We start from the raw sequence: 117,540 nt of genomic DNA, 5'->3' as shown, positions 1-117,540 counted from the left end.
ACAGAAGGACTCTTTCTTTCGTGCTGTGAAGAGGAGATCATATGATTCAGGACTTTCTTTTCACAGGACGCGATTGCTGCCGATGCTGGGCTGTTGTCTGGTTCGTTTACCCTCTAGCCGTATATTATATCGGGTTTTGTGGAAATCGATAAGGTGATCTACTTTTCTGCTCTGTTTCTGGATGTTCTGTTTTTTATGCTGCTGTTGCACCGCACTGGATGTTGGGTTCCTGGAATTGGTAAAAAAGCAGCACCAAGAAGGAACGCAAAGAGGCATGAAATGAGTTCTGAAAGAAAGCGGAATTTTGTGGAACGACGCAGATTTTTTTTCAAGGAATCGAATACCTTGCGGAGGTGGAACGGATGATGGGTGGGAATGTGTTGGAATCGTGGACTAGGAATAAGGTTTCGTTTAAATTTTGAAATTCAAAATATAGTTTATCCATTTCCGAGCTAAATTAGAATAAACACAGTTACCAAATTAGGAGGATTACAAAAATTGTTTTGCCTTTTGCCTGATTGCTAAATTTAAAATAAATTCAACATTATATTATTCGTTGAAAAATATGTTTTCACATCTTAGACAGTATTATTTTAAATTTTCATAAATTTATTTACAAGTTTTTCAGGTATATTTTGATTAAACACATATTTTTCAAGTAGAGGAAATATACCCATATTAATCACACTAAGCCGTTCGACCAACTCTCATCACTTTTGCCATTTTCCGCTTTTAAATCAACATTTCAGATGTATCAACAATGAAGAGTTGCTTGCTCACTTTAATTTGAGCTATTTATTACTTTGGAACAGTCAAAAACACTTTATTTAAGCTGTAATTCATGATCAAAGTGCTGATAGGCCGATAATAGAAATAGGCTGAGAAAGGGTAAACGTATGTAAAAATGCTATTTTTAAACCAATGATATATTTTTGCATCGTTCTCCAGCAAAGTTAAAGTTAGGGGATTATTTGCACTACAAGCTCAGTGGTCTAGATCACAAAATTAAGTGCAAACAGGATTTTCCGAAATGTTGTATTGTACATTAGATGAAAATTAGAAAATAATTTTGGATCAAACTTTTTATATTTTTGGAAATTTTGTTTTCTTCTAGAAAGTTTATGGACATGTCAATACAAGCAACTTTGTTGATGACGCCAAAATTCTATCTCGCAATCAACTTCATCAACGACTAATTTATCAAAACCATGTTGAAAATATTGTTAAATAGGATTTTATTTTCATATTCTCTAAGTGTCATGATTGTTCTCGATGAAAATAAGGTCCAAACGGAAAACGGGATAAATTTTGAAATTCATTTGACAATTTTCTTTTGAACAGTGTTGCGATTTTGAGCGCTCGTCCGCTCATGAGCGAGCACTTTTCGCTCATTCGTGAGGAGGAGCGCGACGCGAGCTAGCTCACGTTTGCTCGTGCTCGTGTTTGCTCATTTATTTTATGAGCGAAAATGCTCATTGAGCAAAATGAGCGGTATTTTTTACCTGTAACGGGTAAACGATAATAACTTTTTTTCAGCAGAGCTTCGAGGTTGTTTTTTTTTTAATGGAGGCTTGAATAGGCTAATCTTAATAATATTGGATGAAGTTATTTGTCATATTTTTTGTTTCGAAACTTGCTTTAGAGTCAGAGTTAAGTTGTTACATTAAGATCTGTACACAGTAAAAAACCATAGAAATATTACATCTGGGAAGGGGTACGCCTTTTATGTTAGAAAAATGCGTAATTTTACTTCTGAAAATGTGTAATTTTACCACTTTTCTGGTGTAATGCAACTTTTACAGTCTAAATCGAGGTAAAATCATAACATTGAAGAGGTAATTTTCAACCTTACAAAATTACACACCTTTCAAATGTACACTTTTTTTACTGTGTAGAAATAATTCGATAAATAAAAAAAAAGTTGATAATAGAGTGACACGTGAAAGTGAACTATTTTATAAAGCTGAAAAGTATCTTTTAAGGAACACAAATATTTTTTCTTGGTAAAACGTTTAGTCATGTTTCAATTCCTGGGCACCTCATCTTGTTTAGTCAATTATTTGTAAATAATTTTGCATAATGAATGTCAAATCTGTGTTTTAGATAATTTTCACATCAATTATCTTAATCATATGCTGGAGTCGATCCAAAAAATAAATGAGAAATGAGCGTGCTCACAAGTGAAAACATGTTTTAATGTAAGAAAAATCGATTACCATCCTATTTACAGCTTATTTAAGACCTAACAATTCCATTCCGTGACAGTTTACTCTAAATTTGAAAGTGAAATAAGCTAAAAAGAGTGTCTGGGATTCTTAGCAAATTAATACACCTTAATTGCGAGTCAGCCATTTTTCATTTATCGGGAATTTGATCAAAACTAGTTTTCTAAATTACCAAACTCTGAAAAAAATAGGCTGACAACATTAAAGTTTCATTGTTAATTTGATTTTAGTTAACCGCGGTAAATTTTCTTGAAATATTTCGAATTAACTAAAATCCACCAAAGCATTTACCATTACCACCACTAGCGTGCCCAGCTCTTTGAGGAAGGTGGGGCAATAATATGGACATTTTGAAAAATACGCGATCAATGTTTGACAGTTCGACGCCAACGAATGATTTCAAGAAAATTTACTGCGGTTAACCAAAATTAAATTACCAATGCAACTTTTATGAGTTCATGTCCCTTTTTCGCGATGAAATTATCTTCAAAAGTGGCAATCCAATTGGCCTGTGCCAGATTCATCAACAATACTAAAAAATCTACCTGATTTGCTGATGAGCGCTCATTGAGCGCGAGCGCATGCGATGAGCATGAGCGAGCACGAGCTACCTGTTAAGTCCTCATGCTCATAAATGAGCGAGCACGGCTTCTAGCTCGCTCGCTCATTTGCAACCCTGCTTTTGAAGAAGTTAAACAATAGTGGTTTCCAAAAAAAGTGTTTTGGAACATAAATTGAACAATTCTTCAAATATATAACCAGTAGAACAACATTGAATTAACATGTGATTAGTTTTGGTAAGTGCCTCGAATTCAGTTTAAAATGCAAAATAAATCGATATTTTGAATTAAAAAAAACAAGTTTCAAAGAATTTTAGACAACATTTTGACAGTTTATCAATGTACCTATAATTTATTTATATATTTTGTTTAAATACTTGGTTTATTATATAATAACATAGATTTTTCTCTTAAAATTTATAGCATCATCCTTAGTCTTTGTACATTTTCACATTTTTGATGCGATTTAAACAATAAAAACTATGTCAGAATCTCCCTGAAATGCAAGATAAGAATTTTACTTTGAATTGTAGGTTTGAAAAACTATCAACGTAAAAATCCCGAGATTTTTTCCAAAACTTAACGATTATTTATACAGTATGTTTTATATAAAACATGAAATTCTTTGATTATCTAAAACTTTTCATTGACTTGCATCATTTTATTTGTTTTCGTTGTTTTCAGACAGTTTCAAAGAAATTTGTTAAGCTTTTCTAATCAAGTTATATTTATTATAAATGTTTTTATTTATTTAGACTCATAATTAGGTCATTATTGTTGAATTAGAATCACATTGTGGTTCATTTTAAATCCAAAGCATAACAAAGAACCAAAACACATTTCTTTATTTTTTTAAAGCCATCTTAAAACTGTTGTCCATGTCTAGATTGAAGTATAGATTATCACCAATCAATAGTATTGAGCTTATTCTATGATTTTAAGCTTGAAAAACATAACAAATGTAAAGAAAACATAAATTTAATGACTGTTTCAAATATTTCCCGGGATCACGGGAATTCCCGGGAGTCAAAAAATATTTTTCTCGTTTCCCGGAAAATTCAAAACCCGGGAAAATTGGACGCCCTAATTAGAAGTTCAAAATAATCAGAATTTCCCCATCCTTCCCAAGTTTTCTAAATCATTCATTTCGTAAAAAAACAGACCCACTCGTGATAGCAACCGAGTTCACCCAAGAAAAAAAAAGCAAAATCAAATGAATGACGCATTATGGGTCGCTTTTCCTGCCCCCGAAAATTGCGCGTATGTGTGTGGCTTAGGGTGACAATAAAAAGAATCGACCTCAGGGGTACTCCCTAAGGAATCGTCCTTAGACGACAATAAGTAACTGTGAAAATTGTGAGCGTAATCGGTTAAGGTTTAAGGGTCGCTATTGATTGTTGGAACTAATAACGCCAATAACAAGTCAGGGTTAACTCGGATCGTTTTGTGGTCTTCCACAAAGTTCTTTGGCAATTTTTTTTTATTTTTTTTTGTCACCCTAGTGTGGCTTTAATTTTTCCCTGGAAGAGGCCGATGTTGGCCACGGGAGGGCATTGACAGCAATCCTGTGAGGACGAAGAGAAAGAGGACGGGAGTATAGCGAAAAAGAAATCCTGTGATTTTGTGAATAAGATTTCTCCGCTTCTTTCCCGCTCTCCACCCGGGAGGAACCTCCGGAGAGTGCAATTATTTGAAACCTAATATTTCTTGGAATAGGTTTCCCATTGTGCAAGATTTTTTTTCGGGAGGCGGCACGACGACTAGTCCTAGCGGATATTTTGTTCTTAGGACTTGATTTTTTTTTCTTTTGAAACCGGAACGGTAATCGCTGTAACCTCCGAAGTGCTTCAAATCAATATGATTTGCAATTGATTGAGGTCAATTGCGTACTTCAATGATTTGTCGAGAAATAAAAATAAACAATTGCTTGCCTCTATCATTAATTTGAAAAAAAAATCTTTTTCTACAAGATTCGCTCTAAATCCTTTTGAGATATGGAATAAAGTAAAAACACTGAGTCATACCAAAAAGTACAAAAAATAGCATTAAAAACTTCGTAGGATTTCTATTGGAATTTCTATATATATGTATAAAAAATTTCGACGGTTTTGTTCGAACGTAAATCAGTTCAATACGGAGCGTCGGAAAGAGGTGATCTTTGTTGCGTTGGGTTCGTATAAGCCCAAGGAAGGTTTATATCTAGCTAAACATTGTAATAGGGCCGAAGCCGAAGTGTAAACAAAGAGTCTATCCTGCTCGTTCCAAATGTAAACATCAACTGACGTGAGCAGGATAGACTCTTTGTTTACACTTCGGCTTCGGTCCTTTTACATTGTTTTGCTTGATATGCTAAAAAAATCCCACTTTGACCACTCTGGGACCGATTCCGGAGCATCTGCAGATTCTATGGGAAAATTTACGTAAATCAAATTTTGATCGCAGGAGGCTGAATAAGCTAACAAACTGAAAACGTCAAGAAACAAAAAAGTCAAGACGAAGTTTGTCGGGTAAGGCTTGTTATGTGTGTGTGTGTGCAACCATCCAAACGGGACCACGTGGCCACTTCTTACAAATTGAGTTGTTTCCATGTATTTTTGGATCTACATTCTATACATGCAAATAACTCGCATAGGCATTTGGAAGGTGTTAGCTCTGCCGAGCTTCGGTGACCCATTTCTACGCTGGCTAGCCGAGCGCGAGGTACTTCAGCTTTATCGACAAGCCCCGCCCTGAAGAACGTTTGTATCAATCGGATTCAAACGTTATTTAGAACTTCCGAACCCTTGTCAAATAGACAAGGACCCAGCGCGTATATAGTTGATAGTAACAGTATTCCTAATTCCAGTCATAGCTCACCAAGTGGTTAGCATTTTTGCTTACCAATTCAAAGGACGGGGGATCGAACCCCGACTCAAGCGACTTTGATTTTTCGTTCTAATTCAGTATTTCAAGTATTTCTAAGTCTTAAACTTTCTCGTTGGGAGCAGATGGGCATCAAACCCAGGACCATTCGCTTACAAAGCGAATATCGTAACCAGTCGGCCACGGCCGCTCCTTCCCAACACGCCAGTGGACTATAATTAAAAAATCTCTTTTTGCAATTCCGCTGTGAAACTCAAGTTTGTCGGGTAAGGCTTGTTATGAATAAATATTACGAAAATATATAGGAAAATTAAGAATGTACGGAAACTTTACAGCAATATTTTATTTAAAATAAAATAATACCCAAATCATGCTTCTACTGTTAATGTATGCTTCCAAAGCCTCTCTAAAAAAATCTCGCCTATCGTTCCCCACCATCATATATTTCCCTCCAAGTAAAAACAAAAGCCTAAAACTTTCGGGTGCAAAAACTTGAAATTGACAGCCGCACCAAAGTTTAAGCTGCCTCCTTCACATTTTTTTTAAAAGGGGGGAAAACTACACCTTTTACCCTGGCTCCTCACACGTTCCGACAAAAAGTCGAAAACTTTAAGACGTTATAAATTTCCGTCACAATGTGCCATTGCCGTGTGGGAGTCCCTCGGTTGCCATTCTCAACTTTAGGGTAAGGTGTCCTTTTATGAAACTAGTTCAATGTTGAAAACAATCGTCTAATCTCCTTTTTGAGATATTATTATTTTTCGAAAAAAAAAACGTTTTTTTGTTAGTAATTATCGTTAAGTCAAGCAAATTCCGTGCCCCTTTTTCCCCAGCCCAAATCAGAAAACTTGGTCTTGTGGTACTTTTCCATTTTTAGAGCAGATTTCAAACCGGAGGACCTCGATTGAGGTGGGGAAGAAAAAAACTTCCATTCTGATCCTCATCACCCCTCAAACACCCGGTCCCCACAAATTTCTAGAAACCCGCAGCATCACAACGCACACACACGTCCTCCCACACGTGTGTTTGTGTGGTTCGTCGGCATGCATGGGTCCGTCCGGTCCTTTACAACCGATATCTAACCGGAAGTCCTGCCATGCACAACCTCACACATCCGCCTCCACGCGACCCAAAGGGAGGGACGTGGTGAAGTTTAAAAAAGACGAAAACGAGAACACGAAGAAGCAAAACGAAGGTGCTAAAGAAGCGGGCAGATCCATAAATTTCTAACCGCACTCCCGAGATTTTCTCCTCCAACCTTTGCCGATCCGTTGGTCCAGCCAAGATATTTCCCGCCAAGGATGCCGGCGAGCAATCTGGACGAAAGTTTTATGGAGGCGCACTGCCGTTGGGTTGAGAGATTTTAGAATGTGGTTTGGTGTTAATTTTAATGGTATTTTTGTGATTGGAGTCTGTTTGTTGACAATTTTAAATCGGGTTAAATTAATCATTTTAATTATAAAAAAGTCAAAAATTAATAATGGAAGAATTTTGTATTATGTCGAAATATCTTGCCTAATGACCTGATGGGCTAATATGAGCCAACACCTGATTTTCAAAAATTCTATTACTTAAAAACGGTCTCTAGAATCGTTTTCCAAATCGCTTATCTCAATTTTAGCTGAAAAACGCGGATTGTGATTGCGCACAAAAGAACAATTCTCTGAGATTTCGGTCATTCGATTTTTTTTTGTATTTTTCAATCCGGCCGAAACTTTTTTGGTGCCTTCGGTATGACCAAAGATGCCATTTTGCATCATTAATTTGTCCATATTAAAAATTATTAATAATTAAAAAATCTGTATCTTTTGAAGAAATGTTTTGATCGACAAAGTTGTAGGTAAGGATAAGGACTACACTGGAAAAAAAATACACGGTAAAAAATAATTGTTTGGTTTTAAACTGCACTTATTGTCACTGAAACTTTAATTGTAAAAAGTTTTTAGTTTTGAATATGTTTTAGGGATGCCATTTTTTCAGAAATATCCAGAATGTGCAAACAAATCTTTGACCGAGTTATGAATTTTTGGATCACTACTGATTTTTTCAAAAAATCGAAATATTGCTCACACAAATTTTTCATCTTAATTTTTCGATATAAAATCGAATTTGCAATAAAAAAGTATTATAGTGAATTTTTGATGAAGTGCACCGTTTTCAAGTTAAAGCCATTTTCAGGTAACTTTTTTGAAAAAAAGTCGCAGTTATTCATTTTTTTCAAATAAGTGCATATGTTTCCCACTTAAAAAAAAATTAAAATGCTGAGAAAATTCTCTATATTTTGCTTTTTTGAACTTTGTTGATACGAATCTTAGTTGCTGAGATATTGCCATGCAAAGATTTACTCAAACCCAAAAGACCCAAACAACCCACCATTTTCGAATGTCGATATCTCAGCAACTAATGGTCCGATTTCCAATGTTTAAATATGAATCATTCGATCTTTTCGAAAACAATGTTTATTTATTTTTTGAATCAAGACTTACATTTGAAAAGGTCCAAACATTCAATATTACGTCCTTTTGAAATTTTAGTCTTGACTAAAAAAAGCTAAAATATTGTTTTTGAAAAAATCGGAAAATTTTACCGTGTATTATTTTTTTCAGTGTATGCAAAACGGCTTCTTCGGGCATGTCGAATGCACCAAAAAAGTTACAGGCGGATTAAAAAATATTTATTTTTTATTTTTGTATTTTAATCCGTTTGAAATTTAGATTGTTTTCGTAGAATTGCTCAAAAATTTGAAGGAAAGTTGAAAAAAAACATTCTTACAGTTTTGGCCTGAAACCAAAAGTGAAATTCATTTGATTGGTTGATTTACAGATGCACAAATAAGACGAAAATTAAAATGTTTTTAAATCAATAAATAAAATAAAAATTTAAGCGATGTTTTTTATGTCTACAATTTATTTGTTTGCTCTCGGACTTTTATTAAATATCACAAGTAACGCAAACACTTTAAATCAAAATTTGTAATGACCTCGATAGTAGATAGATAGTGCATATAGTTTTAACACAGACTGTGGTTTCAATAACAAGATTGAGCTTGAGAGATTGTTATCCATGGGTAATAAATTGCTCAATAAAATGCATGATTTTATTCAGCTTTGGAAGGTTGACAATTTGGTTAATTGAATATCATCTCTTTTTTGAGTAATTTTACCTAAAATAATGTGTAAAAATGTTAAATTCTACAGAAACTTATGAAAATTTATACTTAAAAATCTGTCACCATGTTATAATTACTTTTTTTGTATTTTTCTCTTCAGCTGGCTGTTTAAGATTAAACCATGTCATTTAAAATTTAACAACCGATAAACGGGAAATGTCTCATCCGCAGCATCCGATTGCTTGCCTAGAGAATTATATATGGGTCATTCCATCTGAAGCGGAACAGCATTTGAAAATTACCCTCTCCGATCCTGCTCAAATTTGGCTGAGCTGTTGATACTATCAAAACATGCAAGAATCCCGAATTTCATCCAAATCGGACCACCCCCTCTATTTTTGTACCTCCCCAAAAAATCGACTTTTTGGCGATTTTTGGCCAAACCTCCTAGTTTCAAACGGCGATAGCTCAGGAACCACAAATCTCAGAAGGTCGGTCTTAGACTCAATTTTGAAGGAAATTGGACGTAGAATCCATTTCCGTGATCAAAATGCATTGCGCAATTGAAAACTTTAAACGGCCGTATCTCAAAACACCCCAACTTATTTTTTTATTTGACCTCACCATCGCCACTATGGTACATTGGGTGGCCAAGTTTCAAAAAAGTGACCTTCTCCAAATATTTTTTTATATTTTTTTGTCGAAAGTAAACATTCTAGTCAAAAAATGGAGTAAAAAACTAGCGTTTTTCGTAAAAAGGGCTGATTGTTTAATTTTAACATAGCTCAGCCATTTTTAATATTTTATTAGGACAATTATACATCGTTGGAAAGGTAATGAGATAAGCTTTGAAACTATTAGTAGATAAAATATTGTTTCCAAACCAAAAACTGAAGTTTTCATCGAATAACTGGAGCATTTTTTTGACAAAACTTATTTTTTTGTGTTTGTTAATCGAGTACTTTTTTTGCTAACCGATGCTAAACATGAAACTAAGATCACTTGAAAGATTGGATCATAATCTAACATTGCTGAAATTTCCAGCCTGCGATTTTTTGCGTTTTCGGAGATATGCCATTTTGAACATTTACGTTTTATCAAAATTTGCTGCAATCTACATATGCACCCGTTTATTTCACTTGCTTTACTACCTACTTCGTGGGCATCGTCGCTTCAAAAATCAATACCTGGTTTCAAGAAGTTCGAAATGACTTTATTGGAATTTTCTGTTGCCTACATTTAAAATTGAGTACCTTAGTCAAAATAAGGTATTCGTATAATATTGACTTAGCATGATGAATTTCTGCGATCAATCCATGAAACTGATCCACATTTAAGTTCTATGTTGGTTAGTACAAAACATCATAAAAGTACCTATAACATATCCTGAAGCCGTCAGAAACTCTATAATCAAATGAATTTTCATGAACAAGAACATTAGGATTAGTAAGAATATGTTTTGTATTTTATCGTTTTAATTCATAATTAATATTTCGAATGAAATTAATTTTTCTGTTATTTGATTTAACGATTAAAATTTTCGCAATTTATGCCCGTAAGGGTGGGGGCAATGGGTCTCAAGTTATATGGCATGGACTCACAAAAAGAAACACACAGCAGTAAATAATAAATATTTGACAAAACAACTAGCTGAACTTGCCTCGGCAAGCACGGCGCGTTGGCGAAGTGGTGTACGCGCTCGCACGGTATGCGAAAGAGCGGGGTTCGATTCCCCGGCGCGCCAGATGTGCGGTAGCTTTTTCCTCGCACTGTTAATTTCTGTACTCATTCGGCTTGAAGAATTAGCATGATAAATTAAGAAATCGCGTTGCCCTTTGCTTAGGGTAAAACAAAAAATCTTAACCTTAGGTAAATATTTGACTTAAAATGGATTTATTACGCTTAAGAAAATTTTGTTTGAGGTGAGGAGGGGAGGGGGGGGGGTGTGAAAGAAAGTGGAGGGAGGGGTTGTGCCCTTAAAGTGGGGATGTATTAGCTTATCCATAATTTAATAATATAAACTTGCAATAAAATATATACGCAATTCTTTTGCACTTGCAAATGTTTGAAAAGACTATTTATTATAAACAATCCACTATTGAAAAACATGAAAAGTCATAAAAATCGACGTATATCATTTCAATACCATACAATTACTCAAATTTGTATGAAAAAACATTTAAAAAGCAAAAAAAATAATTTGGCCGCCTGTTTGTATGGAGATGGCCCATAGTGCATCGTGTTCCCCGGCCAATTTTACATAAGAATCACCTATCGACAGAAATGAATATGTTTCGTTCCAGAGATATCGAATTTTAAAGTTTTGTGTTTTCGAGATTACCTGCATCAGCTTCATTCGCCGCATCTGCTAGAAGCACACAGGCGGGCTGATCAATAACTGCTACCTGGCCATTTATTGAAATAATATTTCATCATAAATAATCTTCATCAAATTGAGCAAAAAATAACTGTATAATACTGTAGGAAACTGAAGTTTAATCGCAAATGTTTATCTGCTTAAAAAATTAATTAAGTGAATTTCTGTGTTAACCCACTGGACAGAGCAATGACGACACACAGTAAAGGGCAGAATTGGATTCCGACGGAGCGAGAGGAAAATGCAATTCTCGGATTAGTTTTCAAAAAGCCGTAAGAGCCATTGTTAAACAAAGTCCTTTTTGCATCGGTATTCGACCTACTTACGAAAAACCAATATCAAAATGCTCGAGATTGTTCATCTACACGTCCTTCGAGTGCCCCAAACTTAAAATAAATGAAATTTTGTTTCATTTTCTAGAAAAACGAAAATTAGTGTCAGAGGTCACAATGGCTCTTACGGCTTTTTAAAAACTCACCCGAGAATTAATCTTGTTAGTAACACTGAAAAATAAGTGCACGATACATTATTGAGTAAAAATATGAATTAAAATGAATAAAATTTGTTGATACGTTGTACTCTAGTGAAGGACGATCACAAAGAGTAGGAAAAGGATTTCTGGAATGTATAAAACTGAAAAATGTAAGAAAATCACAAAGTTTGATCTGCTGCAAAGCGGCTAATTCTCCAAATTTAGTTGCGATGATTTCGACACCGTCCGAACAACAGTATTTTTTTTCATCTATCATTCTTGGATTCTTGGAACACAATACGGCTGCTGTCCTCACGTATAAGGATTTTTTTTAATTAAATGTACCTTGACCAAAATCATATTTTAATGAAATGGAGCTGGCTCACTATATAAAAATTGATTTAATATGATCAATCTAAACCATAAATCAGAATTATGGTAAAGTGTCAATAATAAACTTTAATAATAATAATAATAAAGCAGGTTTTGGGGTTTTTGCTGAATGGCACTATTTTGCTCCACTTCATTAATTTTTTAAGCAGATAAACATTTGCGATTAAACTTCAGTTTCCTACAGTATTATACAGTTAATTTTTGCTCAATTTGATGAAGATTATTTATGATGAAATATTATTTCAATAAATGGCCAGGTAGCAGTTATTGATCAGCCCGCCTGTGTGCTTCTAGCAGATGCGGCGAATGAAGCTGATGCAGGTAATCTCGAAAACACAAAACTTTAAAATTCGATATTTCTGGAACGAAACATATTCATTTCTGTCGATAGGTGATTCTTATGTAAAATTGGCCGGAGAACACGATGGTGAGGTCAAATAAAAAAAATAAGTTGGGGTGTTTTGAGATACGGCCGTTTAATGTTTTCAATTGCGCAATACAGGTAGAAAACATATTTTAATCTAAATTTTGATCACAGAAATGGATTCTACTTCCGATTTCCTTCAAAATTGAGTCCAAGAACGACCTTCTGAGATTTGTGGTTCCTGAGCTATCGCCGTTTGAAACTAGGAGGTTTGGCCAAAAATCGCCAAAAAGTCAATTTTTTGGGGAGGTACAAAAATGGAGGGGGTGGTCCGATTTGGATGAAATTCGGGATTCTTGCATGTTTTGATAGTATCAACAGCTCAGCCAAATTTGAGCAGGATCGGAGAGGGTAATTTTCAAATTTGCACTTTTTCGTGCACAGTTGAGATGGAATGACCCATATAATACCTTTCAACAAACACTGTGACTTTGGGTCGCATTATCATCTTCTATGATGAATCCTAACCAAACACCCTATCCTACTAACAAATTTTCAGGTTCCTGGTTCCATGTGTAATTCCGGGACCGTGGTGTAGGGGTAAGCGTGGTTGCCTCTCACCCAATCGGCTTGGGTTCGATCCCACACGGTTTCGGTGGCATTTTTCGAGACGAGATTTGTCTGACCACGCCTTCCGTCGGACGGGGAAGTAAATGTTGGCCCCGGTCTAACCTGAAGGGTTAGGTCGATAGCTCAGTCCAGGTGTAGGAGTCGTCTCTCTGGGTCCTGCCTCGGGTGGAAGCTTAGGTGTAAAAAGAGGTTTGCAATTACCTCAACAATCAAGCCTTCGGACACTTAGTTTCGAGTAGGAATCTCGCAATCGAGAACGCCAATACAATGCTGTAGAGCGAACAATTTGATTTGATTTGATTTTTGGTTCCTTGTGGGGTGTAACACAGGGTAAACCAGCTGCCTTAGTAGCAACCTGCGCCAATAAAATCGAGATCTACAAACTGCCATGGCGGGCGCCGTTGGTGGCCAACACCTGTTACCGATTCACAACTTATCTAGTTTCTAGGAACACCACTAGATCACTGAAGCCTATGATTGGTCGTGCTCTATATCCTTTATATTACGGTTCTGTTCAGCAACGAATCCTTTTTTGCAAATTGAGAAATTTTTATGCACGGAGAAAAAAGAGTTCCTAAAATCAAGTGTTCATGAAAATGAGATCCACGAACAAAGTGTTCAAATTTCATGGTACGTTTGTCAAAATCGTAAGCTTATATACGCTTGTTCACGATTTTAGGAACTCTTTTTTCTCCGTGTGCTGCAGTTTTTTAAGCATATCTTTTGATGTGCTTTACCAAATCTTACTTATGGGACCCCAAGACGAATCGAATGAGGCCATTACAGTCAAAATCGGTTCAGCCAGTGACGAAATATTCCAGTGACATTGATTTGGTACACATGTCTACATACAGCCAAATACACAGACATTTGCTCTGCTGGAGATTTTGAGTCGATATGTACAAATGAAGGTAGGTCTAGGAGGCTCATTTTTTGAGTAATTTTATAGCCTTTCCTCAGTAAGGTGACAAAGGCAAAAATGAATCCTAACATCCAATTTCAACTATAGAGTTATCTACGTGCGCATGTATTACGTGTACGTACACGAAAAAGATTGAGTTTAAATTTTGTCCGGTCAGCAAAATCAAATGGTGCGCTAGTGTGTGTACGCGAAACGTCATAACGCTCTATTCCAAACTATTCTAAAAAGTCTAATGAAACTTATTGTTGTTTTTTCAAGAGAAGAAGAAATTAAAAGAATCGTGATGTTTTCAAAAAGAATTCAATCAAATCTAAATATAATGTAACAAGAATATAAATCATAAAATAACCCAAAGTTACCCCTCTCGATCCGTTTCCAGAAGTCAAGTTTGATGGTCTTCTTCCAGTCAGTTCAGCAAGCCGTTTACGTGTGCTCGTAGTCAGCGCAGAAGCTACAGCCAAGTTTAAAGAGCACACCTGGGTTGACAAAATATCGCCATCATGCTTCTAAGCTTCAGCCCCCAACTCCAACCCAACCCCCTAAAACTCGAGGTGGACGGAAGGTAAAAAGCTAAAACTTTTCCTGTGCCAAAGATAAGAAAATGGGCGTCTTTGTCGGGGCATTTTTCTTCGGCAAATCTTTTTGGCCGGGCAAAAGTGCTTCGATTTTTTACTCTCCTCCCCCTTGCCCCGGTGCGGTCCTCCGCTTTGCGGACATTAGCAGACCTTTAAGGATCACCATCCTTTTCCACATTTTCCTGGAAGCTTTTCTCGGGGAATTTTCCTCCTCTCTTTTTCATGATTTTCTTCCAAAAGAAAGAGTATCGCATCAGCATGCTGCCGCTGCAGGACCTGCGCGTTCTTGGCGAAAATTTTCTCCTCGTAACCTTTCGTCGAGAAAGGGTTGAGAAACCGTGACCGAGACAGGAAAATACAATCATTTATCCTGATGATTAATAGTTTAATTAGAATAATTTACACTTCTTTCTTGTGCCATTTGTTTTTCCAGGGGGGTTGCCCGGAAGAGGGCTCTGGGAATAATTGCCAAAGAACGTGGGCTTGGTCTTTTCTTGGAAATTTTCCTGCGGTTAAGGTGTAGGAAGTGCAAAGTTTTCGTCGTGTCCGGGTAAAGGGTACGCTTAAAAGTGTAAGTGTTCTATGGCGACGTACGAGGAACAATTAAAAGCCAAAAGTTTGCTGAAATTGAGTGATGGATTGCGGCCGGTAACTTTACACTTTCGACGTTGAGTTATGGAACGAATTTTGAAACTAAATTTCTTTTAGTAACTAAAAGGCTATATTAACAAAAAAAATATCAATCGTTACAATTGATTTTTCGAACACTTATTTCTGGCCAAATTAATTTTGAATTTTAGCATATTTCAATGTTAAAAAAAACATGATTAATGATTAAAAAAGGTTTGTGTGTAACAAGATGTCTTAAATCTCGCTGCCTAATTCCAGACCGCCATCATTCGCCAAGACTCCTCCTTCTGAAACACTCGTGGACCGGTTGCTGATGCAGTAAATTCCTCAATGAGCTCAAGTAATTCCATCCTGTGTGTAGTCTCCCGTGTCTCGAGCATGTCAACCAGCAGCAGCAGTGTCTCACACCAATCTGCCGGGGTCCAATCCGAGACGTCGTCGTCGTCCGGAGAAATAAAGAGCGTCAATATCAATTTAGTGGTCCACGCTACTGGTTCTGGCCAACCAATCAGAGGGAAAGCTAATTTGGCCAGTTCTCAATTAGAGCCAAGCCAAGATTTATGGGCGCAATTCTGAGTCGTGTCTTGCCGTCAGCACATCTGGGATAGGTTTTTTTATGTGTGCTCCTGTTGCAAAACCGTTGGCTTCCTTGGGCCAGTGACTTTGCCATCGGAGACATGTCGGGAAATAAAACTTAGTCAGCTCTAATTTAATCAGCGCGTCGCCATCGTCGTCGATGAGACAATTTAGTCTTTTATTCGGTACCCGGGTAAACGAAGCCAATTTACCAATTATTTGCAATACCCGGGTTGAATCAGAAATGCTTCTGTTGGCGAAAATGAAGAAAATTCAATTGGCTGCAACGACATTTGCTCAATTCTTGGGCAGATTTAGTTTTAGTAGCTTGAAAATCATCCTGGAATAAATAAAGCAAGATTATTAACAATAACCCAGTGAAAATTCTATAAATAACGAAAAACACGAAAGAATCTTTTAAATTGAATGACTCGCGATAATGCTTACGCACTTAACCATCTTACACGTAAAAAATGCAAGCCAGTTTCTTGAGCGAATTTTGATTTATTACCATCTACGAAGGATAAAATATGGCACACACAAAAAAAAGTTCAGAGGCGACAAAAACTTTTAACACTTTTGGTGCCAACTTTGGGAACAAAATAAACTTATTTAAAAAAAAAACCCCCGAAGGACTGTTCGGAAAACCACACATGAATCGCGCTGTAATTTATGGCAGCTTTTTTTGGCACTGCATTTTTCCGGTTTTGGCATCAATTTTATGACGGGTTGCGTTTATATTTTATTGCTTTTTTGACTTACTGCGTGCAGACCTAGTTTCCTTGAGGTTGAGTGTGATGAAGATCCTTGAAGTAAATGGCAGGGCAGCAAACAGGATGGTTTTTAAGGATGGTCGTAAAATCATAAACAAACAAACTTCTCACTGAGCGGCCGTTGGGTTTTGTTATGCAGTGGTATTTGAATGTTATTGGGAATAAATTTAAGATATTGTTACTTAAAAAATACAATTTTAAATTATAGAGTTTTTTTAAAGGCCCAATAAACCGAATTTTCAGTTTTCCTTTTTGGGTTTTTTTTAATATTCCTGATTCAAGGCGGTATCAAAACACCCAAAAAACAAAAACTGGAAATTTGGTTTATTGGAACTTTTCAACAAAAACTCCGGAATTATAAAATTCTACGATAAATAGTTGCAGATTTAAAAATAAATACACAACCACGACCTAAAAGTTGCTAAGCGATTTTGTAATTTAATTATTTTATTAGTAGTTATGAAGTGTTTTATTTATTTTCAAATATCCCCATCTGTTAGGTCCAAAATCAGGGAAACTACCTTATTCCAAAATTTCGAAGCATTCTGAGCAGGTAATATCAGGCAAACATGATTGAAAACACAGCAGAGCAGTTGTCTCAGATTTCGGTCAATCGATTTTTTTGCCTTCCTCACCTCACTGAGGCAAGGCTATAACATCACTCGAAAAATGAACTTCTTAAATACGACTCCTAGATATACCTTCACGTTGCCACATCGCTTAAGTAGTGTCTGCGTCTCTTCTGGAAAAAAATCTGTATTAATTATGTTGCTGCATCATTTTGTCTCGACAACGATTTACACGAACTTTTTACTGAAATATATAACTCATGATACTTTTCACTTTTATTTTGAAGAGTTGGTAAAAAAAAAGAATTGAAAATTGCTGTTCAAGTAAAATAAATAATAAAACAAAACAAATAAAAAAAATTAATTTTTTTTTTAAAAATATTAAAAAATAAAAAAAAAACTCCACCTAAAATACAACATGAATGCAAGGAAGGCACCAACCACCTTAAGGTGGATTAAGTAACGTTTTTTTTTAATCCGACTGAAACTTTTTTGGTGCCTTCAGTATGCCCAAACAAGCAATTTTGCATCATTAGTTTGTCCATATAATATTCCATACAAATTTGGCAGCTGCCCATACAAAAATGATGTATGAAAATTAAAAAATCTGTATCTTTTGAAGGATTTTTTGATCGATTTGGTGTTTTCGACAAAGTTGTAGGTATGGATAAGGACTACACTGTAAAAAATGATACACGGTAAAATTGGTGATTTTTTATTAAACTTTTTGTCACTAAAACTTGTTTCGCAAAAAAACACTATTTTTATTTTTTGATATATTTTAAGGGACAACAAAAGAAATTTGCAGGTTGTGCAAAAAATTGTTGACCAAGTTATGATTTTTTTTTAATCGATACTGATTTTTTTTTAAATCGAAATATCGGCCGCAAAAATTGTTCAACTCCATTTTCCGATGTAAAATCAAATATGCAATTCAAAAGTACTTTAGTGAAATTTTGATAAAGTGCACCGTTTTCAAGTTAAAGCCATTTATATGTAACTTTTTTGAAAACAGTCAAAGTTGCTGAGATATTATCATGCAAGTGATTAAAAACAGGAAAATTTATGTTTTCTAAGTCTCATCTAAAGGGATCGTTCTTTTATTACATAACGCAAAAAATCGGATTTGTTTTGACAAAAAGTTAAATAAAACATCACCATTTTTTTACCGCGTATCATTTTTTTCAGTGTAGTCCTTATCCATTCCATCAGCTTTGCTGAAGACACCAAATCGATCAAAAAATTCCTTCTAAAGATACAGATTTTTGAATTTTTATACATCATTTTTGTATGGACAGCTGCCAAATTTGTATGGAATATTATATGGACAAACTAATGATGCAAAATGGCTACTTTGGGTATACCGAAGGTACCAAAAAAGTTTCAGTCGGATTAAAAAATACAAAAATTAAAATTCTTGAAAAAGACCGATTTCGTAGAGTTGCTCAGCAGAGCAATTTTTAGCTCAAATCAGGATTTTTTTTGGTACGTTTGTACCCGACCCTCTCCGATTTCAATGAAACTTTTTAGACATGTTATCCTAGCCCTATATAAGCCATTTTGTGTATATGGAGCCAGTTGCACTCGATAATGACATTTGAGAAGGGCGTAAGCGTTTTCAATATTTTTTGTGTGACTCACCACACATAACCTTAAGACGCCTAGAAATGAGCAAAAACTTGCAACAGAGACCACAAAAGACCCTGGGATCGTTAAGGTGGATTGCTTTGCTTTTTTTGTGATTCCCTATGCTTCCCTATGTTTATAACAAACTGAATGGTTCAGTTATGAACCAAAGAACATGTTTATGCCAACGGGAAGGAGAGGGGGACCAACCTGTGCCCTAGGTCAAGGTCATCTAATATGTAATACTTTCCGTTTCAAAGCAGTCAGCTGATATCTTTTGTCCAAACAAAACTTCCATTCAATTTCATGTAAACATTGCACCATAGAAAAACAAACCGCACATCCAAGCACCAGCCTGACTGTCTGCTGGTCTGCTCTTCCCTCCATTCAGCCAACAACGGTCCTTTACAAATTTCCAACCTTTTCAAAACAGTTCAAAAACCTATTCAAACCACACACACCGCGTGTCCGATCCCAACGACGTCACGGCGCAACGGTTCTTTTGTAGTCTGCCTACCCTATTACTTTCAAAAAAAGCACGCGCCGGTCGCGCAAATCATCGCCTCCGAAAACATCGCACACACTGTTTGACAGCTGATGCGATGCGAAGAGGTCAACGAATCGGCCGGAAATTCTACAACAAAACCAACACAGACAAATCGTTATGCACTCACAGACACACAATAGAATCAGCTGTGTTGGGGCGCCAACCTAACGGGACTCGTCCCACTCGTGCCATCTCTTTCGTTCTCTCGCGCATAAGCATGCTCTCTCACTCTCCCCTGTTTGTGATCGTCCTTGTATTGGTTCGATCGCGTCAAATCGGTCAAATCCTGCCCAAACAACGGCAGATTCCTTTCTTCTGTCAGAAAGGAACAAAGCCACGTTGTTTCAAAAGGCTTTCTTCTGTTCGATCGGCGGTAAACAATCGCGGCGGGTGCGAAAACAATCGGTATTGTTTTAATTTCGATACAAAGTGATTGTTTGTGTGATTAAGTGCGAAACAATGAGCTCGGCCGAAGACGAGTCGAGTCGGGATGGTCTCCAGCAGCAGATCGTCGTGGAAGAGATCGATCAGACGGAAGAGTTGCTGCTGGTCGCCGCCGGGGACAACACCAGCGGACTCGGTCATGATAGCACGGGTTGTTCTGGGGAAGATGGGGTTGTGATTGAGGCTGTGGAAGGGGAGGGCGAGCAGCAGCAGCAGGAGGAGGAAGTGACCTCTGTGATTATCGATGACCACTGGCCTAGCGGACAGATTCTGGTCGAGGGCGTCGATGAGTATGGGTAAGGATTGAAAAGGGGAAGCCATTTTGAGGTGATGCTACCGGTGTGTTGGTATTGCGAGTTTGGGTCATGTGGGGAGAATGGGGTCAGTTGAATTACGGGTTAGGGTTGAGATATTCTGGATTTAAAATTCAGTCGTAATTGACTATCGGAAGTCATTGATTCAATCAATTTTCTTTAGAAAATTGTATTCTTTCTTAGTGGACCTACCTCAGCAATTCTCTACGAAATCGATACTTTTTTTTAATTTTATTTTTGTATTTTTTAATCCGGCTGAAACTTTTTCGGTGCCTTCGGTATGTCCAAAGAAGTCATTTTGGATCATTAGTTTTAGTTTAGTAGAATTTTTCATAGAAATTTGGCAACTGTCCATACAAAAATGATTTATAAAATTTCAAAAATCTGTATCTTTTAAATAAATTTTTTGATCGATTTCGCGTCATCGGCAAAGTTGTTAGTATGGATAGTACTTGATTTGCAAAAAAAAAAACACTATTTTTATTTTTTTATTTTTTGATGTGTTTTAGGGGACATCAAATGCCAACTTTTCTGAAATTTGCAGAATGTGCAAAAAAAATCAAAAAATCGAAATATTGATCGCAAAAAAATTGCAACTTCATTTTTCAATGTAAAATCAAATTTGCAATCAAAAAGTACTTGAGTGAAATTTTGGTAAAGTGCACCGTTTTCTAGTTATAGTCATTTTTAGGTAACTTTTTTTTTTGAAAAATAGTCCCAGTCATTATTTTTTTCAAAATTAGTGCCGATGTTTGCCCACCCTGGAAAAAAATATTTTTGAAAAGCTGAGAAAATTCTCTATATTTTGCTTTTTTGAACTTTGTTGATACGACCCTTACATATTGGCCATGCAAAGATTTATAAAAGGGACCATCCACAAACCACGTGGACATTTTTTTGGAAATCTCAGCTGTAGAAGTCGTCTCCCTGGGTCTTGCCTCGGTGGAGTCGCTGGTAGACAGTTAGACTAATAATCCAAAGGTCGTTAGTTCGAATCCTGGGGTGGATGGAAGCTTAGGTATAACAAGAGGTTTGCAAAAATCAAGCCTTCGGACACCTAGTGTCGAGTAGGAATCTCGCAATCGAGAACGCCAAGGCAATGCTGTAGAGCGAATAATTAGATTTTTTTTACAGCACGACTTATTTAGCTATTCTCAATGCATAAACCATTGAAATTGAGTTCGCTCTTGCCTAACGACATCTTATTCTCTAACTTAATGGAATTCTTTTGTAAATGCAATCATAAAATTGTAAATTTCTATCACTATCACTCATATCTCGTTAGAATTACCATTCGCTAGCTCACCTTTCGAACCAAACCCCGTTCCCTCTTTCCTCTCGCAGGGGCACGATCCACTTCTTCGCCGACACGCTGAGCGTCGCCAGCAACAGCGGCGGTTCCCAGTCTCCACCACCGTCGGGATCGGCGGCGACCAACACGACGACCACGACGACGACGGTAACCGTGATGGGTCTGCCCGACGGCGAGGAATCCGACGAGGAGGTCAAAAAGGCCGTCGATCAGTACTACAACCAGCTCGAACTGCCGGCCAACTCTTCCGGCGAGGACGAAGATCCGGCCGCCGATCCGGACAATGCCTTCCTCAACAGCTACATGATCCAGTACAAGATGGAATCGATGCGGTGAGTTATTGTTTGTTTGTTTTGCTTTTTTGTTGTGTTTGCATGCTAACAACGGCTTTTTTAAAAGGCATTGCGATCCGTGTGAAAAGGTTGTAACAGTAGCGATTGAACAGCCCCACGACCTACCTCACTGCACTGTTGTTGTTGTCTCGAAGTTCAAACGCCGTATTGTTCGTGTCATTTCACACTGTTTAGCAGGTTACAATGATGAAAAGAGTATAATATAAACTAAGTTTAGCCTGTTTTGCTCGCTCGCTCTCGGTTCAGTTCAGCCCTGCTATTGTTGTTCGGTGTCCGATCGTTTCACGTTGACCTGTGCTGCAACCGTTTGTTCTGGGCAAATTGAGTGATCTCTGCAAGTGGATCAACTCAAGTGTAATTACTTTCTTGTAAGGCACTCCACTTGGCGACTTTTTTACTACTTGAATACTTTTGCACAAAATCAAGCCAATTCTACGATTTCAGCTTCATCAGCTGAAATTAGCAAATCAATTACGACGGATCACGTGTTTTGGTTGGTGGCACGCAGTCTAACCTAGCATCCGCGGAGTCTAATGTAAGCTTTCTAACTGGCCATACTTGGGCTTTAATTGACTCTCTACTGCTGCCTATAGTTGGATTATTATTGTACAGGGAGGTAACTCTGACAAGGTTTTATGGGATGGGAACAACACATACGTCTGGCAGCTGAGCTGTTCATTACTAAGTTTCATTTGAAAACAATTTGAAAACGCTTATTTTTGTTGTAGAGTGTTGATAAGCCAACATTACATGGCAGTTGGAACTACTAGATTTTCTTTTTTTTTTGTACTGAATTTAGTTTTTTTTTTGCACTAAGGCCATTTAAGTTCCGTTATCATTCTAGTTCAACGATTCATCTCTGCTGTTAACTTTACATAGTAGGTCTGGCTGTTTTGACGATTGGTTATAAAAGACAAGAAGAATGCAAGGCGTGATCTAACCTAAGACATCTTTCAGGATTCCTTCTGAAAAAGGAGAATGCGCTATGGTTAGACTATGTTAGATTAGATTAGAAAATGATGCAGAAAAGAACTATGTTGGAAATAATAAAAGGTGCAGGTGGTTATGTTCTACATGACCAATATGACAAAAAACTTTGTACAAAACTCCTGAAAAAATATTCTTGTCTTATTTATTTTTTAAATTATTGCCTATTTATTTGATCCTTAGAGCAATTCCAGCTCAAATCAGGAATTTTTCTGATAATTTGTACCCGACCCTCTCCGACTTCAATGAAACTTTGTAGACATGTTATCCTACGCTTAGGAAAGCCATTTTTGTGAATATGGAGCCAGTTTCGATAATGACATTTGTGAAGGGCGCAAGTGTTTTGAATATTTTTGTGTTTCGTAATTTAAATATTGCTGTATCTCGAAGCCGTTGCATCGTACCAAAAAGTGGTCAAAGACAAACTTGTAGGAAATTTGACGGGTTTTCCGAAAAAAATACACTGAAAGAAAAAAACACGCTACTTTTATGAGTTTTATGGATTTTTAAGTTTAAAAGTGTAATTTGAAGGTGAGCCCAAAATTTTTTTCGTTCAGATTTTTTTTTCTTGAAAATAGCCTAAGATGTTACAAAAAAGATTCACGAAAAATGCAGCATGGAGCAACTCTTCCAAAAAAATAAAAAATCATTTACTGAAAATTTGTTTTTTTTTTCAAAAGCAGTCTAAACGTCAAAATTTTTAAAACCCGAATACGGGAATCGATTCTACAGAAAATTTTACATAAAAGTCTCCATGTTGACCACTGTCCTAAGTCCAATCCTTGTGATGTTACAGCGGCTTTAAAAATAAATATGTTGGAAAAAATGGTTTTTGACAATTTCTATATGACAGACTTGGTTTTTCAGTCTGGTAAATATTTTTTCCGGAAAGCTTGTCCAATTTGCCATAAGATTGTCTTTGATCACATGTCAATTGGGAATATGGGCTTACAGATATATTGTCGCTCTGGCACTAAACCGAATCGAGCGATTTTCACTCTCGCCGCACTGTTTCTCTCCGCCTTTTTCTGTCAAGCTTAATTTGGTATTACTTGATCAGTTTGTAAGCCAACTTTGTTGTGATTCCTCCATATTGTTTTGATTGACGAAAATTTTTTTTTATTTTTATATGTCGGTGGATGAATCAACTTTTTTTTGTTTATTTAATAAAAAACAAAATAAAATATACACTATTTTTACCTGCAGAAATGATCAACATCATCATCCAAAACCTCCAACGGCATCACGCAAGCGCTGATGCTATCAAGCTTGACAGAAAAAGGCGGAGAGAAAAAGTGCGGCGAGAGGGGAAATCGCTCGTTTCGATTTGGTGCCAGAACAACAAAATAATTTTTCAGTGACGTTTATCCTCGCGTTCAACACAACTTGTTACACTCAGAATTAGAGTTGATAAGTTTGTGAAGCGTAGTGTCAGATAAGTCGCCGCGAAAATTCGATTTATTTCCGAAACCACAATAAGCCGTACACATTTTTCATAACTGAAAACAGAATATTTTTTTCAGTGTAGTTCACTGGATGATAGTAACCTGGATAGTAAATTAGCTTAAATCATCAAAAAAGCAAGTTATTTTGAAAAGTGGTCAGAGACAATCTTATGGGAAATTGGACGAGCTTTTCGTTAAAAATATTTACGGGACTGAATAATCATGTCTGGCATATAGAAAACTTCAAAAACCATCAAAAAACCTATTTTTTCAACAGTTTTGCCTTCCTCACCTTACTGAGGAAAGGCTATAAAATCACTCGAAAAACGAAATTCGTGATTTTACATCCCAGACCCACCTTCATGAATACATATCGACTCAGAATCAAATTCTGAGCAAATGTCTGTGTGTGTGGTGGGATGTTGATCAAAAAAATCTACACAGGATTTTGGCCGTTTTGGTCTCATTCGATCCGTCTTGGAGGCCCATAAGTCGCTATTGAAAATTATAAAGTTTAGTTAAGTACTTCAAAAGTTATGGTAGAAAAACAATTTTAACAAAAGTCCGGAAGATTGTAAAAAGGGTGGTTTTTGTAAGAATCTCCGTCAAAAAACCTTTTCAACGAGTCCAAAAGATTGAAGATCTGACAACCCTATCAAATGTTATAAGCACTTAAGTGTTATTTGAGAACTTTTTAGAGGCCGGATCTCATATATTTCGATGAAAACGTTGTCCGGATCCATCTAGGTAATCATAGGTAATCAAAAGACCTTTCCAACGAGTTCAATAGATTGCAGGTCTGACAACCCTATCAAAAGTTATACGCACTTAAGTGACATTAATGCACGTTTTAGAGGCCGGATCTCAGATATTTTGATGAAAACTTTGTCCGGACATATCATGCGACCTGTCGTTGGACAAGTAATCAAAAGACCTTTGCAACGAGTTCAAAAGATTGAAGATCTGACAACCTTATCAAAAGTTATAAGCACATAAGTGCCCTGATATAATGCAGATCTGGGTAGTCAGATGATAAGAATAATGAATCAAGTTGATGGAACACTGAAAGGTCCGCCCTTTTGCATCAATTTTGGATAGCATTCCTCTCCTAATGTGAGGAAGGCACCAAACACCTAAGGGTGGATAAAGTAACGTTTTATTTTTAAAGCTGCTGTATCTTCACAAAGATTGGACATAGGACAATGGTCAATATGGAGACTTTTATGTAAAATTGTCAGCTTTAGTGAATAATATTTGTATTTTTTATGAGAGACATACCATCCGGCACTCTTCGTGAGTCTTTCTGTAACATATTAGGCTATTTCCTAAAAAATGAAATTTATCTTTTAAAAGGGTGCATAGAAACGAAGGAAGTTGTCGTCTTCTTATTCGAACATTGTCTAATTTACGGACCCAATCCTGCAATAACGGGATTGCAAAATTAGTTAAACTTTGTTGTAAATTACTTTGTGGACAGTACTTTAGGGGATGAATAAAAAAATATTTCGATAGTACCCGAAGATACTAAAATGTCTGTAGCAAAAATCTGGGTGCCAAAGTTCAGGTTGATGTGCACCGTGAGCAACTCTCTACGAAATCGACCGATTTCGACCATTTTTTGTATTTTTTTATTTGACTTAAACTTTGTGGGGGCCTTCCCTATGACCAAATAAGCTATCTTGCGTCATTGGTTCACCCATACAAGTCTCCATACAATTTTGGCTGCTGTCCATACAAAAATGGTATGTAAATATTCAAACAGCTGTAAATTTTGAGAGATTTTTCTGATCAATTTGGTGTCTTCGGCAAAGTTGTAGGTATTGTTGAGGACTTTTGAGAAAAAAAAATAGGTACACGTATTTTTTTTGCAGATTTTTAAATCAACTTTTTTTCACTGAAACTCAATTTCCCAAAATACATATTTTTTATTTATCGAGATTTTTTGATATGTTTTAGGGTACAAAAATCCGCAACTTTTGAGCCATAGAGAAATATGGTTAAAAAATCTGCCGCCGAGTTATAATTTTTTGAAAATAACAGTGATTTTTGGAAAAAATCGAAGTTTCATTTAAAAACAAGTTTGACAATATTTTTAATGCAAAATTGAATTTGCAATCGAAAAGTACTTTACAGATTGTTTGATAAAGGGCTCCGTTTTCATGATATAGCCACCGAAAGTTTGATTTTAGCGAAATATTTGCAGTTTTTCAATTTTTAAAAATAGTGACCATGAGTGACCGCTTCTAAAAATATTTTTTTAAAAGTTCAGAAAATTTGCTATAAAATTGTCTAAGAGACATTGAAGATTGGACCTCGGGTTGCTGAGATAGAGCCGCTTTAAGAAAAAGAAACACGAAAATAGAAGTTTTCTTAATCTCACCAAAACAACCCAAAATTTTCTAAAATCAAACTTTCAGTGGCTATATCTTGAAAACGGAGCCCTTTATCAAAAAATCTGTAAAATACTTTTCGATTGCAAATTCAATTTTGCATAAAAAAATAATGTCAAACTTGTTTTTACATGAAACTTCGATTTTTTCCAAAAATCACTGTTATTTTCAAAAAATTATAACCCGGCGGCAGATCTTTTGACCATGTTTCTCTATGGCTCAAAAGTTGCGGATTTTTGTCCCCTAAAACATATCAAAAAATCTCGAAAAATAAAAAATATATATTTTGGGAAATTGAGTTTCAGTGAAAAAAAAAGTTGATTAAAAGATCTGCACATTTTTTTCCGTGTACCTATTTTTTTCTCAAAAGTCCTCAACAATACCTACAACTTTGCCGAAGACACCAAATTGATCAGAAAATTCACTCAAAAGTTACAGCTGTTTGAATATTTACATACCATTTTTGTATGGATAGTAGTCAAAATTGTATGGAGACTTGTATGGATGAACCAATCACACAAAATAGCATATTTGGTCATAGGGAAGGCCCCCACAAAGTTTGAGCCAAATCAAAAAATACAAATAAAATCCATTTCCGGTTTTGGTAGAGAATTGCTCACCGTTAAGCTTAAAAATTGAATAAACTCATAGAAGTGGCGTGTATTTTTATTTCAGTGTATTTTTTTTCAGAAAGCCCGTCCAATTTCTTACAAGTTTGTCTTTCACGCCTTCGAGTTACATCAATATTTAAATTACAAAATACAAAAAACATTTAACATATTTACGCCCTTCTCTAGTTTTATCGCAAAAACTTAACTCGTAGCCATATGTGTGGGACAAACTTTAATTGCGTTTTTCTCAGTTTGCTGTTTTTGCAATGGGAAATTTATGCGATCAGGGGCAGTGTAGCTCACTCAATTCATGAAAGATCTTGATGAAACTAGGCTCATTATTTAGGTGTTTTTTTTTCAAAGTGAGCTGAAGATTGCTCCTGTTTTTCGTAATAGGAAGAACAAAAAATTCATATCCTAAAATGTCAAAATCGTTACCAGTTATGAACACGATGTAGTTTTTTATAATTTCATTTCAAACTCACTCTACCCAACAATTGTGATGAGTTGTTTCTTTTGCTCACGCACTTCTGCATCTTTTGCCATCGACGTGTGTACTTGTGGCCGCTATCATTATGATTGCTTCTAATTGCAGCAGCCCTGGCCTGCACAAATGTGGCGTGGTAAATGGTAAAAATGGTGAATAATAGCCCAGCCAGCAGTCGGCCCGACACTGACCACTGTGATTTCATTTGCTCGCTATGTTTCGGTTTGAGGAATCGGCCACGATCTGTCCGAGTGATCGAATCCGGGGATCAGACCCAGAGAGGGCTGGTGGTGATGGTGGCTGCGTGTGAATTTGCTCTTTTTTTGTGAGTGTGTGGAAGCTGCTTGATCGATGGGCTTCCAAAATTGTTACGGTTGTAATTGAACACTCTCACTGTGAGAGATGATTCTTTTTTTTTATCTCATTATAACAAATTATCTGATCTATCACCTATCGCGCAAAAGTTGGTGGCCCCACGCTGGGCCAAGTGGGGTAAATTACTCTCTTGCCCGCTGTACTTGACTTGGCTGCGCTCGGTTGGAGCATTTTGTTTTTGCTCAGCTTCACCATTACACAGACATCTATTGCGTCAATGGGTGCCCGGTTGGGGGGTCCAAACGTGAATTGTGAAAGATGTGTTTTTTGTTGTTGGTTGGGTGGCTTGCTGTGAATTAGTGTGCTATGCTATTTCTCGTAATTTGATAATGCGATTGTGATCGAACTGGAACGCTAAGTTGAGAGTTCACGGTAAGACCGATAAAAAAAAGTTGGGTGACACTTAATTGCACGCTGTTTAGATTAATGTCTGGAACAAGATTAAAATAATTCAAATATTGGTTCTCATCCAAGAACTCGAGAAATTCGAAAAAGGTCCTTTACCTTTCAAAATTTTTCGACGTTGGCTTATTAGTCCTGCCATACCACAAACCGTTATAAATCTAACCTGAAAGTGCTCCGATCAGCAACTTCTGCTGCCACTACGGTCCATCAAGCTGTCGTCTCCGATCGCGCAAACTGGACTTTCTCACAAATTCACCACGAAATTGCATGTTAGATAATACCTCCCCGAAAATCGATTTATCAGTGAGCTCGCTGAATGGGCCCCACGTCATTTTAAAAAGGCAATCTTCACGCGTCTAATCATAAATAATTGAACTTGTTTATTCCTGCTCATTGGACCCACCGATCGGTGGCTAGGTTCGGGGAGGATTTGTTTATGCAAAAGTAAACAACAAAAAATCATCACCACCCCGCAAAGTCGCGCCAATAACTGTTTAAACAGTGGCGGCGGCGGCGGTGGTGGTGGACCGTTAAATTCCAATCTGGACGTGGACGGTAAACGACTTTTTTTTCGCTGGGCACCTTAAGATTTTTTTTGAAGGCGTCGTTGAACTGGGATCGTGGCAGTCGAGTTTATTTTGAGGCTCTTGGAGTACAAGGATGGAAAATCGGGTCTTCTTCGGGTGAGGCAGAAAGAAATTAAGCAATCAGTAGAAAGCTTAGGATCTGTGAAAATCACACCGCGTAGCTTCCCAGGTAGACCGTTGCTGCGTTGGATCATTTGTTTTTTGATTAATGAACGCGCAAATGAGTTTATTTCGGAACGCTTCTTCACCGAGGTTGCGCCGGTGAAAACAACATAATTTTGGGTCGAATATCGTAACACGCTTTACTGGGTTCTAAAAAAACGGATGTGAGGTGGGCTGTAACCAGAAATATAATTTTGAGACGAGATTTGTCTGATCAAGCTTTCCGTCGGACAAGGAAGTAAATGTTGGCCCCGGACTAACCTAAATAGGTTAGGTCGTTAGCTCAGTCCAGGTGTAGGAGTCGTCTCCCTGGGTCCTGCCTCGGTGGAGTCGCTGGTAGGCAGTTGGACTAACAATCCAAAGGTCGTCAGTTCGAATCCTGGGGTGGATGGAAGCTAAGGTGTAAAAAGAGGTTTGCAATAGGGGGATGGCGTCGCTATTTTTAGACCACGTTTTCCACTTTTTCTCATCGAAACCGACTACTTTATCGACTTAATTTTGCTGGGCGAGATAGGACGACGTCTATTTTTAGACGATGACTCAGCACTTTTCCACTCTTGCACCTCAAAAAACCAGGTGGCAGCACGATGTAACGCCACGTCCCTATTGCCTCAACAATCAAGCCTTCGAACACCTACTTTCGAGTAGGAATCTCGTAAGCGAGAACGCCAAGGCAATGCTGTAGAGCGAATAATTTGAATTGATTTTAAACTTCAACGATAAAAAGAGACCCATAAACCTTAACCGATTTGGCTCAAAATTGGCACAGGTACTATTTTTTGTCTAAGAAATCGAATCAGAGGGTATCCCTGATGGCAATTTTTATATTGTCACAATACTGCGCAGTTATTTTTGTCATTTTTCGTCGGTCAGTTTTTTTTTTGCTACGCAACCTTCCGGCAACCAAGTTCAATCAAATGTTAGGATAATGTTCAGACCGATCAGGTTGATAAAATTATTGTTATTGTTCACATTTATTCGAGGTCAAACAACATTTTTGCCTTGGCCGCCATCTTGAATGTCTTGAGTCTCTTTGAAAATACCGTTTTGGGTTCATTCCCATAAGGCTCTATTCAAAATTAGCAAGTTTAGTTGAGTACTTCAAGAGTTACTCTTGATTACAATCTGGAAGATTGTAAAAAGGGAGGTTTTTGATTTTGTTTTTCATTTTAGAAAGATATTGAAAACACATTTCCAAAGAGGCCAAAACATTGAAGATCTGAGAAATGTTTCAAAAATTATAAGTACTTAAGTGTTATTTATCCGCTTTCTCGAGGTTGGATCTCAGATATTTTGATGAAAATAATGTCCGGGTCCATCGTGCGACAGTTCGATTGTTGAAAGACCTTCCAAATGAACCTAAAACTTTGAAGATCTGACTTTGAACTTTGAAGATCTGAAAGCTATGAGCACGTATGTGTTGCTTATACATTTTTACGGGCTTGTGTCAAGACAAATATACATTTGATTTGATTTGTCAGCTTTTGAATTCTGTTTGATAATATTTAGAGTTTTTATGATTAGGTCCTATAAACTCTAGATACCGTAATCTGGGGTGAATCGGGACTACAGTCTGAATAGGGACAGCAGTTTTTAGAGCACTTAAAGCTTTTAAATTTGGAAATGGATGTACACATTTTGTTGGCCTGAGTCTGCTCTAACCGAAACTAATAAAAAAATCAAAATATTGTGCTACAACATGGTTAAAACTGCTGTCCCAATTCGCCCCATGTGTCCCGATTGACCCCAGTTTACGGTATATTCAAAATTTGCAGGATTAAGTATCGTTTTTTTATATATGGCTCATTCCAGGTCAACTTAGTACACTTTTTTTACACAAACTTGGAGGGAACGTTCATCTATTGATAGTTAACAGAAATCCCAAGTTTGGTGCTGATTGGACCATCCTTCTTTTTTGACGATTTTCTAAAAAACCTTTTTTTTTCTTTTAATCATAACTTTGCAACTATTTGAGCAAAAGACTTTCTACAGGTTGCATTTTATAGAAAATTATCAAAGGAATTCGATAAAAAAGAATTTTAACCCTTAAATGCCCACTTATATTAAATTTAAACGTTTTAAGTATTAAAATTCAGTTTTCACCAATTCCTTTTATTTTTATTTGTTTTATTTTATCACCATCGTGTTCCCGGACAATTTTACATAATAATCAATGTAGACCTCAAACTAAAATGAACTATTGGCGAGATACAGCGATTTTACTGAAAAAAGTTTGATTTTGCGCTGCACTCTGTCCTATGAATTCACATCCGAAATAAGTTTCTCACATATAAAAACCGAACTATGCGGGATTCATCCCTTTTTGTTGAAATGTACACCTTCTACTTCTGAGTGTTGCTTAAAATCAAACTTTTTTCAGTAAAATCGCTGTATCTTGCCAATAGTTCATTTTAGTTTGAGGTCTACATTGATTATTATGTAAAATTGACCGGGGAACACGATGATGATACAATAAAACAAATAAAAATATAAGGAATTGGTCAAAACTGAATGTTAATACTTAAAACGTTAAAATATAATATTAGTGGGCATTTAAGGGTTGAAATTTTATTTTTATCGAATTCCTTGGATAATTTTCTATAAAATGCAACCTGTAGAAAGTATTTTGCTCAAATAGTTGCAAAGTTATGATTAGAAGAAAAAAAAAGTTTTTTAGAAAATCGTCAAAAAAGAGGGCGGTGCCAAAAATAGAGGGATGGTCCAATCAGCACAAAACTTGGGATTTCTTTTAACTATCAATAGATGAACGTTCCCTCCAAGTTTGGTCCAAATCGGTGAAAGTCGAGTGTACTCAGTTGACCTGGAATGACCCATATGTGAGATCCGGTTTCGAAAAAGTACCTAAATATCACTTAAGGGGTCATAACTTTTGACCGTGTTGCCAGTTCCTTAAACATTTGGATTTGTTAGGAAGGTCTTTCGGTTACCTAACCATCGATATATAAAATTATGGCATTTGAAATGATTTGTATCACTTATATAACATCCAGATATATGCAAAAACACATTTTTATACATAACTTTTGAACGACTAATCGAAACTTGATAAATATCAATAGGTATGTATGTATCAATAATATGAAATTTTAACTAAAATCGGTTCAACCAGTGCTGAGAAATCTGAGTGACATTTCGAGCCAAACATTTCATTAGGGCACAAAACCAAAAAGTAAACATTCGGGATTATTCCACTATTCCACTCCATAGTACACTCCCTACATGCCCTCCAAGAATCAGATTGATAGCAAACAATTTCCTATTGAAAAAATCAAAAAAACAAAAGGGCACATAACAATGTTCACTCCAAACCAGAAAAAAAGTTCAATTGTGCCCTTTTCTTTTTCGTTAGTTTTTCGTGGTTAAGGAACTTTCTATGTTATAAAGTGAACTTTTCATACATTCTTAACACTAATTCACTTCAAAACAAAGTTTGGTTAACGTTTCACCAAGGGTTTCTGCAGAAAAAAAACTTCGTCGAAATCGAGGTCGAAATACAATATTGAATACGGCCCGCGGCTGCTGTTCAGTACACTTTTGAAGAATTTTAATGTTTCACATACCTTATCTGCTCCATTCGATCATAAAACTTCACCAATTATCAAAATTTCCACTGAATTCCTCATTATTTCTAACTAAACAAAAGGGCCCATAAACATCATTCAAAACAACAATCCGGTGACAGCGCTTTAGTGCCCTTTTAGTTCTCTTCGAAATTGCATTTAGAAAGGGCCCATTATGAACAGCAGTTGGAAAGCTAAAAGGGCCTAATAACGAGATTTTTTAAAATTATGAGTTTTATTGCGAAAATCAACATAAATTAAGAAGCAGTAAAGCAGAGTTGAGGATAATGGTGTGTTTTATCGAATCATCAGTAAAAATACCATCAGTCATGCTTATTTTTTAAATAGGAATTGAAACAAGTTGTCCATTTTTTGCAAGCGATTTTCTCGAATCGCGGTTTTTGCTTTTGTGCCCTAATGAAATGTTTGGCTCGATTTTTGGTCAGCTCAGATCCTGAAAGAACACGGAGGTGGATCTTCGAGCTTTCTGTAAAATGTTTATTTTAAGATCAGGACGTTAGCCTTTCCTCAGGTATGAAGACAAAATGGTAACCATGTAAAGTAATACTAGATTATTTATGTTTTTTACAATTTTAATTAGCTTGATTCACGTTTTCTTCGCATTTCGGGTGTTTTCGAATATGTATTGTATATGTATTAATATGCACAAGAAAAGGGCTTGGGCCGCAATCTAACCCTAAGACTTTCTAGTATGCTTTCATCAGAATTTCCCCCTCGAGAGAAATGTGACAATTTTTGGGGGTAAGGGAAAGCAAAATAAATCCAACGTCTTCAAAAATGTATACAAATTTCCAGTTTATTTAATGTATGTAATTATGTAATTGAGCAACTCTCTACGAAATCGGCCGATTTCGACCATTTTTATTTTTTGTATTTTTTTATTTGACTCAAACTTTGTGGGGGCCTTCCCTATGACCAAATAAGCTATTTTGTGTCATTGGTTCACTCATACAAGTCTCCATACAATTTTGGCAGCTGTCCATACAAAAATGGTATGTAAATATTCAAACAGCTGTAACTTTTGAGTGAATTTTCTGATCAATTTGGTGTCTTCGGCAAAGTTGTAGGTAATGTTGAGGACTTTTGAGAAAAAAAATAGGTACACGGATAAAAAAATTTGCAGATTTTTTTATCAACTTTTTTTCACTAATACTCAATTTCCCAAAATATGTATTTTTTGATTTTCGAGATTTTTTGATAAAAACAAAAATCCGCAAAAAAAATGGGTGTAATTTTCAATATTTGGCCCTTTTAAAATGTTAGTCTTGATTTAAAAAATTTCAAAATATTTTATTCGAAAAGAACGGAAAATTTCACGAATGTTTCATGTATTAACATTGAAAATCGGACCATTAATTGCTGAGATATCGTCATAAGAAAATGGTGGGCTGTTTGGGTGAGACTTAGAAAACTTCAATTTTCGTGTTTCTTTTTCTTTAAGCCGCTGCATCTCAGCAACCAGAGGTCCAATTTTCAATGTCTCTTAGACAATTTTATAGCAAATTTTCTGAACTTTTAAAAAAAAAATATTTTTAGAAATGGTCACTCATGGTCACTATTTTTAAAAATTGAAAAACTGCAAATATTTCGCTAAAATCAAACTTCTGGTGGCTATATCTTGAAAACGGAGCCCTTTATCAAAAAATCTGTAAAGTACTTTTCGATTGCAAATTCACTTTTGCATTAAAAAATAATGTCAAATTTGTTTTTGCATGAAACTTAGATTTTTTCCAAAAATCACTATTTTTTCAAAAATTCATAACTCGGCGGCAGATTTTTTGACCATGTTTCTCTATGGCCCAAAAGTTGCGGATTTTGGTCCCCTAAAACATATCAAAAAATCTCGAAAATCAAAAAATACGTATTTTGGGAAAATGAGTTTTAGTAAAAAAAAAGTTGATAAAAAAATCTGCAAATTTTTTTTCCGTGTACCTATTTTTTTCTCAAAAGTCCTCAACAATACCTACAACTTTGCCGAAGACACCAAATTGATCAGAAAAATCACTCAAAAGTTACAGCTGTTTGAATATTTACATACCATTTTTGTATGGACAGCTGCCAAAATTGTATGGAGACTTGTATGAGTGAACCAATGACACAAAATAGCATATTTGGTCATAGGGAAGGCCCCCACAAAGTTTGAGCCAAATCAAAAAATACAAATAAAATCCATTTCAAGTTTTGGTAGAGAATTGCTCAATTGGGTTTTCAGAAATTATTTTTATTTGATTTGATAGTTCGTACCTTTTTTCAAAATTGATCAGTTATAGGTTTAGTTTATTATTTAATGTTGGGAATAACTTATAAGTCAAAAATTGTTAAAGTTGTGTTTTTTATTCACACGATTTTTCTTCAAACTTCTGTAGCATTCCTCCCAGCACTCTCACACTTCTTGAAGTTATATTTCTCAAGAACCTCACCGGTGTTCTGACACCCCATCACGGAAACCCGACTCAACGTTCATTCCGTCCCGTCAACGCGGCGATGAAAAATTACCGCGTTGTGTTAATTACGCTGATTGATTAATTAGTATTTTAAATTACTTCGACATTATTATTTCGTCTCTCACACTCACTCGCCTCAATCCCAGGTGAATAAAATTAAACGTGTTAAAGTAGTTGCCGAGAGAGAGAGAGAGACAGCGAGTTAGGAGAAGCATAATTTATCATGTGTAATTTTCTTTCGTCAATTTCACGCCGCCGACCGACGACGGTGGTTGTGCCCTCGGTAGGAATCTCCGGCAATCTTTTTGGTGCCGTGGTGCCTCGGCCAATCCGCTTGGCATAGAGCCCAAGAAATTAAAGGTAAAAAACTACTTTGAGCCACGCCATTGAGGAGTCTGTATGAGGGAGGCGGAAGCTTACTTTGAGATTCCAATCCGAGAACTGTTATAAAATACTGTTTCTATCACCTTCTTGAAAATAATTTTTAAGTTATTTAAAAATCACAAGGTTTGATTTGGTATAAAATTCCACTTCCTTGCTTCCAGCTCCCCACTGGGCACGTATGGCTTGCTGTGGCGTTGCTCAGAGTGGTCCCCACACCGGGTGCGGTGGAATGGGTCTTGGGAAACGGTTCCACACGGGGGCTTCGCCGAGGCACTCCAATCAAGTGTAGGTTGGCGGGAGTGTGTGTGCGCGCGCGCGTATACACCGTTTGTTTTCTCAATTATTTACATGTCCAACGGAGTGACCGAAATTAATGATTATGACGTTTTTATTTCATTTCTACGTGCTTTTTTTTTGCGCACGACTTTTTTTTGTCCTGCCGTATGGGACTAGTGAATATTTTCCTCTGGCGCGGACGGGGACTCTGGTTGAACAAATATTGTTCCGGCAGGACTGTCCCTGAAAGCGAACTTTCGCTTAGCGCAGAGCTTATTTCGCCGGGTTCAACCCACATGTGCCACTGCGATGGGGAATCGCTTGAAGGGATATTTCATGAGTTATGAACTGGGTGGTGTGGGGTTTAGTATTAATTTGTTCGAAGTACAAAGTTTCCAAAACCCTTTTTTTATTAAATTGAGATTATTATTATTTAATTTTTTTTTTCAAATTAGGCCGTTGCAATTTTTTTTAAAGTTTATGTCCCTCGGCTCCGACCAAAGTCGAGGGGGGGGGTGCAAAAAAAAATAAAATTGAAATTACAAGCCTAGGTTTCAACATTTGGATGAAAAAATTGTTCTAAAATGCATTTTACACGTGCCCAGTTGCTTTCCAATCATTAGTTTTCAAAATATCGAGGATTTTGTTTCGCGAAAAAAAACTTTTGACTGACTGTACTTTGGTATTTCATGAAAATTAAAAAAAAATATTTTTTTTTTTTTGCAAAATGAAAAGTTAAGAAAGATATGCATTTTTAATTGAAAAAAGTTATTAATATTTTCCGTTCTTCAGCCTTACGTTGTTATTGTTGTTTATGAGAAGTTCTTTACATTTTCGTTGTTTTTTCGTGATTTTTAGATTATAATTTTTTTTATTTGATGAAACTTTGTCCATTCCCTTTATCAAAAGAAGCAATTTTGAATCATTCGTTTTTCCATACAAGTCTCCGTACAATGTTGAGGGTTGGTCATACAGGGGTGACATAGGGTCAGGGGGGGTGAGATTGTGTCATTCAAATTTCAGCATTTTTGTGTGACCTAATCACCCTTGATGACGGTATAAATGTACGAAATTTTGTATCTTGAGAAGGGATTTGCTTATCGATTTGGTGTCTTTGGCAAAGTTGTATGTACACGGTTTCTTCATATAATTTTTTATTACTAAGAGTTTTATTCCAAAAAAAAATCAATTTTGAACTTTTTTTATGTGTTTTAAGGGACTAAAAAATACAACTTCTGAGCAATAGTGCGTGATGCTGCAAAGTTTGGATTATGGTGTTATTACTAAATCAAATTTTGAATCGAAAACAGCTTTACCATTTTTTGATAAATTGTACCGTTTTCAGGTTATAGCCACTTTTAGGTATAAATGTTTGCTTTTTTTTGTTTTTTTTTTTGCATTTATTGAAAGAAAATCGACCCAGAAAAAATATTTTGCTAAAGCTGTGAAATTTTACTAAATTTTCTCTCTGAGACTTTGAAAGGAAAGTTAAATTCCCAATATATATATTTTAAATCTATGATTTTGCCTTCCTCACGTTACTGAGGAAAGGCTATAAAATCACTCGAAAAATGAACTTCTCAATTTGACCTCCTAGACCCACCTTCATGTATACCTATCGACTCAGAATAAAATTCTGAGCAAATGTCTGTGTGTGTGGTGGGATGTTGATCAAAAAATTGTCACTCGATTATCTCGACATTGGCTGAACCGATTTTGTCCGTTTTGGCGTCATTAGATCCGTCTGGGGGTCCCATAAGTCGTTATTAAAAATTATGCAGTTTAGTTTAGTACTTCAAAAGTTATGCTAAAAAAACGATTTTAACAAAAGTCCGGAAGATTGTAAAAAGGGTGGTTTTTGTAAGAAAACCCGTCATGCTATACATTTTCAGAAAGGTATTTAAAAGACCTTTCTAACGCGTCTAAGACATTGAAGATCAAACAATTCTATCAAAAGTTATAAGCACTTAAGTGTTATTTATACGCTTTTTGGAGGCCGGATCTCAGATATTTTGATGAAAACGTTGTCCGGATCTCTCATGCGACCTATTGTTGGATAGGTAATCAAAAGAGCTTTCCAACGCGTCCAAAACATTGAAGATCCGACAACCCTATTAAAAGTTATAAGCACTTAAGTGTTGTTTACGCACTTTTTCGAGGCCGGATCTCAGATATTTTGATGAAAATGCTGTCCGGATCTCTCATGCGACCTATCGTTGGATAGGTATTCAAAAACATTATGATCTGACAACCCTATCAAAAGTTATAAGCACTAAAGTGTTATTTACGCACTTTTTGCATTTTGGATAGCACCCTTAAATGTGAGGAAGGCGCCAACCACCTAAGGGTGGATTAAGTAACGTTTTTTTATTTGTTTTAGGGAACTGAAAGACATATTGTACAAAATCTGGTTTGGATATGATTTTTTGAAAAAAAAAATCAATCGAATAAGTTGTTGGAAAATATTAAAAATATGAACAAAAAAATAAATATTAAAAGCAAACTTGGATTTGCAATCGGCTTTACTTGAAAATGTTTTTTTGATAAAATATATCGTTTTCAAGTTATATCTACTTTTAAGTATTAATTGTTGATTTTTTTAGCTTTTTTGAGTTTAAAAAAACTTGAAAAAAACACATCTTTACAAAATATTTTTGAAATACTGAGAAAATTTCTTAGAATTCAACTGTTTTTTAATTTGGTCTAAGGAAACTTATATATTTCAAGACCTTTTCAAAAGTTATGCTTGATTTAGTTTTATTTTCACTGAGCAATTGGGTGATTTGCAAATTATGAAAATTTGGGCATTGTCGAAAACTTCAGTAGTTTGCAGTTTTTTACTATGCACATTAATTTGAGTGCTGGATAAAAATATAGTATTATGTCAAAGAATATATTTTAATATATGGATTTCAAAGAGACCAAATAAAATTCTTAGAGAATTTTGTTTGGGGGCCGTCCATAAACCACGTGGACACTTTTTTTGAAATCCAAACATTCCCCCCTTCCTTCGTGGACAGTTGTCCATACAATAAAAAAAATCTTGTTTGTAGGTAGTACCCCCTTAAGTGTCCACGTGGTTAATGGATGACAGGACAGGAAATGTTCATCGCTGTTATCTTAAAATTATTAATTATCATGTTCTCATTCGTTTATACCTTTCATAAAATGATTGTTTTGTTACATAGTTCATTATCTCGGGGTAATTTTTTTACTGATAAGGCCGTTGCAAATATTTTTTGAAGTTTACGAGTCAGTTGAATAGACTTCTATTTCCATTGAAATTTTGATATTTTTTTGAAAAAATATTTTTTTGCTCCCTGATTATTCGGACCAATTTTGAAGGGTGGGGCGACATAAACTTTATTTATTTCCAACGGCCTAATAAATAAACATAAAAACAAATGAAATAAAAACTAATCGTTCACTATTTGACCCCTTGGTTTTCTCACCCCACGTGCACCACATCACGTTTGACGCTGGACGAAAATTGACATTCTCGTTAATACGCCAAAGGTTATTAGCAGCAAGCACTGCATGCTAACTTTAACCGGCTCCAACTAATAAGCAAATGTCGCTTCCCATATATGAAGCTTTTTTGCACCACGACCTGGTCGAAGTAACTCGAGTGATAAATTACGCTCACTTCTTGCCAACGGGGGGAAAACTTCAAAGCTGCTGCTGACCAACTTCGCTGACTGGCGGTTGAGGTTGTCAATCTCGGCGCAGATGAAACTTGGCGTGGAGTACCTCTGGTGGGTTGGGGGGTCAGCGGAAATATGTTTATTAGGTTGTTTTTGTTTGTCCAGTGGCCGTGTTGGCTAGGTTGGTTAAGAGAGGAAGTCAGCACTGCCAGTTGGGTGGGAGGCGGTCTGATGGGTTTCTAGGCTATTGTCGGTGTTATTAATTTCAAAAGTCACTGCTAATTAGCTACTCCGCGAGTGACGAGCAGATATCGTGTGAAACAATGTGCTACATGTGTTCGCATGGGAACGAGTGGAATGTTTGAGTTTTTTTTGTGTGATGCTTTTCAGTTTGATGAGTCTAGTAGAACTTCAATTTATGAATTTAATCCAAACTTTCAAAGTATTTTGCCATGGTATTTCCAGAACAACGAAGTTATACATCACTTCAACTCAAACCAATTTAAAGTCCAGTGTGATTGCTCTTTAAACCATATAATGCCGCCATACTTTGCATTCTAGCCAAAGCCCATAAATCGTAGTCGCGCAATATGCGATCCACCCTTCATATTTCTCCACGTGAAAGCATAAATTACGCATAATCACAGCTCTCATCTCTAATGAGCATCAACCGGCCATCCCCCGACCGTGGTCCACCACTACCACCAGCCGAATCGTTGTCAGCTATGAGGCACTATAAATTTGGTTAAATTATTATGCAATTAACAGTTCGTTCTCTCTGTCTCTCCGTCTCTGGTGCATAGTTGATGGTCGACCGCATGCAAACAAATTCATAACTCATGCGAGAGGAGGGATCGTTGCGCGATGAGATCTGCATCTATAGCTACAATTTTGGAACGAATCCTTGCTTCCTAAGGGAGAAAGCTGAATTTGTTCTAAAGTTTTAATAATTTGTTAAATCAAAATTAATTCTCTTGGTTCGAATTAAAACCAAAAACTAATTGAATGTTTTTTTTATTTGCATGATTTTTTTGATATTTGTTCAATTTAAGATTGAGTTTTTCTTTTTGTTTTCAACCCATTTTTTACGCTTCGTTCTTTTTTTAATCGAAGATTTTTTTTTGAAATTTCGACCATTTACGGTCTAGGAAAGATTTTTCAAAGATGTTGTCCCTCCCCTTTATCATCAGCCATTCATTTTTTTTTCAAAAAACTTCATTATTTTACTGGAAACATAAGCCCAATCAACTGAAAACAATTTATAATGCGGTGATAACCATGTCAAACATGTTTAAAAATCTTCTTAAAATTACGACGCACAGCAGCCGCAAAAAAACATTTTTGCGGATTTTTTTACGTCAGTGCTGGTTTGAAAATATCACAACATTACAAACATTACATTTTATTTCAAGTTCCCCCCCCCCCCTCCCCACCTCTTTTTAAAATTCCCTAAAAAAATCAGAGTGCAACACATTAATTATTGATAGGGTGGCCACTCAAGTCGGGAAATTGGGAAAGTCAGGAATTCGTCAAAATTCACGTAAAATCGGGAAAAAGTCGGCAAGTCCCAATTTCCTAACTTTTGAATTATTTAGGCCATTGCAAATATTTTTTGATGTTTATGTCCCTCGACCCTGACCGAAGGGGGGACATAAACATTGAAAATATTTGCAACAGCCTTAGTAATATTTTGTACAATTTTCAAAATCATTTCACTTCATAAGTCTTTTGCAACTTTTTGTTATTTAATGTTAATTTCGCTATTTTAATCTATTTGATTATTTTGATTCGGAATCAAAATTCATGAGTCATTTGAAATATTTAACTTTTTTTTTTATTTCTTTAAACTTTTTTGTTTGTATGGGTAAATTAATATAGATTAGTTGTCAGAAAACTAAATATTGAATAAAATCCAGAAGTTTTTTGTTGAATAAAACAATGGAAAAACATTCTTGAGCAATTCCTCCTTAAATCGGGAATTTTTCTGGTACTTTTGTACCCGACCCCCTCCGATTTCAATGAAACTTTGTAGACATGTTATCCTAGGTCTATATGTGTGTATATGGAGCCAATTGTACTCAAAAATGTCATTTGAGAAGGTACGCCCTTATTTAAATATTTTTGTATTTTGTAATTTAAATTTTTTTGTATCTCGAAGCCGTTGCATCGTAACAAAAAGTGGTCAAAGACAAACTTGTAGGAAATTGGACGGGCTTTCTGGAAAAAATACACTGAAAGAAAAATACACGCCACTTTTATGAGATTTTTCAATTTTTAGGTTTAAAAGTTAAATTTGAAGGTGATGTCACGATTTTTTTTTCGTTCAAAATTTTTGTGTAAATAGCCTAAAATGTGACAAAAAGACTCACGAAAAATGCAGGATGGTATATCTCTCCTAAAAAAGTACAAAAATCATTTACTAAAACTGTTTTTTTGAAAAGTGGTCTAAACGTCAAAATTTTCAAAACCCGACAGTGAGAATCGATTTTCCAGACAATTTTACATAAAACTCTCCATATTGACCATTGTCCTATGTCCAATCCTTGTAAAGATACAGCGGTTTTAAAAATAAAAATGTTGAAAAAATAGGTTTTTTGTGGTTTTTGGCAATTTCTGTATGACAGACTTGATTTTTTAGTGTCGTAAATATTCTTACCGGAAAGCTCGTCCAGTTTCCCATAAGTTTGTCTTTGACAGCATTTCAATTGGATTTATGGACCTAAAGATATAAGCTTAATTACATTACTCATAACTGAAAATAGTATATTTTTTTCAGTGTGGTAGAAACCTGGATAGTAAATAAGATTCCGTAAATATTAAAACGAGTCAAATTAAAAAGCTATGGAGACTTTTATGTAAAATTGTCTGGAAAATCGATTCTCACTATCGGTTTTTGAAAATTTTGACGTTTAGACCACTTTTCAAAAAAACAGTTTTAGTAAATGATTTGTGTATTTTTTAGGAGAGATATACCATCCTGCATTTTTCGTGAGTCTTTTTGTCTCAATTTAGGCTATTTACAAATTTTTGAACGAAAAAAAAATCGTGACATCACCTTCAAATTTAACTTTTAAACTTAAAATCTGAAAAATCTCTTAAAAGTGGCGTGTATTTTTCTTTCAGTGTTTTTTTTTTCAAAAAGCCCGTCCAATTTCCTACAAGTTTGTCTTGGACCACTTTTTGATACGATGCAACGGCTTCGAGATACAGAAATTTTTAAATTACAAAATACAAAAATATTCAAATAAGGGCGTACCTTCTCAAATTTCATTTTTGAGTACAAATGGCTTATATAGGCCTAGGATAACATGTCTACAAAGTTTCATTGAAATCGGAGGGGGTCGGGTACAAAAGTACCAGAAAAATTCTCGATTTGAGGTGGAATTGTTCTCTTACGTTTTAAAATTATGAAAAAAAAACATTGAAACTGTTAACTATGTTTAGAAAAAATGTCTCTTCAAAAATTTTGCTTAAAATTAGTGGTAGAAAAAGAAGTGTGTGTGTGTGTGTGTGTGTGTGTGTGTGCAACCAACCAAACGGGACCACGCGGCCGCTTCTTAAAAATTGAGTTGTTTCCATGTATTTTCAGATCTACACTCTATACATGCAAATAACTCGCATAGGCATTTGGAAGGTGTTAGCTCTGCCGAGCTTCGGTGACCCATTTCTACGCTGGCTAGCCGAGCGCGAGGTACTTCAGCTTAATCGACAAGCCCCGCCCTGAAGAACGTTTGCACCAATCGGATTCAAACGTTATTTAGAACTTCCGAACCCTTGTCAAATGGACAAGGACCCAGCACGTATATAGTTGATAGTAACAGTATTCCTAATTCCAGTCATTGCTCACCAAGTCGCAATGGCCTAGTGGTTAGCATTTTTGCTTACCAATCCAAAGGACGAGGGATCGAACCCCGACTCAAGCGACTTTGATTTTTCGTTCATGTTCAGAGTTTTCAAGATTTATATTTCCTATGCTTTCTCGGTGGGAGCAGATGGGAATCGAACCCAGGACCATTCGCTTACAAAGCGAACACCGTAACCAGTCAGCCACGGCCGCTCCCTATTAGTGGTAGAAAAAGAAGTCTTATCAAACTGATTTTTTTTTTTCATAAATTGATTTAGAAAAAAAAAAAACAAAATATACAAAATTGAAAAGGGAACTTAGTAGAACATTTGTTCAAACCAATTCCAAGATATTTTGAATTATAAAATAAAAAAAAATATTTTAAGTTCATATATTTTTAACGTTTTCGAGGGTAAATTAAGTATCAAAAACTCTACACCCAAAACTGGGCAGCGCTAATCTGAGAAAATAATGGCCTTGAGACGAGAGAATTTTGGTACCATTTACAGACACAGAGAACACAGCTCGAGATGGGTGAAAGAATTATTCTCTCGAGGTTCATTTGCAAAAAAAGTTCATCCATCAAAACAAAAAATCAAAAGTGCTGTCTACGGGAATCGAACCATAGACATTTGACATTCTAACCCAATGACTTAACTGTCTCGGCCACCACAGTTTGGTGACCAAGGAGTGGTCAGTTGCCGATGTATGACACTTGTTGGAGATTTATTGTCTCAATTAACGAATGAACTCATTTTTATGGTGGTGTGAGTTGGTAGAATTATTCTCTCGATTTTGGCGCTAAGCCCTCAATAAATTTTGAGGGAACGATTCTCTTGACTCGGATTTTTGGGTGTATGTTTGGCAATTTTAAAATTAATCGCTGAGTAAAATATGATTATTTAGTTTTGAATTCCAGCTTTTGATTATTTCTTAAAGATGTTTTGTTTTCTCTCTGAATCAAAACAATGAATCCATTTTGAAGAATTTTTTTTAAATTAATTCTCAAGTTGATTATTTTTTACTAAAATTGTCAATTGCTTTTATTTTTTATTTACTGCAGAATTTTGTTCAATGATTTTACTGACCTTTTTTTATAAATAATGTTCAGTTTGAAACATTCTTCTGATAAGCTATGGCGTTTATTTATGGTTTTAAAAAAGTCGTGTTGGAATATGGGTTTTGAGTAGTCACCCTAAATAGTATTGTTATAAATTAAAACATTTATTTAAAAAAGTTCACAATTCATTATTAACAATTTGAAACACATTGTTAACTTTTTTATGCATTTTTAATCAAACAGGGCTTTTTAAAAAAAATAATTTTTAAAAAATATATCATAAATTCATTGATTTTTTTTCCAAATTTTCGATGGTAGTATAACTGTAACAATGTATAAAGCATTTTATGACACTAGGGTAAATAAACCTATCCTTGTCAATTACTTATCTTCTTTCTTCTATGGAGAATTTGTTGCTCGATTAAAGCTCCAAGATAACTGTTTAGGCCATAAACTTACCAGCAACAGCTCCACGTCGAGTAAGCACAAAAATGCATGCTATTTAGTGGTCAATAAGATCAAATTTAATGTTTGTGGCACTATTTATATTTTGTGGCGCTATTTTCATCGCTTTGATTACACACGATAATATAAATTGCGTAAGTCAGACCATAATAGACTTGGGAAATATTTTTGTAAAATGCTTGTAAATGGAATAGAAATAGTGTTTGGTTAAAGTGAAATTAAATAGAAATGTTCACTAAAAGTTGCTCTACTGGTTGGTGCACTTGGTTTTAGTAAATTTCAAGGAACACTCCAGATTATCCATGCATCATTCAGACACGACCGTTAAGTAGGATGGGAATGGGTATAATTCCTCTATTCATATTTTTCCGTGCGAAATATTTTTATACTGTCTTCACTCGATTATCTGGAGTTCCCACAATTTGAAGTTCGATTCTTTTAATATCGAAGGTCTTCTAATTAATTTCGGAAAAAAATCATTAAACAAAGTATTTTAGTAATTTTATCTGCTTGTTTAGCAAAAACAGATCAAGTTCAGTGACCCCAAATAAGTCAAATAAGAGTTGTTGATTTCCGGTTACATTACCATATGAATATTCTCATATCGAGATATATTTCTTCTCAGCCATATTGATCGACATCTTGGATTACATATTCCTAGATCACATGGGAGCATGCTCGATGTTCGAAAGTGAATTTCTGGCGAAGACTTTGTAAATCGAGTCTAAAGCGTACTTTCATGAAAATTGTCGAAGCACTTTCAAAACTTAGAATTTCGTCACACTAACATCCCGCTCAACTGCGCATTTCGAACCAGAAAGGGTTATCTCGATAAGCCATCCAGCTAGCTATTTCTGGCATACGACGACGGTTTAGCCGTTGTTTGCGCCGTTGACCGTGGCTTCAGCCAATGAATATGCGGCTTCCTCGTTCGTCTGCCCAAAATAACCCCCAAAACGGTGTGTGTTTACTTCAACAGCTCTCGAAATTGTTGTTGTTCATACCTACATCCAAAGCGATGGTGGTGGTGTTCCGCCCACGAACCGCCTCTCAGCACCTCGCCCCAGGCCTCAGCTCGACCTGTGTCCTAAGCAAATCCGTAGTTCCGCCTAGACAGACCCATCAGATCAGAAGAGCACAGTGGAGAGGGTGTTTGCATTTTGGGGTTGCAATTTTTGACTTTAATAATTCAACAGACTGCGACCACGATGCTATCTCGTCACCACCGGACGACTGGCCTGGCCCGGTTGATGATGACAACGCAGTCCTTCCAACTGGTTCGGGCTGGCTCTGTGCGGGTTCGATTCTCATTTGTCGGTGGTTTAATTGGTGTGGAATTATTTATGGGGTGTTTGCCTTGGCCCGGGGGAGGTCAAACCTTTAAAGGTTAACTTGGGTGCCCACCGTCGCCATCGCAGGAAAGTAGCTTGTTTTAAGCGATTGTGTTGGTTAAAATAAATTACATTTTTAGAGCAAATTTTGATAAATTTTCACATCTTAACGAGTGAGAATTAGTTCCTTATGTATTCTTCGTAAAAGTAAATTCCGAATCTTTAGCTCACTTACTTTTTTTTTAAAAGAAAATGTTATAGAAACAAAAAATCGAAAAGATACTTTCGAAGCAAAAATATTTCTTTTAAACAAAAATTAAAATATAAAATGAATTGATTTCAAGATGTTTACATATTTTTCCCTTTGACAATTTGTTAGCCTTTATAAATTTATTTAGAAGTCCAAATTGCCGAGGGTAACAAAATCTGGATTTTTCAACCAAAATCCAGGAAAATATCAATTATATTTTTTTCTGATTTAATAAGTCTGGAACTAAATCAAATCATTTCAAAAGTAAACTTGAAAAGCCTCTAAATTAAATCAAACTTTATTTTTAATAGCTTTCATTGGCTTGGCAAATTTGTAGGTTAAGATTAGGAATTTTCTGAAAAAATAAGTCCAACATTTTAAAAATAAAAATAAATTCCAAAAATCTTTCTCAGATGTAAGAATCAAATTTGTAATAAAATAATACTTAACACATTTTTTTGATAAAAAGCACGGTTTTTAAGTTACAATTCAAACTCGTTTATCCGAAGTTCTATTATTCGAAGGTTTGTATGGGACTTCGATGCGGATAATCGAATCAATTTTTTCTTATTTTTCTATTTTCTTACTTTTAATATCAATTTTTAGTTCTGCGACAACATTTAGTCAAACTTGAATGGTTGGTTGTCTATTAAATTACCAAATGAATTTTCTCAATATTTCATCAGTTTAAAAATTTCTAATCACATCAAAGTAGTTTCAGGGGTCATACTTATGCTAGATAATAAACATTAATACAACGATTTTTTTCTGATTAAATCATCCGAAGCGAAATGCTTCCAAGGCCTTCGGATAATCAAGTCTGAACTGGATTGACATTTTCAGTTAAATTTTTTTTCTCGAAAAATGATCATTTTTTCATTTCAAAATAAACCTTATTGAGGGAGAGGCACATTTTTTTCGAAATGATGAGAAAATTTCCTGCAATTTTCTCTTTTGATATTATTGATCAAACTGCTGGCTGTCGAGAAATAGCCTTTAAAATTTTAGATTTAGTATAAAATGAGTTTTTCTCAGTGTCACCTAATTAGCTTTAATTTTCAACTCGAGATATCTTGATATCGTCGCTTGTGTGCTATCTTGTGACACGTCCTATCTTTTTAACAACAGACGTGTCACAAGATACGAGCGATATTTCAATGGTCATTAATGAAACTTTTGAGAAATTTTCTGCTCTTTTCTATAATATCGAATTATCATGGAAACTGTGCACTCTATAAAAAAAAAATTTTATTGCAAATTTAACATTGCATCTAAATTTCCTTTGACACTATTACCAATTTTACAAAAAAAAAATTACTCTTGAACCAGATTTTGCACCATCCTAAACTCTGGCGTTAAAGATGTTTTTTAGTCTTTTAAAACATACCAAAAAATCGTAATAATTAAAAACGTATTTCGGGGATTCAACTTTTAGAGATAAAACGTCAATAAAAATCGGGAACTTTGGTTTTGTTTGTTTTGTGCCCTCGAAATTGTATGGAAACTTTTATGGAATAGCTAATGATGCTATTTTAGTTTCTTTTGACATAAGTAATGCAAGGACAAATTTTCATTCATTTTAAAAAGTACAATATCTCGAAAAAAGTTGTGTATTTTTAGAGAATTTCTCTCAGAGCAGTTCTCTACGAAATCGGTCTTTTTTCTTAAATTTTATTTTTTTTTTATTTTTTAATCCGACTGAAACTTTTTTTGTGCCTTCGGTATGCCCAAAGAAGCCATTTTGCATCATTAGTTTGTGTTTTCTATACAAATTTGGCAGCTGGCTATACAAAAATGGAATCTATGACATTTCCCCGAAACCCATATTACCGAAAGGACATTTCCCCGAATGCCACTTCCCCGAAAAGACACTTCCCCTAATAGTCATTTCCCCGAATTCCATTTACCCGAATTTCCCATTTCCCCTAATCGTCCACATCCCCGAATGCCATTTTCCCGAATGGGCCACAATCCCGAATGCCACTTACCCGATTAGTCATATCCCTGAATAGTCATTTCCCTGAACGCCATTTCCCCGAACGCGGTCAAGCCGAAATGCCCGGTGTCCCGGAGCGCGCGCGCTCCTGGGCACCGGGCATTTCGGCTTGACCGCGTTCGGGGAAATAGCATTTTACAGTCGACTCTCTGCTTGTCAATATCCAAGGGACCGTCGAGGAAGAGAATCATCAGATTACAGAACGATGCAAAATGAAGACTCGATTGAAAATATTTTTTCTTGATACCCAGCTATGAGAGAGAATCATGGCAACGTCCATCAAACAAAAACACACAAATTTCAAACACCCTTTGAAGCTTCGTTTCGCCAAGCAAAATGTCTGTACAAGCCATGAAAACTGAAATTATTGACAACCGGAAGAGATTTTTAAAGCAAACAGGGACTGAAGAATTCATCGATAGATGGAGAATTATTGATATCGAGAAGATCGACAGCCAGAGTGTCGACTCTATAAGAAAAAAATGATGGCAAAATATTTCTTGAAAGGTTCGTATTGGCCTTGAATGATCAACTTTCTTTTTGGCTTCACTCAGAACAGACGTAGCATTTTAGGGGGGAAGGGGTGTTGGAAGGTTTGGTACTATTCATTCAAATACAATGAATATTGTTACAGATTGTTGTTTTCTCAAAACAAATACCTTTTTCTTATAGACATGATAATAATAATGCAATAGAAGTTTTGTTATTTTTTATGATTCAAAAACATACCGTGCGATTTTCGTAGTACCCCGTATCAGTAGAACCCCGTTCACACTGATAATTTTATTCACATTGCTGGTTTGGGATTTGGCGAAAAGTATAATCAACAAAAAATTGTACCAGCCTTATGTACCTATTTGTTCGATTTTTGCATTTTTGAACAAAATTCGAAAAAAAATTCCTTGCAAATTTCTCAAAAACAACATCTAATCATGCGGTTGAACACAAATGTTAATTGAACAACAAAAAAATTAGGAATTGGGTCCTAAAATTAAGCTTAAATTTGTGATATTATTGTTCACAAGAAAAATAAGCTTTTCTAAGTACAATGACCCTTTGCGGTCGGATTTAAAATGGATTTTTATTTCAATTTCTAAAAATTCACTTCACGGCCCTTCTTGGCAGAAAAGCTCCTACTTGACAGCTCGATCCAGGGGGCCATAGTTGATCCATCGAAAAAATGTTGTCTTGTCAATAACTTTTTTTTGCATAAAAATGAAAAAAAAAGTTATCAGAAATGGTTTTTAATCGTGTTTCTTACCGTTGTGAGCATGAGCATGAGCATGAGCATGGTTGACTGCCAATGAGCTGCTACTCCGTTATTGACAGATCAGCTGAAGTTAAACAATGAATCAAAAATGATCAGTGGGAGCCAACCATCCGTTCACTGTTTAACCCCTGAAGATCCCTACTTTATTAGTCAATACCGGCGCCCTCCCAAGAAGCCTGCAGTTCAACGAAAGGGAGGAATGTTAGTCCGATAGTTGAAGTTGCAGACTCATCAAGCACACAGTTTTTCGCTATATACTTGTTGATACCGCTTGAGACCGTTGAATCCACAGCATCTCCTTCAAGCATCACGTGATTATTATTTTTTGGGTTAGTAGGATAAGGTATTGGCTTTTCGATGCCTCCCGAGCTACGATGCTATGGGGAGGACTTTCATAACAGACCCGTCGGCGAGCCTTCCGAGCAACGATGCTATGGGAAGGTCTTTTTGGTTAACACACAAAGTCACTCACACACAATTATTTCACTCCACTATTAATTAATCCAAAATGTCAGTGCGTCTTTCGATCATTATATAGAAATGGTTTTTTCACCATTAAAAATAAAACCTTATTCAAAACATTATACACAATTTACCCGACGCAGTGCCTTCCGATCAACGATGATATAGGAAGGGCTTTGAAAATCACAAAACAATTAATTAAGATCTCAAAAAAAAATCACAAAAAACACCAATTACTCAACGAAAATTACGCTCAAGACACAAATAATTCAGTAAGTCATGCTATTATTCGATTAGCACAATCACTCATCCCATACGAACAGCGACACAAAAGCACACCAAAAAATTAACCTGAATAATCACGATTTCGCGTCCCCACTTCCAGCGCACCAATGATGCTATTATTCGATTACCACAATCACTCACTCCTTATGAATAGCGACACAAAAGCACACAAAAAAAATAACCTGCATAATCACGATTTTGCGTCCCCACTTCCAGCGCACCAATGATGCTATTATTCGATTAGCACAATCACTCATCCGATACGAACAGCGACACAAAAGCACACCAAAAATTAACCTGAATAATCACGACTTCGCGTCCCCACTTCCAGCGCACCAATGATCTTAATCGTGTTTCTTACCGTTGTTCATAAAAATTTACAAAGGGCTTTACTACCCAATTTACAACATTTAATCAACAGCATACCCGAAAAAGCTGTTTGTTCGGTAAAATTGAGAAAGAAAATAACTGTTAGTCATGGAAAAAGGCTTTAGCGAAAATGATGATTAGAGGATATGCAAATCCGGGTAATTTTAAATTTAAATAAACGACAATTGGCGTAAGTGTCACTTCGGGGAAATGGCATTCGGGGAAATGGCCGATTAGGGGAAATGGCATTCGGGGATATAGCCGATTAGGGGAAATGATATCCGGGGAAATGGCATTCGGGGATGTGGCTGATTAGGGGAAGTGGTATTCGGGGATGTGACCAATTAGGGGAAATGATTTTCGGGGAAATGGCATTCGGGGAAATGTCATTCGGGGAAATGAGCTAGACCCACAAAAATGATGTATGAAAATTCAAAAATCTGTATCTTTTGAAGGATTTTTTTGATCGATTTGGTGTCTTCGGCAAAGTTGTAGGTATGAATATGGACTACACTGAAAAAAATGATGCACGATAAAAAAGATTTTGCTAAGTTTTTTTTTATACTTTTTGACACTAAAAATTGATTTGCAAAAAAAACACTAATTTAATTTTTTTGATATGTTTTAGAGGACATCAAATGCCAACTTTTCAGAAATTTCCAGGTTGTGCAAAAAATCTTTGAGTGAGTTCTGAATTTTTGAATCAATACTAATTAAAAAAAAATCGAAAAATTTGTCGCAAAATTTTTTCAACTTAATTTTTTTATGTAAAATCAAATTTACAATCAAAAAGTACTTCAGTGAAATTTTGATAAAGTGCACCGTTATCAAGTTAAATCCATTTTTAGGTGACTTTTTTGAGAATAGTCGAAGTTTTTAATTTTTTTAAATGAGTGCACATGTTTGCCCACTTTTGAAAAAAATATTTTTTAAAAGCTGAGAAAATTCTCTACATTTTGTACTTTTGAACTTTGTTGATACGGCCCTTAGTTGCTGAGATATTGCCATGCAAAGGTTTAAAAACAGGAAAATCGATGTTTTCTAAGTCCCACCCAAACAACACACCATTTTCTAATGTCGATATCTCAGCAACTAATGTTCCGATTTTCAATGTTAAAATATGAAACATTCGTGAAATTTTCCGATTTTTTCGCTTTTCAAAAGTGAGCAAACAAATTTGATTTTACATCGGAAAATGAAGTTGAAAAACAGTATTGATTCAAAAATTCATAACTCGCTCAAAGATTTTTTGCACAACCTGGAAATTTCTGAAAAGTTGACATTTGATGTCCTCTAAAACAAATCAAAAAATAAAAAAAATAAAAATAGTGTTTTTTTTGCAAATCAAGTTTTAGTGACAAAAAGTTAAATAAAAAATCACCAAAATCTTTTTTATCGTGTATCATTTTTTTCAGTGTAGTCCATATCCATACCTACAACTTTGCCGAAGACACCAAATCGATCAAAAAATTCCTTCAAAAGATACAGATTTTTGAATTTTCATACATAATTTTTGTATGGACAGCTGCCAAATTTGTATGGAAAATTATATGGACAAACTAATGATGCAAAATGGCTTCTTTGGGCATACCGAAGGCACCAAAAAAGTTTCAGTCGGATTAAAAAATACAAAAATTAAAATTTAAGAAAAAAGACCGATTTCGTAGAGAATTAGCATTAGCATTAGCATTAGCATTTTAGGACGCCCTTTCCACGGATGGCTCCACAACCCTTATCCCTCTGTTTGGTCTGGTTGTGTTAGACCCTCATCCGGAACAATAATCCAACACGGGAGATACCATGTCTTCATCTTTTGATGAGTGTGTAATACAGCCCAGGGCATAAGGGGGTCCTTGCCGGAAGACCGATTTCGTAGAGAATTGCTCCTATAAAATTTCGTTCCAAAACTTCTGAAAAATGTGGCGATTGATCACATCCCAAAATCTTATTAGACAACTTATTTTTTTTTAGTATCATTTAAAAGACCGTTCCTAAATTCAAACAATGTTTACAGGCAATTTCCCTCTACTCAACCCCGTTCACCTCATTACAAGTTTGTGTGCTCAATATCTTTTAACGACCAACCATCATCAGGCTTTGGTTTCAAATTTGTTTTCCCAAACATTAGTGCCACAAATTATTCTCTCCTTCGGATCCCGAGCCATAAAAAGTGCACTTGCTCTGCACTCGACAAAGCACATAATTACCCTGTACCTGCCGAACGCTGGCCAGGCCCAGGTACACAACGGAGCAGAGCTGCTGCCACTTTAATCAAAAACTTTAAATTAGAATTTGCGTCGCACACAGCGCGTTTTTGTGATCGTCGTCGTCGAAATTCCATCGTGTGTTCCATCCGAGAGTGCACACACACACGAAAAAGTTCCTCGACACGTCGTCCTACGGTTTCCAAAACCCGAGGGGTTCCAGCCTGTCTGCTTCGTTTGGTACAGTTTTTTTCCCTCTTGCTTGTACCCTCTCAAAATCCTGTTTAGCAATTGCAAAACACACCGGGGGACAAAAACTAGTCCTTGTCGTCCTGGTTTTCGGTCCTCGGAGAATTGGTGCGCGCGGGAAGAGGTCGGAGAAGAACCTGAAAATAAAAAAAAAATAAAACGAAAAAAATAACCGGAAAACAGGATTACACCTATCTTCACTCGTTTGGTTTGCAAACACTCACAACCTCGATTCCGGACAAGTCCTACTTGGCTTGGCCAGATTTTGTGCACTGGTTTGTGTTTCTCATACCCGCAGTGGCGCGGTCTCAAGGATTCCGAAATGTGTCACGACGACGATGAAGTTCTGGTTTTCTGTTCGTCAGAGTCTAAATTTAGTGTCATCGGGAGAATACGCGAACGCGAATAAGCTCACTCCAAGCGATGTGTGTTGTCATTTTGAAGGATTTCTGAAATCAAGCGCGAATCACGGTGGATTCGATTTGGAGGGCAAGGCATGAGCCCTTGAACTGGGATATTTGTTTAAAAATAGGCATGTTTTAACAGGGGTTAAAGTTTTTGAAAATCGATTTTATTTTAATAAATATTTTATACAGAAAATGTATTTCTTTTTAGTTCTTGATGAATTTTGTTTGCGGTTTTGCGATTTTTTTGGGTTTGAGATGTTTAAAAAAATCTCAATTGTTTAAGGAGGAAACAATGATGCAGAATGGCTTCGTTGAATGTATGCAATGGATTGATCAGGTTGACCTTCTTCTCTGTACTTTATCGAGTTGGGAGAGGTCCTTGAACGGCGAAACAGTAATACTTGTAACTAACATAATTTACAAATTATCCATTCTTAGAATTCTTTAAATGTTTAAGGTGGAAAAAGTCTTTAAAAATGTAAATGCATAAAAAAATCTAGAATAAATTTTCAAAAAGTTCTATGTGCATAGGAAACACATGACTCAAAGGTTGTTTTTAAAATTACCTCTAGAAATATTCTGGCACCACTGCAAACGAATTTCCAGCACGTAAGACAAAATGAGAGTAGAAATCCGCGCGGATTTGAGATAACCACACAATCATTTTACCCCTGAAGTAAAACTTTCTAAATATCAAATTGCAGGTGATGGTCTCAACTACAATATGTTGGGTGTAGATTTTTCAACAACATTTTTAGTTCGTAAATAAATTAGGCGAAAATTAGGCTGGGTGAAAAAAAAATCGTTTCTGATGAAACATAATTTTACTGAAAAAATAACTTCAAGCCCCTTGAGGTCCAAAAAAATATCAAGCATAAATCTATTTGCGTAAAGGTAGGAATCTTATATCAACCTCTTTTTCAATTAGTTCGTATTATACTATGGAAATTCAAGAAATAATCTTTTCTCTTTAAATTAAGTGGTATTTAAAGTATGAACGCTTCAGACACTTTTACAGTTATGCCACTGCCAGAAACAGTTGAAACATCGAAGAATTCAGTTTTTGTTAAGTGAAATAAATTCAAAAACTGGTACGAATACTTCTAACTATAACTTTCGATACATTCTCATACAAACTTTATTTTTTTGCCTCTAGCTATCCTACAGTGGGTCTTAAACTATTATGTGTATTTTGGTTTGTAAATCAACTTAAAAGCACATAAAAGTAATAATCTGTAATCATAAACATGTACGCGACAGTACCCTTTTTAATATTTATTTGAGTTTTAATTTGAATAAACTCGTACCTAAAAGCGTTGAAATCTGTTTTAAATTCATTCTTTTATTGACCTATTTAAGGCATTGCAAATATTTTCCAAAGTTCTGGGCCCCTTCCCCTGCAGTATTGCAGTATAATTTTTCCTTTTTTTGTCGCCCTCTAGAAAGCATTATATATAAAATCATTATAATTCGATAAGGATAACATTATAAAAATTTCACATTAGAGCTGCTCTAACTCAAAAGTGATGAAAATACGTATGGAAAGCTCGTCCAATTTCCCATAAGTTTGCCTTTGACAGCTTTTTGATTTATATCGTTTTTATATTTACGTAATCAAATTTACTATCCTGGTTTCTACCACACTGAAAAAAATATTCTATTTTCAGTTATAAGCAATGTAATTAAGCTTATGAGCAATTCTCTACGCAATTGGTCTTTTTTCTTCAATTTTAATTTTTGTATTTTTTAATCCGACTGAAACTTTTTTGGTGCCTTCGGTATGCCTAAAAAAGCCATTTTGCATCATTAGTTTGTCCATAAAATTTTCCATACAAATTTGGCAGCTGTCCATACAAAACTGATGTATGAAAATTCAAAAATCTGTATCTTTTGAAGGAATTTTTTGATCGATTTGGTGTCTTCGGCAAAGTTGTAGGTATGGATATGGACTACACTGGAAAAAAGTGATACATGGTAAAAAAAATTTGGTGATTTTTTTATTTAACTTTTTACCACTAAAACTTGATTTACAAAAAACACTATTTTTATTTTTTTTTATTTTTTTATATGTTTTAGAGGACATAAAATGCCAACTTTTCAGAAATTTCGGGTTGTGCAAAAAATCATTGACCGAGTTATGAATTTTTTAATCAATACTGATTTTTTCAAAAAATCGAAATTTTGGTCGTAAAAATTTTTCAACTTCATTTTTTGATGTAAAATCAAATTTGCAATCAAAAGAACCGGCACCGTGGCTTAATGGTTACGGCTTCTGTCTCACAAGCAGAAGGTTCAGGGATCAAATCCCGGTCGGTACCTATGAAATTTGGAATCATGAATTTGAACTTTGAACAAAAACGAAAAATGAATCAGGTGGGACTCGAACTCACACCTTTGGATTGGTGGTCTGGGACGCTAAGCAGTCGGCCATCAGAAGGTTTACACTCTAGTAGTGAATTGATCCGTAGTGTTGAACATGCTATCTTCTCATATTAAATACGCGCTGATCCCTGATTTGCCTGAGGGGATTGGAAGTCTAAATATAGATCGAGTTTCCTTAAGAGGCTTGCTTCTATGTTTAGGCGGGGCCGAACAATGCCCAGCGACCTCGGAATTGGACCGCAAGAAGCTCTGTCATTCTGAAACGAGTCGTTGGAAGCAGCGCGAGGGCTATCACCACCTAATACCCGGGACTGAGATACGTTGTATCAGCATTCGGCATATACAAAGTCTGATACAAACTATACTTTCTCATAATTTCGCTACCGGTTAGCGGGTATTGGATTGGACCACACACACACACACACACACACACACACACACACACACACACACACACAAAATCAAATTTGCAATCAAAAAGTACTTAAGTGAAATTTTGAAAAAGTGCACCGTTTTCAAGTTATAGCCATATTTAAGTGACTTTTTTGAAAATAGTCGCAGTTTTCCATTTTTTAAAATTAGTGCACATGTTTGCCAAGTTTTGAAAAAAATATTTTTGAAAAGCTGAGAAAATTCTCTATATTTTGCTTCTTCGGACTTTGTTGATACGACCTTTAGTTGCTGAGAAATTGCAATGCAAATGTTTAAAAACAGGAAAATTGATGTTTTCTAAGTCTCACCCAAACAACCCACCATTTTTTATCGTCAATATCTCAGCAACTAATGGTCCGATTTTCAATATTAATGTATGAAACATTTGTAAAATTTTCCGATCTTTTCGAAAAAAAATATCAAGACTAACATTTCAAATAGACCAAACATTCAATATTACGCCCTTTTGATAAGTTAGTCTTTATTTAAAAATTTTGAAAATATTTTTTTGGAAAAGATCGGAAAATTTCACGAATGTTTCATATTTTAACATTGTAAATCAGACCATTAGTTGCTGAGATATCGACATTAGAAAATGGTGGGTTGTTTGGGTGAGACTTAGAAAACATCTATTTTCCTGTTTTTAAACCTTTGCATGGCAATTTCTCAGCAACTAAGGGTCGTATCAACAAGGTCCGAAGAAGCAAAATATAGAGAATTTTCTCAGCTTTTCAAAATTTTTTTTTCAAAACTGGGCAAACATGTGCACTCATTTAAAAAAATGAAAAACTGCGACTATTTTCAAAAAAGTCACTTAAATATGGCTATAACTTGAAAACGGTGCACTTTATCAAAATTTCACTTAAGTACTTTTTGAGTACATCGAAAAATGAAGTTGAAAAAATTTTGCGACCAAAATTTCGATTTTTTGAAAAAATCAGTATTGATATCGGTCATCGGTCAAAGATTTTTTGCACTGGAAATTTCTGATAAGTTTATAAGCATTTTATGTCCTCTAAAACATATAAAAAAAAGTGTTTTTTTGTAAATCAAGTTTTAGTGATAAAAAGTTAAATAAAAAAATCACCAATTTTTTTTTACCGTATATTATTTTTTTCCAGTGTAGTTCGTATCCATACCTACAACTTTGCCGAATACACCAAATCGATCAAAAAATTCCTTCAAAAGATACAGATTTTTGAATTTTCATGCATCATTTTTGTATGGACAGCTGCCAAATTTGTATGGAAAGTTATATGGACAAACTAATGATGCAAAATGGCTTTTTTGGGAATACCGAAGGCACCAAAAAAGTTTCAGTCGGATTAAAAAATACAAAAAAAAATCGAATGACCGAAATCCTAGAGAACTGCTCTTAAGCCCTTAGGCGTCATCCATAAAGTATGTCACGCTCTAGGGGGGGAGGGGGGTCTGGGCGAGAGTGACATTGCGTTTTATAAGTATAGGAAAAGCGTGACAAAGGGGGAAGGGGGGGTAAATTTTGGCTGATTTTAGCGTGACGTACTTTATGGATGAAGCCTTACATCCAATTGAAATGCTGTCAAAGGCAAACTTATGGGAAATTGGACGAGCTTTCCGTTAAAAATATTTACGAGACTGAAAAACCAAGTCTGTCTTATAGAAATTGTCAAAAACCACCAAAATCCCGTTTTTTCAACATTTTTATTTTTAAAACCGCTGTATCTTCCCAAGTATTGGACATAGGACAATGGTCAATACGGAGACTTTTATGTAAAATTGTCTGGAGAATCGATTCCCACTACCGGTTTTTAAAAATTTTGACGTTTAGACCACTTTTCAAAAAAAAACTGTTTTAGTAAATGATTTTTGTATTTTTTTAGGAGAGACATACCATCCTGCATTTTTCGTCAGTCTTTTAGTAATATTTAAGGCTATTTCTTCAAAAATTTTGATTTTGAAATGAAAATTTTTGAACGAAAAAAAATCGTGACATCACCTTCAAATTTAAGTTTTAGACTTAAAAATCAAAAAATTTCATAGATTTGGCGTGTATTTTTGTTTCAGTGTATTTTACAGAAAGCCCGTCCAATTTCCTACAAGTTTGTCTTTGACCACTTTTTGATACGACGCAACGGCTTCGAGATACAATAATTTTTAAATTACAGAATACAAACATATTTAAATACCTTACGCCCTTCTCAAATGTTATTCTCGAGTACTATTTGCTCCATATGCACAAAAATGGCTTATATAGGCCTAGGATAACATGTCTACAAAGTTTCATTGAAATCGGAGAGGGTCGGGTACAAAAGTGTCAGAAAAATTCCTGATTTGAACTGGAATTGCTCTATATTCAATTTATATTCTTTGAAAAGTTGTAGGATATGATTAGGATTATCCTGAAAAATCGTATTTTTTTAAACTTTTTATCACAAAAGAGCAACACTCTACGAAATCGGCCGATTTCGACCATTTTTTTGTATTTTTTTATTTGGCTCAAACTTTGTGGGGGCCTTCCCTATGACCAAAGAAGCTATTTTGTGTCATTGGTTCACCCATACAAGTCTCCATACAATTTTGGCTGCTGTCCATACAAAAATGGTACGTAAATATTCAAACAGCTGTAACTTTTGAGTGAATTTTCTGATCAATTTGGTGTCTTCGGCAAAGTTGTAGGTTTTGTTGAGGACTATTGAGAAAAAAATAGGTACACGGAAAAAAAATTTGCAGATTTTTTTAATCACCTTTTTTTAACAAAAACTCAACTTTACTTCCCTCAATATTTTTCTTTATTTTTTTAATAGCTTTAGGAGACAAAAATTAACAACTTTTGAACTATAGAATATTTCGGATCATTGGTTATTTTTATGACCAATTTAGAATGTCTTTTGGAAAAAATGCACACAAAAAAATCTAAAAATCATTTTAAGACGTAAAATTGAATTCTAAATAGAAAATTAGAATTGTAAATTTTGATGATGTGTACCGTTTTTTAGTTAGTAATTTATAGGTCGAATTATTCAACAAAATTGTCTTGTCCAACATTCTTGTCCTACATTGAAAAAATAAATTCAAAAATCTGAGAGAATTCTCTACAATTTGCTTTTTGGACATTGTTGATCCGACCTTTGGTTGATGAGATATGAAATTAAAATGACCAAAAGTGATTTTTTTAAGGTATATTTTGGAAATTTTCTCAACTCGTTGATTTGACTTGACATTTTCAAAAGGCTCAAGGCTATTTGGCCTTATGGAAATGTAAGTCGTGATTTCAAAAATGTCAATACTGTTTTAATTACAAGTGAGGTATTTTGGTAAAGATGTACCAGATGAGGGCCTCGTGGCGCGGTGGTTAGCGGCTTCGGCTGCCGATCCCTAAGTTGCTATGGGGCGCGGGTTCGATTCCCGCCTTATCCTCCTTGACTTCTATCGGATGGGGAAGTAAAAAGTCGGTCCATTTGCGTAAAAAAGGTTTTGGCTGACTCACCACACATAACCTTCGGACGCCTAGAAATGAGCAGAAACTTGCAACAGAGACTACAAAAGACCCGGGGTTCGTTAAAGTGGATTGCTTTGTTTTTTTTACCACCCTAAAGAATAACTCAAAAGGTGGATTATTCCGTCATTTCATCCACCAAAGTGGTAGAATAATCATTACGATAGATATTTTTGGACTTGATTGTTAAACACGATCTACTCAAGGACCTTGGAAAAGTTTGCGACTCTTTCCAAGATAAATTAAACAATCGTTTTCAAATTCACGGCTTCCGGCTAAATTAGATTTTGATTGACCATAATTATTCGACAATTTTCCACCTATTTAAACGACACCTAATTTGACCAACAGGTATTGTGTGTTTACATTTCAAAAGAGCCTAACCAAGGAAGAGAACAACAGATATAGTTCACAGATCTGGCACCCCTTCCCCTTTCAATCCCCGATCATAACCACACTCTAAATTCGGCAAATCCTCACCGAACTGAGAGTGCAACATTCCAACAAAAGGGTACAACGGCGACGACCCTTTACCCTCTCAACCTCTCGATTCATCAGGCCAGCTTGGATTATTGTGTTTAAAACAAGCTTGAATTGTTACGCGGGTGCCGTTAAAGTTCGGTGGGGCTGCTCCCTAAGGTTGTGGGGACCCCCCGAAAAAAAGAAAGAACAAACCCGGTAGTCATCGTCGGTGCCAGCAGGTCTCCCCGGAACAGAAACCCGCAGGTCCTCCGCACTAGTGAGAGTGAGGCTGTGTCCACTTCGCATACACCCTCGCCTCTGTCGGCGTTGTAGTAGGTTGCTGCATTAATTCATAAAAAAGAGGATTTTTCATTCTACCTATTTTTGTTCGTCTGCTGTCTCTCTCTCTCGGTGTCTAGAATCGATGGGAAAGGAAGGTCCACCGGGCGGGTATGAATGAGAGTCACGCAAGGGGGTAGTCAACATTCCAATCGCAATAAATATATTGGTTTCTATGCCTCGCTATTTTTCGATTCCTCGTCGTCACCCGACTTGTGTGTACCGGATGGATCTATTCGCTTTAGGTTTTCCACAACTCTCGTTATAGCGGACGCGGGTTTGACCTTAAACCGTCTTTTATGGCAGAAGATGCGGCAACGCCGCATTATGGCAGCGAGCACTTTGAGCGAGAGAGAGAGAAATCACGCAAGCGGGGTTGCTCGCCAAGCCACGCCCCCAATCGGCGCTCTCACTCCGCTCGAGTCAGCCTGTCTACGGGGCAAACTTGTTCCCCGTGCTAGCGCTGTGTGCGTGTGTCGGAACGCAGTGTAATGACGGAGAGCGCGCGAGCGAGCGTGCAGCTATCAATCAACGCACACACTCGCTTGCCGCATTTATGCTACCAAGCTGGTGCGCTTCGCATGACTCTCTCATCGGGTGCGTTTTCGCACTACCTTCGCCGGGGGCTTTCGATGTGTTGGTGCCGGGGCGGGCCGGGATTGGTCCGTTCCGGTCTCGACAGGCGCGGCTGACGCTCTTCCACAACAGCCGCGTTGTGGTGGGGGTAAGCGTAAGGCAAGGCCAGACCGTCCAGCGCTATCAGGTTTGCTCTGCCGAGCCAGAAGGGTGCTCAATTCGAAGCAGTACAGAGGCATTTTTGCGGCCGTTCCGTGTTCCGTTCGCGTTCGAGCGTTCAAGTCGTTTTCTGTACGTCGCCAGAGTCCGCGCAATCAGAGTGTTGGGGTTCGAATCCCGGCGTGAAAGTTTTAGTCAGTGGCAAGCCAAAAAAAAAAAAACGCACGTGTGATCACAGCCGGCGCGCGTGGGTGTTTGACGTGTGTGTTGTTATTGTCCTTCCGCAATGATGATTGTTCTATCGATCAATTGAACACCGTCGACTGGACAGCGAATCGAGCCAAGAGTGACGACAACAATAGAGAGGGAGAGCAGTCTGGGCGCGCGCACCAGAGAGAGAGAGAGAGCGAGCGAGCAAAACAAAAGAAAAACTACTAACAATAGAACCCGGCCACTAGTTATAGTGCACTCTCACACGTACACGCAAATCCAGAAGGGGGTGAAGGTTTCAATTAACAAAGAAGCAATTGTTTGAATTAAAGTTGCACGGCGCGACGACTTTAAAGAGCGAGTACACGCAAGTGTCAGTGGCCCTTCTGGAAGTGGGGGTTTGTGTCTGTGATTAAGGGTTGATCCTGGGGGTGAAAGAATGATGATCGTTCGTGGGCGAAGAAAAGCATGCTAAATGTGGATTAATCTGTGTTGAAGAAGAGCAGAGTAGAAGAAGAAGACGGGAAGACGAGAAGACTAGAAGAACGAGATTGGGATTAAGTTTTGTGTTGTGGTGCAAGGTATTAAGCGAAGATCTTCAAACTGTTTACGTACAGGCAAAGCACCGGCGACGATATGCTGACGATGGAGTCTGACATGAAGGGCGGCATACTGCACGCCACGATGCCCCCGCATCACGGGTCCTCGCTGCACGGGCACTCGACGTCGCCGTACGGGGCGTTGGGCTCGCTGAGTATGATGAACATTGCCCAGTCGCAGTTGGGTGGCCACCAGACGCAACATCTGGGTCACCAGCAGCATCTGTCGCACAGCAATAGCGGGAGTGGGTACGGCGGCCAGACGCTGAGCAATCCGCACGGATCTCCGCTGCAGCCGGGCTCGGGGCTGAGTCCGACGACGCAGTCCAGCCAGCAGCAGACACCTCCCTCGACGGGCCTGGGCAATCATCACATTACCTCGAGTGGACAGACGCATCCGCACGGAGGTACCGTCGTGAACCACAACAACAACAACACCAGCAAGGCGGCCCAGCAGAACGCGGATCGCGTCAAGAGGCCAATGAATGCGTTCATGGTGTGGTCACGGGGACAGCGCCGGAAGATGGCCTCGGACAACCCGAAGATGCACAACTCGGAGATCTCCAAGCGGTTGGGCGCCCAGTGGAAGGACCTGTCCGAGACGGAGAAGCGCCCCTTTATCGACGAAGCGAAACGGCTGCGGGCGGTGCACATGAAGGAACACCCGGACTACAAGTACCGGCCACGTCGGAAGACGAAGACGCTGACCAAGACCAAGGAGAAGTACCCGCTGGGAGTGGGCTCGTTGCTGCAGTCTTCGAGCGAAGGCAACACGATGCGAAACACGAGTTCGATCTCGGCGGCCCAGCAAGCTGCGGCGGCGGCTGCGGCCAACCGTGATATGTACCAAATGCCTCCCAACGGGTACATGCCCAATGGGTACATGATGCACGACCCGTCGGCGGCCGCCTACCAGTCCCAGCAGCACTACATGAGCAATTACCACCGTTACGACATGGGCCAGATGCACAACGCTGCCTCGACGGGTTCGCTCAACTCGTACATGAACGCGACCGGCTACGGCATGTACGGCACCGTGTCCGGCGGCCAAACCTCCCCGTACGGCCTCCAGCAACCCGGCTCGCCGTACAGCTCAATCCAGCAACAGCCCGGCTCGCCGTACGGTCTCAACCAGCCCGGCAGCCAAATCTCCTGCCAAAGCCATAGTCCGAGCGATTCCAGCGTCAAGTCCGAACCCGTCTCGCCTAGTCCAACCTCCACCAACAACAACCTGATCATGAAGCGAGAGTACGGCCAACCGACCGGGCCCGACCTCAGCCACCTCATCAACATGTACCACGTGCCGGAAATGCAATCCTCCGAACACCAGCGGAACCTGATGCAGCACTACCAGCACAGCGCCTCCCCCGACCTCCAGACCCAGCAACAGCAGCAGCAGCAGGTCCTCCGGACGATGGCCCCCATCTCGCACATGTGAGACTTGGCCTCGTCTCCGCTAGCGCCGCCTCCCCAGCTATCGCCGGTCCTCAACTCCGGCCAACTCTTCCACAATCCCTCGGCCGGCACCGCCTCCGCCATTCAACCGCCTTCGCAATCGTCCTCATCCTCGTCCTCGTCACCGCTGTCGGCCTATCGCCATCACCAGCACCATCACCACCATCTGCACCATCACCACCTGAGCAACGGCGGCGGTGGTGGCCTGAACGCGGCGGCCTCCTCACCCCCGCCGGAACTTCATCACGCCGTCAGCAACTGCGTTAGTACCGATCGCACTAATCACCTTATGGACATATCGCCACTCTAATCCTCACTTTACTACTCCTTTATTATTTAAAACAAACGATTGGAACATTTGTTAAGTTTTGTGAGCGGTTCCGGACCGCGCCCGCCGGAGTCCGGTTCGTGCAACTTTGAGGAAAGCAAAAAAACAACCACTGTGTGATATTATTTTCATTTCCCCCTCCTCATACTTTCTTATTAATGAATTCTGTACATTTTCTTCTTGAATTAACTTTATATTTTTTCGAGATTCGCGTTTTAGAACAAAAAAGTTGAATTATTTACGATGTTTTCTTTTGTACAAAAAAACAAAAACGCAAAAAAGAAACCCTTTTTACTCCCTCTCTCTTACTAAGTGAGCTATTGTTATTCGATGCGTATCCCACTAATTTGAGATACATGCAAAAACGCAAAAGAACTGAAATAAAAAAATAATGCAAATAAAAAAAACACAATCTTAAATTAACACATTCCGAGAGAGAGAGAAGCACAAAACTCAATTCAACGGTCCACAAAAACGCAAAAAAAACACAAACTTGTACATATAGTTTTTTTTCGGTTATGCACGCGACAGAAGGCCCAGTTTTCGCATTGAACAATGCTCGGTAGCGTAAGAGAAAGTCGAATTGAAAATTTTTATTTTATAAATAAACTGAACTTAGAGAAAAATCAATCCATTTCTGTTTTTACTTTTTTGAAACTTTGAGAACGTCATCGCCTGAAATTTGGGAGGGGAATAACCCAAATTTAGCCTCCCTTTTGACAGAGAAAGAGCAGTTTTGAGATATCCAAACATTTTTTCGTAAAAGAGAATTTGTCTAAACGTTTACTAACACTCCTTTTTCGGGTTGTAACACTTGTCAGGTCGAAATGCTGAAACTGTAAAGACATCTGAAAAATAATTTTAACGCAAGTAAATTCTTTAACTTTTTTTTATCATACATAGGGGAACAGCATATAATTCCTGCTTGCCTCTAATGTTGGCAGGTCAGACCTTTGACTTTCAATTAATGCTAATTAAAAGCGTTTTAAACTGAAATCGAGTGATAAATAGCTCAATAAAAAGTGAACAAGCAAATTTCTATCAAAAGTTTTCTAAATAAGTTGTTTTAATAGTGAAAATCAGCAAGTTGGATGGAGTTAGGAGTGAGTGCTTAACCTGCCAAACATACGAGAATTTCCCCTATATTGGATACAAATTAATTGATTATTATCGTTTTTGAACAGTTGGACAGACATTTTAAGTTGAAAGTTGATAAACGCAAAGAGGCTATTACTTATGTTAAACATTCATTTCGCGAAATGATAAATATGTTATATAAATAGTAGATAAAGACTTCAATTGTGTCAAAATGTTAAAAAAATATTGAAAGTATAATATCTTCGATTTTTCCTAAAATTCATTAAAAATGTATTACGTTGGGAAATGTGGACAGCTTATGTGCCAGTAAAAATGTACTCAGAGTATTAGAGTAAGTTTACTTTTTTTGGGATTTTTCATTACCCTCATAAATTGAGGAAAAGTTGAATAAAAAAAAATTAACCAGAAAATGTTTAAATATTTCAAAAACCTACGTCATTTTACTGTGTGTGAAGTGCTTTTTTCAAAGATTTTTTAAATGTTTTAATCTTTGATTTTTCAGCATATTTCCGTTTTTTTAATAGAAAAAGTTTCCTTTTTCATTTTAATTTTAAACATTTTAATTAAATATATCAAAAGATTGGAATGTTTTATTTGTTACTTCTTTTTTGATGTATTTTTACCTCAATATATGTGGAACAAAATGCAGTTACACATAAAAAGATGTAAATTTTACATATTGTAGCACATTTTTCAGATTTTTATCAGATGTTATTGTAGGTGTTATGATTTTTTTTAAAGATTGGAATATTACTTCTTTTTTGGTGTATTTTTACCTCAATTTATGTGGAACAAATGCAGTTACACATAAAAAGATGTAAATTTTACATATTGTAGCACATTTTTCAGATTTTTATCAGATGTTATTGTAGATACTATGATTTTTTTTGAAGATTGGAATATTACTTCTTTTTTGGTGTATTTTTTCCTTAGTTTATGTGGAACAAAATGCAGTTACGCGTAAAAAATGTAAAAAAATACATATTTTACGAGGCACTTTTTTCACTTTTTTTTATTTGATGTAATAGTTCTATGATTTTTCTTAATTGTAAACGTGTAAAAACTGTCTCGAAACGATATGGATAAAACGGTTTATGCTGTATAGATTGTTATGTTAAAAAAGGAGAAAATTCGATTTAAAAATCTTAACATAATTATGTTTCATTATTTTTTTAAATATTTTTCAACATGGCAAAGACCGAATTATCGATTGAATTTCAAATTCCGTAATCTTGAATTTAAAAATAAAATCAATAAGCCGATATTGGTCTAATAGATGTTGTGGATGTTCTTCACTTTAGGAATCTTTGTTTCTTAACTTGCCAAAAGTCGCTTAGAGGAAACTTTTACATGTAAATTTTGATTTATTAGTTTTATTTAAAACTGTTCTTTCGATATTGCCGCAAAAGAAAAAAAACAATTTTATCACTTTTAAAATGTATTATCTGTTATGATTTTGTTCTTTAAGTCCAAGATTATTCAAAAAGTTTTCTCTGCTGTCGTTTCGGAATCTTTTGGGGTGCTATTCCATTGTGGGAATCCAGACAAAAATGTTTGAGATTCCCGAGTTTTTTAAAAACTTGTTAAAATTTACACTTTTGCATGTTTTAATTTGCTGAAATTTCTTTTCGGAAACTTTTTCTTATAAATTTGAAATGATTGCTAACTAAAATTGTATTTTTGTAACGCCAAAAAATGAAGCAAAAAGCAGATTTAGTACTGTCAGAATATCGTTTATGTTTTTGTATTTAAAGGTATATTTTAAAAGCTTTCCATTTTTTATCCATGTTTATTTCTAATGTAATCATTAACTGATATGAGCAGGATGAACTGATTGTTTACACTTCTTCTTTGTCCCAGTTATATTGTTTTACTTGAATTTTTCCATTAGATGGTATTCAATTGCAGGTAAAATTGTTGAGACTCGCATTTTTGCCACTTTTGACAGTTTCCGAGAAGCTTTTAAAATGCTTCAATGGTTTCCGAGAATCATACATCCGGTTTGATTTTCAATCTACATTGAAGTTGTTTAAAAGCTTTTTAAATTAATTTGGGCAACAAATTTATGAACGATTTTCAGATATTCATCCTATAAATATTAATTTTATGGTTTCATTTTATTCTGTGTTCCTTAAAGTGATAAATCAAATGTTACTATGCCTGACTTGGGACAAATCAAAATTTAAAAAGAAGTTCTTAATTGTTCACACAAGATTTAAAAAAATCCTCGGTTTAAATCCAATGCATATTTTTTATGATTTGTTGGTTTCTACAAAACTTTTCAAATTAATAATAAATCCCAAAATTGCTCTTTTTGTTCTTGATAAAATTGTTTCCCAAATTATAGTTGGGTGATATTTTTCCAAGTTTCAAAAATGTTTTATTTTTCTTATAGTTAACACTTCTTTTTAGCAACTTTTTTACAAAAAAAAAATCAACTCACCTTCCCTTACGCAACCAAGTGTAACACAATTTTCTCTTCGCCAACAACAAAACTCTGCCAGCGCGAGTTCAGCAACTTTGAAGGATATCTCGAAAAAAGTGCTTGTAACGACCTCCCGCCCTGTCCCCGCCGCGTTGTGCTGCTCCGTTCCCAGAAGGTAGCCCAAATTTGTGTGTGTGTGTTCAAGTGCCCAAAAAGTGCGCGTTTTTTTTTTGTTGGTATCGTTTCGTAAAATCAGGGAAAATCGACCGTGTCAGCCGAGAGACAGGTAAATTGTGAGTGCATTAATTGCTATTTGTTGACCAAGGAGAGCTGCTCGCCCGTCAGGTCGTCAGCTGCCGGTTTCGAAATTGTGGTGTAATTTTTCTGTAAAATCATTCGAAATAATTTGGGCGCGACGACCACCTTTAACTTCAATTCGCGGAAAATGCCTTAATTTGTGAGTTTTGAACTTCTGGTGTGACGAGAGGCTGGTCCCCCCGCTCGCCAGAATTTCGAAAAAAAGGTCATAATCACGGATTTTATGTGGATTTTAATTAAAAACTTCGGCAGCCGAGCGCGCGTTCGCGCTCGTGGAGACTTGATGCGTACGCAGATAACGAACCCGGTTTTGTTTTTCTGGGCCCAAAAATCGAAGATCCGAGATTTTACGAGTGTGACAACTTTACGAGCCCATTAACGGCACCTTGCGCCCCAGCTGGGACGAGCCCAGCCATAAAATCATCAAATCGAAATCGGCGTGATTTCTCTATTTCGAAAGTGCGTCACCTCTTGCGAGCTCATCTGCTCTAGTTTGTGATAGTAATTAATGTGTGAACGAATCGATCCGGATCAATTCGGATCCCCTTCGGAAAAAGTGGTGTCATAAAATTAAACAAAAAAATTATGTTAATCTCTCCCTCTTTTTTTCGAAACTCGATTGTTGACTCACCGGAGCAAAAGTGACTTGACCAGAAAGCGACGAACCCGAGTTGGTTAATTTTTAATCAAACGGCGCGCGAAGCGCGCGCTGAGATGTTTCTACTAAATCTCCCGGTAACCAACAGCACCCCGTCGGCAGGCCATCATCATCACTTCATTAAGGTGAACCTCTCGGTTCGGTTGGAGTTTTCAGTTGATTATAGGCTTGCCCCTCTTTGGGGGGGAATCATTAGGGAAGGCTGAGTCCCTCCGTGACAAATGAGGAGCCAAACCCCGTCGGCACGTTGCGGCAGAGGCTCAGAACGATTCTTGGTCGCGAGAGCGAGGTTTGGGTCCGGATTTGGTTCATTAGAAGGGCGCAAGACTTGCCGCTGGATGATGACTTCTTTTAAGGAACGTGTGAAGTAGGTAGGTTTATTTCGGGCAGGTTTTCGGAAAGTTCAGAACGAATTAACACCTCAATTTTAAGTGGAGAAGAAACGCGGGTTGTATGCACCAGGGAATTTTTTTGTAGATTTGTTTTTATTAGGGAGACTCAATTTCACAAAAATAAACCATAATTTTAATGAAAACAGTATGAACTTAATTTGCTAAAAAAAGATTTTTAGATTGACCATTTCCCTTGAATGTAAATATGAAATGTTTTAATTTCGAAAGTGATATTTTACTGATTTCATGATGAAATGAGACGCGTGAAATTTTAAAAAATGGGTTTATAAAATTGTCTGAATTATCATTTCTAAATCTTATGTTAATTGTTCTCTCTTTGTTTCCTATAAACTCTTGGGTTATAAATACTGAATTCGAAGGACTGTTCCATTTTTTCAACTGTTGAATAAATAGGCAAATCTAAACCCACTTCTTTCGGTAAAATCGAAGTAAAAATCGGTAGCAAAGTTCACGTCTGATTTTTAGTAAAATATTGTCAGTTTTTACAGAAAGTTCGTCGAGCTAAATCGTTCTTTCAGTTTTTGGATCATTTTCGCAGTCAAATTCTTGCTATTAACTTCAAGATTTCACAAAACAAGTCTGTCTACAGTGTTTAATTTACAAGCATAATAATCCTGGAGGGAAATTTATTAAATCATACTGATTTTTAACTGTAAAATTCGGGAAAAATATTAAGTATGAAAAGTTGTTCAACCTTTTGTTGAATTTTTCGAATGTTGGAAAACTGAATAAAGGCATTACAAAATTATCAAATTAGCTTAAAAAATATTTTTTTAAATTACTGCTGATAAAAAAAATCATCTCATGATAAAACTTTATGTTTTAAGGATAGAGTATAATTAGTTTTAAATTTATAACTGATTGAAATGTTAAGACAATCTTTATCGCGTTTTTTTTTTAAATTCATGCAAGTCTATTTACAGCAAAGCTTTGACTATAATTGAAAACAGAATTAACAGACTGTACAGTTCTGGAAAAAAGCCAAATAATTTTAATCGTTAACTCTAACTGAACTTGAACGAAAAGGGTTCCAAGATGTACAATTTGAAGAAGAACAAAACATTAATTTAAATCATATTTTTTGATATATTAAAAAATATGTTGCCAAAATTGAATCATAAAAAACCAAGCGTTTTACAAAATGATTTGAAATTGGAAAAAAAAAGTTCTGAAATTTTGTTAGTCGAATGATTGTTTAAATTTTTTTACAAAATTTAGTTTTGCAAATGCCAATGAATGAATGTTTTTAATGTTTAATTTAATGTTATGTTAAGGGGTTACATACATGTAGAAAATCACAAAATTTCAAATTACAGTAAATTCACTAAATCCACTAAGAAGATGATTTTCAATCACTCCTGAAAATTTCATGAAGATATTTCGTGAGTGAACTGAGTAAGAGACGATTTAAGTTCGCAATTTTGCCATGCGCAAAGCAAACTGTCAAACTTTGTGAATGTTTTTCTCTAAACACCAAGTTGTTTTACGGGTGCCACGATATCTCGAGATGGGATGGACCAAATTGGCTGAAATTTGGGGTAAAGACTCCCAAGACATATCCCGTGTGCATGACGAAGCCCAATTTTGAAATTTTGCTTTTTAAAAAAATACAAAAATAAAAAACAGACGATTTTTTTATATGAAAAACATAAAAATATTTTTATCTTTTTTAAAAATAAACTTTTTGAAAATCGGCCTTCGTCATGCACACAGGACTGGTTTAACGAGTCTTCACCGAAATTTTGAGCCGATTTTGTCAAAGCAGTGTTGAGATATCGTGGCACCCGTTTTTTGAAACTGCGAACTTAAAATAGCTATATCTCGGCAATGGTACATCGAAATGTCTTCATATTTATTTTGTTTATAGATCAAAATGTATATTTAAATGCCCTGCTAAAAGATTTTACAAAAAAATTAAATGTGTACTCATACCCACCACTGACATTTTTGACGATTTACATGTATGTAACCCCTTAAAATAATGTTTTCCAGTAAAATTTTACTTCTATTTGAAAGCTGATTGAGTTAAACTATTCCAATGTTTTGACACTTTTTCGTTTAATTTTATTTTTTGTATTTTTCAATCAGGCTGAAACTTTTTTGGTGCATTCGGTTATGCCCAAAGAAGCCATTTTGCATCATTAGTTTGTCCATATACAAATATGATATAGAGCAATTTAAAGATATACTTGTAGGAAACTTGACGGGCTTTCCGAAAAAATACACTAAAAGAAAAAAACACTCCACTTTTATGAGATTTTTTGATTTTTAAGTTTAAAAGTCAAATTTTAAGGCGAGCTCACGATTTTTTTTCGTTCAAAATTTGTGTAAAGATGTTACAAAAAGACTCACGAAATATGCAGGATGGAGCATTTCACTTAAAAAATACAAAAATCATTTACTGAAACTGTTTTTTTTAAGTGCTCTAAACATCAAAACATATTGACCATTGTCCTAAGCCCAATCCTTGTGAAGTTACAGCGTTTTTAAAAATAAAAATGTTGAAAAAATAGTATTTTTGATAGTTTTTGGCGATTTCTAATGACAGACTTGATATTTCAGTCTCGAAAATATTTTTACCGGAAAGCTCGTCCGATTTTCCATAAGTTTGTGTTTGACCACATTTTAATTGGATGTATGGGCTTAAAGATATAAGCTAATTACATTGCTCATAAATGAAAACATAATATTTTTAATTTTTAACCTTGATAGTAAATTAGCTTATATCTGTACTAAGCCAATAACATTTTGTGTTATTTATAACAATATGTGTTATTCGACGATTTTCTTTTGTTATTGGGTTGCTATTGGAATAACAGACTAAACACATTTTTAGTTATTCTTAGAACAAATCATTGTTGTTATTTTTTGTTATTTCATCAACTAATCCGATCATCCCAATAACAGTTGTAGGTATTCTTTCATAGCAAAAAATGTTATTCCCAAGTTGAGACCAATAACAAATTTTGTTACTATAACATAAACTGTTATTAAAACCTTATGCAAAAATGGATTTTTTTCAGGATGATTCCATAACAATTTCTGTTATTTTAACAATATTTGTTATTGAAATGGCATGAATTTTGTTAATACCGTCTGTCCGGGTTTAGTGAGCACATTTTTAGTTTTTAAACTATAACAAAATTTCAGAAAAATATTATCAGAGTAAAACAGAATCACACAAACCATGAAATTCCGACTCTGAACTCAAATATTAATATCAATATCATTGAAAAGGTTAAGTTTTCTCTACCAATTTTAAATTTAATGCCTTGTTATAAGAAATAATCTGGTTGCTGACCACCACGAATCCGTCTTTAAATCTTACTTCAAGAGTATAAGTTTGATCATCCAGGTGTAATCTTTTCCCTCCGATTAAACCTACCTATTTCACAAAACCACCCAACACATCCAGCAGCTGTCAACACATTATGACGTTGAAACGCATCCAACCGTGCGTCACCTTAATCCCTGATGCTGGTGCATACCGAACCTCAACAGAAGCATTTAGTTTCTCGAGCGCATCCAATACATCAAATCCACCGTAAAAATCTACTCCTTCTCGCCGACGGGTGTTTCTAAACTTGAGGTTCTTCTCCTCCTTCTTCGGGTTAAGTTCAAGTCGCTTTTGGTCTGGTCTTGATAGAGAAATCTATCATCTTTCAAACTCGTTTGCTGTGCTGTGACTCAATTTCGAGTGGCTTTTCGGTGGAAAAAAAAAGTTTTCGGAAATTATCAACACATCTTTGGGCTATCTTCCACCTTGAATTTTGAGTTTAAATCGATAAATGACCCCCCCCCTCTCCCCACACACCCTCAATTTTATTAGAGATTCTTTAAAGTTGCTGAATTTCAAGCTTCGCGTCGTGCGCCAAACCGTCGTCAAATCAGGAATCTTTTATCTATTTTAAAATTAGAAAAACGGTCCTCAAGAAAAGTATAACACAAGCACACCTAAAAAAGAAAATAGTAACTTTTAATCAAACAACAAACAATCAACGCAGAAGAGAATGAAAAAAGTGCTGAAAATGAAACAGAAAACTCACAAAAAAACAAGTTAAGTAGTAAGTGAACAAAATAAATCAAAGACGACAAATTTAGCCAGTGCTCATTTAATTTATAGGAAAAAAAAAACAAACTCGATTATAAAACAAGTCGTGAAAAAACACTGTAAATTATTATATAATTAATTGATTAGTGCTAAGTGAGAGGAAGCCCCCCGCCAAAAAAGAAAGGTTGGCAAAGTGAAACTAGTAGAACCTGTAAATATGTGAACATACAAAAATGTGTAGCGTTTTAGGTTATTATTATGATTTTTTATTCGATCCGTTTTGTTTACACACCCTTTTCCGCGGGGCGGGGGATGGAGTTCGTTGCGGTGCGCTGCCTTGTTAGGGAAATCGGAAGAAGTTGGGTAGCAAAAAGCAAACAGAAGAAAAACAAAACACAACAAAAAAACTGAAGCGGAAAGCTTAATTTATCGATGCTTTGCAGCCGATAAAATTGGTTTCTTCTTGGTTCACGGTTTTTTTCGTTTTCCGATATTCGGAAGCTGAGATTTTACGCCAGAGAGAAGGCGCGAGATTTGTGTTTTTTTGTTGTTGTATCTTCTTCTCGATTGTTTTGTTACACGCAAAAGAGATTTAGGCAAAAAAAAAAACTGGGGAAAAAACAAACTACTTGGCGGAGCCATTCGAGAGAGGTTCCTGTTATAATCATGCCCAATTAGTTTGATCTAGTTGTGATTAGAGTGGGGGAGGAGGGCTGGAACGAAACGAAAGAGAGCGAATTATTTAATTTATCTCGTGAAATATGAGAATTCTCAGTTGTACATTTACGCGTCTAGTTGTTCTATTTTTTCAAGCTATCCCCTTTGAAAAGACGAAAAAAAACAATGGAAAGGTGTAGAATACAAGCACACAAATATATAATTAAACGACACTCAAAGAAGAGCAGAAAATGAGAGAAAACGAAGAAAAACAAGCCACAAACAAAACGATGTAATTTGTAAAAAGTTAATCTAGTAATTAAAACAAAACAAGTATAGTGAAAGTAATTAAAACAAATTAAACAAAGAGCGCGAGCGCGAGTCACGAGAGTGAATGTGTGTAAACGATACGATTAAAAATGATAAAAATCATTAACAAACCGACTCGATAGTGTTGAAAGTAACAAAAAAACAGCAGATAGCATGTTTAGTACTCTTCTAATTGCGCTATTATAATTTACACACCTCACAAACACAGATCAGCACACCAGCAAACACACAACACAAATGAACGACTGCAGAAAGAAAGGCGTAAAAAAACAGATAACAAGTAAAACATGACACGCGTTTATAATTTACACAAGTGATGCATTATTATTACTCTATTATTATGATTATTATTATTATAACTAGTGAGATTGTGAGCGAAGTGTGAATCGTGAGCATTTAGCACGATGAGAGAGATATGAGAGAGAGAAAGAGAGAATGTGAGAATGAGAAACGCAAAACAAAACGACATTATCTATAAATATGTACCATATTGATGAAATAAATCGAGCAAAAAGAACTTTATTTAATAATATGAAAAAAGTGAAACTGCAAATTGTTTTTATTTCAAAAGTCCCTCTCCTTATCTATTTCGCCCTTTTGAATTGTTTCACCTTGGTTTTCGCTTTAAAATGTTGAATGTTGAAAAAACAAGTAAGTTTAAATCGGTAAGCATGATAAAGTTTCATAAATTTAAGGCAGCTTTAATTTATGGTGATTAACGTTCAACAGCAAAAAAAAATCACGTATAATTAGTCCGTTCCATCCAAATCAGTATCGACAAAATAAAAGGATGATTGAAGTGTGTACCTCTGCATGCATGGGCACAATTATTAATTATAAAGGTACGTAACGGCGGCAGTGTGCTTTCAATAGCAGTTTTGTAAATTAACAGCCGTCACGATGAATGCGCACGTCCTGTCGGTGTTGTCATACAGCCGTGAATAATTATGTTTTCAGGATCGTGTAGTTGAAATTGATTGGAATTTTGTAATGGAATGCCGTGAGTGTGGCGTCAGGAAATTGTTGAAAATTTTATTTTAACTGAGGAGCTTTAAACATGTTCAATTTCAAGCAATTTGCTGGATTTTGCCAAAAATTATACTACCAAACCACATTTCAATCAAAACTATTTAAACGATTTGTAAACACACAGTCTCACCTGCTAATGTCAGTGAACATTTAATTTAAAGTGCAAATTTCCCGCCCGTGTGGATCAATCGGACCGCGCATTGGACTCACAATCCAGAGGTCGCCGCTTCGAATCTCGCGGCGGGCTATACTAAATCAGAAACACAATAGGCTTCATCCATGAAGTATGTCACGCTAAAATCAGCCATTCCTATCCTAATAACATGCACAGAACCTCAGGAATCCACAGGATAATATTTTGAAGGCCACGGATATTTCAAAAGGATCCTTAAGCTACCTGACCAAGAAGAATTTTTTTAGGTACGGATACGCAATGATAATCACCTTCCGTCATATTGGTGTGGGACAAATAGTATGAGAAAATTCTTTGAATTTGATTATTTTGAACAATATTGGAAATATAAATTAAAATCCTGACATTTTTCTATACATTTTTTTCTCTTGAAATTCTATCCTAACCTGAAATCTTGAGATTTGTTCAATGATAATATGCGACAATATCAAAATAGTTTGCCTAAGGATCAACATTCTCAGATTTTAGTAGAGAAATAGTAAACATTAAGATAATCGATATATTTAACTTATTCAATGATAATTTCAAAATTAGTTACAACTTTTTTTGATAGTTTTTTGTCAGTCTCAAATATTTTAAGCGCGACACTTTGATTTTTTTGTACTTAGTTATAAACAAATTGTGCATGTAGAGTTCCAAGTAATAGATTGTAATAATCGTTGATTTTTTGTTTGAAGAGTTATACTGTAAGTGATTTTTTTTGCAATTTCCATAAATAGTGATTATTACATTTTTTATCTTTTATGTACCTATGAGGTTTTTTTTCCTGAAAATTGATTTACTTAAAACCTCCAAGACATTCGGTATCAGGGTATAAGATAACTGTGTGAGTACTTTTTTCAGAAAGAATTGGATTAAATTTGGTCAAATTTGAATTGAAAGAGTACATAAATATAGGCAAAAGGAAGCAGTCAAGAATCAATTCATTCTGACTACAAATCCAATATTGTTTTTAATTAGATTAAATGTTCAATTTTGTTATGATGATACTACATACTTGGGTAAGAGTGGATTAACAGGTTATCATTTAATGATCATAGATCTTTAAAAAAAAAAAAAAAAAAAAAAATGGCAAAAACTCCGGCTCCGACTCCGACTCCAGCAGTTCGAATTTTGATGACTCCGACTCCGACTCTGACTCCAGGACCCCAAAAAGACCCGATTAGAGGAATAAAAATATAATGTTGGGAACCGTTTGGGTGAAAATACCTATTTAATGAAATATTCTAAGTTCAGCAATGTTTTATGCTCGATTTTGTATTTTGATGCCAAATTGAACACAGAAAACATTTTTATTAGGTCTTCTTGAGGTTTCCAGCTTGGATTTTGGAAATATGTAATTTTGAGTTTCTTGAGGCATATTAAATAATTTCATGGATATGAAAATGAACCCATCGATTTTCACTTTTCTGAATAAAAATCCTATAAAATCGAAAAAAAAACATTTTCAAAACAAAATTGCTTTAGACCCCCTGACGAAATATTTCACCGGACCCCGCCAAATGTCGCACAAAAGCCCTTCCTGCCAAATATCTGAACCTGCTGAATTTTGTATCCTTATGTTCTTGGAAAATAAACTTTATTGCCAATTAATAAAATAGTGGTGGTAAATTGCCCCCTAGTTTGTTATTACAACCTGTTATCAATGTCCATCTGAGTATGCGGAATTAGGGTGACAATAAAACATCAGGGATACCTCCTGATTCGATTCTTTAGACAATAATAAGTAACTGAGCAATTCTCTGAGATTTCGGTCATTCGATTTTTTTTGTATTTTTTAATCCGGCTGAAACTTTTTTGGTGCCTTTGGTATGCCCAAAGAAGCCATTTTGCATCATTAGTTTGTCCATATAATTTTCCATACAAATTTGGCAGCTGTCCATACAAAAATGATATGTGAAAATTCAAAAATCTGTATCTTTTGAAGGAATTTTTTGATCGATTTGGTGTCTTCGACAAAGTTGTAAGTATGGATACGGACTACACTGGAAGAAAATGATACACGGTAAAAAAAAAATGGGGATTTTTTATTTAACTTTTTTTCACTAAAACTTGATTTGCAAAAACACTATTTTTATTTTTTCAAAAGGGGCCAAACATTCAATATTGCGCCTATTTGAAATGTTATTACCTAAAAATGGCTATTACTTGAAAACGGTGTAATTTATCAAAATTTCACTAAAGTACTTTTTGATTGCAAATTCGATTTTACATCGAAAAATGAAGTTGAAAAATTGTTCAAAGATGTTTTGACCGTTCTGGAAATTTCTGAAAAGTTGGCATTTTATTTCGCCTAAAACACATTAAGATTGGAAAATTTCACGAATGTTTCATGTTTTAACATTGTAAATCGGACCATTAGTTGCTGAGATAACGACATTAGAAAATGGTGGGTTGTTTGGGTGAGACTTAGATAACATCAATTTTCCTGTTTTTTTAACCTTTGCATGGCAATATCTCAGCAACTAAGGGTCGTATCAACAAAGTCCGAAGAAGAAAAATATAGAGAATTTTCTCAGCTTTTCAAAATTTTTTTTTCAAAGGTGGGCAAACATGGGCACTAATTAAAAAAAATGAAAAACTGCGACTATTTTCAAAAAAGTTACCTTAAAATGGTTATAACTTGAAAACGGTGCACTTTATCAAAAATTCACTAAAGTACTTTTTGATTGCAAATTCGATTTTACATCGAAAAATGAAGTTGAAAAATTTTTGCGACCAATATTTCGATTTTTTGAAAAAATCTGTATTGATTCAAAAAATCATAACTCGGTCAATGATTTTTTGCCCATTCTGGAAATTTCTGAAAAGTCGGCACTTTATGTCCTCTAAAACATATCAAAAAATAAAAAAAAATAAAAATAGTGTTTTTTTGCAAATCAAGTTTTAGTGACAAAAAGTTAAATTAAAAACCACCAAATTTTTTTTACCGTGTATCATTTTTTTCAGTGTAGCCCATATCCAAACCTACAACTTTGCCGAAGATACCAAATCGATCAAAAAATTCTTTCAAAAGATACAGATTTTTGAATTTTCACATATCATTTTTGTATGGACAGCTGCCAAATTTGTATGGAAAATTATATGGACAAACTAATGATGCAAAATGGCTTCTTTGGGCATACCGAAGGCACCAAAAAAGTTTCAGCCAGATTAAAAAATACAAAAATTAAAATTGAAGAGAAAAGACCGATTTCGTAGAGAACTGCTCAACTGTGAAAATTTTGAGAGAAATCGGTTAACATTTAAGGGTCGCTTTTTATCGTTGAAGTTAGTAAACAAAATCTGTTCATACAAAAACGGCTTCTTTAAATCGCTAATAACTCGTCAGGGTCAACTCGAATCGTTTTGCAGTCTTCCACAAAGTTGTTTATCATAAAATTTTACATAAGAATCTCAAACTTGACAATAATCCGACACAATGCCACTTTTTGGCGGAATTTTGAAATTTTTGCTTTTCCCCATACATTTTTTCGATTTTTCCCATACAAACTTCAACGATTAAAAGCGATCCTTAAACCTTAACCGACTTGGCTTAAAATTGGCACAGCTACTTATTTTTACCTAGAGTTATCTCTCACAATTTTCCAAAATTTTATTTTTTTCTTGTCACCCTAATGCGGGATACACTCAAAAATGTTTACATTTCGACGTGTCTGTGCTCTATTATGCTAACTAGAGAGCAGAGATTCATCGAATTATTAAGGGGTTACATGCATGTAAATCGACAAAAATGTAAGGGGTTGGTTTGGGCACACTGTATCTCCACACTGCTTTGACCAAATCGGCTCAAAATTTTGGTGAAGCCTCGTTAAACCAGTCTTGTGTGCATGACGAAGCTCGATTTTCAAAAAGTTTGTTTGAAAAAAAGATAATTAAATATTTTTATGTTTTTCATATAAAAAATCGCCAATTTTTGATTTTTGTATTTTTTTAAAAAGCAAAACTTCAAAAACGGGCTTCGTCATGCACACGGGATATGTCTTGCAAGTCTTCATCTCAAATTGCATCCAATTTGGTCCATCCCATCTCGAGATATCATGGCACCCGTAAATCAACTCGGTGTTCAGAGAAAAACGCTCACAAAGTTCGACAGTTCGCTTTGCGCATGGCAAAATTTTGAACGTAAATCGTCTTTTACTCAGTTTAATCATGAAATATCTTCATAAAACTTTCAGGAGTGATTGAAAATCATCTTTAAAGTGGATTTATTAAATTTTCTGAAATATGAAATTTTTGATTTTCTACATGTATGTAACCCCTTAATCAGTAAAAAATAGAACATTAAACGAGATGGGAAAACCTTCGACATTTTTTTTCAGAGTCTCGATGATGAGGTTTAGACCCGAATTGATTAAAATATGCGCTGAGTGTAAAAATTTAGCAAAAAGTTTTAATTCGCGCAGCATAGACTGATTTTTTTTATGAAAAATGATTGCACCTATCGATTTTTCGTCCAATTTCTGAAAATGGTAATTTTTACATTATTTGGGGAAAATCCGAAACTTTGAGGTGGTTTCAAAAAGAAGGTTGTGTTCCGATTTGCACTAAAAATCAAGATTCTTGCTTGTTTTGATGGTATCAACAGCCTCACCAAATTTGAGCTTGATCAGAAAATGATGATTTCGATTGCTGTGTACGTTTGAGGATGATCCATATCGAATAAAGAAATTATATCGCTGCTGAGTTTGTATGTAAAATCGTGACATTTTTTACGTGTCTTGTTCTAAACGCATTTTTAACTATGAGCTGAGTGCTGTTAAACAGCGTTCATATTGCAAAACCAGTGAGTATATTTAAATAAAATATCTTTTTCTGCAGAGCAAAAAACTTCCTAATTGAGAAAAAACTTGCCCATTCGCAACATCGTATCACTTTTTGCCAATTATGGCAGGTTGTCCTGGCACCCACATCCATAACTACTAGCAACTGCAAACTCGGTATTGCAAGTGTTAGAAGGCAGTGAAAATCGTACTTTTTTATGTGAACATCACTCATCAGAAAGTTATAGTAGAAAAAAAGTTTTGGTTGCTTGGCATCAAAGCTTGATTTTTATTCTTACTTTTTAACCACTTCCTCATAGGAATGGTAGGTGATCCGAAATTGCACCTTTTTATGGTTCGAAATATTTTTAATCAAAACTAAATGCTTTCGCTTGGGGGAATATTTTTCCCAAATTCTTGAGAAAAGTTGTAAAGTTTTGTTGCTAATACTTTAAAACAAAAATCGAATAACAAAACCTATAATAGAAGCAGCTACCCTCTTTCAAAGCACCCCCAACCCATCGCAAAATTGAAAGTGTTGTGCAATTAAAACTTTGCGCCGAGCCAACTTTGGCCTGGGTTTTCGGCTTTATTGAGGAGTCAGGAACTTTGCGGTTTCAGCGGTTCGGTGCACATTATAGGCTGGCTGGCTGGCTGTGGCGCTTCCCACAATAAATGCATTATGAGAGCAAGAGAGTCAAAAGTGACACTTCCTCGGGAAGCGACAACAATGTGGTAAGGTGTTCGAGGGTATACTTTTATGTGGGAATACAAACTTGCTTCCGAGAGGTAACTTCCGGGATTCCTTTGAATCGCACCCGTAAAGGGAAGAAATGTTTTTGATAACTGCACAAAAGTTAAGGTGCGTTCTAAATATAGTTTTTGATGTTTTTGAACGTATTTTTGTAAATCTGTGTTTTGATATTCTAATAATTTGTTTGTAGGCATGTATGATGAATAGTCATAATATGTACTCTCATGAAAGTTCTGCTTCCAATAATCTGAAATAATTTTAAATTTGTTAGTAAATTGATTTTTAACGAATTTCGAAATTTAATATCATCTAGAAACAGAGTTGAGTTGTTGCTTTTTTAAGTATATTTGATCTGTACGCAAATACAGGCCACCAGTAAAAACTCCTCATGTACATCCCCACTGCTCTCTTGCTTACCTTCTCTCAGCATCGAGCAGACTCTCCACATAAACACACGGTGCAAGTATCAATCAATAAAACTGCCAGAGTCGGGCCCTGTCCCAAGCCACGATACACGACTGGATGGTTCTTAAATTAACTTGGCCAAGGCTGGCCATCGTCGGTTGGTTGGTATACGAGGCAGGGCGCAGAATTAGATCAAAGTTCGTGTTCCGAATGCAAATCAGAGCATCGTCCAACGTGCCCGTCCGGTTGGCCATGCTGGAACTAGGCGAAGCGGAACCATCCCAAAAGTGGATGCGAAAGTTCTGGACCGAACGAACGGATGGGGCAGCGGAGTCTCTCATTCGCACTTTTTTTTGCCATTTTCCTGGCTACGCTATCAACAACAACATCGATGAAACCCCATTCCACAGCATGGCTGGAACGCGCAATGGTCCGTTGGATGCTGCGGATGAGCGAAATCCAGTCAGCAAGAAACGCGTTGGGGGGGATTCTCCACATGCAATAGGGTGGCCAGTTGCAATCTATGATCCAGTGTTATTTATACTAGTTTTCTCGAAAGTGAATATTGACAGTGTTATTTCGGAACTTCATCTGAACATATAATTTCTCTAGATCAAAAAATCTTTAAAAAAAAGCAAAAAAAAATAAATTATGAAGTCCTTTCAAATCTGGGCTTCCTAACATACGTGTACCACTACGTTGAATCATCAGATCAGCACACGCTGACTGGACCGTAGAGCTAGGATAAGCTGATGCACGGAAAAAGTTAAACTCTCGTTGAACATTTTGACCAAATCCCGCCTTTAGAAGAGCTTCCGTCTAAATTTCGGCAAAAATCTCTTCTTTAACCATTTTTAAAGAAGAATTTTTATTTTATTAAAAGAACTTCGAGTTTTGTATTTGACTTGACTCTTATAATTTTGCTTATGATTGATTAATTAGTAAAAATAACTATTTTTTAGGGGTTAGGCTGTTGCAGACATTTTTTGAAGTGTATGTCTCTCGATTCTGACCAAAGTCGAAGGGGGTAAGGGAGGATTCAAAAATAAAACATAAGTGGGGCGGTATTGACATTGTATTTTAATTACATTATAATAGGAAATGGAGTACCGTAAACCAGGGTAACATTTATAGGTTGAAGATTTGTTAGCAAAATGATACATTTTACCTGAATTTGATAAAGAAGTATTTAATGTACCTCAAGAAGTGGTTTTCAACAAATTTCGATTTTTTTAAAGCTTGTTATCTATGATTATAAAAACGTTCATTAATACGACTTTTTCAATACTCTCAAACTGTCATGTTTTTGTCGATGAAAATTAATTCAATTCGGAAATCGAATTGCATTATCGGGTTCTAAGAAAAACTTTTCACTTTAACTCCAACCGTTTAAATTAGTTTCAAGTTACAGGTTTTAAGTGTTGGAACACAAATAAAATAATTCCTCAGATTTATAAGCATTTTCAGTAGAACAATTATTTTTTATAAAATTTAGATTTTTTTAATCGTGCCATAAAATTGGGTTTGATTCATTAAAATATCAAAAATAGATATTTTAAGGAAAAAATCGTTTAATAATACATTGTGCTAATCTGGGATTTTTTGTTCACTTAACGTGAAGACTTCCATCATTGTCATAATTTTTCGTTCAAAGATATAAATTTTGCGTCGCTTTCAATATTTTGACAAAATTCCTTCTACAAGTTGTTTAGAATAGTGCCCTACACATGCTGATTCCTTTTGGTAACGATTATCCCATTCCTTGTAAAGTTATGGAAATCGTCATTAATCAATGATTGCCTAGGAGCTAGAACGTCAATGACTGTATCACAAAATTTTATAAATTTTGAAGCAAAATTGATTTAGATAAAAAAATCCTTCAGTGGCTTCAAGAAGGCAATAACTGGCACATGCTGATTCCTTTTGGTGCTGAAATTTGTTAAATTGAATTTAATACAGAATATTTTATAGTGATGACCAATTTTCTTCGAAAATGATCAACGGCTTCACCTTAACCTAAAATTTAAATACATTTTATGAAAAGTTATAAATAAACTTTTTTTAAAAATGAAATATTAAAAGTTATCTTACTAAGCTTCCTAATTCATTAAATATTCAGTAATAAATGGTAAATAGTGTATTTAAAATAATTTATTAGTAATTAATGTAGTTATTGTGTAATTGAAATAATTTAACATGATGAAAATTGTACTTGATAAAGGATTTTTTATTTTATTTTTTGTTATTGATCTATCATTGATTTTGTTTTGATCTATAAATAATTTTGGGTTTACTTTAAATGGAAGTGTCACATAAAGATGCCACAAAATACAGCCTCTGTATTATAGGGTCTTATGCACTTAAATTCTCTACATAAATGTTTATACAATGACTTTTCATCTCGAAGCTCAAATTTGTGTTGCACGGTGTTAATAATAATAACATTCAAACTCCATATGAACACAACAAACTTATATCATATCATTTAAACAATATCCAGAGAAAAATATTTAATATTTTTTGAAGCAATCTGTCAATAGTAATTAATAAATTAAATATTAATATTCATTAAATATTTGAAAAAAATATGAAAAATTTCACAACAATTAAACAGTTGTTGCTGGTAATACAACATTTTTAATAATATATTCGATTGCATTAAGCATTAATTCAATGACACATTACGTTGCTAAATAAAAAAGTTGTATAGGTATAATCTCCAAAAAGCCGTTCAATACTTTTAAAGTCTGAGTTTTTTAACGTAAAAAATACAGGGAAAAATCAGAATGCTTCAGATTTCTTAAATAATAGATAGAATAATAGTTGAAAAGAATATAAAATTTATCTTTCACGTTGTTTTCATGTTTAACATTTTTGGCTGATTTAAGTTAGACCATTGCCAATATTTTTTTTAAAAATATTGTGAATTTAGCTGGTAGTTGGATTTTCTGGCATCTTCACACGGTCATTGGAAACGGTCGTGGTTAGACCTAGGGGTTCCCAATTAGCGTGAAAAATTTCAATTGATAGAAAAATCATGGATTGAAATTCTGATTTTTAATCACTTCTCCAACAGCACGAATAATTGTTTGAACATGCTCGCAATTTTTTTATTCAGTCGGAAAATTATTATTTTTCCTTAAAAAAGTTTGATTTTTAATCACATGATCACCCCTGATTCTGGCTCGATGCCGCAATCATGCGACCTCGTGCTCTGTTTGTTCGCAACAAAGCTGCAGCTGGATGGTGATACGAAGTGAGGGGGGAGAGGTTTTGACATTATCTGACCCGCCGTCTGTTTCGACGGTCGTTGAGCCGACGGACGTTTCCAACGACCGAATCCAGTTAGGAACTGATCGTACAATATTTTTGGCTCGAAAAAATAGGGGGCACAATTTTTGTTTTCACAAATTTTAAAAATGTCAATGGATTTTGAATTGCAATAACAATACAATATTAAATTCATTAACTGCGATGATATTAATTTTGAGAATGATTGTTGTTGATGTTGATTTTATTAGGGGAACTTTAACTCAATGCGTCATTCGCTCCCGTAGGAGAATGATTGAACCAGTCAAAATATATTGAGATTTTTTGTGAATATAAGTACCGAAAAAAGTTTCGTTCGTTTCGTGTTTGCCCTTTTCAATAACAGTAGGTAATAGTTGAAATTCACATAATCCATATTAGTAAAACAATATTAAACTAGCAAAATTTTAATCTTCGAACAAAACTAGATTCCTATTGCCTAATTATCGGGTGAGCAATTAAAAAAAATCATAGTGAAACTGCGTTTAGAGCCATTTAAACAAATAGTCAAATTAATTTTTGACCTAGTAATTTAAGTAATTAATTGGCAGACTGGCAAGTAACAAAAAGTTCTGAAAACCCTTGAAATTTTTAACTGAATTTTAGAATTCAATTTTTCCGTGCTCACTCCAATCTACAGGAAGAAAATATTTGCTCGTAAACCAAAATGGCTTTCGTCAGAGAGTATCCCAATGAGGGGGGAGAGAATGTGGAGGTGCGATGTGCAAATGACGGACGATGCTAGCCATATCGCGAACATCTCGGACATGAACTTGGACATTTCGTTGTTGGAATTCCAAGGGGAGTTTTATTTCGTTACACATCGGTTTTTTAGGGCGGAAAAGTTTTTACCCAAGGACGGTTGGTGCAATACGTATAGAGTTTCACCTAATTTGATTTTTGTCACAAGATTTTGTTTTAGAAAAAAGTTTTTCAAAAAATTCACAACTTACTTTTGGTTTTTCAATGCAATTTATTCTAAACAAAATATCCCTTCACACTAGAACAACCTGCACCTGCAACTGACCAGTTCCAGTAGCTGCAAGTGTCCCAATGTAATACATACTCCGGGAGTACTCTCCAAACTCCGTACAACATGCCGTCGTCGCAGAATGTACATACAATCCCGGCCAGGGCAGGGAAAAAGCGATAAATAACCCTTTTCTAGAGGGGGGCCAGTAAAACGCAATGGTGGACGCGTCCAGTCTCCTGTGCAGTGAAAGGCTGGTGGGGCACCCGCGGAGGATCATTATATTATGAAGTGTATTTCAAACATATGCAAATAGGGCGGCCGGCGGCTGACCGGTCCGGTTGGGCCGGTGGTCATGGCGAAACCCTGGAGAGGGATGATTCTGCCTGCAAACAGGCCCAGGGAATGGAGGTCGACGTGGCTGGGGTTTTGAATTTTGGGGCGAAATAAGGGATTGCTCAGATGATATATTGCTCAAATGGATAGTGCAGTGCAGTGTAGCTTTATTTCGATGTTTGAGGGAAAATTTTGCATTTTCCAGCTGGAAGTTCGATTACCATACAATGCATTGTTTCAAACATTTGCATACTTTCCATCTATTATTATTTTAAATAAGCAATTAAATATAGGACACTTATTTTCAGGAATTTAAAAGGTAATATTGAAAAATATTGAAATTTTGATTTTTGATTTCAAATGAAACTTATGACAAATTTTGTGTTGGTTGGTATTGTTACATTGTTTCGGAAGATATTTATTTAAGTTCAAGGTTACAAGGTCGAGGGAAACGGGGGGGGGGGGGGGGCGAGTGTGGTACAAAAAATCAAATGCAAGCCTGAATTTGAAAATGTATAATATAACTATAAGTATCCTAAAATGATAACATCATTGCAATTATACTACATTCACAAATTTGTAAAATATCAATGAATGCATGAAAATACTTTTTTTTATAAACTTTTTTGTTTTGTACCGATCTGTGGTCCCAAATTTATAAATTTGTAGAAAGATTTAAAGCTTTATTTGATTTAAAATTCTTGATAAACGTTACATAATGCATTCAGATTAATTTAAGATTAAGTTTTTTAAAGTAAAACTTAGATTTTAGCAAAAAAAAATCCTTCCATTTTTTTTTTTGCAAAATTGACAAAACTTGAAATAAAATTTGCAATGGCCTAAATGTGACCGGAAAATATATTATTCCTAAAAAAAATAAACATTTGCAAGACGATATTTTATTAGCATAACATTTCATAAATTCGTAAACTTATGTTTTGAAAAAAGATTAATGTTACCAAATTGGACAAAATAAAGAATGGAATGAAATAAACGAGAAACATTATTGCTTTGTTTTACTACAATGAATGATCATACTAATTTACTTGATCCATCTTAAAATAACGTGTTTTTAAGAGCTTGATGGTATTGCAGTTCTTTTCATGCATTTATTTTCAAAACAGAGTTTTAACGTAAATGTTTTTTTGGCTGTACTGTGGCAACGATTGCTAGAAATTTCCTTGTATTCTAAATTTAAAAAACCAGCTCAAAATTATTTTGTTAATTTTTATGAAGTTTTTAATTGTATTCAGTTGATTGCATATTAAATTGAATTCGAAATTTGTCATTTTCTGATTTTTTTTAAATGTTTTTGATTTTTTCTGAATGGGGTGACATAATCTTTGCAAATATTTACAAAGGCCAAATATGTCTGATTTTCTTTGTTGTTGAGATATTAGATTTATGTTAGGTTGATGCAAATATTTTTCAAAATTTTCGTTCCCCCTCTCCCTCTTTAAAATTGACTCGAAAAATCAGGACGCAAAAAAATATTATTTCAAAAACTTCATAATGTTAATAAAATTAGACGAGAATTCAACTGAAAAATGAAATGCATTTTCCTGCGTTGATAGTCACTTTCAGCATGATTGAAACAGTTTTAAAATATTTTGAATTTTATGAAACATAATTTTTCTTGGCATTTTTTGTAAGAGTGTTTATACAAATTATAAAAAAGCGAAAATATCATTAAAATGTTGAAAGCATGGCAAGTAATTAAAATTTATCATTATTTTTTTAATTTTTGCCCCCTCCCCTCGAGTTTGGCCAGAGACAATCCAATAATTTATGTTTGTTCATGATTTTACTTTCAATTTTATGTCTGACTTTTTTTTTTAATTTTATGATTATCAGAAGTTCAGATTCAAAAATTTATTATTGTTTTGTCTTTTATTTGTTTTTATTTTTAATTTATTGTTAACTATTAAGAGTTGTAAATCAAGTAAGACGTATTACCAAAAATATGAAATATAGATTGAGAAAAAAAATAAAACAAGAGAAGTGAAATTTCCGTAGAACAAAATTTGCACTAAATGACCTCCAGAATACGAGAAAAAAATCCCGGGAAAAGGAAATTTTGCAACAAATTTCCCGGGAAATTTGAAGTAAATTGAAAATTGTTTCGATCCTGGTTCTGATTGATGTTATGCAACAGAATAATATGAGATAGCAACTTGAATTTGAAAATAAGTGTAAGGATCAATAATTGGCTTGACTGCTGAAAAAATTAGATTTTGTTTGCATTCCACAATAATGTCCAACAAATATGCAAGTTCTATTCCCAGTTTTGAATGTGTTAAACAATTGAAGATTAAAAATAAACCTTAATATTAAATTTTAAGTAGAGCTCATAAATTCAATGACAACAGTACATTGATTTGAATTAACATAAATTATGTACTTTCATGTTTGATTCGCATGCAAATGGTGCCAAAAAGTTATAAAATGTATAGTTCCGTTTAAATTTCGGGAATTTCTGGGAACGTTTACAAATTTCCCGGTAAACGGAAATTATTTTTTATGGGAATTCCCTGGAACTACTACTAGGATTTGCTTCGAAGATATACATAAAATTATAGAACGCCCATGTCCGTTTTCCAGCTCGAACGTTGCACAAGACCATCATCGATCAAAATTTATTTCCCTCATATGGAAGCCATTCCTCCGTCATAATAATAATAATGATATGAATTTTCTTCTTCCTGTCCCAACTCCTTGCTCCCCTTCTGGAAGCTCCGTCCACTTCTACCCCCATTGACCAGATTTGCTCCATCCCCTTGGACCTCTGGATGGTCTCTGGACCCAGATGCAGTTGGGCAGCAGCACAACATCGTCAACATCATTAAAATCGGCAACATGCTCGTTGGATAGCTGCGCGTGTGCCGGGTAATCACCGTCCGGTTTATCCCTTTCCGAGAGGGGGCTACTTGGGCTACCTCAGTCTCGGACGGAATGCGGATAACTGCAAAAGCCACCACCAGGTTTACTAGACAAAGTTCATGTGGTTCTTTCTTGTCTCACTTGTAATATGTGTGTTGATCAATAAATGCTTTTATACATTTGTTAAAAATATGTGTCAAGATGCCACACCACCAACGATGTACTCAACAAGCTACGCACGGCGTTACGTGTTCATACTGCAAAAGGATGTGCCACATTACACTGAACTGCACAGTTCTGTCCTTCGTCCGTGTTCAGGGCCACACGACGACGTCGACGCCGCCGGATTGGGACTCTTCAGGATGCTGGGCCGACAACCAGCCTGTCCTCCTGTCTGATTTCCCATTCGTTCCGGGACTCCTTCCTCCTGTTATTGCCCGTCATCATCCGGGATCAGAATTTCCTCCTCATGTGGTTGGTTGGTTGATGTCGGTGGGGTTGGGAGCAAAATTCATCATCATTCAGGATTCAGAATCGGTGGATTTGTGTGTGTGTGTGTGTGTGTGTGTGTGTGTGTGTGTGTGTGTGTGTGTGTGTGTGTGTGTGTGTGTGTGTGTGTGTGTGTGTGTGTGTGTGTGTGTGTAGATATTCGGTACACACTCTCCGGCCAGAGCCAAAAATGAATATTTGAGTTTGAGATGAAAAATCAATATTCTCGACCGGCTGATGTGGAGATCTGGGCGTATGTGGGTGGGCTGGGGTGGTTGTAGGCTATGTATTTGTAGTGATGAATGTGGGTGTGTATTATGTAACGTGAAGATTTGCTGATATGACGAGGATTTGGTCAGTAGAATTCAATCAAGCCCATGGAAAATTGCTGCGTAAATTTACCTTTAAGACAATGATTTTTTTATAAATGCAAAAAATAATAATAAAATAATAAACCAAATTGTGTATCTAACTTAATATTCAGCACAGAATATCTTCAGAACCGATTTGGGAAACCCCACGTTGTTTCTCATTTATTTGAATATATGCTTGTACCCATTAATGTAATGTATTCATGAATGACCCGTACACACTTGATCTTCGACACCTTCCCTCGAAAGAAAAAAATAAAGAACCCGTGTGAACCTGCCACCGATTCCCATGTATGTAAGCATGGTGGTAAAGTTACACCTCAATTGTTGTGATAACTTTTGTGTGTCCGTGTGTGCGCGTTGTTATTTCAATTTAAATTATAACATTCGAGTATGAATGCGGAAAGAAAATATTGACCCACGGCTAAGTAGCTAACACCTTTCAGTCTTCGCGCTGTCTTTCATCATCATCGCCGTTCAGAGTCATTCAGTTTTGGAGGACCTCACACGATTTGGACCCGGGGCTCCCACACACAAACACTCCGAACTTGGACAGACTGGCTGGCATCGGGAACTGACGTGTACCACCGGCAGCGGAACCAATATTGATATTATTGTGCTGCATCATGTGAAAAATAAACTATTCATTTCCATTTTCAGGTTCCAGAAGCTGGTCAGCATCGCAGCAGCATAAGTAATCAAAAATCTCTATGAAATGATATCTTCTTGAGGGGCACAGATAAAAATATGATGATTAGAGGGTGACGATTCTCGAGATTTTCAATTTCCCGGGAATCGAGAGTTGAATTTGGCTATTTCCCGGGAATTCCCGGGACCCGGGAGATTTTTTTTTACTACGCGAACAGTGTCAAAAATTTAAAATGAAAAGTAATAAATTTGTTTCTTTTAAATGAATTCAGTTACTGTTAATTCATACTAATTCTATGAAACGTTAATTTGAGCAGCCTCATTGTTTTGAGGAACTATATAAAACTTTTGATTTTTTTTTTCTGAATCTGCAAAAACAAAATCGTTTCTTGAGTTTTTTTAAGCCTCAAAATTGTAGTTTAAAATATTTACGAATCTTAATTCGCACTGAGTGATTTTTCAAAAGGTTCACAAACTTGTTATTAGATTTTTGTAAAAAAAACTGATATAGCTTATATATAATTTCCCATTTTATCGGGAATTTTGCAATATGATAAACAACGACTCAAGACAACAAATTAAATTGTTTTTTGTAATTTTTAAGTTCAACATTAAATATATATTTACAGTTATCAGGAAAACCCAAATGTTCACAAGAAACTAAATTGGATTGCTATGTTCAAGAGAAGATATGGATATTGAACTTAACTTGAAAAAGCTTTTCCCTTTTACAAATAATTAGAAAACATAATATTTGAAAATAAAACATTTGATTTCATATCTAGGGTGTAACTGCTAAATAATTTTTAAGGTGAATTTTCGACAAGTTAAAATATACACTTTCTGAATAAGAAGATTAGTGAAACATTGGTTTATTCGAACTTGAACATCGAACAATGGACATTCAATGTTCTAAACAATTTTGAATTTTTCAAATGTTTTTCTGGTTAGTTTATATAATTTTGCGTCGATATTTATAAGTTTAAATTTCCCGGGAGTCTCGACCGAATTTCCCGGGAATCGAGAGGTCCAAAAATGGTCAATTTCCCGGGAAATTTTTCCCGGGAATTCCCGCTCGTCACCCTCTAATGATGATGAACATTCAATTAAATAGTATCTTTTTTTTTTTGAAAAAAGGGTTATTACAAAATACTGATTTTCTAAAATTAAAATTTTTATTCTGTGTTTGGAACATTTTTTCAACAATTCCTTTTTCGCTCGTTGTCGTCATCCGCGCGGTAAAGTCGATTTTGTGGCAAGTGCAGGTTTTTTTTTTTTAGGAATGCTTCCGTTAGTGGTTTGACTGACTGGTACTGACCACCACCGGACTCGGATGTGAGCATAGACGGTTTGGAGAGCTATGCTGGGTACTGAAGAATGGTGATTTTAGGGCTACCAATAGTTCTTTAATGCTAAATATATTGATAACTGAATTATTGGGTAAATTTTTCAATTTTAAATTTAAAACAAATTCGGTAAATTCATTAATATGTCATAGTTTTTGTTGTGATCAAATTATATAAATTTAAAATTTCAAAAAGCAATTCTCTTCGGCCGATTTCGAGCATTCTTATTTTTTGTATTTATTTATTTGGCTCCAACTTTTTAGGGGCCTTCCCTATTACCAAAGTTGCAATTTTGTGTGATTGATTACCCATACAAGGCTCCAAAAATTTGGCAAACCTGAATTTTCTGATCGGTTTGGTGCCTTCGGCAAAGCTGTAGGTTAATTAGAGAATTATTCCGAAAAATTCTAATCAGATTTCGTTGTTTGATATGTTTTATGGGACAAAAACTAACTTTTGAGCCATCGAGCATGGACAAAAATTTTACCGCCAGGTTTTCACTTTTATGCTGCCCGTGTGGTTCAATCGGAAGGCGCACTAGACTCACAATCCAGAGGTCACCGGTACGAATCCCGCCGCGGTTGCTCTATTTTTGTTGTGTAAATATGGGTATTCTCACAAAGTTATGTACCCAGGGCGGCGAAGTCCTTGTACATAAAAGGAAGACAATAGTGGTTCACGGTGCTCAAAATACCGTTATTATGAAAAAAATATGCAATCCGAGATTTTGGGGTCTATCGATTGCTTACACCATAGGGCACCTCTGTGCAAAAAATAAAAAAACATTCGCTGATGAAGTTTTCGAGATACAGCCCTTTTAAGATGTTACATCCGATTTTCAATAAGAAAACCAAAACAATCTATACAATTTTAGCATTTCAAAGAATATGCAAATCGAGATAATGATGTTTTTTGCTTTATATGACTGTCAAGCATCTCTGGGTCAAGTTTCATAAGGTTTGCTGATGTAGTTCTTGAGATACAGCCATTTTAAAATCCCGGGCAGACGGTAATAACAAAATTCATGCCATTTCAATAACAAATACTGTTAAAATAACAGAAAATGTTATGGAATCTTCTTGAAAAATCCATTTTCGCAAAAGAGTTTAATAACAGTTTATGTTATCATAACAAAATTTGTTATTGGTCTGATATTGGTTGAAAGCTAAAACAACTTTGGAATAACATTTTTTGTTATGGAAAAATAACTCCAACTGTTATTGGGATGATCGGATTAGTTGTTAAAATAACAAAAAATAATAACAAAAACTGTTCGAAGAATAACTAAAAATGTGATAAGTATGTTACACTCAAACCCCGATGGTTTGACACCAACTGTTGTCAAACGAACGGGGTCACTTTTTAGTTTGACACCCCTTTTACACGGAGTTCACACGCACTACCAAACGATTTTTGTGATAGTGTGCGTGAGCGCTGTGTAAAAAGTGACAGTTCGTCACTTTTTAGTTTGACTTTGACCAACCAACGGGGTACAAACTAAAAAAGTGTCAAACGAAAAAGTGACCAACCACCGGGGGTTGAGTGTATTACAATAACAATCCAATAATAAAAAAAATCAGAACGACGAATAACAAAACTTGTTATAAATAACATGAGTTGTTATTGGCCTAGTATTTTCAAATATCAAAAAATGTTATTCCCAAGTTATTTCCGTCTGCTCGGGTTATTCTAAGAAAATCTATAAAATCAATACAATTTCGATCGATTGCTTACACCATAGGGCACCTCTGTGCAAAAAATAAAAAAAACATTCGCTGATGAAGTTTTCGAGATACAGCCCTTTTAAGATGTTACATCCGATTTTCAATAAGAAAACCAAAACAATCTATACAATTTTAGCACTTTAAAGAATATGCATTTCGGGATAATGATGAATTTTGCTTCATATGACTGTCAAGTTTAAAATACAGCCATTTTAAAATGTTATTTCCGACTTTAAACTATCTCTGAACAAATAAACTTGTCATTGAATTCGATATATTGATTTTCTTCGAAAAAGTTGGAAAGAACATTTTAAAATGGCTGTAACTCAGAATCTACATCAGCAAACCTTCAGAAACTTGGCCCAGAGATACTTGGCAGTCATATGAAGCAAAATTCATCATTATCCCGAAATGCATATTCTTTAAAGTGCTGAAATTGTATTGATTTTATAGATTTTCTTAGAAAAAGTCGGAAATAACATTTTAAAATGGCTGTATCTCGGGGACTACATCGGCAAACCTTTTGAAACATGACCCAGAGATGCTTGACAGTCATATGAAGCAAAAAACATCATTATCTCGACATGCAAACAAACCATCCACATTAACAACCCCCGGGTCTTTTGTGGTCTCTATTGCAAGTTTCTGCTCGAACCAAGGAGTCCGAAGGCTTGAATGGGGAGAGCACCCAAACCTCTTTCTACTCCAAGGAACCTTCCACCCCAGTGTTTGAACTGACGACCTTTGGATTGCGAGTCCAACCGCCGCCAGCGATTCCACCGGAGTAGGCTTGGTTTGGTGTGTTGTTTGTACTTATGGCATGGAGACGACTCCTACACCTGGAATGACTTAACGGCCTAACAACCAAGGCTGGGACCGACATTTTACTTCCTCATCCGATGGAAGGTTGCAGCAGATGGGAATCGAACCCAGAATCATCCGCTTACAAAGCGGACAGCGTAACCATTCGGCCACGCACTGCCACTCGACATGCACATTCTTTAAAAAGTCGAAATTGTAAGGCAATTATTGATTTCCTTAGAAAAAGTCGGAAATAACATATTAAAATGGCTGTATCTCGAGAACTACATCAACAAACCTTCTGAAACTTGACCCAGAGATGCTTGACAGTCATATGAAGCAAAAAACATCATTATCTCGATTTGCATATTCTTTGAAATGCTAAAATTGTATAGATTGTTTTGGTTTCCTTATTGAAAATCGGATGTAACACCTTAAAAGGGCTGTGTCTCGAAAACTACATCAGCGAATGTTTTTATTTTTTGCACAGAGGTGCCCTATGGTGTAAGGAATCGATAGACCCCAAAATCTCGGATTGCCCACTTTTTTTCCTAATAACGGTATTTTGAGCACCGTGCAGGGGTTAAACAGTGAACGGATGGTTGGCTCCCATGGATCATTTTTTATTCATTGTTTAACTTCAGCCGATCTATTTTTTTCTACTTTTTGCTCCTCTTGACCATTAAATAAAAGGCTCTATCCGATATTGCAACCGAATTTGTTTTATTATAATTTGAAATAACATAAAAAAATCTCAAGGGTATCAAATATGTAGCACTTCTAAATTTGAATGCATTGTTTCGTATTGTTATTTTACTACTTTGTTACGCAACCACGTCTCTTAAAAGAATAAAATTAAAAATGCTTCGAAGTTAAAAAAAAGTAGAAGGAAAAAAAAATAAACCAAATAAAAGTACCTACATAAAATTACAGGTAAAATTCAGACTCGATAATTCGAAGTTTTGATTATCCAAAAGTCCAATTCATGTACCGTGTTCCTATTTTTTTCTTCATTTTTTTGGTTTAGACAGCTTATGAATTATGCTTAAATTAAGAATTTTTTTTACTAATTTAAATGTAAATACAAAGAGTACAAGAAGGGAACAAAAAAAATCGATAAAAATATCGAATATGTTGCAATTTACAAAATATCTTACATTGCTCTTACCTCTTTGGAAACTCTAACGCTCCAAACTCTATTTCCACAAACTCTCACTACGCACCACTTTTGGAGTGGTGTCTATGAGCTTCCCAACCCGGACCAGAGAAAATGATGTAAGGTGTGAAAAATAAAAATTAAATTTATGTGTAAATAAACATAAATAAACAAATTTAAATAATGTTAGCCAAAGTGGCTGTTTAATGCTGAATAGTGTGAGTTTTATGCTAATCGATGTGTGTTCTTCGCCACACACAACACGACCCAACACACGAGGTGTGCTCGATGAAAACAGTGAGAACGGGAGGGGGAGGGTGAACCATTGGGTCTGATTGAATCAACAATTAAAATTATGAACTGTTCGATTTACGCCAATGATCCGACGGTCGGACGGTCCGCTCTGGCCAAAGTGGGAACCTCCTAGGAAGCGACTAGCCATAATTCATGATCCGTCCCTCCCTTCGTGCATTCCTCAGGGGCACACACACCGACGAACACCCCCGCACACATACTGACACCCAGAAGGAAGCCTAATGACTAGGCAGATGGTCACGGCTCGGGGTCCCTCCCTGGGTTGGCACGAATTTCTCGAAAATTTATAGTTTCTCGATCCCTTCTCTCTCTCTCTCTTTTTGCCGTGTCCGGACGGCGATCGGTTCAGGAGGTCCCAAGCAGACATTGTGACGCGCTTTAGGTAGGTACCTTTGGCAGCTTGCACCGGGTGGTTGGTACACCCTCACCCCAGCGGGCGTTCTAACGTTCATGGCCATGGTCCAGGTCCTTGCGCAGCAGGGGACATCGTATGGGCCAAGGGCGGCCGATCGGTCGGAATTTCGACAGCTTGGTGCTGAACTTGGAACATGTTTTTCAGAGTTTTGCTCTAATCCCTGTGGGTGTGGAATGTTTGCGTCACGAAACTTCTGGTTGAGATGACGTGATCACGAATTTTTTAATTTTTATTTTTACAGAAATTGTAGAAAGTTAGTCTTTTAGACAAGTTTATCTAAGTCTACAAAATTATTGAGGGAATTTTGAAGGGTTTAGTATTAAAAATGTCTTGTATGCTGAAGGTAATGCTCATAAATGACAATCGGGCTATAATACAAAACTAGACTTTTTTTGTTAGGTCCTATAAACAAATGTAAACATAGGGTGTATCTCACTTACTCCGATTAACAATGACATTAGGTGTGAAAGGTATACACTCAATGTTTACATTTCTTTATAGGACCTAATAAAAACAGTCGAGAAATCAAGTTTTCTAGAAAACGCTTTTTTGTGCTCGTCACCCAAACATCCGTCAAATCATTTTCCCATTTGAATGGAGTATTAGCCGTTTGGTTTTTCGCATTGGCAATCAAAACCAAACAAAATTTTGGTTAAACTCAAGTTTCAGAAGATGCATTAGAACATCTTCTACCACCTGAAGCCAAAATCTTAATTTTGCCATCAATGGAAAGTAGTAGTTTTACCATCATGGACAATTCAACATTTACTTGAGACAGTTAGATCATTTTTTAATTTAAATTAGAATTGGGTCCGCCACTGTAACAATTTAAAAATCTGTACAGTCCAGACTCGATTATCCGAAGTTCGATTATCCGAAGTGAAATTATTCCAAGGTGAAAAAAGAATACTAAAACACAAAAAAAATAAAAAAATCATAGATTTTTTTTATTTTTAATTGAACCCAAGAGAATTAAAAACATCAGAGAAATAAATCAACATCATCATCATTAAAAACCCAAATTACTGATCATGTTTGAAAGAATGCAAAAAAAAACTTTTTTATTATCTAAAACTGTTGGAAAGATTATAAAAATCCATAGACATTTTTTTTTAAATCTATTTTCAAATAATGCAAAAAGTCAATTGAAATATTCTTGAAAAAAATAAAAGTTACAAAATACTGCTCATGTTAAGACAAATATTTTTAAAACATGCACTAGGGTAGGCTACACATGTTTCATGCACTATTTTTCCATGGTGTTTCAAAAAAAGTTGCGTTGAAAATTCTTTATTTAAGATCTGGGGTGACTTTGATTGTCATTGTTTTTCTTTTTAAAATTAAACTTAAAGTGTTCAAATTTTATTATTACGTCAAGTGTACCTCACTCAATGTTGTTGAGTTTACTTAACTTATAAGGTTTTTAATAAAAAACATATAAATTTTAGGTAAAATTATTAAAAAGTTTATATCTAGAGTTTTATTTAAAGGTTCTAATGAACATAAAAAACACAATAGCTTATCCCGGGCAGACGGTAATAAAAAAAATCATGCCATTTCAATAACAAATACCGTTAAAATAACAAAAAGTTTTATCGAATCTTCTTGAAAAATCCATTTTTGCATAAGGTTTAAATAACAGTTTATGTTATCATAACAAAATTTGTTATTGCTCTGATATTGGTTAAAAGCCAAAACAACCTTGGAATAACATTTTTTGTTATGGAAGAATAACTAAAATTGTTATTGGGATGATCGGATTAGTTGTTAAAATAACAAAAAATAATAACAAAGATTTGTTCGAAGAATAACTAAAAATGTTATTAGTCTATTATTACAAAAACAATCCAATAACAAAAAAAATCATAACGGCGAATAACAAAACGTGTTATAAATAACATAAAATGTTATTGGCTTAGTATTTTAAATATCGAAAAATGTTATTCCCAAGTTATTTCCGTCTGCTCGGGATAGGACGTTTTTAAAAACAACTTTAGATATTTCACCTAAAATTCATCAAAACTAGTTTCATTTATCAAAATATTGATTTATATTGCTTTTTACACTGAATTAAATGCACGCATCAAAAGTTTTCACATTTTATATGTTATTTGTTCTACTGAAAATTTCTATCAATTAGAAGATTTTTCGACTTGCGTTTCAAAAACACATAAAAATTATTATTTACAAACTAAGAGTAGACCTAGTAAAAAATTGTCCAGAGATTCCGAAATGCATTCCGTTTTCCAATTCGTACTAATTTTCATTGAGAAAATTATATCACTTTATATTCCTATTCATCAACATTTTGTTAATTATAGTTAACTAACTCTTTAAACTTTTTTTTTTTTTAAATCATCTTCTTGAAGACTAACAATGACAACCCGGTAATTCGAAGAAATTATCTTATTTGAAAGAAAGCAAAAAACAATGAATAATATTTATTGGAATCGAATTTAATTTCAAAGAGTTGCTCATGTTCTAAAGAATGAAAAAACTAAAAGAAATTATTAAAAAAAAACAATTTTATTTAAAGATCTGATTAATTTCAAAGAGCATACGTCATTCTTCAAGTTCCTGGACGTTTCGGCAAAAAAAATCAAGACGAATTTTAGATATTTTTAAACAAAAAGTATCACAAAATTCTTTGTTAAATATTACTGGTATGCTGATATGGTTCGAAAAAAAAGTAATTTTCTTCGATTTTCGCAAAAAAAAATATTTTTTGAAATCATAGCTCCGTGCCATTTCTACTCGATTTAGCTCTCTTAGACGCAAATAAAAGGTGATTGATTGAGCTTTTAGAGAAAAATAGTTTGAAGTTTAAACAATCTGTCCTTATATTTGAAAGGGTCATATAAAAACATTAAATGCGGGTTTTGAGGTCTCGGGACCAACGAGCCTACGTAAAAAGCTGAAGTTTATGAGATATGATTTAAGAAAAAAAACTTGGATTTTGACGCGCAGCGCGCATGCATGGCATTTTTTTTTTCACTGAAACTGCGTTAACTTTGAAATTAAAGCAATGGCTTATATTTTTTGGGTACCAAAAGTTGCGTCTTTCAATTACAAAAATTACTCAGACAACTTTATATTCATATATGATGTTGATTATAACCATGCAACACTAGTACATTGCAATTATAAGTACTGTTTTTGTAATTAAAAAAAAACGAAATCTCAGATTCAAAAAATATCATGCAGCACATCGAGCAATCAGCAAAATCCATCGCCTCGTCCTGCCCAATTTCCCGCCGAACTTGGAGTTCCACTTGGCATTGTGATTATCATCGCCCAAAGCAATTTCCATCAATCCGTCCGGTCCGTTCATACATCACTCACCCTTCACGGTTCCATCGACGGTAATCGGTTTCCGAAAATCAATTAAAATTTTTGCTTACAGGTGTTACTTTTTTGTACCTGGCTGTTTTTCTGCTGAAGTACCATAAATGTTTCAGTTGAACGTGTGCGTGTGTGTGTGGGTCCGTTCGTTCCAGGATTTGCACAAGAGAATGGAGAGAAACACGAATACAATGTAAGCGAAGAATAGCACGAAGAAGCTGGGCCCCTGGAAGCCCTCCAGCGTAGAAAATTATAAATTTCTTCGTCCTCCTCCCCGAAGGCGATCACTTGCTGGCCCGGCGAACTCCCGGACCCTTCGGTTCTAAGGTTTCTTGCTGAGGACTGCAGATTTCATCATCGTCGGTCCTTCGCGAAGACCCTCCCGAGGACCACCTGAGCCGAGCTGAGAGTCCTTCGTTTGCTAGAAAAAATACTAGAAGAAAACTGAAAATCACCGAAAATAAAAATCAGCGCTCTAATCCCGAGCCCGAGCAGACTCCAATTTTCGGTGTTATTTTTCGCTTGAGTGATATTTTGCTTTGCCCCTTGCAAGGAGCTGAAAAAAAAACGGCTGCTGGAAGCGAAAATAAAATAATTTCTGTTTGTGCTGTCTATTTTCCGTTCATTTTCTTATTTAGCTAAATAAACTTGCTACTGCAGTTTTTGCCTCCTTTCAGAATGAAGAAAAAACTTCGCTGATGCTGTTTTTTGCGGTAATCCTTGGGAAAATAAATAAATCGATTCGGGTTACAATAATGAGAGGAAAACAGTTTCATACCTTGGTGAACAAATATTAACTGGTTCTCATTGTTATCTTTTCTTCCTGGCTATGGAATTGAGCTCGAGGATTGAACTGGTAGCATCGTCACGTGTTTATCCTGACAGGCATGACATAACACTCGAAACTGATCAGTGATCGCTTGAAAAGAATGGATAAGGCATTTTTCCAGGTGGCTCGAACAATTGAATTTCGGCGATGTCATTTTGAAACTTTATCAATAGGCTTTGGGATTAGAGTAACTTCAGAAAGTGAAGCTCTGTCTTTAAGAAGTGTTGGGGTTAATACAAGGGAACAGCATTTAATTTTATCGGACATCTTTTGTTGCCCTTGAGCAATTAATTACTGCTTTTAAAACGCTTTATCAACCGACATAAAGTATTAAGAAGCTCAATAATAAGTAAGCAATTAGAATAGTATCCAAACATAAAATTTCAAATGAATTGTTCTACATGAAAGTATCGCCCAAATTGCAGAGTTGATCTACTTAACCTCACCGATCATCCCCAGACCAGTTCATTAGCGACTCGCTCCAAATTACCATTCCAATGGTATGTACACTTTCTGCTCCACCCCACCGGAATTCCACAACACACTGCCACGACTGCCCTCAATTATCGCCGTTGTTGAAATAACTATCATCTTCTCGGGCCTTCGCATCTCAGAGCACATCTCATTGGAGGGCCTCCTCAAGCCACCAAGCTCAATTGCTGCTGCTGATGCTGCCCGCCATCCCGAGAGCGCATTTATTGTGGAAACTTCATTTTTTCTGGAGTGTGTAGATCGCGATGAATTTTACGGTAGCCAAGTGTTGCCTCTCGAGCGGTCTCTTGTGGGCTAGTTGCCTCCCGGCCAAAAATCAGCAGCAGCATTTGATGCAAGACACCTCAACTCTAAACTCAACCGGGTCTTGATGGACCATTTGGCCAAGACCGGCAGCAGCAGTTAGTCATTCGGGTACTCGAAAGTGGTAATTTTCATCAGCTAGACGGTTGGTCGGGATTTTAATTCTCAAATGGATTCCTAATTACATCTCTCGTATACATGCACACACACCCCCACTCGTCATCGGAGGAAACTCGTCCATTTGCGCAAAGACGAACATTTTTCGGAAATCCCCTCGTTGATGGCGAAGGCGGGAGGAACAGTTTTGCGACTGATTTTTGACACTCTGCGTAGAAGTCAGGGATTCAAAAACGTATCAAACAAAATAAAAATCAAAACACATGTAAAAATAAACAACAACAAAAAATGTGTGGTTCATTAGCAAAGCAATCAATTTTTATTATGCCAATTGGCCTAATGGGTTTTCTCCAAAGTTTATACGGAAATTAATTGCGACTCATTTTACGTACACATTGCAGCAACGATGAACCACCCAGACTCTCCAAACAATCTTAGCAACAAACCCATCGTCGTTTACGACCTGTTTGGCAGGGCAGCACTCGCTCCTAACTCCATCCAATTTGCTGATTTTCACTATTCAAACAACTAATTTTGCAAAACTTTTGATAGAAACTTGCTTGCTCACTTCTCATTGAGCTATTTATCACTCGATTTCAGTTGAAAACGCTTTTAATTAGCATTAATTGAATGTCAAAGTTCTGACCTGCCAACATTAGAGGCACGCTGGATTTAGATGCTGTTCCCCTACTCTAAATTTGTTTTTTTTTTTTAAATTTATTTGCAGAGATATAACAATTTTTGTGTTTTATATCTGATTTTTCCCTGCTATTCAACATATAAAATGAGCATCAAATTCGAAGTCCGTTCTCACTCGTTCTCACTCGAAAAATCCACAAGTCGACAAGTCGAGTCTTGATCGTCACCGCATTAAGGATTGAGCGAAGGGTTGCCAGGTTGCTAGATTTTTCGAGTGACAGCCAGAATAAAGATTTATTCTTCTCTGTGCCAGATATTGACAGATTTTGCCGGATTTTTAACTTTTAGTCCATTTTGAACAACTTTTCGATTAAAATGAACGAATTTATTTCTAAATCAAATTATTTGAATGTGGTTTTCTTAAAGGAAATGTAAATTAAACATTTTTTGAGGTCATTAAATCAGTTTAACCATCTGAATTCAACAAACTTTTGAATTAATTCATATCCTACCTCCCCTTCACCATTGTTAGATTTTCGTCAGCTCGATTTTTAATCGACACTTTGCCAGATTTTTCAATTTTTTAACTGGTAACCCTGACTTGAGGTGAATTTAGTCTCTTGCTAATTGTCATACAACGGCATGATTCGTTTACTCTGGATTTTTTTTCAATAATGTGAAAAAAGATTATTTTTATTCATGTTATTGTCCATAATTTATTCTTATAACAAAAGCATTCGAGGATAGTTTTAAATTGTTTTTTATTCATTTTTCTTATTTGAATAATGAATTTTCTGATATTTTCTGATCACGTAAATTACAGTGCGAAAAATATCGATATCTACAAATGACGTAGCATTTTTCGTGGATAATAAAACGATCACTTGTTTCACTGAAAATCAGCGATGGAAGAAACATCACCAAGAGAAAATCTTTTGACACTCACCAAGAGAAAACAAATCGGAAGGAAACATGGCTCCTCTCTCGAGCATGAAAGATCGGTAAAAGTAATCTCAAAAAATCACCATTGTGATTATTCAGCGGAACATCTATTTCACTACTACACTTGCATGTGTACCGTGACACGTTGAAAAATGACCTGTCACTTTTTGTAGATGGACAATGTGTGTTAACAATACAAAATGAATTATTTTTAGTGGCGCTAAAAACGAAAATTACAAAAAATCGTCATCTGATTGATTATTAAAATTGCAAAACATATTGTTTGCCACTCGTTACAAAATTTTATTTTTTCGGTACTTTCCGTTATCATCCATCATTCATTCTGCAGCAAGCAAATCTACTTTTCCGTTTTGTCAGTTAAACCTTTATTATACAACTCGAGTTTTTGGAAGCACCATTAAGGAAAACTCCGTAACTTAAACATGTTCTGTCTGTTGCAGACGATAAATATATAGATAGCAAGTAATCTGTCGAGTTCAGAAATAGATTTAAGTTGAACAGAGGTTGGCCAAGAACTGGCTTTCCGTTTCACCTTAATGTCACTCAACCATTTTTAGAGATTTGCCAATTTGATACAGAGCAGTCAAATTAAAATTCATTTCGAAAATCCACTGAAGGATATTTTTAATTTGGTTTTCAACTCAAATAAGGTTTTTTTTATTAATCATTTTTTTTATTTATCAGTTTTGTTTAAAGTTTCACGTTTTGAACATTTGGTGGACGATTCTGCGTGCACAAATAGGCCGATAGTCAAAATTTGTGCCAAATCCATGCAAGGCAACCCATCGCACAGTGGGAAAAAAAGGACCCAACAAATTACCGCAACATGATTTCGCGCAAACCATCGATTGCTATACACTAAAAGCTTCGTTTTCGCACCAGGAACAATAATCCGATGAAAAATCGCACTGCACGGACCGGTGGCCGGATTACAGGCCACCGGAAGTTCCGGATTTTTGGAAAAAGTGTCAGATTTATCCAATTGTGAACTGATAAGCTTTCTTATACCATGAATAGTCACGCAAAACAATCCTAGAATAATATTAAATACCAAAGGACCCATCGGAACGATCTCCGGTGGCCACATCCGGAACCGCATTGGGAAACAGCGTAAACTAGTCATGCGACGTATCAAACTTCTTGATTTTGGATGGAGAGTATCCTTAAAATGTATTTTTACCTCCGGTGACTTGTTCCCAGGTTCTCCGGTGGCCACATCCGAAGATCATTTTTGGCAAATTCCTGAAACCACTCTTGCGACATATCAAACTTCATGTTTTTTAAGAGAGGAGTGTTTAACTCATGTCCCCATCCAAAATCAAGAATTTTGATACGTCGCATGACTGGTTAACACTGTTTCCTAATGCGGTTCCGAATGTGGCCACCGGAGATCGGTGGAACCGGTTCCGATGGGTCCTATGGTATTTAATATTATTCTAGGATTGTTTTGCATGACTATTCATGGTAAAAAAAGCTTATCAGTTCACAATTGGAACAATCTGACACTGTTGAGTCGCGGGGGGATGTCGAACCGGGCACCGGTTCCGTGAGCGGAGTGGCGGAATAAAACTCCCATTTTCCACTCGCTACAGAACTGCAAATGTTTATTCTAATAATTAATCACATTCACAGTTCACAATAATCTAAGACAACTTACAAATTCGGTGTTTTATCACAGCTGACCTGTCCAGCTGCGCCCGTGCTCCCGCTAACTCAATTTTATTTGTTACTTTTCTGACTTCTTAGCGACAGCACGGGCACCACAAAAACAATAACAAACACTGACACTGCGCTACTCAGGGGGTTGCTTCGGCGTCGTACGAGGGACGCGCTCCGTCGCAACAGACACTTTTTCCAAAAATCCGGAGCTTCCAGTGGCCTGTACTCCGGCCACCGGTCCGTGCAGTGCGATTTTTCATTGGATTATTGTTCCTGGTGCAAAAACGAAGCTTGCGTTGTTGCGGTAATTTTTTGGGCCCTTTTTCCTACTGTGCATCGGCCTACGGGTGTTAGTTAGGCTTTCTAGTCTGAAATTTACCAACACATTCAAAGAAAGTTTTCATGGCAGCTGGGGTTTGTTTGCATCAGATTTGCAATTTCTTTCTAGCACAAAATTTTGTCTAGCGACTTCTAGTTGGTTTGTTTTTACTGACCGCCCGGTATATCAGTCAACATTTTTCGCAGTGCTGTGACAGTTCGAGCTCGATTCCTAATCAAAGTAGGCTTCTTTGGAGGTTAACACATAACATTGGTGAAAATTTGAGTGAAATCGGAGCATTTTGTAAAACAAAACCACACTTAAAAAAAAAAGATTTTCTGCTTAAAATGACAAAAAATCGTCATTTTGTTACAAAATAGTCAAATCTGTAGCGATTTCACTGAAATTTTCACCGGGGCTATTTTTGACCCTAAAGACACATACCTACTTCGATAGAAAATAAAGCGAACAGTTTTATTTATCAATTTTCATACAAGTTTAAAAACTTGAAACCATTTGGACGATGGATTCCCAGGTCAATGGTTTCCCTGACATGGATTAGACTCAAAATGACCAATTTTTAAATGCAGAATCGACCACCAAATGTTCAGAACGATCCGTGAAACTTTTTGCCAAAACGGTTCTTCTTAATGTACCATGAAACGTTTAAAAAGGTTTGGGTCATTGGTGTTGAATATTTCTTTTTTTTTTTAAATATTAGTAATTCAATTTTACATTTTTATATTGCTCTTGTTGTAATGTTTCATTTACAAATTGCGAACCCCTGTCGTACACACATCCATTAAGCGAAAAACCTTCCCTCACTAGCATTCCGACAACATTAAGGAGGCGCCCGTACGTCTCCCACCCACTCATCGTACTGTGTAATAAAAATCAGAAATCAATTAATTACCGACTGGAAGTTGATTAAATAAAGATAATTGCACAGTGACGACCAACCCGAGAAGGGACGCAAGTTGCAGGTTCAAAGTTCATTCCCATCGTTGTCATTTGCAGCGTGGCCCAAAATTCGGCTCCCACCCACACGAAAAATAAGATTGAGGAACCGTGAAAAAGGACCCGGTCATGCCATATGGCCTGCCACAAACATATAAACAGAAGAAAATGTATTACATGTGAGTGGAGTTCTCTGTGAAATTGTCAAATTGATATCACTTTATTAATTTTTTCGCAAATCATATTAAGGATTTAGTACTAGGTGTTAGCAAGTACTGTTAAGCAATTGTTTTAAATATGATTTTTTCAATTTTTACATGAAATTCACCGACACTTTTAACACGAATAAAACTGCGGTGTTGACAAAGAGTGCGATGCCCTTCTTCAAAGAATCTCCAAAGGATCTTCACAGAGAGGCCTACCAGCTTCTCGAGCGCAGGACACGTGGAAGTTGGTGGTGCTTGGTGCGTGTCAGCAGTCAATATTCCACTTTGCCACGAACAACGACCCACGACATCAGCAGGAGGTTTGGCCACCGGCGAGAAGGAATCAACCCTCCCTCCGCCGTGTCGAGTACTAAACTCACGCCCGAGCGGCAGACACTTAATTTGTTTGACTCTAATTTGATTACATTTAGGAAAACATACGTCGGTTGATGTCTGGCCGGGACGTGACATTTCAAGGGTTGTGCGTCTTTCGGTGGCAGAGGCCACGTGGTGCTGCTGCCGGGATTTTTATGCTGGTTGGGATTTTTGTTTGCTTCTGATATCGGTGGGGTTAACTTCTATGACATGCTAAAGGGCAACGGGAGGAAAAAAAGAGTTGTTGCATCCAGTCGATAAACGAGCCCTTTGCTGATGGACACGGGTTTGTTAGCACCAGCTTGTAGTTGGTAATTGGTTTGCGGTTGTGATTGACAAATAAACAGCGGCAATTATCGTCCTAGGGATGTTTGGGCGTGCCAACAAGTTGTAATCCGATGGGCTAACATTTCGTCGCCGTCGTGCATACTTGTCGTACGTGCATTTTGGGCCAAATTGAGATAAGAACGCCATTTTGTGCAGCTAACAATGCCTCATCTTTTGACCTTCACAGATCTCCAAAATTCGATTTCAATTGTGAGATATTCCATAAAACCGAAAAAAAACTCCGTTCCTTTTTGTCACTTTTCATATGAAAGTAGTTTCAATTTTGTCGTGCTATCTTGTCACTCCCTGAAAATTAATGTATGTGCGACAATTGGCCAAAATGATTTCAGGTCAGAACGCGTTTGACGCACGTATAAGTTAGACTACCGTAAACATTTGTAATTATAACTCGGGACTCCAGCAACCAACTTCAACCAAACTTCGGGACAATGCACAGATTGGACAGCCAAACAAAACGTGTTTGTTATTGTTTACATTGCGTGCTCTAGTTTTTGTTTATTCAAGGTCAAACATTAAAACGCGTTTTTCTCGGAACGTCGAAATGGCGGGTGCGACATGATAGTACGACGACGTCGATTTGCAAGTGAATTTGTAACTTATTTATTATTTTATGATATCAACCCAGGGTGAATTGTTTTTAAGCAAACTAAAGAAAATCATTCACTTCTTTTGATTTGATAAAATTTAGCAAAGGTTCTTATATGATGAATCTCAAATAAAAGAAATGATTCGCAACGTAGTTAAAATTAATTAAATTCATAAAGATTCATCAAGTCTATCATAATTTGAAAAGTTTCCCGAAAACATCCCTCAGAGAGACCAACTTTAAGGATTAAAGTTCTTCTCCACCAAAAACTCACAATCATTCCAGCACCCAGCAAAGCAAGGATTATATCTGCTGCAGTTGTACTCCTTTCCCTGCTTTTCCACCCACGTTTTCATCTTATGAATTTTGATCAGCCAATTAGGATGCTGGATATGCAGTGACTTACACTTTCTTGATTGGGACATTCCCTGCTCTGTCAGTCGTCGTCGTCGAGTTGCTGCTCTGGTCCAGTGCCTCAAGATTTTGTCAAGAAAAAGTTGAGAAAATTGAAAATTACGCCAAAACGAGAGAACATTGCACTTCTGATGGCTGCAGGGGAAGCAGAGGTAATAACGACTTGGAGTGGAAGAAAAGTTTATCCGTCCGAGATTTTTCACTCCCACTTTTGCGCCCAACTTTTGGTCCTTGGAGGAGAAACCATCATTTTTGCAGGGGGAGGTTGGGGGAATGTCTGCGAGTCTGAGCAGGCGTCATGGGATGGAAATCAGACGGTTCTGTTTTCTAATCAGCGATTCTCGGGGGAGAATTCGAAATGAACTCGTGTCAGGGACAGAGAAGTTTTTTTCTTACTTCTAAAATGGGAGCACTGCGGCAAAAGGGATTCTGATTTGAATTTTATCGATTTTCTTCTCAGTATATGAATTTAAATTTGAAAGTATGATTCTGCAAGTAAGAAAAGTCATAAAACCGATTTGATTTAATGATTGGTATGGAATAAACAATTCAGCTTAAAATGAGTTCAAAATATGTTTATAGACAAACTGGGTTATCCGTAGCCTCGATTATCCGAATCGAATCGGATTTGGATAAACGAATCACGAACAAAAAATCCCTTTTTTTACTTTTAACATCAAATTTGATTTCTACGATCCCATTTTGGTAAAATTTTAATGGATGATTGCCTATCAAATTACCAAACGCATTTCATCTATTTTTAATCACTGCCATTTTGACAGCCATCTTGGATTTAAAAATTATAAATCGTTTTAGGGGTCATACTTAAGAGCGAGTCCACGAGCAAAGCATACCCATCTCGCAGCGACCTCAGCAATCTGCCTGAAATTTTCAGGGGTTGTTTGTACATATAAAACTAGCATTTGGCCAAAATATGAGCACATTTTCCTGAGACAATTTCACAATAGAAACATGCATAAAAATGTTTATTTTCATCCATTTTAAACCTTTAAAAAATAAAAGTACAAAAAAATCTTCGATTCACATTTATTGAAAATCAAGTTCGTTTCCAAGGATACTAGATGACACCAGAAAAAAAAAAACAGCTTCTTAATTTTTTATAACTTTCATTTTTTAAAGGGTTTAAATGGATGAAAATAAACATTTTTATGCATGTTTCTATTGTGAAATTGTCTCAGAAACACGAATATGATAAAATTATCACCGGAAAATTTGATCTAAGGGGTCTCCCGAGCAAAAATGCGCAACCAAAAAATTCACTTAAAGTAAAAGTGTCTATTTAATATGTTAAACTGCCTTACCCAAAGCGTTCTCAGTCTCAGATGGTAGTCCCAGATGTCCCCTACAAGCTGCAGGTCGAACCGAGTTGATATCTGAATGGAACACTTTTTTATTTGAGTTTGAAAATTATGCTATTTTTTCACTAAAATGCCAATAACTCCCTTTAGATTTAACCAATTGGGATGCTCTACCCTGCATTTTGTTGCATTTTTTAAGCCCTTTCAGACGCATTTTGAATTTTGAAATTAAATTGAATTTTGCCAGAGTTATAGCCTTTTTAAGATTTTTGACGTTTTTGAACCTTTAAACTTTGTGTCCCGATTTGCCCCACTTCCCGTTGACCTAGAGTGCTCATATTTTGGCCAGATGCTAGTTTTATATGTACAAACAACCCTTAAAAATATCAGGCAGATTGGTGAGGTCCAAACGACGTCCCATACAAAGGGGTATGCCCTGTTCGTGGACTCGCTCTTAAACTCGACATTGGAAAATAAGACAACATAAAAAAGTAAATATTCGTGATTCAATTATTTTCCATTTTTGGGCATCTTCGAACTAATTCAGAAAACTTCAACTTTTTTTGACATTTTTTGTACCGACTACAATCAAATGCTTGTTTAACCCTCTACAACTCAACACCGCCTCTAGGCAGGATTCGATCTAAAAGTTCACCAAATTGGAAAAAACTCTTAAAATTTTAGGAAATTTTAGGGTCGAATGTTTGACCTGTTTTGTGTGACTTTGCCAATGTTTTCAAAATTTCATTTTTTCTGGGGTCAATTATGGCAGTGTTTTTCACTAACATTTTCTATATTTTGTTCATAAATAAGTATGCCGTAATTTTGTAGTATCCCAGACTATGCCTCTTTTCATTCTTTTAGAATTTTAATGATAATGATTTAGGCTTAGTGATTTTTAGCATTAGCATTAGCATTAGCATTTGGAGGACGCCCCACCACCGGAAGGCTCCACAACGCTTATCCCACTGTTTGGTCTGGTTGTGTTAGACCCTCACCCGGAACAATAATCCAACACGGGAGATACCATGTCTTCATCTTTTGATGAGTGTGTAATACAGCCCAGGGCATAAGGGGGTCCACGCCGGGTCCAAGCTATCCTCGAGGAAATGAAGGAATGTTAGTAAACACCTATCTAAAGTGCGCAGGGACCCCTACGTCACCTTAGTGGTATAGATGTTTGTAGGGAGGTTTTGGACTCAATGTTAGTAAGAGAGGTAGAACCCTAGGATATACCCCGAAAGGTATTGCGGGCGAATCAAGTAGAGTTAGTTTTTTTATTATTAAACTTATACCATCAGTATAGTGTGAAAGATGCATGATTTATAAATATTCTATTTAAAGCAACGGCAGACACAACGCGACGAAGCCGTGCATGAATAAATTGACTGTTACAAAAAAAATGAGGAAATTCAGGTGAAAGCAATGCTGATTAAACACAGTTTTAACATGTCTGTTGTTAAACTCAAGCTACCGACTGTAAGAGTACAGAGAAGTTTATATTTGTCTTTAAATAATTTTATGTTTAAGCGAAATTCGAGGTTTGAAATGATTTAACGCATAATTGGAATCTTGATTTAAACTCTTACAGCGATGCGGAGTGAACATTCATTATTTATAGGTATATTTGTTTTATTTAAATGTAAGAGTTAGAAGCTAAATTAAAACGACCGATTGAAAAAGCATACCTAGTTAATATGTTAACTTTTTGTTGTAATGAGTAAATCAGCATATTTAAGTGTAATATAGGGGTATTCAATAGGGCCGGGCCGATGACAATAGTTGCGTTGTTTATGAATTCAATGAATTGTATGTATGTTGGAGTGAGTGTAAAGGTCTGTAGTGTATTATTTAATTTGTAAATGTGTTTGACATGTACAAGTTTTATAACGGTTTGATCTCACCAAATTTGCAGCAAAAAGGATCAGCTCCCTATTAAATCGCTTTCGACTCCTCTTGATCCGGTAGCATCATCAACAATCTCTTTCCTTATGTCGCTGCTGGTTATCTCCGATTCATCATTGGAACACCTTTTTCCCCATCCCCACGAAGACTCCATTTCAATGCGCAACTCGTTTCTAATCGCGGGACCGACTAATTTAATCACATTCCCACTTTTCTCGCGAAAAAAGGCAGAGCACGTCGTACACCAGATTCCTTTTTTTCGTTGCACAAATAACACATTCTTTGACTATCCCCATTTCTAATACAAAATACACTCCTCTCCCCTAAACAGCAGAAATCTGCCACAAATACAAAAAGTCTGTGAATCGACAGAAAACACACTGGTCAAAGTGACGCTTGTGACGTGACGTTCGTCCGTTTTGGCCTGTCTCTCTCTTACTCTTCTTTTCACACACGTTCCCAGATTGGAGACGGGACGAGGAATAAATAGAATTGATTGCTCAAACCTAGAACAGAACACCGTTAAGCCCACTCTGAACAATTACACACACTTTAATTGTAAACACTGTGTAAACCCCAAGCAAATATTCAGCCGGCGGCGTCATCTTCCAACCAAATATGCACTCAGAGAATGCCCTTCACCGCTGCTCGCTCTTGTCCAAGGAACATGTGTGGGTTCGCTCTCACTCTCACTCTCATTTTTTCCTCCTTCGAAATGTCAAACACCGCGACCGAAATTGAAAACTAATTTATTGAAAATCACTTTAAAAACACTTTTTCCAACTAAACTTTACCACCTCCGGATGGATAACATCGTTATGAAACGAATGACACCAATTTGGTTTGGGTTCAGCTTAATTTTCACTAATTTTTCGCATTTTTTTCCAAGCAACGCGACGACGTGTAATGCACATCCGACTTCTTTCTCTTTTCCCCGGCTTAGTGATTTTTCACGCTCAAAAATTGCAAATTTCACGGGGACCTCAATTTCAAAACACCAAATTTCACGCAAATTTCGCGGAACTTGAAAGGGTTAAAATAACTCTGAAAATCCTATGTTAAAATCACACAAACTACTTGCTTCATTGTATATTATTCTTTAATAAACTAAAAAAAATCTACACTAAATTTGAATGCGACACAAAAACAAATTCTCCTAATTTTCAAAAAGAAATCCTCCTGGATTTCCTCTATATATATTTTGAAACAAAATGTAGGAGCGCCTATTCTCATTAACAGAACTGCTCTTTAAATATTCAACTAATAAAGCTAAAATGTTTTCGCTAATTTGCTTCTGTTATATCATTTCACATTTTATTGAAATTCATATCAAAGCAACATTTAACATTCTTCTCCAGTCAAAACGAGTAAAATGAATAGAATTTTCTGCGACATTTAGCCCATTAAACATGTTTGCCAAGGGTTTTAGCTCACTTTTCAAAAACTAAATTTAAAATCAATTTACATAAATAATTTAATTTTTTACAAAATCAAAATGAGAAAAGAAAACAACAAAAAAAGTAGTATTGTTTAACTTTCACGGGAATCATCCACCTAAATAAACAAATATCGTTAAAAATGAACAGGCCCAAAAAAAATTGATATGTTTTTAAAATGATAAAAAAGACTCTTAATTTTAGTTTGAATAAAACAAAGCATGATTCTTTCAGTTTCTTTCAAAACTATACCTTTCAAATTAAATAGCAGTAAAATTATTAATACTGCGAATGAAAATATTACTAAATTTAGTTAGTTTCTAAAAAAAACTAAAAAATCTGAACATTTCTTCAAATGGTTCATATCAACTTGACATACATATATATTCAAGCTTTTTAATTGAGAACAAATAAAATTTAATTAAATAGCCTTTGGGTGAAATATTTATTAAGTTGCTATTAAAAAAAATGATTTGAGAAAATTGATAAATTTCACGAATTTCACGTCGTCCACGAAATCGTCAAAAATCACTAACCCTTTATTAGTAATTGAACCAGGGTATTCACTCGCTTATTTCTACAGTCATTCATAAGATTAATTTTATTCCTTTCTGAGATTGATAAATTATTTTGAGAAAAATCGTTACCGTAAACCGGGGTGACTTTGATAGGATTTCAATTTGTTTTTGGAATATTTTCCAACAGGTAAGGATTTTCTCAAGATTATTATTTTTAAAACATGTACTGGGGTAGGCCACACAAAGTCCATGCACTATTTTGGAAAAAAAGTTTTTTCAATAGTGTTTAGAAAAATAGTTACGTTAAAAATTCATAGTTTAAATTCCGGGGTGACTTTGATAGTCATAGTTTTTCTTGTTAAAATCATATTTAAGATGTTCAAACTTTATTTGTACGTTAAATGTACCATCACTAAAGTAGCTGAACAAGTTTTTAAGAAAAAAAATTAATGTTTATACTTAGTTAACTAAGTTTATAAGCTTTTTAACAAAATACATATAAATTTTAGGTAAAATTGTTAAAAAGCGGACATTTGCCAAAAATTTGTTAAAACTGGTTTTGTTTATAAAATTATCGATTTATACTGAATTTGAAGCACGAATCACAAGTTTTCACATTTTAGATGAAATTTGTTTAACTGAAATTGCTTATAAAATTTGATATTTTTTTTAATTGTGTTTCAAAAACTCATATTATTTATTATTTACAAATTTATTTAACCTTCTCCTAGTGGAAAATTGTCCGAGGAATCCGAAAATGCATTCCGTTTTCCGATTCAAAATCATGTTCATTGAGAAAATCATGACACTTTGAGAAGTTTAAAATAATGACTTTCATCAACATTTTCTTAATTATAGTTAACTAACTTTTTAAACTTTTCAAAATTTTATGAAAAGTTCTTCTTGAGGTACTTTGAACACTTCTCTACCACAGTCAGTATGAATCTAAACCATTCCGTAAGTATTTTAATTGTACTCTTCATTTTGTGGAAAAATCGAGAACCTATCAAAGTCACCCCGGCTATCAAAGTCACCCCGTTTTACGGTACATTTTCACACAAACATAAAATTTCACGGGATTTCGCGGAAAAAATCAAAATTTCGCGGGTTTCACGCTGTCCGCGAAATTTTGAAATTTCACTAACCCTAATAATGATAAATGAGAAAAACGAGCAAAAATTTAAAAAGTGGCTGTAAAAATATGGAAAACTAAAAAGGCAAAAAGTGGAGGTAGAATAAGCCAAATGTTATCGAAAACTAAAACAAACTGCATGCAGAAAAAAATAAAAATGAAACAAGAAAAACAAAAAACATAAAACATGAGAAGTGAACTTTTTCGTAGATCAAAATGACCTCCTGAATACGGGAAAAAGTAAAAAAGGGCATTAAAGGGTTAACAAAGTTTCTTAACTTTAAATGATAATATGTTGAAAATAAGTTAATAATGGTAAGTTCCAAGTATGACAAAAAATTATTATAAATTTATTTTTCATGAAAATATCAATGTTTGCTGTCATCAAAACCTTTTTTGCATTAATTTAACATTTTCAAAAATAACTCTATTAACGGTGCACATCAACCAGAGCTTTTGCACCCAGATTTTTGTTACAGACATTTTAGTATCTTCAAAACTACGGGTACTTTCGAAATATTTTTTTATTCATCCCCTAAAGTATTGTCCACAAAGCAATTTACAACAAAGTTTGATTAATTTTACAATCCCGTTATTGCAGGATTGGGTTCGTAAGTTTGACAATTTTGGAATAAGAAGACAACAACTTCCTTCGTTGCTGTGCACCCTTAATTTGAAGATATTCTTGAAAAAATAAAATTCAAACGATGTCTTAGAAACTACACGGAAAAAGTAAATTCTCGAAATCGTGAATTGTGTTCATGAATTTGAGAACAACGAAGGAATATATTAGCGTAGTTTAGTTATAGATTTGAACTCATTTTCATTAAAAAAAAAAACAAAACATGACAATAATTGTTTTTATAAATGTTTTCATAATAAAAGTTCACTAACTTTCAAATCATTCAAAAACTTTATGAAAACTTCTTCTTGAGGTATTTTGAATATTTCTGAGTTGTTTATTTTAGTTCAATATAGTGTTTTAATAAAAAAATATGAAATACCAACATTCATCTGAATGAGATGTATTTTTCCATTTGGATATTATCAATTTCACATCGATTCACTCAACCCACCTGAAAACATAAAATATTGCAAATAACTGGACCACAAAATAAACACACCAAAATAATGCAAAATCGCCATAAAGTTTGAACCTGTTGGGCGTATCCCTGATTGGGGTCAGGGCTTCGGCGCAAGGTTGTAAATTTCTGCACACATTTCAGCGTTTAAACTGGGTCTTCAAACCACGTGGCTCCGCACAGTCTGAGGCGGATCCCACAAACCGCAATCGTTCCCAAAATGTGCAGTATAATCACGGGTTTTTAGATTACCAGCGCAGATCCTAATCCTAATCACCTTACCTTAGGTGTTATTTATCACAAGCCTCAATAATCGGTTCAGATGTTATTGTTTTTTTGGGGTCCCTCTCTTCCAGTTCTAATCCTTTTGCTGGGTTTCGTTCGAAGGTGGAGTCCGTAGACCAAAGCAATTATTCCTAATCCCGGCCAAATGCCCTTTCGAAACACAAATTAAATGTGCAAACAGATGATTTTTTCTCTGCTGGGTGCAGGAATCAGGTGCATCAGTGCTAAACGGGATCTTCCCACAGTTTATGGCCGTCATTAGCCCGTCGCAGGCTGTGTGAACTAGACAGAGTGTCTAAGCCCTGGTTCGATGGTGACGGGACCCCCATAAATCCCTTTTGGCGCTACCGGTTTCTAAACGGTACCTCCCCCAGAAATACTTCCAGTTTAGTTCATTTTTTATAAGGCACAGGTACTAAGTGCCGGCCAGGCAAAGCACTTGAAACTGTTGTCAACGGTTCGACGGGGCTGACGTCGAGGGGCCTCTGCGTGTTCTACCTGTCGTTCAAAGTTTCCCACTATCCGTCGTTATATTATGGAAATTAGTGAGGGGTAAACACGGCCGAAGCGCAGCGAAAACATTGACGAGGTGCTCAAACGGAGGTGCCACCGGAGTCAATATTTGTCCGAATGGTTTTGTTTGTCATACAGTGTGGAGGTAGTCAATGATTCTATCACACTTTGATGCTGATGTTTTTGTTGGTATCGTGTCTGAGAAGTAGTTTGACATGGAGTCAGGTTTGAAACTTTTCGAAATGTGGGAAAATGATAGTTTCTTAGTTTCTTAGTTTCTTAGTTTCTTAGTTTCTTAGTTTCTAAGTTTCTTAGTTTCTTAGTTTCTTAGTTTCTTAGTTTCTTAGTTTCTTAGTTTCTTAGTTTCTTAGTTTCTTAGTTTCTTAGTTTCTTAGTTTCTTAGTTTCTTAGTTTCTTAGTTTCTTAGTTTCTTAGTTTCTTAGTTTCTTAGTTTCTTAGTTTCTTAGTTTCTTAGTTTCTTAGTTTCTTAGTTTCTTAGTTTCTTAGTTTCTTAGTTTCTTAGTTTCTTAGTTTCTTAGAGTACCAAATTCTGGATGCTATTATCAAAAATTCAAAAACTTTCAGTTGTGAGGTTTGCTCGACCAAAGCCTGGTCGACTGGTCCCAAGAACACTCACAACTCACCACGAGCTGGCCACACCACAGCCACGGTCACAAATTTGACGATTCTTATCGCTCAGATTATAAATTTGCGGCAAATAAATAACAACCAGACACAATCAATTCCCATTACGGTCATAATTGTGACCATTAAATTATACCTATATTAAAACATGATAAATGCCCTAATATGTTACATGCTATCATCATCAACCCCGTGTGTTCTGGGGCCCTGAACATTGGTCTGGTCTGGTCCTGGTGCCACCGTTCGTCGGGCGGTAGTGATTTGTGGCGGCAGGTTCCTAAGGGTACGAGGTGCACGAACATGACTTCTAATGAATCGATTTAGAGCTCCCTGGTTGGAGGGCTTAGAATGAACCAGTTGGTTGTGTAAACAAGCTCTAGTAAATAGTTTACTTGGCAATTTAAAACTGTTTGAAATTAATTAATGTTAATTTATGATTAACAATTTACCAATTTGTTCGAATCCCATTCTTTATTATAGCGACTTAGTATCCGTTACCAACCATTTTAAAGAACCAATTTAGCGAGTAATCACTGTTTTATGAGAAGTGCAAACAAAAAGCATCTTATCGCGGGGTTCGCATTACTTCCAACTTTTCATAAATAATGTTTTTCAATTCTTTCCCCCAGAATCGCAGCCACTTTTCGCCCCCAACATTTTTTCTCTTACTCAATTTCCCTACAATTCCTTTCGATCACGAGAAAAACCACCCCCACTTGGTGATGCCATCGCATATTTCTCTTCCTTCCCCACGCTGCCAAGCTCAAAAGTGGTAATAATAATTTCCCTAATTGAATCGATTTCCAATAGTCATTAGATGTCATTATTTTGAAATTATGTTAATAGATGATAGGTATAATCAGCATTATACTAAACAACCGTCGAGCGCGAGCGGGCTTTTACTGGCATCGCCGTCATCATCATCATCGTTGACGTCGATACCGTGATTTGTCGATTCCCGCGTGGAAGGTCGATGCGACGATGCGATATGGTGAATTGCAGTAGGCCGACCAGTAAAGCACTCAAGAATTGTGCATTGTAGAGTGCAGCGCATTGGAGGCGGTTACTGGGGATGAAGGCTGGTAATTTAGAAAATAATGACAGAAAATGGGGATTTTTCTTAACTGTTGAATTGTGATATTGTTGATTTTTTTCTTATAAGACTAAATAAACTAAACAAATTTAGGTAAATAGTTTCATCTCAATCTCACTTTTTTTTCAATTTTCTGAGGATTTTATATTGTTTAGAAATAAGTTG

The 117,540-nt window shown here is 35.8% G+C and overlaps 1 protein-coding gene across 1 annotated transcript; it reads left to right on the top strand.

Annotated features, from left to right (window-relative positions):
• Window positions 1–19,486: 19,486 nt before the first annotated feature.
• LOC120416076 (uncharacterized) lies at window positions 19,487–74,252 on the top strand. Its single transcript, XM_039577746.2, has 3 exons — window positions 19,487–19,950; window positions 21,313–21,612; window positions 62,280–74,252. The coding sequence occupies exons 1-3, from the start codon at window positions 19,670–19,672 to the stop codon at window positions 63,697–63,699; spliced, it is 2,001 nt and encodes a 666-aa protein (XP_039433680.1). The 5' UTR covers window positions 19,487–19,669; the 3' UTR covers window positions 63,700–74,252.
• The last annotated feature ends 43,288 nt before the right edge of the window (window positions 74,253–117,540 follow it).

Source organism: Culex pipiens, chromosome 2 (assembly GCF_016801865.2).
Source record: "Culex pipiens pallens isolate TS chromosome 2, TS_CPP_V2, whole genome shotgun sequence".
In the NCBI taxonomy this organism is placed as follows: Eukaryota; Metazoa; Arthropoda; class Insecta; order Diptera; family Culicidae; genus Culex; species Culex pipiens.
The sequence above is the reverse complement of the archived record's forward strand: the minus strand, read 5'-3'. Positions and strand labels throughout refer to the sequence as shown.

What these genes read in the sequence shown, in the direction of transcription:
- LOC120416076 (XM_039577746.2), top strand. Translation starts at nt 19,670, where the DNA reads ATGAGCTCGGCCGAAGACGAGTCGAGTCGGGATGGTCTCCAGCAGCAG. An exon ending in GAGGGCGTCGATGAGTATGG is followed by an intron (nt 19,951 to 21,312) that starts GTAAGGATTGAA and finishes TTCCTCTCGCAG; the next exon opens with GGGCACGATCCACTTCTTCG. An exon ending in TACAAGATGGAATCGATGCG is followed by an intron (nt 21,613 to 62,279) that starts GTGAGTTATTGT and finishes GTTTACGTACAG; the next exon opens with GCAAAGCACCGGCGACGATA.